General features: G+C 43.6%; 2 protein-coding genes across 9 annotated transcripts; one reads left to right on the plus strand and one right to left on the minus strand.

Moving 5' to 3' along the window:
* The first annotated feature begins 8405 nt into the window (after nucleotides 1-8405).
* On the plus strand, nucleotides 8406-96863 carry USP7 (ubiquitin specific peptidase 7). 6 transcript variants are annotated; one of them, XM_079952481.1, is made up of 33 exons: nucleotides 8406-8540; nucleotides 11020-11125; nucleotides 52276-52380; nucleotides 62381-62579; nucleotides 64734-64872; nucleotides 65411-65499; nucleotides 65936-66044; nucleotides 71851-71981; nucleotides 73272-73326; nucleotides 74834-74914; nucleotides 75016-75106; nucleotides 75590-75672; nucleotides 75836-75945; nucleotides 77427-77583; nucleotides 78923-79067; nucleotides 79305-79435; nucleotides 80715-80849; nucleotides 80966-81067; nucleotides 81585-81690; nucleotides 82625-82723; nucleotides 83174-83266; nucleotides 83489-83556; nucleotides 84242-84342; nucleotides 85760-85913; nucleotides 86660-86727; nucleotides 89351-89459; nucleotides 89550-89627; nucleotides 90226-90326; nucleotides 91238-91337; nucleotides 92346-92465; nucleotides 92875-92946; nucleotides 94663-94753; nucleotides 95280-96863. In XM_079952481.1, the coding sequence occupies exons 2-33, from the start codon at nucleotides 11059-11061 to the stop codon at nucleotides 95384-95386; spliced, it is 3396 nt and encodes a 1131-aa protein (XP_079808607.1). In that variant the 5' UTR covers nucleotides 8406-8540; nucleotides 11020-11058; the 3' UTR covers nucleotides 95387-96863. The 6 variants fall into 6 exon arrangements, with proteins under 6 accessions (XP_079808607.1, XP_079808608.1, XP_079808606.1 ...); XM_079952482.1 differs by lacking the exon at nucleotides 8406-8540 and adding an exon at nucleotides 46214-46365; XM_079952484.1 differs by lacking the exons at nucleotides 8406-8540; nucleotides 11020-11125 and adding exons at nucleotides 20698-20897; nucleotides 46214-46365.
* A 5333-nt stretch (nucleotides 96864-102196) lies between these two features.
* LOC307202813 (lipopolysaccharide-induced tumor necrosis factor-alpha factor homolog) lies at nucleotides 102197-115193 on the minus strand. 3 transcript variants are annotated; one of them, XM_079953055.1, is made up of 5 exons: nucleotides 115007-115193; nucleotides 106200-106391; nucleotides 105653-105748; nucleotides 104324-104483; nucleotides 102197-103403 (listed from the first exon to the last, which is right to left on the minus strand). In XM_079953055.1, the coding sequence occupies exons 2-5, from the start codon at nucleotides 106375-106377 to the stop codon at nucleotides 103295-103297; spliced, it is 543 nt and encodes a 180-aa protein (XP_079809181.1). In that variant the 5' UTR covers nucleotides 106378-106391; nucleotides 115007-115193; the 3' UTR covers nucleotides 102197-103294. The 3 variants fall into 3 exon arrangements, with proteins under 3 accessions (XP_079809181.1, XP_079809180.1, XP_079809182.1); XM_079953054.1 differs by lacking the exon at nucleotides 115007-115193 and adding an exon at nucleotides 114699-114831; XM_079953056.1 differs by lacking the exon at nucleotides 115007-115193 and adding an exon at nucleotides 109503-109524.
* Between the last annotated feature and the right edge of the window lie 27360 nt (nucleotides 115194-142553).

The following is a 142553-nucleotide window of genomic DNA, read 5'->3' on the forward strand; positions in this document are numbered from 1 at the left end:
TCGGATGGCAGTTAGGGCATTCCAAATTTAAGTACTGTAGCTATTATGAAGCAAGCCAATTTAGCCATATGGTGGAAATCATGTAATTCAATAAGAGAACCTAGTGACCAATACTGGAGGATATGGAAATTGATGGTGTTCCTATGGGGTACTAGTATTAATGAAAAATCAGCTTTGATTGTTGGGTTGGCTTCCTCTTCCCAACACATTTATGTCATTTAGAATATAGAAAGAAATGGGCAAAAGTTTATTTCAAGCAGATTATATAATGTGAAGCCATGGAAAGAACACAATTTATATTTGAAAGATTACTATACAAAAAGTCAACCTCTTACAGTTGCAGAGATTTAAGTAGGTTTAGAAAATAATCAAATTTGATAGCTGCTGGATATCATTTGGGATCATTTCTTACAAATATGCAAATTAAAAATGAAGCAACGAGGAAAGTAAGAGAATGTGAAAAGAAAGTAGTAAAATACACCTCAATGGATAAGAGATTAGTTTACCTTTTGTACAAAACTCATATTGAGAATCAATTTTGCTCTCCCCCCAAATAAAAAAAGCTGGTGGGAATTAAACTGGGATATAATACAGTGCTTTTGTCTGGTGGTACCCAAGGGTACGCAGTATCAGCACCTTTTTTCTAGAATAAAAGCACTGGTTAAAAGTGTGGCACTTATTGTAACAACTTCATGGTGAGTCCTGGCACATTTTTTCTGGTAGAAAACCACGGGATATAAACATTGAAGACAACAATGAAACATATTATGGGCAAAAGCAGCATGTAAATTTCTGTCAGCAACTACTAGGGAACATTCACTAAAAATTGTTTATGGATGATATAGTATTTAACACTGAGGTGCCTATCTTATATATAGCCCAACAGCTCTCTCTTCTGTTGGAGAGGATGCCAAATTTAGGTACATAGCAACATATGTGGTGGGACTGTCCACAAATAGGCCAATTTTGGAGGGACATTTGTAAAGAGATATCTCAGATTACAGCTCAGACAAACGCAATAACCCCAGCATTATTAGCCTTACTTAATTTATGTACTGTACTTCAGATATGGACCAATTAAGGAGAAAGGAATTAATAACATTTATTAACAGCAGCAGTAATTGGGACACAGGTGGTGCTGTGGGTTAAACCACAGATAAACAGGTACCGATCTGGCAGGAAGGTAAATGGCATTTCCGTGCACTGCTCTGGTTCGCCAGAAGCGGCTTAGTCATGCTGGCCACATGACCCGGAAGCGGTACGCTGGCTCCCTCGGCCAATAAAGCGAGATGAGCACCGCAATCCCAGAGTCGTCTGTGACTGGACCTAATGGTCACGGGTCCCTTTACCTTTACCTAAAACAGTAATAGCTAGAGCTTGGAAAACCTTGCAATTAATGAATATTGATCAGTGGTATAATATAGTCTGGCAAACAGCCACAATGGAAAAGCTGTCACAAAAATTGAAGGTGGCAAGGGGAAAGAAAAAAAAAACAAGATAATTTTTGCACTTTATGGTGTGATTTTATTAAATATTCAAATGAAACAACACACGAATGAGAAATACCTACAACATATATTGCAATATGGCCTAGATAAGCAGGCACTGCTCTTTAGCTCACTCCTATTACTCTGTTATTTCCAAGTTGATTTATTGACAAAATCATTTTACTGGCTTACTGTAATCACCACATTATATTGCATTGTAAATATGTTTAGTATTTTACCCTCCTATTGACCCATTTTTTTGGTAGTCATACCATGTCTGATTATTTATGTGTGTAGAATTGGTAACAATATTTATTTATTTTTAAAGACATCTAATATGAAATGTGCTTTATTTTAAAAATGGCAGCAGATTCCCAATGGACCACCATCGGCAACTTATACAACCCCAAAGGCATATGGGAATTTTTCAGTCTTTTTTAGTATCCTGATACATCCTTTTTCTAAGACATTTCCTCAGGGGTGCAAAAAGAAATAAACTTCACAGATGGCACAGTGTGAGAGTTGGAACAGTTTTAAGTAAGAAACGGCAATTGTGACACTAAATTTATTGCAGTGTGTGCACACCTAACACCAGCCTTCCCCATACTGAGGTTTGGGGGCTGATGGGAGCTGCAGCCATCGTGCAAAATTTGGTTACGATCTCTTAAGAAACGTCCAAATGCATAGCAAACAGACTGACAACATTCTGAAATCTTATTCATTAACACCATTTCTATAACGCTAATAATAATAACAAAATCTCTAAGCGCTGCACAGAAAACTGAAGTAGCAACAGACAACTGACAAGATTACAAAATTACAAAAATGCAGAAATACAGAGTTGACATATAAACATGTGGCATTGAAACAGAATTACTAATAAATATTAACCAATACCAATTATTTTGCCTTTGGACACACTCTCCACCTCCTGGCTCTCACCCAGTACTCCACCCACCCACCCTCCCAGGCTCTCACTCAGAGTCTTAAGCAATCTCTCAGCTCACCCACAAAAATCTCACAGCAAGAAGGGTTGTTGCTGACATCACTCTAGTCTCTCACCTTAGGGCACAGAGTGGCCACCATTTTTCATTTTCCAGAACACTCCAGGGCTTTACGGTGAAATAAAAATGGTGGCTTGCAGCTGCCCTTCAAACAATACCCTTTTCTTCATTGCATTGGGGGGGGGGGGGTGTTGCAGTAGACAATGAATAAACTTGGCGCTTCCCGCAGTTACATTTCCTTCAAGTGTTTTATCCGACCCTTCAACTGACGCGTCTGCCAGTGCTAAGGCTGTCCGTGACCTCAGACTTATGATTTAAAAGACATGGCACAAAAGGAAAATGGATGAGGAGGGAGGAAAAAGCAAACTCAAGCGCTATATCTTAGCTACAAGACCAGCTGTAACAAGCCAATTTGGGAAGAAGGTAGAGGGAGCCAAGACTTCCTGCTCTTTCGGCAGAGCAGAAGGAGCAGCCCTCCATTTCCATCTCTTCCTTCTCTGGCAGCCTGATGGAAAACCTGCTGTATTTGACAGTTGAGGGAAGATACAGTTGAGAGAAGTGCATGGCTTCTCCCAAACAAACATGGGAACTGTGGTTTGTTAAGGGTGCTGAAAATTGTAGGTCTGTGAGGAGTAAACAACAGTTCATGGGATTCTTTGGAGGAAACCATGACCGTTGTATATTATCTTAATTCTACCAGTGTTTGATTACATTTTAATCATTGTCTTTTTATGTCTTTAGTTTGTTCTGGGGGAAAGGTGAGTAGTAGTAGTAATAATAATAATAATAATAATAATAATAATAATAATGCACCCCTTCTGGAGAGTACCATCACTTAGTTGTAGCTATGGCAACCTAGCTCATTCTTTGAGATGCTGATGAGAGTACTTCTACGGCCAGCTAAGGCCGTTGTCTCACAAAGAAACTTGTCTGAGCCGTTCAGCAGCCTCTTCTACTAGATCCAGGACCAAGGATACCATCCAAACTGACCTTCCAAACTAATAATAATAATAATAATAATAATAATAATAATAATATAAATAAATAAATAAATAAATAAATAAATATTATTTATATCCCTCACTCCCCAGCTGAAGCTGGGCTCAGAGCGGCCAACAACAATAAAAGGAACACAGTTCACATAAAATCACAATCAATTGAAATGCATTCTAAAATCAATTCAAAATCAAATTAATGGCAACCATTGGGCTAGAGTTCTGTGAGGATTAACAGTATCTTTTTCCAGGAAGTCGTCACCATGTTCGTTTATTAAAACCAAGAGCACCCGCCACAACACAGTTCTTGTTTCCTCTTCCTCTGCAAGCATAGAGATACCACGGTCTCCCACAGCAGGTGAACTTCCAAGCAAATTCTCCTTGGCACTCCACAAGGGAAGTCTGGCAAAGGGTTACCTCTGCGCATAATAATTTCCCTTTCCGCCAACAAGAGTGTTCAAGGCACAGCACATGCACCACCTCATTGTAACCCATTACAACAACCCTGTAATGTAGATCTGCATTAATATCCCCATATTGCATTTTGGGGGGAGAAGTGGGGGGAACTGAGAAACAAGTGATTTGTCTCAAGCAACTGATGAAACCCATTGCAAGTTCTAACTCAGCACTTCCTGGGTCACACTGTGATCTCTTAGACACTGGCACCCCAGCTCCCATTGACAGCACTAATTTTTGGAGAGTGCATGGTTACATAGGAAACTGACTTATCCAGACCATTGTTCCATCAAACTCAGAACTGTCTACACTGACGGGCAGCTGCTCTTGAGGGTTGCAGCTGAGGAATGATCCTATACTTGAAGAGGGCAGGGATTGAAGCTGGGACCTTTGCATGTAAATCAGACAGGCTACTAACAGAGCTGGAGCCCTCACTTGGCTTGGGAAAGGTCCTTCAGTGGCTCCCCCTTAATCCAGAAGATGCAGGGCTTGGAACTGAGAATTCTGCTGCCCTGCCTTTGACCTCGCTGGGTGCCTCTGGCAAAGTAAGAACAGAAGTGTTAAGGCAGGAGATTTGTGCATGGGTCAGCAAACCTTTTTAGCAGGGGGCCGGTCCACTGTTCCTCAGACCTTGTGGGGGGCCGGACTATATTTTGAGGGGGAAATGAACAAATTCCTATGCCCCACAAACAACCCAGAGATGCATTTTAAACAAAGGGACACATTCTACTCATGTAAAAACATGCTGATTCCTGGACCGTCCACAGGCCAGATTTAGAAGGCGATTGGCCTGATCCACCCCTGGGCCTTAGTTTGCCTACCCATGGTTTCCACCTTCTGGATCCATACCTTGGCAGACTTACCAAGAGGTAAAGTGCAAAGTGCAAGCAAATCCTTAAAATGGAAATAGGCAAAAGGAAGAGGGAGGTTCTGCCCTATATTATCCACCAGAGGGCATCCTTATATCCCCAAACAAAAACTGCAGTGGCAAATCACAAATGGTTAAAAATTGCTATAGGTGCTGGCAGACTGGGGAGGGGTGGGGGTGCAAAACGCATTTCATGTGTCACTCACCTTGAACACATGTGCATGCATTTGGGGGCCATAAAGTGGGAGTGCTGAGCTGCTCCTGACATCTAATGCAACTTGTGCATACAGTTACAGGTAGGTAGCCGTGTTGGTCTGCTGTAGTCAAAACAAAATAAAAAAAATTCCTTCCAGTAGCACCTTAGAGACCAACTAAGTTAGTTATTGGTATGGGCTTTTGTGTGCATGCACACTTCTTCAGAGGTATCTTCCGAGGTATCTGAAGAAGTGTGCATACACACTAAAGCTCATACCAATAACTAACTCTCTAAGGTGCTACTGGAAGGAATTTTTTTATTTTGTTTGTGAATACAGGTAAGAGATTCAGTATATCATACCCTCCAACATTATTATTCCATAATAATAATATTAACAATTTTACTTTTATACCCTGCCCATCTGACTGGGCTGCCCCAGCAACTCCGGGTGGCTTTCAAAATATATAAAAACATAATAAAACATTCAATGTTTTTTTTTTTAAAAAAAAAACCTTCCCTATAAAAGGCTGCCTTCAAAGGTCTTCTAAAGGTTGTATAGTTACTTATCTCCTTGGTTTGGGGGCCACATAACTCCATACCTTCCAACATTTCTATGATGAAAATAGGGACATCTTAAGGAAAAGTGGGACATTCCGGGATCAAATCAGAAACCGGGGCGGCTTCTGTAAATCTGGGACTGTCACTGGAAAATAGGGACACTTGAAGGGTCTGGTATATTCCTGGGGGCAAGGAATGTTTGTAGGCAGAGGGAAACATTCCCTGACAGGCAATTTTTTGGACTGTGTGGCAGTGGTGGGTGTGGCCAGTGGTAAAGGTGGGTGGGGCAACAGAGGTCACTTTTACTTTTTAAAAAAACAATGGGCTACATTTCAGTTGCTTAAAAGCCATAGATTTCTACATCCACCCAATCCTCACACCCATCCAGGGAAGCAAGAGGCATTATTACATTTCGACGACAAATTCCAGTCAGGCAAAAGCACTTGCGGAGGATGAGGAGCAGGGCTTGTGAGGGGCGTGGCCTAAAAGTGTATCGGGGCCCAGATAGAGTCCGCAAGGGCCACATTCAGCCCACAAGAGCAAACTGTACACTCTTTATTAGAAGTGAGGGATTTCCAAATACAGAGAAAATTATGCATATTTTTATTTCATAAAATTTATGTATGGCTTAATTGTTTTTTTTATATTAAAAAACCTCCAAGTAGTTTAAAAAACAAACAAACAATGAAATCATCAGTTTAAAAATGGTTTAAAATGCGAAAGATTTATACGATCTGAAGAGAAACCAGGAGGCAGAGTTGTGGGAAGTCCTAAAGAAATAATATATCAATTCATGAGTTTTTATACAGAATTATATCAAGGCAAATAGGGTAATTTAGATGAAATGCAAAAATATGTAGAGGACAGTGGACGATCTGATATACCAATAGATAAAATGACAATTTTGAATGCACCAGTGACAACGATGGAATTACAGCAAGCAATTTCACAGGCAAAACTTTTGAAAGTACCAGGACCTGATGGCCTTTCAGCAATACGGTATATTATAAGAAGTTGCAGGATTATCTAATACAACCATTAAAGGACATTATGAATATGATTTTAAATACAGGTGAGCTGCCAGAATCCTGGAACACTGCTTATATAACTTTGATTTCTAATATATTTTTATATGCTGACCAGTCAGCTAAGTTGATAGTAAATAATGTCCTGGTTGAGAATTATAAAATAACTAATGGAACAATATAAGGCTGTGCTTTGTCGCCTTTGTTTATAATAGTTTTAGAAGTATTGGTGCAAAGAATAATATGTAATCAAGATATTAAAGGCATATGAGTGGGACAAAGACAATATAAATTAAAAGCATTTGTAGACAACATGGTGATAGAGTCAATTCCAAAGAACCAATAGAGTCAATTCCAAAAGTATTACAAGATATAAAAAAAAAATGGTGAGGTAACAGGTCTTAAGATTAGTAAATATAAAACCAAACTCTTGGTTAAAAATATAAATGATGAGAGTAAAAATAAATTTCAAGATGTATCTGCATTAAAGATCAAAGGAAAGGTTAAGTATTTAGCTGCATGGGTAACTACAAACAATATAAATTTGTATAAAGATAATTATTTTTAAAAAGTGGGAAGATATTAAAGGAAATTTCGAACAGAATAAATTGACTATAAAACAGAGTATTGACTATAAAAATGAATGCATTACCAAGAATATTATTTCTGTTTAAATCAATTCCGGTGATTGGCAAGACAGATTGTTTAAACACATGGCAGGCAAAAAGATATTTCTAAATATATTTGGTAAGGGGGGGGGGGGAAACAAATATAAAATATAAAATATTGATAGCTGCAGAAGAGAGAGGAGGCTTTTCCCTGCCAGATAGGAGACTATACTATGAGGCATCCTATTTTGTCGGTTGAAGGATGCCATTAGAGAATTCACATACAGTGGACGCTCGGGTTGTTAAACAGAATGTGTAAACGGACATTGTTAAACAGAATATGTGGAGGTTGGAATTGGAAATAGAAAGTGTGGTCCTGTTCTCGCTGTCCCCATCCAGTACAAAGTTCAATATTACAAAATTATGTACCGTAGTTCCTACTTCTTTGGACTTTACAAACACACATACTGTATGTAAGTAATAAAAATACCTAAAATGCAGGTCTATAATAAAGCAGCAATCAAAATTGTCCCTTTTAACCTTGTAACAAATGTTGGCAAATGTCTTTCCAAAAATTGCCAGAATTTTAGCATTTCAAGTCCTATTCCCATCACAGAGCTACAATGACTTGAGTGGTTCAACAGTGAATACCTCCTCACAGAGACCTGGGGGAACTGTAGTTCTCTGAGCGGGATGGGAGTCTCCTAACAACTCTTAGCACCCTCAGCAAAACTACAGTTCCCAAGGACTCTTTGGGGGAAGCCATGGCTGTTTATAGTGGTATGATAATGCTTTAAGCGTACAGTGCCAATGTGACCCAGGACTCAACAGCCAGTCTGGTTGGATTCCACATGCAGAATCTGGAGACGCCACCTTATCCTTCATTTCAGGCAGCAAAATGTGCTGGAGTGGCCCCATGAATGTATGTTGGACCCAGGGCAAGTATTCAGTGAATAATAGCCGGGAAATATCTAGCAAATTTTAGACTTCACAGTTTGCAAGGGAGAATTCTAAGGAGGGAGGTTTCATGAGCCATTTCTTCCTATTTTGAACCCCTGGATGCTACAGTACATGCATGCATACACACAGACACATATCCACCCTATTGTCTGTTGCCATGCTCAGCATTCTGTTTACCACACTTTCCCTTTCTTAGCTGTGCCACAGCCAATGGGGAGGCAGAGCTGTGTGCTGAACATTCCGCCACATTTGTGCAGATTCCAATTTCAGAACACTGGTGGCTCACTTACCTGGGTACCTTTTCCAACTCGCTTCAACCAGCTCCAAGACAGCAGTTGTAGAGGATCCTTGGCTCCACAGCCTCCCAAGTCTTTATATTCCAGGTACATGTAGACCATCAAGTCAAAGCTCTAGGGCAGGGATGGGAAACTCCAGATCCCATCAGCCCCAGCAAGTCTGGGGTGGTGGGAGTTGTAGTCCAACAGCGATTGGAGGTTAAGCATCCAGGCATTACAGAAATTGAAATGTACAGGGCTGAGAAGCCTTTTTTCAGCATGAAGGCCACATTATCTTCTGAGCAGCCTTCTGGGGGCCACATGCTGGTGGTGGGTAGGACCAGAAGTAGAAGCTGCAATGGATGTAAAATTTTACTTTCGTTCAGCAGGCTAGTTTCTATGCATTACACATCCCTCTCTACCCTTCATCCAGTTTCAATGGAGGCTGGTCCTAATAATAATAATAATAATAATAATAATAATAATAATAATACTTTCTTATTTGTACCCCGCCCATCTGACTGGGCTTCCCCAGCCACTCTGAGTGGCTTCCAACAAAGATTGTTGGAATGTCACACATTAAAAACTTCCCTGAACAGGGCTGCCTTCAGATGTCTTCTAAATGTCAAGTACGGTACTTGTTTATCTCTTTGACATCTGGTGGGAAGGCGTTCCACAGGGCGGGTGCCACTGCCCAAAAGGCCCTCTGCCTGGTTCCCTGTAGCTTTGCTTCTCGCAGTGAGGGAACCGCCAGAAGGCCCTCGGCGCTGGACCTCAGTGTCCGGGCAGAACGATGGGGGTGGAGATAGGCTCCCTTCAGGTATACTGGGCCAAGGCTGTTTAGGGCTTTAAAGGTCAACACCAACACTTTGAATTGTGCTCAGAAACGTACTGGGAGCCAATGTAGGTCTTTCAGGACCGGTGTAATATGGTCTCGGCTGCTGCCCCTAGTCACTAGTCTAGCTGCCACATTCTGGATTAGTTGTAGTTTCCAGGTCACCTTCAAAGGTAGCCCCATGTAGAGCACATTGCAGTAGTCCAAGCGGGAGATAACCAGAGCATGCATTAGGGTAAACTGGGCACAAGAGGAACAGCCTGCCTTCAGCTCTCACCTTCCTTCTTGCTCACAATTAGTCCCAGGAGTGGCACTGCCTGTGCCAGCTTCCTCCTCCTTACAATCCCTCTGCACCATACATTTAAAGCAATATCATACCAGCTTAAACATTCGCAACTTTCCTCAAAGATTCCTGGGAACTGCAGTTTGGTCAGGGTACTGAGAGTTGCTAGGGGATCCCCTATTCTCTGCACAGACTTTCCAGACTGCTTTAACTGTCAATTCATCTCTCTCAAGGAACTCTGGGAATTGTAACTCTGTAGGCAGAATAGGGGTCTCCTAAGGACTCTCTGTGGATTACCTGCTGAACTAAGTAATAAGTGACTGGACTTTATCTCCTTCTGGCTCCTGAGTTTTATTGGCTAGACCCAGGAGTTTACAGCCTTTTTGGATTGCACCAATTCCATAATTAATACTGTGAATGAACAGGATGAAGGGACCATGAAGCCTCCATCCAAACAGACCACTCTAACCACCAATCCTCACAATTCAGTCAGTAATTCTGTAGACACCATTAAGAGGACTCCTGAACCTAGTACAGTTACCATTAAGAAGTCCCAAGTGGAACTCAGAATCCAGATCTGTGGTGGATGGTATTTTTGTGTCTGATGTAGAAGATGACAGCTCTGCCAAAGGACCTAACGGGCTGGAGCCTGGAGACATGATACTTGAGCATAGTTGTAAACTTTGAGGGACAACCTAAAAGCCAAAAGCAAACCAACAAAGCGCTTCAAAGCTGGAGCAAGCTTGGTTACTATTCCTTCGGCCTTTTTTATGGTTTCTCAAACATGTATTAAATATAAAGTTTCAGCTTTCAAATACAGAAGACCCTAAAGATTGGCTATAGCTTATTGGCATGCAGAAGGTCTCAGTATTCTATCCCTGGAATCTCCAGGTGGGACTGGAAAAGCCTCCTGAAAGTCCATGTCAGTCTGTGTAGACCAGGAATAGGCAAACTCGCCCTCCAGATGTTTTGGGACTACAATTCCCACCATCCCTGACCACTGGTCCTGCTAGCTAGGGATCATGGGAGTTATAGGCCAAAAACATCTGGAGGACTGAGTTTGCCTATGCCTGGTGTAGACAATATTGAGCTAGATGGACTGACTCAGTTGAAAGTAGCTTCCGCTTCCTATGTATCTACTTTAGGGAATATGTGGATGCTCTGACACCTGAGGCCACTCTGATAGAAAAGTATCATTTGTTTCATATCGTGCCTTTCCTCCCAAAGGAGCCCAGGGCAGCAGTATTTGGTACTGGATTATCAGGTTTATCAAATCTGAAATATTCTATCAGCATCAGAAAGGTACATTGCAAACACCACCATCTCCTCCTCCTCATGCTCTGCAAAGCATCACGGACATCAAAGGTGCTATGTGATTAAGACCTTCACAGTAATTCATACCGGGGGAAATTGAGAAAAAGGAACTCCATTTTAGTACACGTTCTGTATTTTGTTTTTAAATATTGCAGGGGAATTTGTGGACGACAAGGTTATTACATACCGTACTCATGTTTGGGAAGTTAATCCATTCAGCCCTTTCTGCAGACGACTGGGACCTTAGGAGGCTATTCTCAAGTAAGTCATGCATGATGAAAGACTTCCACAAAGAATCCTGGGAACTGTAGTTTGGTGAGGGAATTGGAGATCACTAGGGGACGCAGGTGGCGGGGGGGACGCAGGTGGCGGGGGGACGCAGGTGGCGCTGTGGGTTAAAGCCTCAGCGCCTAGGGCTTGCCGATCGAAAGGTCGGCGGTTCGAATCCCTGCGGCGGGGTGCGCTCCCGCTGCTCGGTCCCAGCGCCTGCCAACCTAGCAGTTCGAAAGCACCTCCGGGTGCAAGTAGATAAATAGGGACCGCTTACCAGCGGGAAGGTAAACGGCGTTTCCGTGTGCGGCTCTGGCTCTGGCCAGAGCAGCGATGTCACGCTGGCCACGTGACCCGGAAGTGTCTCCGGACAGCGCTGGCCCCTGGCCTCTTAAGTGAGATGGGCGCACAACCCCAGAGTCTGTCAAGACTGGCCCGTACGGGCAGGGGTACCTTTACCTTTACCTTTAAGGCTCCCATACCAAAATAAGGAAAGAGAAGCAATGACTGTTAAACCAGTTCAGTTATTATTGTTATTGTTTATTATATAGCTTAAATCTACAAAATAGAGATATAACCTCACAGTCCAAGAAATTAAGAAAATGAAGACTGGTTACCAAGACCCAGTGCTTTTTCTTTCTAAAAATAATGTTTAGGGGTACTCTCATTTTCCTACTCATATTGAAATACTGCTCCTCAATGAGGCCAAACTTAGATTCACAAAATGTTTTGGAGTATGCGTCCCCCTGCGTCCCCCCAGAAAAAAGCACTGCCAAGACCCATGGGGGAAAAGCAAGATTTTGAAGGTTTATAAAATATTCATTCCATCCCTCTGGTTCTATTGTGTTACAATAATAAGCAAGGTGTAAATTTATTTCAGTTTAAACAATTTCATTTAAAAAACAGAATAGTAATAAACAAAAAGCCCTTGAGTACTAGATTAGCTTAGAAATATGCTATGACTAGGTTGTCCACAAAGGCAAAAAATTTCAGGCGACATATTTATGGCGACATCAAGTGAGGCAAATTGCACTTTTGGCTTCAGAAGAGCTATCAGTGAAATAATGTAACATCTGCCTTTCAATCAAGTCTAATGTAAACAAATCTGCATACTGACAAAACCAAAGCATAGCCAGCTTTTTAAGATACCGAGGACTGTAGAATTCAATCTACAGTTACCACATATATTTTTGGAAAGATAAATATATTAAGTACTGTATGCAATGACACACCAGAATCAGTGCAATTTCGCTCCTTGAAACTGATCACCAGTTACTCAGTTACAGAGCAATCTTTACATGCAGTTACTTGAAAGTTACTCACATTGAACTCAGTAAAACACTTTCCAGCAATTCCAGTTAGGATCGGATTGATTAATCTACCAGTTAACTCTTGCAGCCCTAATCCTCACGACAATAAAAAGGAATATGCTAAAGTGCTCTTTTTAAATGACATTTTTCCCATGAGTTGAAAAAAATTGTTATTAAGTAATCCAAAAACATAGATTTGCCTATAGTTTGGATAATTCCAGGTTGATTTTAGGGAGAAATTTCACTGGTTTCAAAAAGTGTAAATTTTAGGTGCAAAATTATGTAAGAATTTGAGAGTCCATCTTAACAACTCATATTTCAGAAGTTGTTCCTTGCTGTGACTATTCTGTATTAATGGATTTTAATGCAACACTTCAGCATTTGTAAAATTCAAATTCTAGTGAAAAGAAAAATAATTTTGAAGGTCTTTGGGTTCCGGACAATTAATATTTTCAAAATGCACAACGTTGGCTGCCCTTGTAAATCTTTGCAATGAAACTGAAATTCTGGAATAATCTACCATCTGTTTATCAATGTGAATAAGGTATTTATAACAGCGTGTGACGGAAGTCTCAAAGGCTATATTTGTAGAGGGAAATGGGGGGGGGGTCAAAACCAGAATAACTGGGGGGAAATCACTTTAGACCAAACAGCATTCTTTGGGGAACAGGAGGCACCAGAATCAGGAAGAAGCAGCCCCAAGCCTTGTTATTTCCAGCAAGTGGAAGGCACAAGAGGAAGACCTTATATACAGTGGCCTTCTAGACCAAACCCTAACCACAACCTGCAGAAGTGAAGGAGTTTCAGGGATTGCTTACTCATGAGCTGCACAATGTGTCTAGGGGGATGTAGAATCAAACTATGTTGTTACTCTTTGGTCCAGACCCAGATTTTTTGGCGCCATTGTTTTTAAGGACTGGGGGCGCATTCATGTCCTTTTCTGAGAGCTCCATGGGTTGTTCAGCAGGTCTCCTCTTTGAAGGCTTCTCAAGAGGATCCTCAATACTAGTACCGGAGGGCACTGCTTGTTCCTCAAGGTCCTTGACCTGGTGTGTGTGTGTGTGTGCGTGTGTCTGGTTCATCCTCTGTGGACTCCTGTGTATGGTACGAGGTCAGGACTAGAGCATGCCAAACATCCCCATTAAACCCTTGATAAATATTTACATTAAAACAAAAAATACCTTTGTTAAGATTATCTTCTTCACATGGCAACGCTGAGTGCTTAATCTCAAATCCTGACAGTAAGAGCTGTTCGACAGTGGAATTTGCTGCCAAGGAGTGTGGTGGAGTCTCCTTCTTTGGAGGTCTTTAAGCAGAAGCTTGACAACCATATGTCAGGAGTGCTCTGATGGTGTTTCCTGCTTGGCAGGGGGTTGGACTCAATGGCCCTTGTGGTCTCTTCCAACTCTATGATTCTATGATTCTATGAAATGATGCCTTGCTAGGAACAATCAGACTTCAGATGCAAACAGCTAGCCAGAAGAATGGGGTTGGATCCAGTGTTAAGTGATACCCAGAGTAGACGCCTTGAAATTAGTAGATATGAATAACCTATTCTTATCAATGTCAGTGGGTTTACTTTTGAGTAAAACTTAGTTGGATATGTCCTACTGGGAGTATCCAAGTAGATGCATAAAGGCCCCAATCCACTTTCTCCTCTGTGGATCTGTCAAGTGAGAGCTGTGTGTTCCCAAAATTCAGAAGTAAGGTGTGTGGCTACCACAGAATCTTTTCCAGAGAGGCATGAACTATTTAACTCTTTTCTTGGGAATATTTACTGACTCTTACATTGCTATCCTTTAGGCACCAGGAATTGTCCCCAACCAATTTCTACTCAGAGCCCATAGAAACTACTAGGCTTAAATTAGTCATGTCCATTCATTTAAATGGGTCTTCTTTGAGTAGAACTTAGCTGGAGACAACTTCATGTAAAGTCTAGAGTGTCTGCATTTAAAAATAATAATTCTTGGTTCTAGGTGTTGTTTTAAGCTTGCTGCTGCTTGTTTTGCCTTTTGTAGTTTTTACTGTATTCTAGTGTTTATTCTGCTTTTGCTATGTAAACTGTATTGGGGGTACTTGTCAAAAAGCTTGACAAATAAAGCTTGTAAATAAGAGAAGCATCAAAGCTGGAGTGCCACCACCAAGAAGGATCTCCCCAGAGCTGCTGCTGATCAAGCCTCAAGGCAAGAAAGTCTCCCTGGCTGATGCTAATGGGTGGACTTGTCTATAGCAGCGTAGGTGTCCTCTTAGGTGATCAGACCCCAAGCTGTTTAGGCTTTGTACACCAGTACAAGTACCTTGAGACGGTCCCCAATAATCACCTACCTGCAGCATTTTGTGCTAGCTGCAGCTTCCACACCTACCAATGTTGTTCAGGTGTGGGGCATCTTTGGCCCTCCAGATGTTGCTGAACTACAGCCCCCATAAGCTGCACCACACATGGTCAATGGCCAGGGGTGATGGGAGCCATAGTTTAGCAGTATCTGGAGCCTTGTTCTAGAGAAACTTTGATTAATCCAACACATAATGTCTTATGCAGAAGTATATACTCAGAATCACTTAATTGAGATTAGTTGACTGTTAAGAGATCCTGAGTATGCATTATTGCTTTGTAAACTGAAGACACATCAGTATGCTATGGGGATTCTAATAAAATGAGAGAACTGATTCTACAAGGCTGAAGGCGCAATCTCAGTTCAAGTGGTACCCTACCACAGTCCCCAGAAGTATATTCAATGCATAAGCAGGCTGATGCCAACTAAGATTCCTTCTCTATGGCAATGTCCTCTCTTCTGATATATGGATGATGTCAGGGAACTGCCATCAGGGCCGGAGGGAGAGAGCGGGCTCCGGAGGGGTTCCAGAGAGCATCCTGGGATGGGGAGCGGCAGCCCATCTTCTGGGGAAGAGAATCAGCGTAGCACCAGTGGAGAAGGGGGGCAGATGGGGGAATCGGCAAGGCGGTCCCATGACTCCTTGCCAGGGACCAGCGGGGAGAGTAAGGGTCCTCTGCTGCCTACACCCTCCTTGAGCAGAAGGCTTCCGCGCAGAGAGAGTAGGAGGAGACTAGGCGTCAAAGAGCTTCTTTGCTGGAAGAAGTTCAAGAAACGCCCACTGACGGATTCTGCCAGCGATTGAGACAGCCACGGGTGAGTGGCTGTCCAGACAGAAAAGGTTCACTCAGGCAACCAAGCCAGGCGTTGCACCGGTTTACGCACGAGCAACCCCTAGAACCATTACAGATGACACCAACATTTATTAGTTTCTATTGCCAGCCAAAGACCTATTTATTTGACATTCCCAATAGCTGGTTTTTCCAATTTTGTCATTGCTGTACCAGTTGCTGTTGTGTTACTGCCCTTGCTTTACGGTATTACCGTTGAATGTTGTTGTTGATAAGGTTTTAGATTGCTTTACCCCATCCTGAGAGCACTTGCATTGAAAGGCAGGCTAAAAATATCTGTAAATAAAAATAAATTCACCGAAGGCAGTAAGAAAAAACGACGATTTGGAAATGGCTCTTGGTGTTTAACCTCAAACTCAAGCATTTTAATTCATTAGCTCATTCAGTGTCTATTCCATGACCTTCAAGGTTTACAGGAGCAGCTGTAAATGTGCTGTAAATTTAAAAAAAAATGAAAACAGGGAGGAGGGTATGCTGGAAGCTATGGGTTAGAAACTGCAACTTTCTGCAGCTGTTCCTTTGCCCAAGATCATCAACGTCACCTTCTCACAAGCACTGGCTGTTTGCCACAGGGTTCTTTCAGATTTTAGCAAAGCTATCACTTTGGGGGTTTTGTGTGTGAGGGGTTGCACAACCTTTCATGACACAGAAGTCTGTGGCTTTTTCTCCATCAAATCTATAGTAAAACGTATGCATGGATGCTAGGGGTCCACAGATCTTAGCTCAACTTGGTAACCAGCCAAATTTGTTTGTGCCATGATCCTACCCTCCCTTTCAAGAAGGAGAGAACGGGGGTCTTCTGCCATTCCCCTGAGCTCAGGACCCAGCACAACTGTCAATAGCAAGCTCCTTTCCTTCTTTCGCAAAAAAGAGGAGGAGAATCCCCATAGGGCCAAAGCTCAGATATTCAAAGTGAAGCATGAAGTCTTCCGACAGCTCTCCAAGTAACTCTGAGATTCAGTGCGGCATCAGGGGAAAGGTCCTTGCATTTCTCTTGTGCTTCTGAAGCCAGCCTGGTATCGCAAAGTTCTCACGTTCTTCCAGGCCTAAGAGGCCAGGGGCTCTCCTTGAAGTGGGATGTGGTAGGGTTGGCCTGTGGTCTAAGGCACTGGATTTAAGCTCATCATTCTGACTGCATATGGATGGCGTCAGTGGTAGAAAACATGCTCTACATGCATTAAAGTCCCAGGTTCAATGCCTGGTGTCTCCACAGAAGGCTGGAAAAGACTCCTGTCTGAAATCCTGACAAGCTGTTGCCAGCTAGTATAGACAATAGATGGACAAATGGTCTGACTTCTTTTCTATTTGTGCAAAAGTTGTCCTCACCAGCAGTAACGTGGCAAGTGTATTTGTGAATCATTGCTAAAGGATTAGGGCTATTTCTTCCCATGAGCTCTCTGGAACAGCATCAGATGTTAAATTCTGTTGTGAGATTTCTGAGACCTGTTCCACAGAATTATGAAGCTGAAGATTATAAATTATCTGTGGCACTTTTATAGCGCATATCAACTCAGAAGGAAGCTGGGGCTTACCTAACAGTTAAGCCTCATTCAACCAGTGCAGGTTTCTTCTGAGTTGGAATGCAAACCATTGCATTGTTAAAATGAGCTGTCATCTCTGCCTGCTGCAGTTCCTATCTATAATATCTCATTTTGTTCAACCTCTCTTTTTCCTTACTTCCCCAGTTCTCCTTACTCTTCCCTGTTCTACCTGATAAAAAAAAAGGGGGGCAGCACATGTGCTGTTTTTTCATATGTTTCTTAGTCTTGAGCACCATAAAGATCAACAAATTTATAATGACATCAGTTTCCCCATCCAGAATTCACTCCGTCCACTCTAGTCCATCCTTTTTTTGCAATAATTATAAAGAGTTCGACTTTAAGGCAGATAGGAGTCTGTGACCCTCCAAACCAAATCTTTTTCCATATCAACCAGACTTTGTTTTGACATCAGATGAGGTCTCTACACGTGATGACATACCTGGTGTGAGGGCCCAGGAAGGTTTACAGTGGTGGCTCTTTGCATGTAGAATTCTCTTCCTATTGAGGTGCAACAAACCTCATCTCTTTATAGCTTCAGGCAAATAGTCATGATGCATCTTAGAAAGAGGAAAGGCTGCTGCTATTAGTAATTGTGATTCAGTGATTTGTTGTGTTTTTAATGCTGTTTTTATTGTTGTTATGCATTCTTATCTCCCTGGTTTTATTGCAAACTGCCGTGTGGCCGGTTCAAAGGGTGATAAATAAATTATCCAAACAAACAATAAATAATATCTGGAGTTGAAGGGAGTCCCACAACATCCGCAGGGAAGCAGATTCCCAATTTTAAGATGCTAGAAGCCTCTGAGATGTTTTTGCTGCAGCAGAGGGACTTGGCTTGCTTTCTGGAAACAGCACTTAAGAGCGACATCTTAGAGAAAGCACTCCCCTGCTGTGAAAGAGACTCCAAGATAAATCTCTGGTGTGACTGGGAAAGATCCATCTGAAACTCTGGAGAGCTTCTTGGAGTAATGCTCTGACTTCTATGTTCTTCCTTCTCTGCATCATACCTTGCCACCACAAGCCATCGCCCACTCCCTCTTCTTCAAAGAGGACCTTGGGGCTATTGTCCTGCTCTTCACATATCCCACAAAGTTTTCCTTCATTTTTATCTCTCATATAATATCCCTACCCATCTTCAGTTTCTTTCATTACAACCTCCTTAAATCTCCTGATGGTGGCGCTCTCTTCCCACCTCCCCAACACTATCCTCTCTATGCTCTTTCCCACACTAGAGTCTCATAGTCCCCCTTCTTAACTCCCGAATCAACTTCCCCAGTCCCTGTTTGAACCACTCCACTCCACTATTTCTGGTACCTCCACCAGCCCCCAGCTTCCTTTTTTACATCTCCTTCCACTTGATTCTCCTTATCAAGATTGCCCTAAGTGGGTGAAGGCCGCATTCACACCATACATTTAAAGCGCTATAATACCACTTTAAGCAGTCATGGCCTTCCCCCCAAAGAATTCTGGGAGTTGTGGTTTGTTAAGGGCAGTGTTTCATGTGATTGATTGTTAAACCACTCTGAAAAGTGTAGCCCCATCTGGAGAATACTCACTCTCAGCACTCTTAACAAACTACAGCTCCTAGAATTCTTGGGGGGGGGGGGGGACATGACTATGACTGTTTAAAGTGGTATCATTGAGCTTTAAATGTATGGTGTGAATGTGACCTACCTCCTCCAAACAGGAAGACCTTCCTCTTATACCTCTCCCACAACTGACTTCTCCTCCTTTCACATTCCAAACATTTCATCAGCCTTACACTGCTTCAACAGAACCCCCACCTTACCATTCTTCTCTATCCTCTGGCATGCTTTCTGCCCTGGCCATCTTCCACATCCCTCCAGCTCCTCACACCTGACTGTTGCCCCTTTCTTCAAGGGTCTCTCATTTGCATCTCTCTGTACTCCATTTTTCTCACATCCCCCCACCCAGCCACTTCCCATTCTTCCGCTCCCTCAGTCCTCCCTGCTCTCCCCACCCTTACCTCCCATTTCAATTTTGCCCACAGCCAGGCACCCCTGCCCCCAACCCTCCAAATAAACCCCAATTCCTTCCTGCTCTCCTTCATTCCTCCAAGACACCCACACCTCCCTCCCCTCCCTGCTGTTCCCATTGTCATCTCCTCACCCCCCCACTAAGCACCCCCCAAGTACATCCCTAATGCCCCGTCGTAATGTTTCCAGGGTCCCCTCTGTTTACATCTTACACCTCCCCAACTTTTCGCATCCCCTCCCCTCCCTCTCCGAATTACACCCTACCTACTCCTAGGACCCTCTGCCTTTCATCTCTCTCTCTTTTAACCCAACTTTCACATTCCCTCCATCTCCCTCCTCTTCCAGTCTCACCCACCGCCAGACCCTCTCTTCCTTTTCACCTTCCCTAGTTTACCTCTACCCCCCCTTGTTGCCACCCCCTCTTTCAATCTCGCCCACAACCACGAACCCCTCCTTCCAACCCCTTCCCAATCTCTCCGCCCTCCCCCATATTCGGCTCTCACTCTTTCCTTCCGACCCTCCCCCCGGGACAGCGTGTGGGTCCGTGCGTGTGTTGGGGGGGGGGTGGCGTTCCGCGTCCCGGCCGGCCGGCCGGCCTTCGCCTCAGTGGCTCCTCCTCCTCCTCTTCCCTTTCGCTGTGGCGGCGGTGGCTGCTGTTCCCGGGGCTGCCGCGGCGCTGCTCTCTCTCTCTCTCTCCCTCCCGCTTCCTTCTTTCCTTCCTTCCTTCCGTCGTCCTGAGCTCGTCCCTCGCTCCCTCCCACTCTCTCGCTCACTCTCCTCCTCCTCCTCCCGGCCGTTGCAGGCCGAGCAGAAGCAGGCGAGGCGGAGCATCTCGTCCTCCGCTGCTGCTGTTGCCGCCGCCGCCGCCGCCGCGGCCACCTCCTCCTCCTCCTCCTCTTGCCCTCCCTGGCTAGCTCGCCAGCCACCCGGCCGGCCTTCTCTCTCTCCCTCCTCACGCCGCCGCGACACTCCGGCGGAGCCCCCATCCTCCATGCGGATGTGACATTTCGCGGCCGCCATTTTGAGAGGCAGCGAAGGCGGCGGAGGAGGAGCAGGCCCGACTCGCTCCCAACGCCGCCTGTCGCCGTCGAAGGAGCCCGCCCGCCTTGGCGCTGCCCGCGCCGCCGGGCCTCCCTCCTCACCGGAGCCGGCCCAGCCCGGGGGGAGGAGGAGGAGACCCAGCAGCAGCAGGGCCTAGACGTCGCCCTCCTCCTCCGCAGGGACTTTGCCTCAGCCTGCACCCGCTCTGAGGCGAGCTCGGCCCTCCATCCTCCTCCTTCCTCACTCCTCCTCCCACTCCCACCCCCGCCGCCATTGGGCGAATAGCCAGTAAATACGTGCGCGTCTCGCTGCCTCCCCCGGCGGCCGCCCGCTCCCTGCCCGCCGCCGGAGTCCAGCAGCAGCAGCAGCAGCCCGAAGCCCAACAGCAGCAGCAGCAATTGCAGCCTCACCAGCTCCAGGCCGCGGAGCCGCCCCGCCGCCAGCCGACTCAGCCCCAGGCTCTGCCTCAGCAGCTCCTGCCTTTCCAGCACTCATCGCCGCTCGACGCGGGGCCTCCGCAGCAGCAGCTCCTGCTGCCGCCGCCTCCTCGCCCTCCTCCTTCAGCCAAGGCCCAGGCCGCCGAGCCTGAGCTCCCGCAGCCCGACATGAACCACCACCAGCAACAGCAACAACAGCAGCAGAAGCCCGGGGAGCAGCAGCTGAGCGAGCCCGAGGACATGGAGATGGAAGGTAAGGGGCAGGGGGTTTTGCCCTGTGTGTGTGGGGAGGCTGCAGCCTTCCCTGCTTCGCAGATTGCAGTCTGCATTTACTCCACCTCCCACACTCTCTTTCTGCACCCCCATTTCTCCCTCCTTTCAGCATCCTCCCCCCACCCCCTCATCTCAAGTGTCTTTTGCAATCCATTCCCACTCTCCTCCTCCCCCCAGGACGGTGACTCCTCTGATTTGGTTCTGCAGTTCCTCCACAGACACATACACCCGCCCCCCTCGACATCCTTGATGGCACTGGACAGTGGTAGTCCCTCTCCCCTCCTCTTGTTTTTTAAACCTTTGAAATAAATAATAAGCATACACCCCTGTTCTTCCCCTTATGATTTCTCCTTCTCCAACTATGTTCCCATCCTGGCACTTATTGCCTCCTGCACCCCTACTGCAGTCCCTCCCGCATGTTGTATCTAGCTTTCTTTTACTTCTCCTGCTGACCTTAGGGGCCTCACACTTTTTCTCAGCTTCTGTATCTTCTATTTTAAGTTTCTCTGCTTTCTTCAGCATCTCTCCCCACGCACCCTCTTCTCATACACTTAGATCCATGACCTCAGTTCCAAAGCCCCCAGATTCTGTGTTTTCCCCATACATTCACTTTTCCCAAACACTTGACCCTCTAACTTTGCATACCTTGACTCTCTTCCTTATTTTCTTCTCCCTTGGCCCCTAATACTATGTAGGCTTTTGATTTCCTAACTTTATAGTACCCCCTCCCACAGTTTTCCCCTTCCTGGCATTATCTCAACTTCGTGGGAACTCCAGTCACTTTATCTTTCAAGCCTGCAGCTATCTCATCACTTTACTCTGCATGTGCCTCCACACAGTCTAACACGATACTCCTGCAGCACCATATCCATGTTCTTATCCATGCCATATCCGTGTAGTCATATTTTGATTCCTTTCAACTCTGTGCCTAAACTGCGCCTTCAGATCTTGCTTTCCAATTTCTCTTCCTTAGGCATATAAAAAAGCTTATACCTCTCTTCCAACTCAGTTTAATGCTGAAAGAGACACATAATGCACTCTGTCTCATCTCTGTATTCCATAGTTCTGCACCCATTTTACCCACCAACCTTTGGCTTGCCTTGACCTTTACAGGTCTCCTGGTTCTGTGCTCTCTCCATTCTCAGTAATCCCTGCAGGATCTCCCTGCACAAGGCACTGCTTGGTCTTCTGGAAATACACCCTTAATTCCTCTATTCCTCATCCACTACAGGGACACTTATCTTAGTTCTGTGGCCAGCATCCTTTCCCTGTAGCCTTCCTTCCCCTTTAGGGCTGGGGCCTCCTTTTTGCCTCCTGCCCCACCGGCCATGCCTGCTTTTCCTTGAAGATACCGGGCAGATAAGGCTGCTGCTCCGGGTCCTATCCCACCAGCCAACTTGGAAAGACCTTTGAGAAATATAAGGGTTGGCTTTCTCCAGATCGGAGAGCCGCCTTTCATTTGACTTTTGTGTGCGCTGTGAGGCCGAAGTTGAAAAGTTTTAGGAAGCCGGCGAAGAAGTGGGGGTGGTGGCTCTGCTTGTTTTCCAGGCTGGGGAACGGGGTGCGCGCGCCTCTGTGTATGCGAGCTGGTTTGGCGCTCTTGGGGCGGGGCGCGGCTGGTGGGGCCGGGGCGGTGTCCCGGAGGCTTGTAAATTGGGGGTGGAGAGAGAGAGAAAAGAGGTGTTTCCCATAGAGAGAAAAACCGGGGGAGGGGGGAGTTTGTCCCTGACTTTCGTGGAAGTTGGGAGTTCACTTCTTGTGGAGAGCTCTGGCGTGAACATTATGAGCAAAGCATTTTTCTCTAGATGCAAAGCTTGAGAAAGCGGCGGACACTTCGGGTGCCCCAGTATTGCTTCTTTGCAGGGCTCCGAGATCGGTTGACCTCGAGCAGGATGTGCTTCTTTGCAGTGTATTTTGGGGGTCGCGGGGTGGAGAAGGAACGGTGTCGGACTGGCTCTGGCAATGGGGGGCCTCGGTGATAATCTCTTTTCTTGGGACAGATCGCTGCGCTCAGGAATGCTGCTTTCTCCCCAATCTCCCCCTCCCCCTGACTGTTGATTCCGGCAGCCGCTCGGCGTTTGGGTTTTTTTCTTTCTTTCTAAAAGCTTCCAGCCCCCTTCTATTGTATCCTGCACACAGCCAGCCACGCGAGATGCTCGCCATTTTTAATTGGGCCACTGCTCTGCTCGTACTAGGGGTTATTTACAGAAAATGCATTGGGATGGGGAAGGTCTCTCGATGCGGGACGAATCCTCTCTCTGGGTAATGCTCTTAAATATGTAGTCATAGGGCACTGACCCTGCTCAGTCATCCCAGGGTGGGGGAAGGAAGAAAACACTCCCAGGGATCATGCTCCAGGTCTTAAAGGTGCAGTCCTGTGCCGGTCTACTTGGGGCTCACTCCCATGTAATTGTGTATAAGATTGTAGCCATAGTGGTTTAAAATAAGGAAGGCTTCATCATATTTAGGTATAAAAACAACAAAAAAGTTTTCTTTTCTTCTATGCAGAAAGTGCTGATGACTTCTTAGAAACAGTATTAAAACCCACCATCTATTTTCTCTATATCTTGATCATTAACAAGATTAAAGATTTTGGGGATCAGAAATTCAAAAACATCCCTGCAGAAAGGTGATCAAGATGTTGCTATCCTTAAGAATAATAAAAATATTCAGACTGGCTTCAGTGTTAGCCTAAAAGGTGATTAAACCATAAAAGTGCAGGGCGATTAGTTAAAATAGAGCTAAAATGTTGTCACTTTTGCTACTTATGGTAGAATTAAGATGGGATTGCCATGGGCACTGTGAAAATAGCATGCTGAATTAGATGGGCCTTTGCGCTGATCCAGCTGGGTCTTCTGATATTAATGTATATGAAAACAAATATGTGATGTGATTGTGTATGTGTGGAGATTTTTGTGTTTCATATGCAGGAACTTATTACTGTATCTTGAGAGACTTCACCTAATATCTGAAATGGTACAACCCACCTAGAGGTTTACCAATAGAGTGAGAACTAGTCATGTGTTACTTTGTGGCAAGTTAAGAGACATGTACAAATTTATTGTTGAAAGAGCTGTTTCTGTATCTGCTTGGTATCAAGGCACAGGCTCAGAGTATGTATTCTAGTTCCCTACATTAACCAGAGCATTAGCTGAACTTTAATGGGTCATTCTCCTCCCCTTTCAGTGGGACTTAAGGACTGAGTATCTTGAAATGTACTGGTTAACCTTTTGCTAGCTGAAAAGTACAGAGCATCTTGCAAATTCAGGTCTGGACCTTGGTTACAATGGCCAATTTGATCTTGCTTCATGATTGAAGGTCCTGTGTCCTCTACGTACTTAGTTTTGATATTGTTGTAAAGTAAAACACCACTTTATTCATTTATTTGCCAAAATTTTACATTGCCAACATTAAAAAAAAATCTTTGTTATTTACAACTAAGTTTGACCCCTCCCACATCAGTATGTATGAACTTAGACCTTTTTCACTTGAGCTCTATTACTGATAGATTTCTGACAACTTTCCAAGGAATCCTGGAGTATTCCACCACAATGCAGTTGCTCTTATGAACATTTTCTGTTCGTAAAAGGGAAGAGGGCTGCATCTCTTTACCACAGTCAAGCTGCAGAAGAGAAGAGGAGAAAAGGCACTTGACCATATGGGGATGAAGAGAGAATGTTTTGGGTTAAAAAGGTTGAACTGCCATCCACATAAACGTGGTGCTCAAATCCATATGAGGTGATCCACAAATGAGGAGCCCCAGACCGGAGAAGGAAAACACGGGAAGGACTTCCCCGAATGGGAATACTGAAATGAAACTTAGAAAACTAGGAAGAGAACCAACTGAAGAAAAGAACCACAGAGAAAGGGGGTCAAACAAGAGAGGGTTTTCAACTGTAGCCAAGGCAGCAGGGATGTCTTGGGCTGTGTAAGGAGACCTTTGGACTTGACATGAGATCTTGGTTTCTATACCTTACTAAGGATGCTTCTCCAAGTAATAATCAGTACTGATTATATATGGGAATGGGGTCCTAGACAAAGGTTGTGAATACATTGTCTTGATATTTACATAAAGCTTTACAGTAAGCAAGAATGCTGACAACATTTTCTTAGAATGTTCTAAAGCTGATGCAGACCTATTCTCTTTCTCCTCTTGACTTCTGGAAATACTCCTAATATTTTTCTTAGAATTATTCAGAAGCTTTCTCTTTTATTGCAGCAAACATGTTTTTCTTTTTGTTGTTAATGCTCTTGTGTTTAGACTCTGATATTGCCTTCAAGTCATTTATAAGTCAATTCTTTTATTGCTTCCATTGTTCTTAATTACTTTCCCTTTGTCAGTAATATCCAGTTTAAAAAACTCCAATCAATGTATTGTTGATTTTGCAATTTGATTTTACAGCACTGCAAAATAGCACACCACCACAAAAGATTATCTGTATACAGAAGAAATGTGATCAAATGCTGAACTTGTAACATCAGGCAATAGCTTATAACAAAGCTTCAGCTTTTTCATTTTTTACCATACTTATTTGAGGCAGAATAAAAACAGTGAATTTAGTTCACTGTGAAGAATTTAGTAAAAATTATTGTTGTGACAGGAGCAGTTTTCATCTGCAAAGCAGTCTACAGTACTGTAGAGTGGATGCTGTTTCTGCCTTTTGGGTTGTTATTTACTATTAGCATAATTAATTTATTAATCAGCTTCTACACAGTTGTCTCAAGACAATGTACAATAATGCTGCCAGCAGCTCAGAGACATGTATAAGAGAGTCCACAGGCCTCTAATTGTACTGTGAGGGGATCAAAAACTTCTAGCTGTTTGTGAACATTAAGATATCCTAGCGCAGTTTATGAGAAAGGAGTTTCCCCTTCTTTTAGAAGAAGCATTTCACATGACTATTTCAACTCACTTTTGGTATTTGGCTGGGTGAATGCTCCAAAATGAATCCACTGACTACCTGGATCTTGGCTTGGTGAACCTCTATATGTCTGGGAGATGTCCAACCCTTCACAAGTCTTGTTGCCATAAAAATAAAATCCTAGTCTACCTTTGAAGCAAAATGCACTTGGTTTTGCTTGTGCTGCTGTTGCTTGTTTTTAACATGCTTTTAAGCAAGATGGCTTTTGATGTTGTATGCTGCTTTGATTGCCTTGTGGCAGAAATTCAGTTAACATATTTTATAAATATTTGAATATAAATTATATTTAAAGAATCAGAAACTTTTGTTTCAGACTTCTCTATAGTTTTAAGGCTTGAGAGGATGACATAGAAATGTAGGAGGACGGGGAAAGGAAGACATCCATTTATACCAAAGGGTCAGTGCAAAGCTTTCTCCCTTTCCTTTCTCTTTTGAAACACTTCTTAGTGTTTCATTAGTGTTTCATTAGTGCTTCTAGTAAATGCTGGACCTATATAGCACTTGAGAATCAGAAGTGCTGTAAACTTTCAGGAGGGAGGTTGGTGGAAAGAGGTAAATGGTAAGGCTGGCATCACTTTGGTCTTTGACAGACACACAATTTAATAGATAACAGCAATTTTATATTAAATTGTATTAAAATACGATAATAAATCTGATGTCAAACCAAATCAGTCTTGTTAACTGACTAGGTATACTTCATACATACTAGTTATGATGTTGGTCATTATAGTGATGCATAAGGTTTCTAGGATAAATACTTTGGACTAGCATATTGATAAATCTCATTTCCAAGGGGAATAGTTGTCAAAATTGCTACTGTTATAATTGCCCCTTTGTCAGTGTGGTAAATATACATTGGGTTGTATTCAGAGTTACTCATACTCAGAGTAGACCCTCTGAAATGAACTGACATGATTACTTGGGTTCATTAATTTCAGTGGGTCTTCCCTGAGTAAAACTTTGTTGGATATAACTCATTGCTTGATCTTTAAAGAATGGTGGTGTGCACTTGAGGACACAGTAAATAAAAATATCACGTATAGCTTAGAAATGCATGCTGAAGTCCATAGGGATGTTTGCCTGTTTCATGCATATTGCTAAACCAAAATTTAGTATTCCGTAGATGCAGGAGCCTTGCGTTCATGTGCTGTTTTTTCCTGTGTGACCAGAAGGAGATTAGAAGGCTCCTCCTGCTCAGCTGGTTTGCTGTGTCTGAACCTGGATAAAGTGAAGTTTGTGTTAACTATGGGTTATTGAAATTAGCCAGCTTCAAACCATTGTTAATGATCTGGAACCTAGGAGTTGTCATTGGACATAATTATGACTTGTGAAGCCTCAGTTGTTAAGATTTGTGCTTCTTCCTTGTTCTGTCAGGAAGAGTCACTAAAAGTGTCTTGCTGCATATGTAGTTCATCAGGAAGCACCCAGGCTTTTCTTAGGTGATCATATACTTTCATTTGCAGAACTGAAACACTTGTTAAGCATATTTCCACCAATTGTCTATTGCTAGACATATCCTGCGCCTGCCAACCTAGCAGTTCGAAAGCACCCCCGGGTGCAAGTAGATAAATAGGGACCACTTACTGGTGGGAAGGTAAACGGCGTTTCCGTGTGCTGCGCTGGCTCGCCAGGTGCAGCTTTGTCACGCTGGCCACGTGACCCGGAAGTGTCTCCAGACAGCGCTGGCCCCCGGCCTCTTGAGTGAGATGGGCGCACAACCCCAGAGTCTGTCAAGACTGGCCCGTACGGGCAGGGGTACCTTTACCTTTACCTTTTTAGACATATCCTGGCTTCTGTTGATTTTGCTCATGCCCAGTGGCAGTTTGATGTTTAATTGGAAGACCAAGCAGTAATTTCTTGCTGCTTCTTTGTATACACCTCCTCCCCCAAACCAGCCTACTTTGGAGCAGAATATTTGATTTTGGCCCTTCACTTTCTGTTCTCAAGTTGCCATCTTCCATAGGCTTTACTAAATATAAAGGAGTATAGGATAACTACTAACTTTCTTAGCAAAACTGCTGATGCTATGTGTGTATATGTATCTACCTATCTGTTTTATCATGTTGTGTAGCACTTTGAGACTTTTTTAAAAATTTAAGCAAACTACAAAGGTGGTATCCCATGAAATGCTTCCACTAGTGTAAGGACTTCTGGCTTTGTGGTGGAACGTCTCCCTCCTTTGCCTACCTGTGTCCTAAATCTGTTTTGGATTTCCCCCCAACCTTCTGGAGCATATTTGAGAAGGGAGAGAGGAAGCTCCAATGCACAAGAGGAAATCCTTGCAGTAGTAGAAGCACTTCAGTGAATACCACACCTCCCTAAGGGATTTCTAAATATATATATATATGTGGAGTGTGTGATGGGGGGTGGAAACCCCACACATAAGTTTGGGAAAGGCAGGACCATGGCAGAAAGTCCAAAGTTACATTCTCCTCTCATTTCACTGGAAAATATTGTTAGTGTGACTTAAACTTAGCTATATACTGTTATGACTCGGGGAGGGGGGCAAAGCTGTATTTCTAAACTGCTATAACCCACCCTTGGACCTTGTAGTGAAGGGAAGATAAGAAATCATGTTATATTGAAGAATAATAATGGTGATTATAAATAAAAAAAATTGTCCAGTAGCACCTTAAAAGGTAAAGTAAAAGGACCCCTGACGGTTAAATCCAGTTGCGAACGACTCATCTCGCTGTACTGGCTGAGGGAGCCGACGTTTGTCCACAGACAGTTTTTCTGGGTCATGTCGCTAGCATGACTAAGCCGCTTCTGGCGAAACCAGAGCAGTGCACGGAAACGCTGTTTACCTTCCTGCCGGAGCGGTACCTGTTTATCTACTTGCACTTTGACGTACCCAGAACAAACTTAGTTGGTCTCTAAGGTGCTACTGGACAATTTTTTGATTTATTTCGACTGCATCAGACAAACCCGGCCACCTACCTGAACAGTGATTATGTTGCTGTTTGGTCCAACAGGTCAGCCTGTACACAGTAGTAATAATAATAATTAAAAATAATTTATTATTTGTACCCCGCCCATCTGGCTGGGTTTCCCCAGCCACTCTGGGCGGCTTCCACAGAGACCAAAAATACATTAAAATTTCACACATTAAAAACTTCCCTGAACAGGGCTGCCTTAAGATGTCTTCTGAATGTCAGGTAGTTGTTTATCGCTTTGACATCTGATGGGAGGGCGTTCCACAGGGCGGGCGCCACTACCGAGAAGGCCCTTTGCCTGGTTCCCTGTAGCTTTGCTTCTCGCAATGAGGGAACCGCCAGTAGAAAATGGCACATCATGGCAAACATTCTGAAGCTGTGTTTATAGTTAACTTTTTTTAAAAAGCACCAAATTTCTCCAGAGCCTTCAAGGCATCTTGAAAGAATGATAGCAAAACAGGAATTTAACTTTGTTTAATTTTTTTTGTTTAAACAGATTTTGACACTTAAGATCATGTAAGTTTATTTAAACATGAATACATTGTTCTATTTGGAAAATTAAGAAATACAATTACATAGTGTTGTGAGTTTGGTTGGGGTGGGGATAGAAGGATGCCTCAACTGTCTGGTAGTTAGAAATACAAAAAGCCAGAGTCAGGTGTGTTAGCTGAGGCAGCTGAGAGACAGAGCCATGCCTGATTTCCGCTGGAATACAAGGCTATGGCTATGGGAGAAGCAAGACCTTCCTGCTTTTGGGGTGCTAATGCTATAAGCCCCTCTATCATATGCTCAGGGTGTGTGTGTGTGAAAATAAATCATATATCATAAATACACCACAGTCTCTGCTACCCCGCATTTTGAGAAAATCAAACCCTGGGTAAGTGCCTGGAACCCCTGGAATCTCGCACTGCTATGAGATTGGGGTGGCATGCAACAATAATGTTTCCAAATGGTTCCTATAGCGGCTTAGTAACTTAGTTCATTTATATATTGTGTGTACTGGGAACACACATTACTTTATTGTAAAATAAAGTTCTTCTTGAGACTGGCTTAACTTAGTACAGGTAATTAATTTACTCAAGTGAAATTGTGCTGTGCATCTAAACTGAAGCAGTTAAAGCAGTCTAGCCAGTACCTTAAATGACACAACAGGGTGTTTGGAATTGGCAGTGAAGGTGCAGAGGTAGGAGTAGACTGGTGATGAGCTGCAACTTGCCCCAACTCTCTCAAAGAGTTATTTATTAATATGCATTATTACTAGAAAAACTGAAACAATGACAGCAGTGTTCTGAAGTCCTGCAGATTGTATGTGGATGCAAAATATGTCTTGTAGAATAGAATCAAAGGATGGAACCAAATCATCCTCTTTCTCTTTCCTCAAGGAAGATCTCTTTCCTTGTTAAAACATTTGCAGATTAATTCAATTTTTTACCGAGCAGAGTTAATTCTTAACATTTGTATTTATTCTTTGTATACCGTTAACCAATGTGTATTTGTATCAACCTTGCAAATAAATTCACAGCTGTTGCTAACTTGCTCGTCTGCACACTGCTACCTTAGTCATTTGTGGCACGTTGACAGTCTTAAGGAAATAACTCTTAGCCAGTTTATGAAAAATGTTTAATCACCTGGGGGTGACTTTTACTCAGCCCGGGCAAGTGGATACAGTGGTACCTTGGGTTACATATGCTTCAGGTTGCATATGCTTCGGGTTACAGACTCCACTAACCCAGAAATATTACCTCGGGTTAAGAACTTTGCTTCAGGATGAGAACAGAAATCGTGCTCTGGCGGCAGCTGGAGGCCCCATTGGCTAAAGTGGTGCTTTAGGTTAAGAACAGTTTCAGGTTAAGAACGGACCTCTGGAACAAATTAAGTACTTAACCTGAGGTACCACTGTATTTACAACCTCACATGCACACATGTAAATGAGGCTTGCATCCTGCAAGTAGAGCATATGGAGCGGCTGTTGGGTCTGGTTCAGAAACTCCAGCTGGTGCAGAATGCTGCAGCCAGATTGCTGATGGGAGCTTCTGGTCAAAAAATGTGACAGGGTTAAAACAGCTGCACTGGCTGCTCATCTACTACTGAACCAGGTTCAAGGTTCTTGTATTGATTTACAAAGCCTTGAACAACCAGGGTCCAGGATATCCCAGAGATAACCACTGAGAACATTTGCCGGAGTGTCTTTGTTCATTCCCCAAGTTGGTGAGGTTCCACGGACAACAATGAGAGATGATCAGTCCTGTCCTATGGAACATTCTGCCAATAGAGATTCAGCAGCCCCCTTCTGTGCCAATCTTTAAAAGCATGATGAAAACTTTTATTCTGCTAGGCCTGTGCAGACAATTAAGAATACATCTCCCACAATAGTCTGTTGAGGTTTGTTTTTAATTTATTTTTGGTTTCAACTTGTTTTTAACTTTTTATGATGTTTGGTTTTTTTGTGGTATATAAATATTTTTTTCCTAAAATAATTATTACATATGTTTTCTTGGCTGCTACTGGAAATCCAGTTACTCCCTCCCAAATCAAGCCTGAAAAGGCAATGACTTTCCACCCCATGTACTAACACAACAGTACTACTCTATATACAGTACAGTACAGTACAGTACAGTACTACTCTATATACAGTTTGACTTGCTCTGTTATGAGGTAAATTGTAAAGTGTAATTAAAAAAAACCCATCCTGTTTAAGTCATATGGTGCTCAGGATTATTATTACTGTTGTTACTAATTATCCTCCCTTCACACTAAGGTGCCGGGTGGGTTACACAGTTTAAAATACAGCATTTAAAACAGTTTTAAAACCTTCTAATTACTGTACAATAAATCTCCTGCAATCACAAAACATAGGGTGACTCCAGGGATCAAATGCATTGTGCAACTGTGATAGAATACATCTCATTGTTTTTAAGTTGGAAATTAAATTCATTCCCTCCCCCCTTTTTAAAAAATAAACAACCATGTTTTAAAGGAAAACTGAATTTATTGCAAACATACAATTTCTTAAACTGAATTATGGTATTTTATCAAACACATTGTGTCAGAAGCTGCTTTTCTATGTGAGAGAATATATTACATCAAACTTAGAAGCTTTAAGTGTTATAAAGTCTGTTGTGTATTGCGTATTTATTATGGTAACAACATTTATGTCTATGAAGATTTTAGATAAGCAGATGATTAGAAAGGACCGTGAACAGTAAGACCCTTGCACAAGGTTGATTGTAAATGTGCTCCAAGGGCAGAGGCTGGTTGTGAATGTCCTTCATCATGACTTCCTGAATGTTCATTGAGACCATTAATCAGCATCTTAATAATCTTTATAGAAGGGAGATGGAGCAAGATTCAGATCCAGCGCTTTACTGCTGTGTAGCAGGCTACCATGCAGTACTTTTACTCTTTATTGACCATAAGGCCAGGAGGCATGGAAGCTGGTGGGGAAATTGTGTCTTTCTGTGAGCTTGCAGCAGGTCCTGGGAGTTATGAGCTGCTATGCAGTCTGTGTGTTTCAACCAAATTCATGCTACAACACTCCCTATCCATGTGCGCAAGAAACTGAATATAAATGGTTCAGAGCAGATCTGACCTGGAAGCAGAGGTGGCGTCAATGTGTTCCCAGCCCCTGTGCAAATTTTGTGACAGCAAAAGTGATGACAACATCTTAAGCCAGCTGGGTTTCTTCATAAAATCTTGCTCACCATGCAAAGGGCCATAATAATTTTTGGGCTGTATCTTCCTCCTGCTGCTGCTTCATACTTAGCACAAATAGCATGTTAGCCAGTGTTAATGTGATAAATTTAACACATTGTGTAGGACCATTGTGCTGTGAAGCATAAAATGTTGATTTTAATACAATCCTGTCAATTTTTGTAAATGCTTTTCCTATAAAACAGCCTTCACCAGTCTGGTGCCCTCCAGATGTTTTGGATTGCCAATGGTTGTGCTGGCCAATGGTGGTGGGAGTTGTTGACAAAAACATCTAGCGGGTATAAGTTTTGCAATGATTGCTGTTAAGTTCTTACTGCTATATAGTTTTATGTGCAGTCTCACCATGTAAACTGAAATGAAGACTCTTCCATAATGGAGAGAGTTGTGAAATATATGCATGCTATAAAAGGCTGTATAGATATATATGTGGGTTAACTTGCTTCTTTTCTAGAAAGTGACTGTTCCAGGACCTAACGGTCTATATACTTAATCAATGCACGTGTAGAAAAGAAAATATTAAAACTTCAGAATAATATACTGTAATTATTGGATCAACAGAATTACAGTGAAAAATATTTATCTAATGAATTGGCCTCTTTGAAGTTTTTCTCTGCCCTCTATTTTTTGTCAGCAAGAGATCCAGGTCTGTAAACAAACTCATTTGGAATTAATGTGGTAATCGATTAATTGGTGCAGTTAACCAGTTAAAAGTTTGATCGCCATCTTAAAATAGAACACAAATTGGAGTCATGCCTCTAGAGATTATTCTATATCTCATTTGCAACACACTTCTTTGTGTTCTGCCTCTGCCCCCTCCCCATTTCCTTGCTACTCCGTAGGAGTCCTTGGAGTAGTTAGCAAGTGGGATCTGGGTAAAGTCATGAAAGAAATTTTGCAGAGCAGTTTTCCTTCCTTTCCTTCAGGGACTTATTCAATGGCAAAAGAGAAAGGAGCAGCCCTAGGTATATTATGTGGGGTGTAGCTCATGTAAAATAGGGGCTTGCTAATACATTTGCAACTCAGTGAAGTATCTACACTGAAAAAGGTTGGTTTAAGTGTCATCTTGTAGTTATGTGAGCATTGAAGGACAGCCATGACAGCACTTACAGTGCATAAAAATAAAACTAATTTGTAGGTAAGGTCTGCATGTCAGTTAAGGGCATGAGCACCTCTGAGATTCCTGCTCTAGTTCTAGGATCTGGGAAGGAATTTTTCCAGATCCATAGACTGTTATGAGTGATGTTATGAGTGATGGCTGGGGTTCCTAGTCTCTTCACAGCAAAGCAAATATAACACAAGGGTAGCGAACGTGGTACTCTCCAATTTTTCCCCAACTACATATCCTGTTTTTCCTGGCTGAGGGGAGCTTTAGTCCAATAACTTCTATAGCAGGCATGTCCAATAGGTAGATTACTGGACGTCTGCGGTAGATCACAGGTAGATCATTGGCTCCCCCCAAAGAAGCTGAACAACTGTGGCTCCCCTAAAAAAAGCTCAGCATTTTGCCTCCTCCCTGAAAAAACTCAACAACTTTGACCCGAACCCCCCAAAAGGGGGTAGATCACTGCCAGTTTTTAACTCTGTGAGTAGATCACAGTCTCTTGGGAGTTGGCCACCCCTGATCCATAGGATACCATGTTGACTATCCCTTATGTAAAGCATTGCTTTGCTGTTCTCAAAAGTGTACAACTGGGCTTCAGACAGAGACAACGTTTTTGAGGGAGTATGTAGGGATGGACTCCTCACTGGCCCTCATAGATGATGGCACTTAAAGGACCTCAGAGGTTACGGGCACAAAGCAGTCTGAAATACAGCACCCCAAGTTATTGCCTGTGCACAGAATAGTGATTGAATCATATGCTGTCTTGGGCTACCATACAGTTTGTCCTGAGGGTGGGCTGAGTAGTTGGCCTGTCAGCCACTATGCTTCTGCTGCTTTACACCGAAGTCTACAGAAGCTGTATGTAATAAAACTGTGACCTTTTACAACCCAGCTCTGTTTTTGTTGTCTTCCTTTCTACCCCTGCTTGCCACTGCTGCAAACTCAACCTTTGATCTCAGACACTAGTGTTCTCCTGCAAGTACCCTCTGCACTCTGCATCAATTGTGGATGCATAAACCAACTCTGTCTATAGTATCACTAAAGAGGAACAAGCAGCTTCTTGACATTTGTAAAAATTTTTGTCTGTTTTCAGTGTATAAACACAATTACAGAAATTCCCTCCCCATGCCATCTTGTCCCCTGCAGGACAGATCAGTCCATTAAGTTTTGCCCCAGTCCAGTTTGTGATTCCAGTGGATGCTATTCTTCAGGATTATCATTTGACTATTTTATCAGAGGATGGCAAATTTCAGTAAAGTCATCTGCATCTCTTGTATTGTTCAATGTGTGCAGTCTCTTTGTTAATTTTTTCTGATAAAGCAATTACCCTTACACTCTGTTTCCAGCAAGGTGTTTGCAAATATTCCATTCCTTTCCAGTTCTGTACTACTATTATGTGTGCTGCCACCAGAAGAAAAATGGTTACTGTAATTCTTTTTAATAGAGGTCAAGCTGCTCTTCTCTTAAAATGGTTAGCAGCCCCAAATTTGGGGTACTTTCCACATGTTGACCTGCAGTGTGGTTTATTTCCATAAATGGACTCTGCCAGAAGGGCTGTACGTAATCACACAACCCAACATGTGGAATGTTGTACCTATTCTGTTGCAGCCTCTCCAGCAGAGGTGGGAGTATTTTTTTTTATATAGCTACATGCCATCAATGTAGTAATTTAAATGTTTTTTAGCCCACAAATTATTCCAGTCCACCTCCTTAATTTTGATACCTGTGTCAGATTTCCATTGTTGTTATAAAGAATTGCATCGTCCAATTGTTAACTCATTATTTTTTCTATAAAGCATAGATAGAAGGTGGGGTTTTTTGCATGTCCGTTTGTGTGTAAAATTAAATTTTCAAATGGTGTCAGAGGTCTTGTGGAATGTGCATTAATTTCTGAATTTGATATAAAGTGCATTATTTGATGAACACATAGCCAATTTACATTCTGCATTCCAACTTTTTGGAAACAAGCTGCTTATGCACCATAAGGCCACTGATACTTTGAGGTTGAGGTACTTAGTCACTAAAAGTGACTAAGAGAAGCTGGTTTTGATCAGAAAGTTCAATGCTGTTGGGATTTTGTGGAATTTAAGACGTAGGAGGGGGGGTTGAGCAATAGCTTTCAGTGTGCTGTAACCATTGAATCCACAGGGTAATTTCTAACTCTTTTTGATAGTATTAAGCCAACTGGAGAATGATTGGAATTAAGGAATTTTTGTATCTTGATAACTCAAAGCATAAACAGGCCGTTAACTCCCCCCTACCTCCCGGCCTTGGATTAGTCTTCCTTATTGTATTAAATAATTCAGACACTAGACAAGGAAAAGTCAGTGCACTGTCATACCAGGTCCCCTTCACAGGACGACAAATTCTTTGATCTGAGCTGCTCATTTTTATTTTGTCAGCAATTCCTTCTCCAAGTACATTATGGCAGTGGATTTGCACTTTTTACTGTATTTTTGGTTTTTTTGGTTTGGTTTGGTTTTTTTGGTTTTTTGGTTTTTATGGAAGCCGCCCAGAGAGGCTGGGAAGGCCCAGCCAGATGGGCGGGATATAAATAATAAATTATTATTATTATTATTATTATTATTATTATTATTGCCATGATCTGGGAGAGATTGCGATAAAGAGTGCTCAGCTCCCACTCTTCTCTACTTGGAAAGGATTGTGAGATCCACCTTAAAGCAAGTGCAATGGATTTTGTCAGGTGGGTGGGCATTATATTCTTGACAGGTAGATTCTTCTACCCAGATGTTAAAGTTAGCCTGGGAGTGGGGACAGATAAAATTTCCCCACTTGTTTAAGTTATTTCCAGCAATCCTTCTCTGGTGGGAGATTCAACATTTGCACAGTTACATTTTCAGGCTCTTCAGTATTCTGAAAGGTAGTAGCTCATGGTGTTTGTGTCCAGCATTTTTATGCTATAACTGTATTGCCGTAGCTGGTGATGGAGTGTAGTCTTTAAATATGTATATTTACTGGATACAGGCTTAAGAATAGATAGGATCTCCTTGGCCCATGTTCAGTGTTCTAACTAAATTCTCAGGACTGCATTCAGATTGGGATGGGGATAGAACAAGCATGGATTGTATGCCATCATAAGCTCTTTGGAGGAAAGGCAAGGTACAAATTAGACCAAAAAGAAAGATGGGGAAATGCCATTGACTGGAGAAGATCTTCTGTAGCTTTTCTGATCAGTAATGGTGTTGGATTTATAGCTGTCACTTTTCTTCCTGATGAATTATGCTGGTTTAGCATTCATTTCAGAGTGTACTGTATAAAGAAGGACCATAACTCTGTGGCAGAACATCTGTGTTGCTTGCAGAGTGCCCCAAGTACAACCTTTGGCATTTCCAGGTAAGGTTGCAAGAGATGGTTGTCTGAAATCCCAGAAAGCTGCTGTCAGCCAGACTCAATATAAGGCAGCTTTCTATGTTCCTATAGTTTTGACCTGTTATTTTGGTGAGCAGACTAGATTTCTGTCTTCACTTGATGTTTTCAGTTGCTACATTTGGGGTGAATTCCAGCGGAATTCAGTACTTTTCAATATTTTACAGCCAAAATTAGTCTTACTAGTCTTTAAGAGGCCACAAATGTATTTCAGGATAAACTTTCTTAGGCAGTAAGCCATTTGGTAATATGAAAGAAGTAGTCATCTGTAAGCATTTACTAGACTTGAAGGTGCCATGAAACAATTAAGATGAACATATATGGTCATCCAAAGCTGTCTTGTGTTGAGTCAGACCTTTCATCTGTGTAGGTCAGTATGTCTTCAGTGGATCTCCAGATTTCAGACAGCTGCTTACCACAGCCCTGCTAGCAGATACCTTCTGGTCTTTGCTCCCCAACTTCACAAAACTTCACAAAATACAACGTGTCATTTAAGTGGGGCAAGCACTCCCTAGGACAAAGATCTCAATTCACATACAGACCACAACCATCCATCCAACAAGAAACAATTAATAGACACACTGTACCAAGCTTATATCGAAAAGGGTACTGGTCAAGTGATCTTATATATAATGATAGCACTAGCAGCAATGCAGTGCCCCCATACATAACCTACCCCAATAACATTCCTGTACGTAGGGAGAGACAAGGGCGACAAGAAAAATTTCTCGGTAGGGATGATACCTTTAACCCCTCACCGCTCCCAAAACCCTATGGCAGGAACTTCCATCCAAGATGGAATAAGTCTTCACCTAGGGAAGGGAAATTGACATTTAACCATTCCCATAAGAACCCACCATCAAAAAACTATGCATCCTCAAGACCAAATGCTGGTGATATAGCCAGCCATACTGGAACTGGTGGTACAGAGAGACCACCTGAGAGCTCTCATTTCTTAGTAGACCTCAGAAAGATCTTAATATCCTCACCTGGAATTTGGCATGGTGGGACAACAAGAAAGGAGATAAAGATTTAACTATGTTCCTGCAGAATGGGGGACTGACCACCTTTACCTCACTGGATCTGGCTGGGGAAATTAGTGTTGTGGAGTCGGGTCTCCTTTATGAATATTTCTTGCCACTACAGTTTAATGCAGTGGCAGGAGGCCCATTTTTCTGTATTAACACTTACCTCCCACCAGCACACACCCCTAGATACAAAGAGTAGGTTTGTATTCAGTGACCAGTTGTGAAAGCAAACAACCAAGTACAGTAGTTCACTATAATTCACCTTTCCAAGATGTAAAACTATGGTTCGGAGACAGCAACTCTGTCCAAGACCTTGCACTGAAGCCATATCAAAGATGGGAATCAGAACCAAGCAGGAGCTATTGGGGAGATGCAGCTGCATTTACCTGGCCACCTGGCACCAGCATCACTGCACATGAGTTGGAGGGGCAAGATGGTGAGAAGGTTAGTGCAGAGCAGGCACCCTAGCAGAGCCAATTGAGCACTCCTGCCAATGTATTATACAGTGGTTCCGCTTCTTCCTCTTGGGCCGTGTCCAGAAAGTGGTGTTGGGGGATGAGTGTTCAGACCCCTGGGCTTTCACTTGTGGGGTGCCTCAGGGTTCCAACATCTCCCCCATGCTTTTTAACATCTACATGAAGCCACTGGGAGAGATCATCAGGGTGTTTGGGCTGGGTATTCATCAGTATGCGGATGATACCCAGCTCTACCTCCTTCGGAACCAGTGAAGGCGGTGAAGGTACTGTATGAGTGAGAGCCTGGAGGTGGTTGGAGGATAGATGGCAGCTAATGGGTTGAGGTTGAGGTTGAATCCTGACAAGACAGAAGTACTGTTTTGGGGGGACAGGAGGTGGGTGGGTGTGGAGGATTCCCTGGTCCTGAATGGGGTAACTGTGCCCCTGAAGGACCAGGTGTGCAGCCTGGGAGTCATTTTGGACTCACAACTGTCCGTGGAGGTGCAGGTCAATTCTGTGTCCAGGGCAGCTGTCTACCAGCTCCATCTGGTACGCAGGCTGAGGCCCTATCTGCCTGCGGACTGTCTCGCAGGAGTAGTGCATGCTCTGGCTATCTCCCGCTTGGACTACTGCAATGCACTCTACGTGGGGCAACCTTTGAAGGTGACCTGGAAACTACAGCTAATCCAGAATGCGGCAGCTAGACTGGTGACCAAGACCACATAACACCGGTCTTGAAAGACCTACATTGGCTCCCAGTACGTTTCTGAGCACAATTCAAAGTGTTGGTGTTGATCTTTAAACCCCTAATAAACGGCCTTGGCCCAGTGTACCTGAAGGAGCGTCTCCACCCCCATTGTCCAACCCGGACACTGGGGTACAGTGCCGAGGGCCTTCTGGCCGTTCCCTCATTGCAAGAAGCGAAGTTACAGGGAACGAGGCAGAGGGCCTTCTCAGTATTGGTACCCGCCCTGTGGAACACCCTCCCATCAGATGTCAAAGAGATAAACAACTACCTGATGTTTAGAAGACATCTGAATGCAGCCCTGTTTAGGGAAGTTTTTAATGACTGATGTTTTAATGTATTTTTAATCTTTGTTGGAAGCCGCCCAGAGTCGCTGGGGAAACCCAGCCAGATGGGTGGGGTATAAATAATAAATTATTATGATTATGATTATTAACCAAGATAATCAAGAGTCTGGAAACTAAGCCTTGAAGGAGCTGGGCATGCTTAGCCTGGAAAAGAGGAGATATGATTGCCATCTTCAAATATCTTAAGGGCTGTCACATGGAAGAGGGAGCATGCTTGTTTTCTCCTGCTCTGGAGGGTAGGACTCAAACCATTGGTTCAAGCTGCAAGAAAGGAGATTCTAGTTAAATATTTGGAAAAAACTTTCTGACAGTAAGAGCTGTTCAGCAGTGGAACAGATTCCCACGAGAGGTGGTGGACTCTTCTTCCTTGGAGGGTTTTAAGCAGAGGTTGGATGGCCATCTGTCATGGATGCTTGAGCTGAGATTCCTGCATTGCAGGGAGTTGGACTAGAGGACCCTTGGGGTCCCTTCCAACTCTAAGATTCTTTGATTCTATGATTCTTCTCAGGAGGGCTTATGTAATAAGAGCTATAGCAGTGATGATTATGGGAGGTGCAGTGACTGTAATGTATGAAAGAGGTTGGTAGATTGTTGGTAGCATTGACAGCAGTGGTTAGAGATCAAAATTGCCACCTGTGCTACGGTGTTATTGGCATTATCTCTGGGCAAAAGAGAGCACACAGAGTGCCTCTCAATTGTTGCATGCTAAGGCTGCCAGCCAATGTAATACAGTACTGTATTTCTTTCGTCTGATTTTGAAAATTTAAACACATGTTGCCAAACCTCATTAAGGGTGGCTTTTTGAGGAGCTCAAAGGAAGGCTCTCAGTCTACTGCTGCTGCTGCTACTACTACTACTACTACTACTAAATTTTTATTTATATCCCGCCCTCCTCAGCCGAAGCCTGGCTCAGGGCGGCTATAATCAAATGTTAAGCAAAAGCTTTCAGTTATACTTTGAAAAAGGAGTGGGAGGTTCTTGCTGTGGATGTTTATGGGCAAAGATTCATATCACCCAGGTGAGAACCTGGGTGAGGAGGACAGAGGGGGTGAAAGGTCTTAAATTGCTCAAAGGCCACTGAATGAGACAGTCTGTTGTCACAAAGTAGGGCCTGGGGCCTTCTTTTTGCAAGAAACAGAGGGAAAGTGAGTGGGCTGTCAAAGGTAAAAAATGAGGTGGGAAGTGCTGCTAAGACTCATGGTGGTTTAAAGTCCTTATTTTTACTAGTTTTTTTATTATAAAAAACCCCTCTTATCCTGTTTATTAAAGAAATCAATGAGAGCAGACTAAATTTCATAAAATGAATATTTCCTTTTGTTGTCTTTATGCCCAAACTTTACTAGTTTAATTTTTTTTGCCAGCATAATTGTCTATATTTTATTATGCCATGCTTCTAACAATAGATGGTTCAAGTTCTTCGAGCATTTTGCAACTGTAAATGCACCCCTACAAATAATAATATTAAGATTTACCTTATCTCTGGGATGTCAACATTTTGCTCATTATTTTTTTAAAAAATCCATCTGTGTTTCCTTTTACCATAAGACTATATTGTTTTCTTTTTATTTGTACAGTATTGTTTTGTTCCACTGTGAATAAAATAAATAAGATGAAAAGCCATCTTTTAATGTTTCCTTCATCATCAATAGTAGAGAAATAATATGGAGTGTTCTGTTATTTCCTAAAACAGTAGTCTTCAGCTTTTCAGACCTGCGATCCACCTTTAACCCAAACATGTATTTGGGGAACCCATTTCTTACCATATGTTTATATGGTGGTAGTGCTGCTGTTATTATCCACCTTAGATCAGGCCTTTGACCTGGTAATGGATCCTGACCTATCAGGTGTAGACCAGTGTGCTAATACATTGGAACTAAAATAAGTTCAAGTCCATCCATCAGTCCTGTGGAAGATCCAGGTTTAAAAGACAGAATAATGTTTATTTCAGTTATTGTGAATCAATTGATTAAATTGATTGATGCTTGTAGACTTAGATACAACTTAAGCTGCACTGAGGGGAGAGTCATTGAAAGTTCATCTTCATTAATAGTTTATATTTGTGTACTTTTAGTGTTTGAGTTTGAAGATACAGCATCTTGGTTATAACCATACTCCCAAATAGGCAGTAAGTTGTTCTGAAATGAATGAAAGTCATGTATGAATGAATGAGGGAGGGAGCGAGGGAGCGAGCTGCATCTAACTTAATTGCTCCAAAGCACCTTGAACAAAGTTCTAACTGCAAATGACAAAATTAGGAACTGCAAATGAAAGAATACAACAAATAAGTTGTTTTGTCCAGAGGCAGGACTAGGTGGGGTTGAGGCAGTCTGTAAATGCATCTCTAATGTATCATAGGGTGTGTGTGCTTAAAGCAGCCGTATACTTAAGCACTCACCTGGTAGCCATTGGTGGCAAGGAATCTCATCTGATAGGTGAGAGGGAGGCAGCAGTTTGGTCCCAGTGTGAAGCACATTTCGTGTTCTCCATAATAAAGTTAGGGGAGAATGGAATTGATTATAAAAAATAGTTATTTCAGTGTGATGGGTTTGTGGGTTTGTTTGTTTGTTTGTTTGTTCATTTAGATACTTACCATGATTTCCTTTTTTAAAAAATAATAGCTTGCAACAGTTATATATACACAATATAAACACATAATAATTAAGATTGCAAAAGGATTGCAGTGGTGTTCCAAGGTTTTTGGCAGACCTTGGCTCCTTTTTTTGTTAATAGAGGTACAATTTCTCACAGTCGAATTCTGTGGTACTGGTACTATATTCAGAAAGTTCAGTTTTCTACCATTGTTACTGCCAAGAGAACACCACATAGTGCTCCGTGTAGTGGAGATAAATGTATTTTGAGACAGGGAGACAGGCCCCAGAAAATACAATGTGTGCTTTGGCTGATCTGTTTGCAATTATAATTTTGTATAACTTTTTGTTATTAGAACAACTTATAAGTCTGTCCCTCTTTTTTTTCCTTACAAATTGAGTTCAGACTTTTAATTCCAATTTCACTTTGCAGTAGGACTAATTTCTCCAGAATGGTCAACAAGGACAATATCATTTAATGCAGAAAATTACCCAGTGACCATGTTGTTTTGCTCACAAAAGGTTGTTAAAAGTAACCAAGTGATTTCCTTCCCTCTTCCAATATACACTTATGAATCAAGTGAGGATTCTTAGCCAGGTTAGTAATTATGAGGCGGTGTCTTAATTCTGGATTAATTATTGTGGGATATAATTTCCAGTTGTGTTGGAAGGGTGATTGGCAAAGCATCTCATTTTGTCTCAGCCCTATTGAACCACCACCCTAGCATGTTGACTTGTATCCAAAGAATCTGCATTGGCAGGATCCAGAACTGGTTGGAGCAGCTCTGCTGCTGCCTCTGGATGAGTTTCAGTAAAATAGATGCAGGTATTAAAGCCATGATGTAGGTCACAAGCCTTTCCTGTATTCTGTATAGTACATAAAACAATGTTACTTCATGCTCACTGCCTCCCTCACAAGAAAATGCTTTTACAGGAAAACAGTGTTGCTTTTGAATAAGGTGATTCCAAAGCACCTTGAGTGAATGTAGTGTGAGGTGAAAACTTCCTTTCCAGGGAATTTGATAGCTATGGATTCTTCCCTTTATTGGCACCAAGTTCTGCTTGCTTTTCCCAGCAACCAAGCTAGATCATACTAGAATCTGATGTCTCTTACATTTTGACGCAATGCAAAACAGCATTTCCTTTTTTCACAAGCATTGCATCATTGTAACTGTTACTACTTTATCCAGGCTCATGAGGCAATTTCAGCACCCATAGTTCATGCAGCTCATCGAAATGTGGGATAAAGTGGAGGAAATTTGTTTTGTTTTAAGCAAGTAACAATAGTAAATATTTAGCTCATGTTTTGTCTGCAGAGTGTAATTACATCTGATATATAGTTTAACAACATTGTTACATTGCTTAATAGACAGAATAGTTTCTTTTTATCAGTTTCTCTGTTCCACAGTTTCATGGATTTACTAATTTTGGCTTGGGTTGGAGTCCTATTTTTTCAGCACCAAAACAAATCCCTATTTAGGGTGGTAAAAATGGAATTTACCCCAACTCTTCAGTCTTGGAACTGAGTCTACAAGTTGGCCTCATTGCTGAAAGGTCAGCCTGAGTTTGTACTGTTCTCCCCTCTTTCTCCCCATACCCTGCTTGTGTTACATCTTGACTGATTAATAGCTCTGGAGAACTCAGAAGCTTCCCACACCTTTGTGGCATTTTGGGTGAGCTCCCCTTGCTCGGTCCCTGCTCCTGCCAACCTAGCAGTTCGAAAGCACGTCAAAGAGCAAGTAGATAAATGGGTACCGCTCCGGCGGGAAGGTAAACGGCGTTTCCGTGTGTTGCTCTGGTTCGCCAGAAGCGGCTTAGTCATGCTAGCCACATGATCCGGAAGCTGTACGTCGGCTCCCTCGGCCAATAAAGTGAGATGAGCGCCACAACCCCAGAGTCGGTCACGACTGGACCTAATGGTCAGGGGTTCCTTTACCTTTAATAAAGGTATTACTCAACTTTTAGGAGCGTTTTTCTTATGGATCAATGCAGCTGCATTTGCTAGATCTTTATCTATCTGTCTGTCTGTCTATCTATCTACTGTATTAGCAGTTGTTAGACACGTACAGAGTCAATACTCATGATCATTAACTCAGATTGGAACCTTCATTCCTTATATTCACACATTATAAAAGCTGTGTGTGGGGGGGTCCACTCTGATTGTGCATACATTAAAGAGATTAGATTATTTTTATAACAAAGTATTATATATTAAGTAAGCATAGAAACATGCATTTGTGGACATTCAGAATTTCATTCCTGCTCGGAGGTGGGGTTTGTTGGTATTTTTTATGTGTGAAGTAAATACCACTTTTTATTGTACTAATTAGTTTGACTCCTGGATGGCAGTACTTCATTCAGCCCTTTGCTTTAATTCACCGAGTTTTCCTGTCATTCAAACTCTGTTAATTTCTCTGAGCCTTGCAGTAAAAATCTGTGCATAGCTGCTGATTTGTTAGGTTGCACTCCTTCTTTCTTAAGAATGTCCTTTTTGGCTGCAATCCTATATCTTTTCCTTGGAATGATCCCTATTGAATACAGCTGAACTTCCAAGTAAACATGTATAGGATTGTGCAGCAAATGCACTGCTTCTTTGGTTTTTTTTTTCCATCTGTTATAGTCTGGACTTTGTATTGTGCATTTCCCTTAGAAAGTAAATGCTATGTTTAAAATACTGTTGAATTTAGAAATATTCAGTGCTTACTCTATGAAGGTAGATGATGAGATAGTAATTCAGATTAGTTTTCCCATTAGTGTTTTGTTTCTTTGATTTGGTATGTTTTCTTACTTGTAAATTTCATTTCTATGTCTCTTGCCCTATGGGACTTTAAAACGAAAAAAGTATGTGTGGCTGGAGATAAGAGCTTTTTTGAAACTTAGCTTCCAGCCACTGGCTGAACCAGGGATAGCAACTGTCACGGAACTCTTGGGTCCAGCATTCTGACTTACCTGCTTAAGGAATAGTAGAGCAACTACCAGTTTTTTCCATTACTCTCCAGTATTCGAAAAGCCAGTTGTGCTTAGCAGAGCAAGTGATTTATAAACTTTATGGTTACTGAGCCTTATCAAATCAAATTCTCCTGAACGACAATGGGCAGCCAACACCTTTGAGAAAGTGAGCCTCCCCCCCCCGTTCCTCCACCATCAAAATCGTCTTGAGCAGCACTGGCTTGATCAATTTGGGTGCAGTAAAACTTTGGCTATCTCCATTCATTTAGCATACTCTCCCCTCATGTTTAGTTAGTTGTTTGAATTATTCAGAGTTTTATGGAAGCTCTCTTGCAATTATTACAGTCCCCAAATTTGGTGATTATTTTCCTAGGTGGGCAAGGAGATGCAGGCCCTGTTTCTCCTAACAGCAGTAATATGCTGTTGTGTAAATGTATTGGATATAACGTCTGAGGCTCTTATAGTGGTAAAAGCATGCATTTTCTTTTAAGAGCGAAAAACAAGTGAGTCTTAACTCATCTGAGTAATACGGATTCCTCCCCCCATTAAAAAACCAACTCATGTTCCTTGATTTGGTTGATTCCATCTTTGTAGAAAAGCCATACAAATTAGCAGTCATCTGGTTATCTGAAGGTAGTGATAGCTACTTCCGGGTGCTAGGAACATACCAACTGGCAGTAGAACAGCATTTGCAGCCACTTAAACAGAACAGCAGTGTTATAGAGGCTGCTTACAGGGCTTTCTTAGTTGGGCTACAGGCTACTGGCCCCTGACTAGCACAGGAGAATGAGCCAAGCATGCAGAAAATTTCATAGCACTTAACCATGTTAGTGGACAGTGCAGTGCAAAGTGCTTTGGATTAAAAAGGGAATGGGAGTACCTTGGATTAAAAGGGAGACTGAATAGCCCCTCCTTGAAGCTTCCATAACTAGCTACAGTAGCACTCCCTGCTATACACATTTAGAAGAGGGCACACTACATTGGTTTGACCCAACTTAGCTGAGAGCTATTGGGAAGGAGTTTGTATAATTTCAGAAGCTGTTCCTGATTAGGGAACTTTATCTTGTATCTTGAGAACCACGGACGTTGTCTGGGTGGGTTAATCGCTTCTCTTGCAACTCTCTAGGTGATGTAGCTGATCATCAAGCTGGTTGGACACAATAGATAGATGTTAGGCCACTCTTTACCACTACATTTCTGCACTGGTAGGAACGATCTCCACCTGCCGTCACTTTTAAATCATCATGAGCCTACTCGAACTCTATGTCTTCAACTCAGGTGAGATCTTAATATCTGGTTTAAGCTTTGCAGAACTTTTGTTTGCAAAAGTACATAGAAAACCACATTAAGATGCTTTGGTCCTTCAACGGGATTTTTGCAAACTGTGCAATTACTGATGCCAGAGAGAATTCTGATCAATTTTTATGCAACAGATACATCCTCTCATGAGGGGGAAAATGCCCTCCCTTCTTTTGAAGTAGAGGGGCAGCAGATTTCTTTTGGAGAAATTGAAAAAATGCAATACTACTTTTTTAGCACTCTTTTAGATGTTGAAAGCCACTCTGTAACTCTTAAGAATATTTAGTGCATTATGTATCACTTGGTTTACCATAAAGTTATAACATCTGATAATTTTAAAATACAGATTATTCAGACAGTACTTAGAGATTTTATTTATTAAGTTTTTGTTACACCTGGATATACAAGCTGCTACACTGTAAGGAACCTAGCATCCCTTTGGTTTTGCCAGTTTATGAGGAAAAGGCAAAAACAATAAGAATAGAAACCTTCAACATTACAGTAAAACAAATTGTGTCTCCTCCAGTCCTCCTGTCAAGCAGGTAGAAAGCATGCATTTCCATAAAAAGAACTGGTGGAAAGAGGGGAAGGGAAACAAAAATCAATGAACTCTACATGGTATTTAGTCTTTTTCTAAGCTATCACTATCAGTTTCTCTTTTCTCATATTTGTCATCCTATTTGTCATGGACTTTAAAAAACTGAAAATTTGCCCAGATCGAAACAAGCTTCTACCCTTTCATTTGCCAGTTTATTTCTTGATTTGGTGCATTTCCAACATAGATCGATTTCTTTCACATGCTGCAGAAGATGGAGGAATTTGAAGTAGGTAAGAAGCAAGAGGAGTCAGAGACTGTGTTGTGCATAGGCCTAGCCACTATGTTGCAGGAGGGATGCGCTTGGCAGAATCCCAGACTGTATCTGTTGGCCAAATACCTGAATATGTTCTGTATTCTGCAACATCTGAAAGTACCTTTCCAATATCAAGCCCTCAGTATGATGCTTGCTTTGTAATCCACTCAAAATGCAGAAGCAGTGCTATTATAACTTCAACTTTGAGAGTTATACTCTTATTGTACAGCTCAAGACCTACTTGTCCTCAATGTACAGGAATTGTCTTCCTGTTGCACGGTTTTGGAAATCATTTTGAGTGAGCAAATATCTGAACACTTTGTCTTAAATATTTAATAATCCCAGTTATTCTCAATTTATTCCATTTTTTTCAGAAAAACAAAAAAGGCTTTAACAAAAATGGGAATTCCCCCCCCCCCGGCCCTCACATCTCTAGGTGAAAATTTTAATTTTAAAATGATTTGCTGTACTTCACTTGAGTATATCTCTGGAGGATATATTTTTATTCCCATGACAGACATTTAAATGTAAGTGACAAGACTTTGGCACACCATTGTGAAGCTAAGATAATCCTTAAGTGTCCTAGGGGATGCAAGCACATATTTTGCTGTAGATGGGCTGCTATGCTGGGAAAGGGGTTGGTAGAAATGGATATATTGGGATGAGAGGTTTTAAGTAAGTAGCCTCTAGGGAGCTCTTGGCCACCATCTGGTCCGAGTTGCATGCCTATAGCTTTTGGATGAGGGTCCTTTTGAAGACTCTTATCCCCTCCCCCTTTCTGCCACACCAAAAACTCTGTTGGTAATGCATTGGTCCATTTTCACCCTATTTACATGTAGATCTCTATTGGACTGGTTGCAGGAGAAACTCCTGTGGCAACCATCATGTTTATAAAACTTATTTTTCAATAACAAGCTTTCCTTTTAGTTAAGTAGGAAGACTTGTATCTCAATATAACTAATTTCCAGCCCTGGAAATACAGTTCAGATTTCTAAATGATCTTGAGAATCACATACGAGCAGGTGCCTGGGATTTTACTTGAATTCCAGTGCCTTCTTTCAATTATAGTGGTACCTCGGGTTAAGAACTTAATTCGTTCCGGAGGTTTGTTCTTAACCTGAGGCACCACTTTAGCTAATAGGGCCGCCGCGCCACTGCCACACAATTTCTGTTCTCATCCTGAAGCCAAGTTCTTAACTCGAGGTACTATTTCTGGGTTAGCGGAGTCTGTAACCTGAAGCGTCTGTAACCCAAGGTACCACTGTATTCCTGTTACATTGCTATCCCACCGTTCCTCCAAGGAGCTCAAAGTGGTATATACCGTATTGGCCTGAATACAAGCTTCACTTTTTTACCAAATTCCTTTTGTGAAAAGTTAAAGTGCGGCTTATATTCACAACCTTATAGTATGCAGCCAGGAGCGTGGGGCAAACAGCACCAGGAGCCCGTCCCACGCATAGTCTTCTGTCCTTTCCCCCAAGGTTGAGAAGGGAGAGAACAAGGAAGTGGAAAGGTTGCTGGCAACGCAGCATGGCTCCCCCCCCCCAAAAAAAGTATGCAGCCAGGAATGGAGCAGTTTATATTTGGATATTTTTTCTTTTCCCCTCTCCAATTTTAAAGGTGTGACTTGTATTCTGTTGTGGCTTATATTCGGGCCAATACTATGGATAACAGTAAGGGGTGTGTGGGAGAGAAAAAAGACAAAGCAAATTTATATGCAAGTGTTTACAAAAAAATTGTTGTTTGGGCCAGGCATAGCTTTGTTTAGCACCCAGCGCAAACATTTCTTTGGCTATATATAGTTTTCCTTTGCAGTCTGAGTTTGAATCAGTTATGCAGAAGGCTTCAAAAGAAGGAAGATCAGGGACAGATCCAGACCAAACACTTAAAACGCATCCAATGCACGTTTAAAGCACATGACGCCTACCAAAGAATCCAGGAAACTGTTTTTCCACATTACAAATTCCCAGCATGCTTAACAAATTACAGTTTCCATGATGCTTGGGAAGGTTGTGGAAGTCATGTGCTTTAAATGTGCATTGGACGTCCTTTAAATATATGGTGTGGATCTGCCCCGAGTTGACAATCCACATTTGCAGGCTGGCTTGGAGAATTTAGCGCTTCCACAGCCATAGACATTTGGTTTCATTGTTGGTTTTATTACGCTAGTATAGATTTGAACTTAAAAAACCTCATCTTTTTCGTTTTGCTCTGCAACAACTTGAATCCTCATGAAGAATGTAGGCAGTGTCTGTGTGATCAGAGAGTGCATGTAACAGATCTACATTATTGAAATTTCTTAAAGCAAATCATTGGACTTGAACAACTCACCCCCAACTCTCACTGGTGTTTTGAGGGGCATGCATTAGTCTATTGAAAGGGACAATTATTCTGGCATGCCACTGAATGCAATAGTGCACACATGTTCACTACCATAATTTTGTTGCATCACACTTGGATGGTAAATACCAGTTTGGCCTTTCACTCCACTTGATTCCCATCTCTGCAAAGTGTTTTGGTCTTGCATATCGTAAAATGGCTTATTCAGAGCTCTGTGTTAGAACAATATTTGGTTTGAGTCAGGGGCAGGAGATGTTTTAAATGGGAAAGTGCCTCTGGGATATGTGAGCTTAACTACCCCCCACTTCTTTCCCAAGTCTTGTTATTTAGGCTTCTGTGGTCTCCTGATATTTCAGGGATTTAGGGTGGATCTTTATTAAATTGTTGCTTTCAAAGAGTTTTCAAATACCCTTTTATTCTCACAGCTATGCTATGAGAAAGGTGGAGCTGTAGATGTTATTGGCCTTTTGTATAGGTTTGGATGCTGAAGCTGCTGACCCAGTTGTGATCCAGAAGCCAAGCTTTTTATGCATTGAGGCACAGAAAACATGCTCAGTCTATGTATTTTAAACTGGTTCCATTTGCAGGGTACACAAATCAGGTGAATACCTCTAGTTATCTAACCAAACGTTGAGTTTCTAGGTGTTGTTTTACGGGGAGCACATCCTCTTAAAATGAAGGTGCATGCTAAGTCATTGCAGGGTATTAAACCTGGGTGGAAGAAAAGAGGAAAGTAATCTGTCTAATTGTGACAGCAACAATAAATGTTCTCTCACAGGCAGAACTCAGCAACACCCATTCTGTGAGGAAATATTTCTTAAGAGTATAGATCTTTGAGTTGTGCTACCAGAGAAAAACTGAATTGAAGTGGACGCTCTTAGGAAGTAAGCTTTTAGCATTGCAGACTAACCTGGAAGCCTTTCCAGAGCAGGAAGATGCAGCAGGTGGATTGTGTAATGAGTGAGGTCTAGAGCTGGTGAAGACTTAAGTGCCAGACTACCATTCATGCTAAGCATGCATTTTTAAAAGCTGTTCACAGAAGCTGCCTTCTCTTCAGAAAAAACAGCTGGATTGGGACTGTAGCATGAGTGCAGTAGAACTTTTACCCTTTCATCCTGTACCATTTTAACACTAAAAATAGCCATCCCAAGGACAAACCACTCTTGATGTGTTCTGGATGTAGATCAGAGGCCTCCTTGGCTGCTTTTTCCTAAAAGCCACCTATTCTAAGCATACTTAAAGGGCAAGCACCAATGCATCTTGTTTAAAAACAACAACACTTCTCTCTCTCATTCAGACGTACAAGTTACAACAAACAGTTCATGAAAAGGAAATGGTCACAGTCCATAATTAATACAGCCTAAAAGATTTTAAAATATGTCCTTAGCACTGTGTGTATGTTGTCTCTAAGACTTTGTGAGAGTGCTGAAGTCAGCCTTCCTTTAATCTTGAAAATCTTTACTTGAACAGGCTTTCTCTTGTGTTAGCACTGAAGGCACCATCATTGTACCATAGACCAGTGTTAACTTTGTATAGCTCTGTCCTGGGTGCTGAATAGGCTTTGAAGGCTAAATGTGTAATGTGAACTGGAGAAATGCAGCTTTTGAGACTTGTTTTGCCTTTGTTGCTGGATTACATTGCTGTGAGGAAGGAAGGAATAAAAATGGAACTTGACTTTAACAGTGATTCTTGATAAAATATGGAAACATTTTTGCATAAAGTTAGATAACTTTTAGTAAGTAAAGGTAAAGGTACCCCTGCCCATACGGGCCAGTCTTGACAGACTCTGGGGTTGTGCGCCCATCTCACTTAAGAGGCCAGGGGCCAGCACTGTCCGGAGACACTTCCGGGTCACGTGGCCAGCGTGACATTGCTGCTCTGGCGAGCCAGAGCCGCACACGGAAACGCCGTTTACCTTCCCGCTGGTAAGCGGTCCCTATTTATCTACTTGCACCCGGAGGTGCTTTCGAACTGCTAGGTTGGCAGGCGCTGGGACCGAGCAGCGGGAGCGCACCCCGCCGCAGGGATTCGAACCGCCGACCTTTCGATCGGCAAGCCCTAGGCGCTGAGGCTTTAACCCACAGCGCCACCTGCGTCCCTTCAATAACTTTTAGTAGCATAGTATAAACAAAGTAATGGAGTCAGAAGCCTGCTAAAGGCTAGTTCTGACAGTGTTGTGGGCACAGAAGGTTGTATCTAAATAAGCTTTATTTAAAGTAGACCCATTGAGTTTAAGGGACTTAAATTAGTTATGTTCATTTGTTTCAGTGGGGCTACTCGGAATATGGTTCACATTTGATACAACCAAATGTGAAGAACCCAAAGTAAGATCTTAATTTATTTTAGAAGAAATATTAGCTTTTTACTATATTGCATAATTTTGCTATGTTTTAGATCTGCATACAGTGGTACCTCGGGTTAAGTACTTAATTCTTTCCGGAGGTCCGTTCTTAACCTGAAGCTGTTCTTAACTTGAAGCACCACTTTAGCTAATGGGGTCTTCAGCTGCCATCATGCTGCCGGAGCACGATTTCTGTTCTCATACCCTGAAGCAAAGTTCTTAACTCGAGGTAATATTTCTGGGTTAGCGGAGTCTGTAACCTGAAGCGTATGTAACTCAAGGTACTACTGTAATTTGTCAGTACTACTTTCAAGATCCAGGTTACTGATCTATTTCTGTTTTCCTTATCCCAATAAGCTGGAGATGCTGATGATCCACCAAGAATTACTCAAAACCCAGTCATCAATGGGAATGTAGCAATGGCTGATGGTCACAACAACACAGAAGAAGACATGGAAGATGGTGAGTCATCCCTTCTACTTGCTTTGATGCGGGTGGGGAGCTCACTTGTTTTTTGCAGTGAGTAGTATATCCATTTGATGGACCTGAAAGGCTTTTGCATCCTCATGTATATATTTGGGAGACATGGTAGAAGTTTACAAATCAACGTATAGTGTGGAAATAATGGATATGGAGTTTTTCCTCCCTCTCTTGTAAGACAATAACTCAGATCATCTAATGAATCAGGACACATGAAAGATTTTCTGCACACTGTTTATTATTTTTTATGGAACTCATTGCCACAGGATGTGCTGCTGATGGCTAGTGAGTAAGAGGGCTTTAAATTACGGCAGATTCATGGAGGAGAAGAAGGCTGTTTGTGGTTGTGCCTGATGATGGCTACATGGGACCCCTGTATTTAGAGGAAGCATGCTTTTGAATACCAATTTCTCGGGAGCGGCGGCAGGGGTGTGTTTCTGTGTGTGGCCTTCCTGAAGACTCAGATTGGCCAGTTTGGGAACTGGGGTGTTGGATTAAATGGACATTTGCTGTGATCCAACTCACTTTATGGCCTGTTCATTCACAAGTTATTAAAAGTATTGCTCTTTTCTCCTAAGATAGACAAAAGGGCTTTGCCTTCCAGTAAAGTATGGCTCATGGGGTGGGGGGGATAATTAGCCGTGGCTTATGGTCTGTTCCGTGGGCCTTAATTGTCAGGACTGGTCGTTGTCCTCTTCAGATCACCACACAAACGCTTCTTGTTCTTTTATAACTTTTTATTGTGTATTAACAAAATAATCTTATCAACAGTTCTAAACTATTATTCCTCAGAGTCACTTATTTCAGATACCTTCTGAGCTCTGCTTCTCCGTGACCAGCCACTCTCAAAATGTCGAACGCGCCTTTCCCTTCGCTTTTCCGCTCTATTTTCTAACCTCCTGGCTAGAGCTGGCCTGTATCTCCCCTCCTCCCAATCTGAGCTAGAACTTAACGCTTGCCTTTCCTGTGAACAGCCGGTCCCTCCCTGTTGTTCCTCTTGCTCCCTTCTATTAGATTCACTGCTCTCCTTTCCCCCTTGGGGAATGCTTTCTCCCTCTGATAAACTGAAAACTTCTAACTCTTCCCTGACATTAATCATGTGAACAATACAATAATAATATAAATAAATAAATTTTATTTATATCCTGCCCTCCCCAGCCGAAGCCGGGCTCAGGGCGGCTAACAACAATAAAACAGTACAAAAGTACAGCACAAACAAGACTCTAAAATCATTCATTATAAAATTAATTAAATTCAAGCCACTGGCCACCATTGGGCCAGAGCTCCGCGAAGATTGCCGAGGGAGGGAGTCAGGCTGTGCCCTGGCCAAAGGCCTGTGGAACAGCTCTGTCTTGCAGGCCCTGCGGAAAGATGTCAAGTCCCGCAGTGCCCTAGTCTCTTGTGACAGAGTGTTCCACCAGGTCGGAGCCACAGCCGAAAAAGCCCTGGCTCTAGTTGAGGCCAGCCTAACCTCTCTGTGGCCTGGGACCTTCAAGATGTTTTTATTTGAAGACCGTAAGTTTCTCTGTGGGGCATACCAGGAGAGGCGGTCCCGTAGGTACGAGGGTCCTAGGCCGTATAGGGCTTTAAAGGTTAAAAGCAGCACCTTAAACCTGATCCTGTACTCCACCGGGCGCCAGTGCAGCTGGTATAGCACTGGGTGAATGTGATCTCGCAGCGAAGACCCCGTAAGGAGTCTCGCTGCAGCATTCTGCACCCGCTGGAGTTTCTGGGTCAGTCTCAAGGGCAGCCCCACGTAGAGCGAGTTACAATAATCCAGTCTGGAGGTGACCGTCGCGTGGATCACAGTGGCTAGGTCAGGGCGAGAGAGGTAAGGAGCCAACTGCTTAGCTTGGCGGAGATGGAAAAATGCCACCTTTGTTATAGCTGCAATCTGCACCTCCATGGAAAGGGAGGTGTCGAAGATTACACCCAAACTCTTAACGGACGGTGCTGGCACTAATTGCGCCACCGCAAGAGATGGGAGTTGCCCCCCCAATCCCATATCGTCCCGTCCCAGCCACAGGACCTCTGTCTTCGAAGAATTTAGCTTCAACCGGCTCCCACGTAACCATCCAGCCACAGCTTCCAAACATCTGGTCAGTGTGTCTGGGGCCGAGTCAGGATGGCCATCCACCAACAGATAGAGTTGGGTGTCATCGGCATACTGATGGCAACCCAGCCCAAAGCTTCGGACAAGCTGGGCGAGGGGGCGCATAAAGATGTTGAAAAGCATCGGGGAGAGTATCGCACCCTGAGGTACTCCACTCACCAAGGAGTGGCGGGATGACAATTCCCCCCCAAGCGCCTCCCTCTGTCTCCGACTAGAGAGAAACAAGCGCAGCCATTGAAGGACTGTGCCCTGGATCCCCACGTCGGCAAGGCGGTGGTCCAGAAGTTCGTGATCGACCATGTCGAAAGCTGCTGACAGACCTAGAAGAATCAGCAGCCCCGACCCGCCTCGATCCAGCTGTCTATGAAGATCATCTGTTAGGGCAACCAGAGCCGTCTCGGTCCCATGACCAGTACGGACTGGAATGGACCCAGAGCCGATGTTTCATCCAGAAACCCACCAAGCTGTTCAGCAACCGCTCTCTCAATCACCTTACCCAGGAACGGAAGATTCGAAACTGGGCGGTAATTGGATAGATCTAAAGGATCTAATGATGTTTTCTTTAAGAGCGGGTGCACCACTGCCTCCTTCAGTTCCCCTGGGAATGTCCCCATGCCAAGGGACAAATTAATGATATCCCCCAGGGGGGCCCGCACCTCGTCTGGACACGCTCTAATCAGCCATGACGGGCACGGGTCAAGAGGACAGGTGGTGGGCTTTCCAGCTCGGAGGAGTCTGTCCACATCGGCTGGGGATATCCGGTCAAAGTGGTCCAATACTGGACCCGAGGACAGTTGAGGGGCCTCCAGTTCCTTTATTGTATCCAAATCGGCAGGGAGGTCATGGCGGAGCAACAAGACCTTCTCCACAAAAAAGCTCGCAAATGCCTCACAGCTGTGTGTCAAATTGTTATTTAAATTTGGCTGTCCTTCAAGGGACGTTAAAGACCTAATTATACTAAATAATTGCGGAGGCAATGGAGGCCGAGAAGTAGGACTTCTTAGCAGCCTTCACCGCCATCTCGTAGGTTTTCATAAAAACCCTATAAGATGTTCTTGAGGCTCCGTCACGGGCACCCCGCCATACTCGCTCTAGCCGTCTGAGGTCCCGCTTCATTTTCCGGAGCTCCTCGGTAAAGCAGGGAGCCCGGTTTCTGTGGGGTCGCAGAGGGCGCTTGGTGCGATCTCATCGATGGCTGCCAGGAGCTGGATATTCCAGCCCTCAACAAGCTCAGTCAGTGAGTCGCCAGGGGGAGCAAGGTCCTGCAAGGCTTGGCGGAATCTATCAGGGTCCATCAGCCTCTGCGGGTGAGCCCAAATCGGCTTGCCACCTAAGCAGGGTGGGGGTGGAAAGTCAAGCCTGGCTTTCAGAGCGTAGTGATCAGACCATGGCACCTTCATCGAAGGAGACATGATCACATCTATACCTACGCCAAATATCAAATCCAGCGTGTGGCCTGCTTGATGTGTGGGGCCCGAAACAAACTGGGAGAACCCTAGTGTCGCCATGGAAGACACCAGGTCCAGAGCCTGTGAGGAGGGAGTGGCATCAGCATGGATGTTGAAGTCCCCCAATACCAATAGGTTAGGGAACTCCAAGGCCCAGCCGGCCACCGCCTCCAATAGGCCTGACAGGGTGGCTGCTGGTGCGCTAGGTGGCCGGTACACCAGCCAGACAGCCAAGCTCTCCTTGGAGCCCCACACTAGGCCAACACATTCAATGCTGGGGATCAATGGCGATGGTAGAGCCCTGAAAGGACAATCTTCCCGGATTAATAATGCCACCCCTCCCCCCCGGTCCACAGTCTGGGACTGGTGGAGGACAGAGAAACCCGGGGGCGCCATCTCTCGTAAGGTAACTGTTGCCCCTTTGCGCACCCAGGTCTCCGTCACACAAGCCAGGTCGACCCCCTGCGAGATGAAGAAATCTCGCAGTGTGGCGGTTTTGTTGCCTATAGACCTGGCATTGCACAGCACCAGTGACGGAGGTGAGTAATCCTTGCTCACCCTACCCTTGTCCCTCAGGATGAGGCGCAGATTGGAAGGGGTACGAGCATATCCATATCTCGATCCCCTTCGCCTATAACATCTGCCTCCACCGCCATACCTCCCTCGCCCCTCCACGGTAGCAATCCCAAGCCTCATAGTACCTTCCATTGATGGCAATTAATGTTATTCTTTCGCAGCCTAAAACAATAAAACCTTAAAACAATAAAAACAAAAACAACCCAGAAAACAATAAAACAATACAAATAAAAACTGCAAAAATTACAAATTCATCAAAATCTAACAAATTCCCAAGCCCACCCAAACATCCCACCCCCATATATAAAAAATCTAAAGGGAAAGGAACATTTTAAAACATGCAGGAAGCCATAGCTCTGTCAATACTTTAAGCATCTGCGGGAATCTCCAGATGCCTTCCTAGATTACTTTGTGACTGCACCTATGTTTTAATTGTAACCCAGTACCTTGGGAATAAGTCAGTATGGTGGTCAGGCTGTCTTTTGCACCATTCAAATAAACGTATAATAACAAAGCTTCCTGTTTTCGGAAGCATTCCTTGTGGGCCGGGCCTGCCATGTATGCTCTTTGTAGTCTGCATTTATTATATATATTTTGTATTCAATTTAATATTTCATGTAGCAAGACTCTGAAGTGGTTAATAAGTGGCTACATCAGTCTTGTATTAAAGCCTTTGTCTGGTAGTCGTAGGTGACAAAGAATTGTATGCAGGTGAGCACACAGAATTATATGCAGGTGAGTGAGCAGGTTAGTGTAGAAACTAAGTGGGCTGCCAGAGGACAAGGCAAAGGAGCTCTCTGATCTTTCTCTTCGAGTCCCCAGTGAAGTTACCAATGTATGGGCCACCATGGCAAGGCTATCCTTGTCTGGCACACCAACTGAGGTTGGTAAAGGTCACTAAGGCTTCTTGTGACAGCAGTGGATCTAGGAGTACCCCCAAACTGTCCACCAGCTCCTTCAGATGGAGTGCAACCCCATCCAGAGCTGGTTCAAAACTCAGTTCCCTGATCTGGGAATCACCCATTCATAGGGTTTCCATCTTGTGGGGATTCAGACACATTTTTAGTCCACTTTGAACTACATGCAGTGTGAAGAAGTATTTAGATTTTGGTCATTCCTGGCCATCCCACCATTCAGCTTCATTGAATGTCTCTAGGTTCTAGTTTTATGTGAGATGTTGCTTCTTCAAAGTATCAGATCTCTGCAAGGCTTTTAATGGTACCCTTCTAGGCTGCCTGGCTGAGATGATAGCAGGGAGCATTGCATTGTAGTGGTTTGCACCTGCCTATCTGATAGAAGGACCAAGCTTGCATTGGTGGTTTTAATTCAGAAGGTGGTCTGTTTGACTCTTTTGATTGAAGTGGTCTTGATTATATTGTTTCATGCCACCCCAGTCTCCAAGAGGTGCAAGGTTCCAGGGGTTCCTATGGTTTGTTTTATTTGTAATGAGGGACAGCAGAGACTGTGGTAGCTTTAGGATATATAATTTATTTACACATGATATATACATGAGCCTATGATGGAGGGACTCACAGCATTAACACCCCAATAAGTTATTGCCTGCCTCCCCCCCCTCTCTCTCCCCCCCCCTGACTTTTGTCTTTCTACCAGACAGTTGAGGAAGGGGGCCCACCTATTTGCCCTCTTGCACAGGGTCACTTCCTTTTGCCTTAATAACCCCTACTTAGAGGACCATTAGCAAGAAACTTGTCTAGCTATTCCAGCAGTTGAATTCCTCTTGGATCTAGGAATTGGAAGGAACTCCAGCATACAGCCTACCCCCACTCCCCACAAAAAACTTGCTAAACTGATGTTTAATTGTTCTTACTTTTTTAAATTCCAGATAGAACAATGTATTCCAGATAGAACAATGTGAGTGTCTGGAAGCGGTTGGAGGATGGATGGCGGCTAACAGATTGAGGTTGAATCCTGACAAGACAGAAGTACTGTTTTTGGGGGACAGGAGGCGGGCAGGTGTGGAGGATTCCCTGGTCCTGAATGGGGTAACTGTGCCCCTGAAAGACCAGGTGCGCAGCCTGGGAGTCACTTTGGACTCACAGCTGTCCATGGAGGCACAGGTCAAATCTGTATCCAGGGCAGCTGTTTACCAGCTCCATCTGGTACGTAGGCTGAGACCCTATCTGCCTGCAGACTGTCTCGCCAGAGTGTACATGCTCTGGTTATCTCCCGCTTGGACTACTGCAATGCGCTCTACGTGGGGCTACCTTTGAAGGTGACCCGGAAACTACAACTAATCCAGAATGCAGCAGCTAGACTGGTGACTGGGAGCGGCCGCCGAGACCATATAACACCGGTCTTGAAAGACCTACATTGGCTCCCAGTACGTTTCCGAGCACAATTCAAAGTGTTGGTGCTGACCTTTAAAGCCCTAAACGGCCTCGGTCCAGTATATCTGAAGGAGCGTCTCCTCCCCCATCGTTCTGCCCGGACACTGAGGTCCAGCTCCGAGGGCCTTCTGGCGGTTCCCTCACTGCGAGAGGCCAAGTTACAGGGAACCAGGCAGAGGGCCTTCTCGGTAGTGGCGCCCACCCTGTGGAATGCCCTACCATCAGATGTCAAAGCGATAAACAACTACCTGACATTCAGAAGACATCTGAAGGCAGCCCTGTTCAGGGAAGTTTTTAATATGTGACATTTTAGTGTATTTTTTATCTTTGTTGGAAGCCGCCCAGAGTGGCTGGGGAAACCCAGCCAGATGGGCGGGGTACAAATAATAAATTATTATTATTATTATTATTATTATTATTATTATTATTCATATTTAAATGAATTTACATAAAATTAAGAACAAAAATCCGCTTTAAAAAAACCTTATAACCAATTTAAATTCTTGCTTTACTGTCCTTTAAAGTTGTCTTGAAGGCTCTATGGAGAAATTTGGTGCTTTTTTAAATGATAAATACAACTTCAGGAAGTTTGAATCTAAAGCCCGGGCTCATTGCTTGTGGTGTACAGATTCCTAACGTGGACCAGATAGCATCATAATAATTATTATTCAGTATAACTTGATTTCTTATCTTCCCTTCACCACAAGGTCCAAGGGTGGGTTACAGCAATTTTAAAATGCAATTTTAAAATCAGTTTAAAACAAATTACAGTCAGCAGAATAGGAAGATTATTATTGTGGGGTCAATAACATATTAAGTGGATGGGCTGTGCCCTTGTGGTCACTCTCACTGCTATGCATAGAGAATGAAAGCGAATCATATAGAGTTAAAATGATCACTAACAATCCTGGGTGAGGTATGTGCCCTTCCCCATCACTTGTGACTTGGCTTAATTTACTTGGGTCACTTGGAATGATTAGCTGCATGGGAGCTTTCAGCCAGTTCATTTCAGTTCATTCCTTGTGAAGCACATAAATAGGTTGGTCTAGACTCTAGAGCTAGTGAGACTGGGATGTATGGACTTCAACTGTTTGGCCTTTAAAAACTTCTGGTTGTTATAATTTGATAACTTTTTAAATGGCTTTTGCTGCTTAATCAGAGGTTAAGCCACCCTACTGAGGACAGCCATCACAAATGCCAGATGTGAATGGGCCATTACTCCCTCTGAAATAACTTATGTGAGGCTTGAGAGTACTCCTTGATCCACCACTGTGGAGGGCACTTTGCTAGTGTTGGCTGGTATACCAGCTACAACTACTCCAGTGTTGGCCACTGTGAGAACAGAATACTGGATTAGATTCTGGGCCATTGGCCTGATCTAACAGGCTCTTCTTATGTTTTTATATGGTTCTGGACCAGGGTATTATGAAAAGTCACCTCTCCCATTTCACCCTGGTCACTTTGATCTATGAATGAAGGTTGATTGATGGTGCACACACCTCCGTGTCAAGCCTTATGGCTCAAATGCATGCTTTCAGTGTTGTGGCACCTGTTCTCTGAAGTTCTTTTCCTTAGCAGTGAAGGAAGCCCCAACCAACATTATGTTTTTGACATTAGATGAAAACATTTTTTTTCCCCCAAGCCTTCCAGATCAGTTCATTTTAAAACTTCAGCTTTTGATTCATGTTGACTTCCAAGTTTTTTTACAAAAACATTGGTTTATCATTTGTATTACATGTTAAAAACTTTTTTGCACTGCTCAGGTATTTTTGAATGTAGAGCAGTTTATAGATTCTGAAAATTTTTTTAAAAATTGGAATACTTTGGCATTTTAAGAGGGAGGCTTTCAGAAGATGTTCATGGTCGCATAACAGCTTTGGTTTCACAAGTAAAAATCTGGCCTGGGGGAGTAACTGTGCCTTTACTAATTGAAATTCATTTGGGAATGTGTGTGTGTGTATGTGTGTGTGAGAAAGAGAAAGATGGAGACCCCAGAGGCAGGGAGGAAGAGCGAGATTGAAAAGCTATGTAACAAAAGGTTGTCATTTGAAATACTTCTATTTGACTGCTTTGTTTTTCTGTGGCAAAAGACCATAATGGAATGCTGAGTTGGCTCTTGAAAATTCAAAAATGCACATTGATTTCATTTTGTGGCTGCTTATTGCATTTTTTTCAAATAACTTGAAACGAAGCTTCTTCTTTTAATGTGAAATGCCATTCAGTTCACCTCCAAACTGAACTCTGTCAAGAATGGATCAATGTTTACATTAAAAAGATAGAGCTGTGTTTATTTTATTATCAGGGGCTCTGTGACTTTACATTTTGATGTTTTGAATCTGAAAATGAAGGTCCCTCCCCCTGACTTTTTAGCAGCTTCTTTGTGTGAGAAGAATAAATGTTTCACAGTTTTTCATCACTGAACATACACAATATTCTCCTTGCAGGTGCTGTCAGCAACTATTAGGTGCTGATTATCTAGTAACAGCAGTTATACAGGTTCCTCTTTATGCTGTTTTTTAAAAAATATTTTGTATCAGAGGTTTCCCCATATCTGATTATGTCACAGTTTAAAACCTTATGCATCCTGTATTTTATGACCCCTTATGCTTTGTTGCATAATTGCACTGATGATGTTTGTTTTGTTTTGTTGAGGTTGTATACTTCTTTGTATGGGTTGTATATATTTTGTTGAGCTATTTCAAGCCAGATTTGGCTTACAGCTCAATCGTTATAAGCAGTGAAGTGTTTGTTTGTTTGTTTGTTTGTTTGTTTGTTGTTTTGCAGGGGACGGTATATGCACAGTCCGACCAAAAACTAGATATGTAGACTTGTTAATATAAAGCATTCCATAGCAGGGGGAGGCACATTTCCCATGGCAGGAAGTTCCAGAGTCTGGGTCCCACACTACAAAGAAGTCCCTCTTTTGTATCCACAGCAACTGATGGTGGTGGGCAATTAATGATAATCTTAGTGGGCAGACAACTCACACAGGGAGGAGATGAACTTCTAGCATTTGAACTTAGAACCAGCCTGTAAGCCACTGAGATTGGCATGAAAACAGAGGTGCATGATTCATGTATCTGGCCCTGGTCAAATCTGCAGTTGGTACAAATTGCTGCAACTAAAAATTTCAGCTTTCAAAGGCAGCTGGTGGTACAGTGTACTTTTTCTACTGCTTCCTTAGAATATGATGTTGGAAAGGGGACAAAGAAAGTTAGGCGTCAACTGCATACTGGTACAGTGCTCTCCAAATCTCTGCACAATAAATTCCCTTGGTAACTAAAAATCAGAAATAAAATATACAGTCTATTAAAGACTTTATCCTTGCTCTGCAGTGTTCTTACTGTTTCTACATCTGACTTCAATGCATATGGGGTGTTTTGCTGCTCTGATGAAATGCCACACGGTGAGTGGAGGCCGAGCACCATTGGCCTTGCATGGGGACTGAAAGATCAGGCTGCTTAATTTGCATTTAATTGAACTTTGGTATTTTACAGACACAAGCTGGCGGTCGGAAGCAACTTTCCAGTTCACTGTTGAACGTTTCAACAGGCTGAATGAATCAGTCCTAAGTCCCCCCTGCTTTGTACGGAACCTGCCATGGAAGATTATGGTGATGCCACGACTCTACCCAGACAGGCCGCACCAAAAAAGTGTAGGATTCTTTCTTCAGTGCAATGCTGAGTCTGATTCCACGTAAGATATTTTATACACTATACATTTCTGTATAGCACCATCTTAACCTCTTGCATTTTCTGACTATAACTTCTGCGTCGATTGGTAGGACAGCTTCGGCATTCAGGAAGGGTGTTTAGGGGTACATGCTTAGATGTGGAGGAAAGAGGCAGAAAGTCGCATTAGAGAGGCCTGATCAGTCTGAAGTAGTCTTCCTTGTTGTCTGCTGTATATTGGGTATAGTATGTTGAGATTGACATAACTTAATTTGGGATGAATGCAATGTATGTTAGTTCTCAGATATATATTGACCAAATTAATAAGCTATTCAGGCTGGTATTTAATAGTTTTGAATAGTTAATACGTTAATTACCAAATACATGAACCAGATGAGGATGCATACTATTTGACCTTTCCCAACAAGAAGAAGGCAGCAAGTGCTTGGCGAATCTATATACAGAGCTGATTTATTGAAGCATAAATTGGCTGCACTGTTGCATACTTACTACTGCTGCTTCCTTCTGGTGAGGTGCTGCCTGTTTGAATTCCCTCATGCATGAGCACAAAATGATCTGAGCATGTTGGAATGCCCAGTTGCTGCTATTTTGTTTTGTTTTTTGGTTAACAAAAAAAGCACTAAATGGAGAAAGGTCTCCCATAGGAAAAGACTAGAGCCTGTCAGTTGATTTAAAAAATGGGTAACTCAGCTAATTTTAATTAATAAACTTGAATATTACCAAAGCTGCTAGGCAGGGGTCCATTTGAAAAAGTGAGCACAGGTTGAGAATTGTATGTTTTTTAAAAGTTGGTTTTAACATCTAAAGCTGATGTTGGCTGACTCAGTTTACGTTGTTAAAAATCAAAGCTTACAGCCTTAACAAAACAGGAAATAAAAGTAAGGTGGCTACAGCAGAATTTCGTATACATGGGATTGGAGCACATCACTAAGAACTAGAAGCCACAATCTTGGCTGAGTGGGAGGCACAGTGGAGTTTATGTATAATCTTTTGAAGGAGTCTCCTAACCCTCAGGTTGAGAATTCAAGCAAATAAGCATTCAGAGAACAGTGGCATCTCCATTTGCTGTTTCTTAACCTGTAGTAGCAGAAGTCTTTTTTAAGTATTCCTACCTACTTTAGAGGAGTTGTAATAATAATAATAATAATTTTTTATTTATACCCCGCCCTCCCCAGCCAAGGCCGGGCTCAGAGCGGCTTACAAACAATAATAAAAACAAGAAGAATGATTACAACTTAAAAACAAAAATAAAATACAACATTAAAATAATGGAACATTAAAATATTAAAATGTAGCCTCATCGCAGGAGGAGAAGGAAAAGAAAAAAAAGAGAGGGGGGGAGGGAGGGAGGGAGGGAGGGAATCAAATTGGCTCCAAGCCAAAGGCCAGGCGGAACAACTGTGTCTTACAGGCCCTGCGGAAAGAAATCAGATCCTGCAGGGCCCTGGTCTCATGAGGCAGAGCGTTCCACCAGGCCGGAGCCAGAGTTGAAAAGGCCCTGGCTCTGGTTGAAGCCAATCTAACTTCCTTAGGGCCCGGGACCACTAGGGTGTTGCTATTTATGGCCTTGAGGCTCTCCGTGGGGCATACCGGGAGAGGCGGTCCCGTAGGTACGAGGGTCCTAGGCCGTGAAGGGCTTTAAAGGTCAAAAGCAGCACCTTAAATCTGACCCTGTACTCCACCGGGAGCCAGTGAAGCTTGAAAAGCACTGGGTGAATATGCTCCCATGGCAGAGACCCTGTGAGGAGCCTCGCTGCAGCATTCTGTACCCACTGGAGTTTCTGGGACAGCTTCAAGGGCAGCCCCGCATAGAGCGAATTACAGTAGTCAAGCCTGGAGATGACCGTCGCATGGATCACTGTGGCTAAGTCGGGGCGGGAAATGTAGCATTCTTAGATAGCTATAGAAGAAAATGCACCGAGCTGGAAAAATTCCATGGTGAGTGAACACATAAAAACAGCTCTGTGAGAAACTGAGCCTCTACTCAAACGCTTTCTGTGATGTTAATAGTTTGTAATGGCTCTGAGAGCATTGAAGCAATGTTTTTTTTATCCAGAGGTGGCAAGAAGTAAGGTAGGCTTGTTCAGTAAAGCACAGTTTATTAGCATCTTTTTTCTGCAACTCAGCATGTCAACTGTTATCTCTTTAATTGTTGCAGGTCATGGTCTTGTCATGCACAAGCAGTGCTCAAGATAATAAATTACAAAGATGATGAGAAATCATTCAGTCGCCGTATTAGCCACTTGTTCTTTCATAAGGAAAATGACTGGGGCTTTTCCAACTTTATGTCATGGAGTGTAAGTAACAGTGTGTAGCAGCGCAAGAGCCAGTGTGATGGTTGTGAATAAGTTTTGGACTAGAAAATCCATGTTCAAATCCTCACTCAGCCATGAGGCTCACCAAATGATTCTGAGCAAGTCTCCTTCCTCCTTCCTTTATTTCTTCCTCTTAGCCTAACCTACCTCACTGGGGTGTGAGAATAAAACAGGTTCCTAGGTTGGAGAGAACTGTGAATACCTCCTTGAGATCGTTTGAGGAAGGGTGGGATAAAGAATACAATGCAGTGTAATTGACATTATGAGAAAGAAGTCCCATGTTAAGCTCTCAACTGGTGGTCCTGCTCACATAAATTGTGACGAGCAGTGATCTTCCTCTCTGAATAGCAGGAGACATTCCTGTAACATTCAGACTCACTGTTGAAAGTTAGTGTGCATTTATAGACTGCAGGTTTTAAGAAAAGAGCTTTCAAGATTGCCAGTCATCAAAGTGATGTTAGTTAGGCCTTATATGTGATTTGATTTTTAATGTTCTTGTTGTCAATTTTACTTTTTGTAGGAAGTTACTGATCCAGATAAAGGCTATATAGAAGATGACAAAGTAACTTTTGAAGTGTACGTTCAAGCTGATGCTCCACATGGCGTGGCGTAAGTACCTTATGATCCTTTGACTGGAACAAGTGGTTGGATTGTGGGTCAGTAACCAAGTTTCTTAACAATCTTTGATATCCATTGTGAATTTGGTAAGTGTCTTGTGTTCAACGTTCAACAAATCACTTCACAATACTGTCAACTTCTAAGCAGCACCTGCTCATTTTGTGGTTTAGAATTCAGCCTGCCGTGCAGTCTTTCTTCAGAAGGTCTTTGAAGAGCATACTCAAAAGGATAAAATTTATGAACAGATTTCTGAATACATGGAACAAATTCTAAATATTCCACGATGGATATATTGCCTTAATGACCAGCAAGGTTGTTTTGGTGGATACTGCTTGTTTCCACAATAATTGTCCTTTGTATTCACACACTGGAAATACATTAATTTGTGTGTGTGTGGTTCTTGTAACCCAATTCATGGTTTTTATAGGTGGGATTCCAAGAAGCATACAGGATATGTAGGACTGAAGAACCAGGGAGCAACCTGCTATATGAACAGCTTATTACAGACATTATTTTTCACAAATCAGCTACGAAAGGTAAACCAAAGTTTTTGTGACTTCCCTGTTTATATGCTGCTGAATTGCTATGGGATATTAGGAGCGACCATAGCTGTGCAGCCTAACATTATTGCACTGGAGATGTGCAGGATGCTATAGGCGATAATCCATGTTACGAATGCAGCTGGTAAATTATTCTGTAGTAGCTGCTTGTCCTGCCCTGCATCTACAACTTGCTGCCTGAACCAGCACTCACAACCACACCAAGGAAACAGCACCACAGAGCTATTCCAGGTCCTGGGAGGCAGCCTTGGCAGTAGAGAAGACGATAGAGATGGCAGGCCAGTGGAAGGAAGAGGTAGAGTAGCTTGATCTCTTAGTTGGTGGCAGTTGCCACAGAGTTCACCCTTGTGGCAGAGAAAACCTCTGAGCTAGCAAATGCCAGTTGCCGTTTTGAAGTTTGGGGCAGCCTCAACTTCAAGCATTCTCTAATTGTAAATCCATCTGGTAGGTCACCTGCATTCTGTTTCTTTGTAACATGTGCCTTCGGACTCCTCAGTATTTCTTCTACATGCCCCACCCTAGCTGATACCTATCCATCTGAACATTATTATTCTACCCAATTGTTAAATGCGCATGAGATTTTACCAAAAGGTAAAAGTCACTAGCTATCTCCATTGCTGTTGCGAACAGCTGCTTCTTGTGTGCAAAACCTGCCTGAGGTACCATCGATCCTTTTGGCAATGAAGAGACACTTGAAGGGCTTTCTTCTAGAACTCCAGCAGTCCTTGAAGAAGAGGAGAAAACTTGCTGCTGCTTACTGTGGCTTATAGGGATTAAATGAAGCCATGTTCTCATTAAATGTACAGTGGAGGCCTGATGCAAGAGTGGATTAAATGCCCCATTGAAATCACCAGGTTGTATACAACTAAGTTAGTTATGCCCATTAATTTAAGTGGGTCTACTCTGAGTAGGACTAGTACTGGATACAACTCCTTGTCTGTGCCCATTATCTCTCTTTTTCTTCCTTCCGCCCACAAAAAAGGGCCCTGCTGGATCAGAATAAGGCCTGTCTATTCCAGTATTTTGTTCTATGGGGCCAGCCCCCCACTCTGGGGTTATGCATGCAGCTGATTCTAACAAATTACTACTGTCTCTGGTGTCTAGGAGATGAATGGTTCATTCTGGAGGTAGCACTGTCTGCTATGATCCTTCAGGAGTGCAGTGAGCATACTGTTTGGCCTTTTGCTTGACCTGATTGCTCAATTCCTAGTCTTGCAATAAGCTTTTTTTTTTTTTTAAAGTAACTTCCCCACCACCCAGCTATTCAACTTCCTTGTCACAGTGGTTTAGTTGAGCAATGAATGTGCTTTTCTTAGGCTTTTATGCAAACAACCACCACCTGTTACTGCAAAGAGTGGTATCTTTTGTCTCTTCCTGTCTTTCTGGTTCTTTTATGGTCATTCCCTAAGGGAGACTTCTCTGATATTAATATATTCCTGATTATGATTTCCTTTTAGGTTGGTCAAAGGAAAGAACTCTTGCTTTCTCACATTTGCTTCTTCTTGCCACTCTCAATTTGTATCAGGCCCTACTTTGTGTACCCATGTTTAGGGTTCTGCAGGGTGTGAATGAATGAATGAATCTTTATTTGCGTCAGCCATCGGCCATAGCCATAAAACAACAATACGATATACAAATAATAATAGTAATAATAAGTTATATAAAATACATTTTAGGGTTTTGAATCAATAGTCAAATAATGGATCTTATTCTGATGGCCCCAGCTAAAAACCTTGCAGCCTTTGCTGTCACCTGCTCATCTTGATCTGCCAAGAGAAAGGACACTTTAGCTGTGGTTGGACGACCCAGAATGGACAATAAAAGAGGGGTGACATTCTCATTCCTCAAGTCTTTATAAAGCGTGCAAGCCAGAAGGGCATTCACCACCGATTCAGTACTGCCATCTCCACAGGCACATAAGTGTTTTTCGTGTGGAATCTGTTGGAATCGTCCCTCAAGTACAGTCGAGAACAATACATTCAATCTTGCAAGAGTAAAAGTGTGTCTATATTTTAGAATTGCTAGGTTATGCAGATAGGGTGCCAGAGAGTCGAAATGGGAAGGTGGAAAATATTCATACCATGGGCAAAATGTCCTTATTGTGGCCAAGTTGTTCTGACACTCAGTATCATTTAGGCGCTGACAAATTAGACTGTTTGCTTTACTCACCCAAAGTGAGTAGCTGTTGTGGTGATAAAGCACAAGAGTGAAGTTTTTGATAGACAATTTTAGTCCAGGCACTCTTGTGACAATCTTGAAGCCCTAGGGATAGTAGACTGGGAGGATTTGAATTTACGTGAAGCCAGTAGTTAAGTTGCTAGATCCGCAATTCTACTGAGGGAAGATTAGCCTCTAGGACCAATGATGCGCTTGGGACACAGGGTGGCACAGAGAAAATTTGCCTTAAGAACTTTGGTTGGACAGCTTCCATAGATACAAGGTGAGTGCCTGTCCAAATCTGAGCCCCGTATAATTGCTAGGGGTTTAGGTTCTGCAGGGTGTGATGTTGGCCTAGTTTACTGAGGATCTCAACTCTTTTAAAAGCAAGTTTTTAACAAAGAGCTGTGTGAGGATACTGAAGCTCACCTGGCAATTTTACTCTACCACCCAGAGAGAAAATTGAGACTTTGCAAACTCAGTTCCATATGCATTCTGTGTTTTTTCCTCCCTGAACCGATATAAAATTGTGAATGACATACAGTCCAAGTTGCCTAAAGAAGTTGCAGATTCAGAACCTCCTTTATTGACAACCCTGCCAAATAAATTATTTTGTTACTTTGCATTTATGCAGTGACTTCAGTTGCTTTTCTCCCCCAACCCCCAACCCTTTCTTTGTACCATGCTAAATTCAGTCACCTACTTTGTATTGTTTAGGATTTCCATTATAATCTGCTAGTTATAGAAGCAGATTTGTTTTATCACCTAAACCAGCTCCTAAAGTTTTTCAACTCCTGTTAACTCCCCAGCTTCTCTCTACTTCAGTGGTTTAATTTCGCTATGTAGCAGGTGGGTCAGAACTACTCTTCATCTCCCTCCTCTTCCTATGGCCTCCTTTGTCTCTATTGATACCAGCCATTAAAAAAAAAAAACTTGCTCAACTTCCTACCATTGATGTGGTCTTGTTGGCTGGGTGTGCCCCTTCCCCTTTTTCCCTAGGGATATCAGCCTGGCATGTTACTTTGCCTGCTGAAATATCAGCAGGCTCTGTACTGAGGTATTGAGATGGAACCACAGCTTAGTGGTAGAGTGTTTTGCTTGCAGATGATCCCAGGTTGAATCCTCACCATCTCTAGGTAGGACTGGGAATGTTCCCAGTATGAAATCCTGGAAAGCCACTGCCAGTAAGTGTAGACAATACATAACTAGATATACCAGTGATCCCGGCCCCTAAGTTTCCTATTTGTTTCCCTTTTATTGGCTGCTTGTCTTCATTCTTCAAGGGTGTATTTCTATTTTTTTTCCTTTTACGTGCTTGTAATATGCCTTGCTATTCCTGTTCTTAGTCTCTCCTCATCCTAATCTTGTATTAATCCTCCAGAGTTCTACTTTCCTTTCTTGCGGTCTACTCATTTGTCACTAGCAGCCTTTAACCCAGTGTGGTTTGTTATTCTAAGAAACCAAGCTGACTGTGCAGTTTTCGAATCAGTGGTTAAAATCAGGATAGTTTTGAAAGGTTAATTTTGCCACCTTGAGCAGCCAACCCTGCTCCTTGATCTCAGAAACCTTCATGCGAACTTTGGTTAAAATAAGCGGGGTCCAAATGAATATCAAACACACATTTCCAAAAGACATAGTAGAGTCTGTAGCCATTAAGTGTACTATTTATTTATTGCAGTTAATTCTTTCGGGATGCAATCCTTCCAAGGGAGTTTAGCAGCATAACATGGCCCTTGTGATGTCAACATTTTCTGCACAGCCTTGGATTGCATTAGTCTCCTTTTCAGACTTTTCTACACAAGCTGCTCTCCTAATTCCCTCTCTTGTGCATTCTGTGTTTTTAGTTTTCTCCCTCACTCCTGTGTCACCAGTGAATAGTTGGAACTATTCCCCTACTCTTCGATTAAGTCACCCACACAATGCAGCCTTTTGCCATGTCACATTTTAATCCCTTTAGGGCCCTTTGTCTAAATTCACTGGTGTTCTCAGTCCTTCCCACTTGAATGTAATCTGAGAATTGAATTGGTGTATGTTTCCTCCCTCTTTCTGGCGATTAACAGATAAGTAAAACCCATCTGACCCCTTTCTTGCATGCTTTTAAATGGGCATACTGTCAGTCACGTAGGAAGCTGCCTCTTACCAGCTCAGATCATTTAACTTAGCATGGTCAACACTAGCTGGCACTGGCTCTCCAGGATTTCAGGCAGTTTTTCCCAGTTCTTCCTGGAGATGCCGAGGATTGAACCTGCGACCTTCTATGTGTAAAGCAGGTCATCCATTACTGAGCCACACCCCTTCCCTTCAGGAACATAGGAAGTTGCCTTGTACTGAGCCAGGTGGGAACGTCCCCTCAATGACTAGAAGATTCTGTCTGTTTTCTGCAATGTGAAAATACCTAGTCTTGAAACTGAATTCTGCATTCTCTTAGCTCTAGCTAAGGGCAATGCAGTATTATCTATGGCAAATGTTCCCCTAGATATATATGGTCTGATATGTAGCTGGATCCTCGGGTACTTGAACCACTGCATCATTGAGAGCTGGAATATTTCCCTGGTGTAGGGAAATGCCCAAGATGTTGAATCTGTGTATTGAATTGAGACAATATAGCGATAAAAATTGTGCTGTTGTGCATAATTCCAGTTCTGCAAGGTGCTGAACATGATTTAGAGGAAACTTTACTGTGTTGTGTGTCTGGTAGCAGATTGATTAGAGTCAGGCAGGACCTAGGACAGTTCCCATTACATGCTCCCACTCTCATTGTAAATTGCTCTGATAAGGGTCTGAACTGAGATGGGCACAAAAATAGTAAAGCCATCCTGCCGAGTGTTGATCAAGACCAGCCTACCCTTAGCTGCCCAGCTTGGTGCCTTGCACTTCAGCATCACTTGATGGTCTTCAGTTAAACTTCCTCTCCTCTCCTCAGAACTTTACAGGTGAGGGTTCGCCTGTGGAGACATGATGAGGCTGTGCATTCTGGTTCCTTGTTTGAGAGGTCTGAACTCACCTCTAATTTTCAGAGGGTTAATCTGGTGCCAAGATTAATTCTTCCTGCAGATTGTTCTTCCTCGGGCTAGCTTGGGGTCCATGCCATCCCTAAGGGAGAGTTGTGCTGTATAGTGGTCACCTCTGTATCAGAATTGCTCTCTGAAACATCTGGAGTTCTGGACATGACAAATTTCAGATATGTTTGGAAAGGATGGGGGGGAGAGAAGAGAATACTAAGGGCAGCTTTTTTAGAGACACCCCTCCCTCCAAATAATCTGGTGCAATGTCATAATGGAAGGTTCATTTAAATAAGCATCAAATGCCAAGGCCCAAACAGAATGTAGGATGGCAGTTAGCTTGCTGTAATGCAGCAATAGTTTGGGCATCTTGAAAATTAAGCTGTCAGTCTGATTTGAGCAACTGTTCCACTGTAAGCAAAATGATGAAACTGCTGGATATTGCAGGGCCTTCCCCTCCCTTTTAGTGTCAGCAGAGCACATGGGCAGATTATTCAAATATGTTTTACTGATGTTGGCCTGTCTGACAGATTTTTGATCATGATGAAATGGATTAATAAATACAACCATGTGAGCTATGAGACCCTTTTCTGTAGTCCTAATTAAATTGGTTTCTTTTTTAGGCTGTGTACATGATGCCCACAGAAGGAGATGACTCATCAAAAAGTGTTCCTTTAGCATTGCAGAGGGTGTTCTATGAGCTTCAGCATAGCGACAAACCAGTAGGAACTAAGAAGCTGACAAAATCCTTTGGGTAAGTGCTGCCAAGATATCAGATGGCTCTTCATGGTTGGCCAGTTTCTTAACCAAAGATTCTCAGCCTACTTCTTCTCAGAAGTGGCTTTCACCATCTGTTAAATGAACCAAGACTGAGTATGTTAATTGTGGTGAAGCCGTCCGTTCCTGACAGGCTCTTGCTGAAGGGGATCCTGCCATTGGTTGCATGCACCGACAGATCCTTTTAGTATAGCACACCCTTCCATGTGCATTTTGCCCACCATTTTGTCAGGAATCTATGGGGAGGGATCATAGCCCAGTGGTAGAACACTGAAGCCCTCAAGTTCTGTCCTTGGAATCTGCAGTTAAAAGTATCTCAATAGGTGCTTCATATTCTTTATATGCTGCCCAGTAACAGAAGATCTCTAGCCAACTTAGAGTTTAGGAAAACCACTGTAATTGAGAAGACTCTCTCACTGACACCCTGGAGAGATGCTGCCTGTTGGGGTGGACCAGGCAGGAGTGGGGAACTGGATCTGGCTGGCATACCAGATCCATAAGCCTTCCCCACTCCCAAGGTCAAGTTTATGACAACTGGGTGGGAACACCCACCCACCTGTCAGTCTCCTGATGTCATAATGATGTCAGGCGATAAACACCTTTTGAAATCTGAAGTAGATTACTAGGCAGTTACAGCAACCTCCTTTGAAGGTGCACTCCCAATACCAGTCAGTACCAGTTTGCCTTCAAAGGGGATTGCCCCATTGGTGCAAAACAGTTTGCATTGAAACCCCTTGCTAAAATGGGTGGTGGTGGTGCAGAATGGGGAGCCCCGGTTTCAATGCATACCTCTAATGGCGCAAGCCTGTTTGGAAGTGCTCTCCCACCAAGTCAGGTGATTTTTCAAAGGGAAATCAGGATCAATTTTTCTTTGAAAGAAAAGTTTGTGCCAGTTGTGCTAAGCCTTTAAGCCCAAGGGCTGCATTAGCTATTTGGCAATCTCCCCACTGCAGTGCTGGGCTTGCTTGAGATATATGCAGTTGCACTACGCGCGCGCGCGCGCGCGCACACACACACGCAAGATATGGAGTGGCAGGCCATTTGAAATGGTAATCGTGATCTAGGTCACAGGTTTTCTGCCGTTCTTCATGCACTTACGTGTCCACACATGAAAAGAATGGTTCATTCTGGGATTTCATAAGTTGCACAGTCTTTCTTAGCTGGGCTTTTTGTTGGTGTACAGCACAAGGTATTTTTTTAATAACTTCACAATTGTTTTCAAATGTGGCCATTTTATAAGTGCCTTTTTCCCCACTATTTAATAAAGATGGGAGACGTTAGACAGCTTCATGCAACATGACGTTCAGGAACTATGTCGAGTGGTATGTATTTCCCCTTTTTCTGTTCAAGATTAGCATACAGTTTTGTTGCAGTTATTCATGTCGTGTCACTCACAGGGTAATCCAGAGGGAGACTGTTCCACACAAGCCCCACTGAAATGAACTGAACTTGCAGAATATCTCCTGGTTTGATTAGGCTGTGCAAAATTGCTTCTTGCTAGATTGCACCCTAAATTATCTTTTACTTATACTCCAGGTTTAGTTAGAGCCAGTGATCAAATTTAATTTAATTGTTGAAATCTCAGCCCTGGAATTTGTGCAGACATTATTAGTGTCCTGGCCTATATGTGCAGAGTTGCGTTTCCTGCACACTGAGGAGGAATATCTGACAGGGGGAAAACCTTAAATTTTAGAACTCCTCTAAGTAGGGTCTCTTTATAGTTCTGTGTTAAGAAAGTGCCACCCTGAGGCATTCAGGACCTTTAGCCAGAATTAAAACTAAACAAATAATTTTCTGTTAAGAAAGCAGAAGTAGCTTGAAGTGTGAGAGGGTGATCTGAAAGCACTGTAGTTTGGAGGCAGTGATGGCCTGGATGAGGACCAATAAACTGAAGTTGAAATCCCACTTGGATAACACTGTGGATTGGTGGTTCCTCCAGTCTTGGAATTGAATGGATAGCCTGTCTTGGGTGGGATTCTTCTCCCTTAGAAGGGGCAGGTTCATAGTTTGGGGATACTCTTGGATCTAGATCTGCCATTGGCTTCAGTGGCACAGATACCCTATATTGGGATACAGTTGTTGCTGGCTAGAACAGCTCTGGATGACGGCAGTAAGGTTTACCTAAGGCTACCATTGAAGACTGATTGGAAGCTGCAGTTAGAGAATAATATGGCTGCCAGAATTTTGACTGGCAGAGCCAGCAGGTATCTCATAATACCAATTCTGACAAATTTGCATTTGTTGCCTGTATGCTATAGAGCACAATTCAGTGTGTTTGTATGTAAAGATTTAAAGGACTTAGGATCCCAAGTACCCGAAGGAACACTTCTCCCTATTGCAACCAGCAGAGGCCCATCCCATCACTGGGTGAAATACAAAGTGCCAAGATGTGGCACCTCAATTACAGAACCCCTACCTTCCATGGTGCCACAAATGACAGTTCTGTTGACCTTTCAACACCAGTTAAAGTTGTACCCAGAATTTTTAAGGATTTTGTTTTACTCCCAGCTAGCCGTATCTGAGTTATTAACTCACTGCTCTGTGAACAAGTCAGTTGGATTTTAATTCATGTTTTAATTGCTATATTTGTATTATTTTTGTTTATCATGGCGTTTTTTGGTAGTGTTGTAACCTGCCCTGGGAATCATGACCTGATGGATGGATGGAAAAAAATAAAATAAATGTTGCAGTGTTGCTGGAACTGAGGGGAGGTGGCCAGATCTGGATGGGAGAGCAATGGGAGCCCCCATGCCCCACCCAGCTTCTTTTAAAGGGTATATAAATTAAATAGATGTGTGTTTCCAATACAAACTTTCTGCTTTCTTTCAGTTGCTTGATAATGTTGAAAACAAAATGAAAGGCACCTGTGTAGAAGGCACTATTCCTAAATTATTCAGGGGGAAAATGGTGGTATGTATTTGGTTTAAAAGCTAACTTTGAGACACTGTTTGTGTGTGTTACTTTTGTTGTTTGTATGCACTGATACCTCTCTACCCTATTTTTGTTTGCAGTCTTATATCCAGTGCAAACACGTAGACTATCGTTCTGAACGAATAGAGGATTATTATGACATTCAGCTAAGTATAAAGGGAAAGAAAAGCAGTAAGTATATAGTTTATAAATCCATGTGGTTTAGATAAGCCCTTTTTTTCCTAAATGTCTGATTCTCTAGAACCTTTCAACCTGACAAGCATGTTTGCTACACTCATTTTTCCTGGGGGATATGTTGACACCTGAACTAGGTTGTACCAATTCAGTTAATGCAGTCTTTCTCTTGCCCATGTTAATAGTCTCCCCACATGAGCAGGGTATGAGTCTGCAACCAAGGCTCCTGGCTGAGAATTTTTCCAGTTACTAATGCCTGAATAGGTCTAGCATCCGCTGGCTGATTGTGGCAGATACAGAGTTGAGCAGGGCTGTTCATCCTGGATCTTAATTTTCTTTAACCCGCACTAGTGTCACCGCACAACTAGGGTCTGGGGACTGTGCTGGGTGCATGAATGTGGTATTTCTCTCTTCCCGCACATGGAGCCTCTGTGTGTGATTGGTAACACCTCCTTTCTTCATACCCCTTCTCTTTTTCAGTATTTGAGTCCTTCATTGATTATGTTGCTGTGGAACAGCTGGATGGGGATAATAAATATGATGCAGGAGAACATGGTTTGCAGGTATGCTACTCCTCATGGAGGTCTGTGTGATAACAAACGTTTTCAGGGTAGTCCTGCATGCTAAGTATCATGTTGGTACCTCAATTCTGTAAGTAAAATTATTGTTTCAGAGGGTGATGTCAGTACCACTGTTAATGCAGATGTTTCTTCCTTTAACATGCAGGAGGCAGAAAAAGGTGTAAAGTTCTTAACGCTGCCACCAGTGTTGCATCTACAACTCATGAGGTTCATGTATGATCCCCAGACTGACCAGAACATCAAGATAAATGATAGGTAATCAGTATTGTGTTATATTAAAGCTAAAAATTAGATACCTGGAAATGCTAAATCCTTATCAGAATTCTAGCTTGCCACATTTAAAATTTATTCTGAAAAGCCAAAGAGCAGCAGCAACACACAGCCCAAGGTAACGATGATTCCAGAACATTGACTTAATAATTTTGCAGTCTTGTTAATCATTGTTTGTAATCTAATCATTGTGTGTAAAAGGATTTATCTTCAGGAAGCACGGAGATAAATCCTTTTTGCCCAGCATTTTGTCCAAATTCCTGTTGTGTACAACACTTAGACACATGTAAATTAGTGGACATGACTAACTGAGGCCCATGAATGTAAACTGGTCTACTTTGAGGAGAACTTAAATCAAGAACAATGCATAAGTACAACACATAGATGTTATATAGTGCACAGTGATATTTGCACTGATGTTATGAAACTACAGGTTTCAGATGCAATATGTCAGCTGCAATTCTGTGCATAGTTACGCATACATAGATTGGTCTAGAATGAGTTGAGGGCTCCCAGTGCTGGCACAAGGTGTGTCTTGCCATCTTGTGCCCCTCCATGTTTTATGAAGAGAGATAGCTGAGTGGCAGCATACATGTTTTGCATGCTGAGGGCCCAAAGCTCAATCCTTGGCATTTCTAGGTAGGGCTGGAAAGCTCCTTTGTCTGAAACCTTAAAGAGCTGCTGCAAGTCAATATATACCAGGGTTGGGGAACCTGTGAGCCTCCAAATGTTGCTTGACTCTCAGCTCACATCATCCCTGGTCATTAGTCATGCTAGCTACTGGGAATTGGAATCCAACCTCATCTGGAGGGCCACAATTTAGACAACTCCCCCCCCCCCCCGTATGTAATAGTGAACTTGATGGACTTGCTTGTTTTGGTATAAAGCATCTTCCTACACCTGTCTTTCTCACCTTTGTCAAATGTGGTAAAGATATTCAGCTTCACTCTGCATGCCTTCTGCAGGCTGCTGCTTTAGCTGTTGCAACGCTAGCAGAAGCTAATGCAGTAGCAGCTAAAGGTTGGGATGGGGCAGAAATCAGCACAAATGGACACGGAATTAGAGCCACTGTGGGGAAACATCCCTGCAGCATTGTGTCTATGCATTTTTGCAACGTTGAATAAAAAGTCATTCATCTGCTCTTGGTTCTCCACTGCATCTTTGTGTGCAGTTATTGGAAAAGAGAGTCTAGTCTCGGAGCCTACGAAACTACTCCTTGAACCATGACCTTTGGCAACACCCCATAGGATTCTTCCTTTGATTGCAGAAAGTTTTGTGCCAGTAAAATGTAGCACCTATGAGTCCAGTCAGTGCAATTGATGTCAGAAATGATGTACTTATAATTTTTCAACCTTTTCTCATTCCAAGAATTGTTTGTCAGCATTCATTCACAAAAATAGTTCTTTTTAAAAATAAAAATTAGCCACATGTAACACACTCTTTTTTCCCCAAAAAATGAAAAACAGGTTTGAATTTCCAGATCAGCTGCCTCTTGATGAATTTTTGCAAAAAACAGACCCTAAGGATGCTGCAAACTACATACTTCATGCAGTGCTAGTTCACAGTGGAGATAACCATGGTGGACATTATGTCGTTTACTTGAACCCTAAAGGGGATGGAAAAGTAAGTAATGGAAAAACAGCCAACCTTTTAAGTATAGCTCCATGAAGATATTCTAGTATCCTTTTAAAAGCCTGCTGAAAATCCTTTAATAGAGCAACTCTGAAACCTTAGCTTAAGGTTTTTGTTACAATATAGGCTTCTAAGAAGGAGAGTCCACTCCAGAGAAAATGTACAGGTCAAGTTCCACAAATACATGGCATGATTGGCTCACCTTTACTTCTGCTGGTTGCCCCTCCTGCCTCATCGCGTGTTACTCTGGAGGGCCCCTTATATTTGGGCAGGGAGGGTGCACTGTCAAAGAAAGTGGGAAACTGCAAAATATCTGTGTATGCCTGAGCATTTTGCTTCCACACTTACTGCTCTTCAGAAAATACTGCTTACTGTGTTTTGTATTCTGATATGGCCTATGACTAATATAGAAATAAGATTGATCTGGAGCTATAGGGCAGGAATGGGGAACCTACTTCTCTCCAGATACAACTGGACTCAAACTCCCATCATCCCTGATAACTGAAGCTTATAGGAGTTGGAGTCCAACAACATCTGGAGCCGCAAGTTCCCCCATTTCCTCTTTAAGATAACTAACTGCACATTGGTAGCATTTGAATGCAGTAAGTTGAGAGGAGGACCAGGGTTATGCTTGTTGTGATATAAAGTTAATCTTGAAGGCGTGTTTATGTACCAGCATGTCAGCTAAAGGAAGCCCAGCCTAGCATTTTTTAAACTTCATATCACCTACCTGCATTCTGTGTATCAGCTGAAGAACCAAAGTGAAAGAAACCCTACTTAAATTTGTGTTTTTAGAATCTCAAGTTATATTTCTCTTCTGCTTCATTAAATTCAACTTAAAGCTATGCTTCTGGGGCTGGTTTGGGGAAAATTGCAGCTTAGTGCTTTGGAGAAAACAATGATGGCTTTTGATGTAAGATGGCACACTAATTTACATTTCTCATTTAAAGAAAACTTTAACTGTTTTGGTTTTCCATTTGACCAGTTCTGTGAGGTATGCCACATTTACCATTTTAAAAATGGGAAACCTAAGCTAGGGACTTTACTGCCCGAAAGAAGCAAGGCCAGCTCTCTTGACTGTACCACATCACATATAAGCTAATTTCTCTTAATTAAGACTTAAGGTTGACTGAGGTTTCATGAAAGTTTTGTTATTTGAATGACTATTTGAATAGTTCATTTTTTGTACTGTCAGTTTTTAATATTGCATCCAAACCAATATCATCTTCTTCCAAGGAAACAAATACGCAATTTTTAAAGACATTTTAGGTTAGATTATACATATGACGCTTAACTCTGTCAAATGTTGTTTGTTTGTTTTCCTTTACAGTGGTGTAAATTTGATGATGACGTTGTATCTAGATGTACAAAAGAAGAAGCAATTGAGCATAACTATGGAGGCCACGATGATGACCTATCTGTACGGCACTGTACCAATGCGTATATGTTGGTTTATATCAGGGAGTCAAAATTAAGTACGTATCTTTTCTTCAGTTCTGGGTAGCACTAGGGATCATCTTTCAAAACGTACAGCAGACATTCACAATGAAACTCCCAAGTCTGTATGCATGCAAACCAATGGGGTACAGGAAGGATAGTGTTTGCATGAATATTACATATCAAAAAATCAGGGTTTTCATCATGCTTGCTGCTTTTGTTTGGATGACAGTATTTGAAAAGGCACAATAATTGTCACACTTCATATGTTCTAGGTGAGGTTTTGCAAGCAGTCACTGATCATGATATTCCTCAGCAACTAGTAGAACGGCTGCAAGAAGAAAAAAGAATAGAGGCTCAAAAGAGAAAGGAGAGGCAAGAAGCCCACCTCTACATGCAAGTACAGGTAAGCTTTGCCACCCCAGGGTCCTTTGCCTGGAAATACATACCAGTTCATTTTGCATTATTTGTTGATAATGTTCACATCTGTATCCCACTGTATATGGATGTGAGTTAGGTTAGTCTGAACGAAAGCAGCCCAAGGTCAGCTTCATGGTGTTTTAAACTTGGAGCTCTCCAGTCAAAGTCCAGCACTCAGCTACCTGGTGTCTTGTGCTGATAACCACTTAGAATCCTATTTTGGCATTAAGTGCTTTATAATTAATAAGAAACTGTGTCCAACTAAGTTATACTCAAAGAGTAGAACCATTGAAATGAATGAATCTAAGTTAGTCTTGTCCATTCATTTCAGTGGGTACGCTCTGAGTAGGATTAGCAATGAATGCCACCTTCTGCTCCAAACTGACCAGTGTTGTTGGGTTTAAATTGTGGCATGGCCAAGAACATCACCTGTTTTGTGTACTTGCCATTTATATTGACTAATTGTACATGACATTCTTTTTCCAAAATCCCAAAACAATGTGTATAGGTTCCCTCCCAATTCCTTGTGATAATTTTTATTAATATAAGTTAACATTATTACTCCATCTTACGTATGTGGAGCTGCGGCTGAAAGAGAGTGACTTGCCTATAAAAGCTCAGATGTCAGCCAGGGACCTCTAGGTCACAGTTAATGCTTCGAACCAAAGTAGTACCCCAGTTTTCACTGCAGATGTTTGTACACTATCTTGCACTGTTAACAACTGTAGGATGTCTGAAAATTTCAACAGAACTGCCTTGGCAGGGAATCCTTATGTTTGCTACAAGAAATAACCACGTTGTGGGCTGGCCTTCACAGCATACATCCATAGGATTGTTAAGACTGCAGGATATTCTTACTGAGCAGTGTTGGAGCCCCTTGCTTGAGCCTTTGAAAGCAGAAGTCATTGAAAACACATGAGCACAGCTGTGATGCTGGAACCCAAACTGGGTATTAATGTTGGCACAGGGAAACCTGGTCCTTTTGTGCCACTGCTAGGATCCTCACACTGGGATTTACATGGGTCGGGAGCATGCCATGACCCTATAATTCAGGTGTGGAGAAACTTTGGCCCTCCAAATGTTCAACTCTGCAACTCCCATCAGCCTCAGTAAGGGATGATAGGACTTGTAGCTGAGCTACATCTGGCGCGCCAAAAGGTTCCTCAATCCTGTGGCATGGTAAGGCCTTGAGGAAAAGAGCTTCAGTTGTGAACTACTGCAATTCCTTGGTGATTTCAATAACAAATCATGTTTTGTAATTTCAGATAGTAACAGAGGACCAGTTCTGTGGCCATCAAGGCAACGACATGTATGATGAAGAAAAAGTGAAATACACTGTGTTCAAAGTGCTGAAAAATTCAACACTAGCAGAATTCGTTCAAAACCTGTCTCAAACAATGGTGAGCTTTCTGTGAGAGATCTTAGCCAATCAGTTGTGTTACTTTTTATGGAACCATTTGTAATTCTGTAATGACTGACCTCTTTCTAAATGTCACCCCCACCATCACCTTTGTAGGGCTTTCCACAAGATCAAATACGGTTGTGGCCAATGCAAGCCCGAAGTAATGGGACAAAAAGGCCAGCCATGTTAGACAACGAAGCTGATGGCAATAAAACTGTGAGTGTGCTGTGGTAGAGGGAATATTAATTCTAAATTTTGTTGTAGCACTTATGCATTGAGCAGTAAAACATGCACCAGTGAAATAAGAGATTATTTTTCTTAATGTAGTGCTTCAGATTAGGGCATCCATCTTGTGTATGCTTAATCACAATTGTTCATTGCACATGTCAGTGAAGTCCTGGTTGAATGTTTAATTCTTTTGTAACTCAGGTCCTCCAGAAAGCTAATAATCATTTTATAGCCTCTTGATAATAGGGCAGCATTTCCAGAACTTCAGTAAAAGTGGGATGTAAGGAATTGTCTCATCTGGAGGTTGGCAGTGGGGCTGATGTAGGCATGTTTGTTGTTTGTAATCTGTTTATCTCGCCCCTCCTCTAAGTAACCCACAGCAGTATTTCACACTTTCAAACAACCTGATGCCACCATAACAAATATATACTGAATAAAGCATTTCTTCACAGTGTGACCTCTTCCCCTCCCCACCCCAATCTGGTGTCTTTCCTTAACTTCACAGATGATTGAGCTCAGTGACAATGAAAACCCATGGACAATATTCCTAGAAACTGTAGATCCAGAAATGGCTGCTACAGGAGCAACATTACCCAAGTTTGACAAAGACCGTAAGCATACGTTTAAGATGTTGACCTGATTCCTAAGATCCTTGTGGCTACCTTCCCATATATCCAAGTTATTTTTTGTGTATTTGTTATCACCGATAAAATCACTCCCCTCTCCCCGCAAAATAGCAGTTCCCTGTACCACATGGCAAGCTTCTTTTAAACCTGAGGGAAGTTTTGCATGTAGTGTCCATTATGCTCTGGGAATCTTCCATTCAAGGCGAAGAAGTCAAAAATTCCACTAGGTATATCCAAGCCATTTGGATCCCAGCCATTGGAATGTACAGAAGCTTATGACTTTTTTGTATCCATTTTGCTTGGAAGTGGAGTGTACAAGTTTTCAGGTGACACAAAGTTGTTCTGAGAGTGAATAAATAGCTGTCACTTTGAAATTACAGCACAGACTGCAAATTTGCATTTTAGAAATCCCTTTAGGTAGATAAGAGCCTGATAATAAAAACTCTTTAATACTTAGGATAGTGTTCAATGAAGTAGTTCTATTATCTCAAGGACTTCTGGCTGTGCAACAGAACTGCCCATCCTCCCAACCCTCTCATCATCCTGTGCCCCTTCTAAATCTGTTTTGTGGTTCTCCCCAACCATCCAGAACAGATTTGGTAGGGCATGGAGAAAGGAAAGGGAAGAGTTCTGTTGCACTAAGGCAAGGATGTGGAACCTTTTTTTCAGTCTGAGGACCACATTCCCTTCTGGACAACCTTCTGAGGGCCATGGTTGGCATGTGTCTGTTTCTGGAGACAACGGAGGAGTGCACCTTTGGGGGGGTGAAGTCAAACTGTTGGAAGGTTACAGCGCCTGCTGTGGCTGTAGACACTGATAATGGGAGAGACATGTTTTGTTGCAGCTGGGGCATGTGAAGGTGTCCGGTTGTGCTGCTGCAGAAGTACCATGGCGTTTCTTCTCTCTGCTCTCCTCCTAGTGGTCATTCCTCCTGTGGTCACTGGTACGGATGCACGAACTGTCTGTCTGTCTCCAGGCACTGTCTGCAGTCATCTCCAAGGGATTCCCACACGGCAGGGTAGATATTGCCAGCCTTCATGTCATACTTGCAGACGTCTTTGTAACGCAGAATTGGTCTGCCAATGGGCCTGGTGCAACTGGGTGGAAGAGTGAATGTAAATTTTACCTTTGTGTACAGTAGGTTCATTTCTGCAGGTACACACCCCTCTCTATCGTCCATTCAGAGAAAAATGGTATTATCAGAGTTTAAGGACTCATTCCAACTGGGCAAACCATTTTGGCTGAAAAGCAAGACCAGTGAGGGGTGGGGCCTGAAGGACCATATTTGGCCCTTGGGCTAGAGGTTGTCCACCCCTGTGCTAATGGAACTACTTCATTGGATAACGAAGTATCCATACCATTTCCCCTCTTCTTAATTTAAAGAAAGTGTTCCTTAACCTGCACAAAAGTAACTTGTCCTCAAACGGAGGCTTTCTTCTGCTACAAACTTTTGTTTCTCAATTTGTAGATGATGTAATGCTGTTCCTAAAGATGTATGATCCAAAGACACGGAGTTTGAATTATTGTGGACATATCTACACACCTATATCCTGCAAAATACGTAAGTCCGCAAGGTTATAGTTGAAAAATGCTGTGAAACTACATATGTTAGTGCTACAGCCTACCTGAACTCAGCTGGTTGAGTAGCTTCATCATTTTATCTTTGTTGTGTTATAAACTTGAAGATGGAATGTTTAAAAGCAGGATGTTGTAAGAGATGTCTGTCCCCTCCCAAATTTGGAGTAGTAAATGGTAAATACTCTTTCTTTTCTTTTCCTTAAAGGTGACTTGCTGCCGGTTATGTGTGAAAGAGCAGGATTTCCCCAAGAATCTAATCTTATCCTCTATGAGGTTTGGATCACTTACTATTCCTTAAGCTAGGTCACAATGTTATGGTTGTTCGTTTAGAAACTTTTGCTGAAATACTGCGTATCATCACAACAAAGGAGTCTCAAAATTCCATGATTGCAAGATAGACACAATGCAACCTGAACTAAGGAATTTCTTGAAAAATTGAATTTCTGTAAAATTACTTTCTTTAAAATGAAAAGCTCACATCTAACAAAAACTGCACAGTTTCAGACTTTACAAAATTGTTCTCTGGTGTCAATAATGTGATTATACCCCTCCTTAAAATAAACCATTTGAATAATACATTTCACCCAGCTTAAAAATACTTTGTGGAGTCCAGTGTTGCTCTATTATAAACATCATTAGGTGAATCCCGCCTACTGCTCAGAGTAGACCCATTGAAATTAATGAACCTTCCTGGTTTTCTTCTTCTCTTGTGTAAAAGGGCTGTGTGTAATCAGAATGATGCTTCATGTTTTGGCTTACGAAGCTGAGATGTCGTTGTCTGCACTTTGTCTTTGGAATGTTTGGTGTGTGTACTATTGACACCTCCCCTTGGGGCTGCTGTCACAGTGCACTGTGTTTGTATGAATGGAAACAACACAACATTAAGTTTGGATTGGAAGGAAATTTGTTCCTCCTTGATGATAACTGTCTTGTGATATCTCTTTCCTTTTTGCCTCAGGAAGTTAAGCCGAATTTAACGGAGAGAATTCAGGACTACGATGTTTCCCTTGACAAAGCTCTTGATGAACTCATGGATGGTGACATCATTGTGTTTCAAAAGTAGGTTATCACTGAGGCTTACTACAATCATTCACCATACAAGCTTTGCAGTGCTTCCCCCCCCCCCATAGAATCGGTATAGAAGTCTGCTTGATAGCTTGAACCAGTGGTCAGGAACTACCAACCCCTCCTTGTCCCTGCACCCACCTGTCCTAGTTAGGCTAAAGTGGAGAAATCTCCCAGGCAGATTTGATTATTGTTGTGTTTAGGGCAGGGGAGTGTGGCTTTGGCGGGTTTGGGGACAGCTGGAAGAAAGATGGAAGAGAATAAAGTGAGGAGAGAAACAGATAGCAAAAAAGGAAAATTTGTGCCTCATCATCAGCTCCAGTACTACCCACTTCTGATTCTGGCCTCACTCACCCTGGTTTGTGGAATGCAATCCTTGACATAAGGTTCCCAATGCTGGTTTGAACCTACAAAGACTCTGTTTTCATTTGCCACATAGATGATGTAATTTTCAGCATAAATGGTTGATTTGGAGGGAGCACTGTGTCAACCCCCTGTTTCCTAAAGGAATAGGCTCGTGTATGTTCATATAGATCAGTGGTTTCCAAAGTGGGCAGGTCTTTCCCCAGGCAGGCGGTGGGATTACCTGAGGGGGGCACTAAGAGTCATGGGGGGCAGCAGGGGGTGTTAAAGTTGGGCCCCTCCAAGTGTGTGGATTGATTATTTATGATGGACCAGTCTAGAGCCTAGAGCAAACAGCTTCCTTGCTTCATCTTTAAACTTGCTGCTCTTAATCACTTTCAAAATGATTTCCTTTGGTCATGTTTGTTTGTTTGTTTGCATTTATTATTCTCAGTTGTCACAAGTCACAAGATGGCCAATTATTGGCAATAGCTATTGATTTTCCTATAAATTAGTTACAGTAGGTGGAGGTTTGTGCATATTTGGTAAGAGGTTATACAGTATATAAATATTTTAAGCTAATTTTCTTCACACTTACGTTTTCATTAGTAAGACTGTGTAAAGATGCTTTTCATGCAATATCATCTCTGGATCAAGTTCATAAATTTTGTTGGATTAATTAAACTAAATAGTTTCAAACTGGATTTTTAATAAATGTGCAATTCATTGTTATGGGTTTGAATTTTATTGTGTTATTATCTTCCTTAGTGGGTTGTGCAAACAGCTATTCTGAATAATGCTTTTTTATAGGGTAAGGGACACTGGGGATGAGTTTATGGAACCCCAGGCAGGGCTGGGGAATGGCCCAAAAAGTCTGGGAACCACTGATCTAGACCTGTCTGTGCTTTGTTTAGAAACTCCCTTTATGCAGCACAGATCTATGCAGCTGCTTTGGATTATTTCTGAAGGCCGCGCAAAAAGCTTCAAGGTTTTAAAGACTTCCTGCGTCATCTGAGCTTTTAAACAACCTTTGTGTAGTTAAACCAGCTGCAATCTTTTCTGTTAACAGGGATGACCCTGAGAACGATAGCAGTGAGCTACCAACAGCAAAAGAGTACTTCAGAGACCTTTACCACCGAGTTGATGTCATCTTCTGTGACAAGACCATCCCCAATGATCCCGGTTTTGTTGTCACATTATCCAACAGAATGAATTATTTTCAGGTACAGTAAGCCCTCAACTTACACAGGGGTTATCTTTGGGGAACTTGCCTGAAGCTAAAACAGTGTATAGTCAAAAAACATTGGGTTCCCTAGTGGGTGGGATTGCCAAAGCCTTTTTTCCTGGACGCCTGTCCCCTTTCTGCCTCTTTTCTGCCATACACACACACACACACACACACACACTTTTTTTTTTTGCCGAGTGCATTAAGCTGAATGTGCACAAGTGAAATGTGTGTAAGTTGCGGGTTTCCTATATTAAATATACTCCCTTACATTTCCATCAATGAAATTAGGTGCAAAACCATCAGATTGGCGAACGTCTTTGAAAATATTGCCCCTTTATTCCAGATTGTGGTAATCACATAAAATATTTCTGGAATGAGACATATGAAACTTGCCTTAAACCAGGCCAGACCATTGCTTCATTTAGCTCAGTGTACCTGGTGGGGTATTCTGACAGTGCACCACCCTTCTCCAACTTGACATGTTATAATCACCTCTTCCACTTTGTTCTCTCCTGCATGTGTACGGTAACTTTGTTCTTACTTAAAATTAAAGCAAACCATGAGCCCCGTCATGTACTAAAATGGCTCCAATGCTCATTAGCAGCAAGTATCTTTCAGACAAAAGTGAGAAAACCTAAGCATTGTGGACTGTTCCCAGTGCAATCTCAAATTCACTGTCTTACCTTTACCAAATACTGGGCTTCTTTCTATTCTGATTTTTTAAAACATTTATTTTCCTAGGTTGCAAAGACAGTCGCCCAAAGGCTGAATACAGACCCTATGCTACTACAGTTTTTCAAGTCCCAAGGGTAAGAAGCAATCATCTGAATTAATATTTCAGCTGTAGTGCCTTTTATGCAGTTTTAGCACAGTACAGTGGTACCTCTGGATACGAACGGGATCCGTTCCGGAGCCCCATTCACATCCTGAAGTAAATGTAACACACGTCTGCGCATGCGCAGGTCGCGTTTCACCGCTTCCACGAATGCGCATAATGTCGTTTTTTAGCGTCTGTGCATGCGTGAGCGGCGAAACCCGGAAATAACGTGCTCCGTTACTTTCGGGTCACCGCGGAGTGCAACCTGAAAATACTTAACTTGAAGTTACTTCAACCTGAGGTATAACTGTAGTATTTGGGGTAAGTTACTAATGCCCTAAATCTAAGTTATAGTTCCTGTAGTAGATGTGCCTGCTGGTTACAAACATGTATAAATGAGAACCCAGGTCCTAAGCATTGTCAGTGCTGGGTCTGAGAGAATTGGAGAGGTCTTAAGTCTAGGCACAGGGAACTTGTGGCAGGGAATCCAATGGGATTGAAAAGCAGGCTAAAAATAGCTTTTCCAGTATGCGGTAACGGCAGCCAGAATCCTGTTGGCTCAGAAGTGGAAACAAGAGAAAATACCGACGATAGAAGAATGGAGACTAAAAATGACAGACTATGCAGAACTGGATAAATTAACTGGGAAAATTAGATATACTAAAGATCAAAAGTTCATCGAAGACTGGGGGAAATTTGTGGATTATCTGAAAAATATATGTGGTGTGAACACAACGCTAGCGGGATTTAAAGAGGCACTGTAAAAAAAGAAAATAAGTATTGTTTATGAGAAATAATAGGAGTAAGGAGGAAAAATGGCAATACGAAAGAAGGGAATGTGTATTAAAGGTGTAACTACGGATGATTGTCAGAGACGTTGAAGGAAGTCAAAAAATAACTATGATTTGTTGTATGCGGGATTGAACGAAGAATTGGAGGGAATTTTATAAAATGTATAATAATAAAAATTATCATTAAAAAAAAAAAAAAGAAAAGCAGGCTAAAAATAACTACCTCAGGATAAATAGAGTCAAAAAGGTAACATCTGCATAACTGCTTCTGCCCCATTCCTTAGAGCAGTGTTTCCCAACTGGGGGACCCCAGGATATTCAAAGGGGGGCACAGGTGAAAGTTAGGTAAATGGGGGGTCACAGAGGGAAGTGAGAAGAAAGGGGGGGGTCATTTTTTAAACTAAAAAAATCCTGATTGGCTGGCTATCTGCTTGGCCAATCACAAGCAGGTAAGGGGGCAACCCACTAGAGGGCAGTCTAGCGCTTCTTTTTGCCACATGCATTTTCTTGGAGCTGTCCTGGTTTGTTTCCAGTGTAAGAGGGCAATCGCTGAAGCTCCAGTTTTTGACCACTGCTTGTAGCTGCCGCCAGTGCTGTGCTAGTTGGCAGCCTGGGCGTGACTCTACAACGCGCAGGGTTCAATCCACCCCAGTGCCTAGCAGATCAGGGCCTTTGGATGCTGCCGAGGGGTGCAGGGCCTATCGGCAGCATCTGCTTGGCTCTGCAAGGCACGGGGTGAAATCCACCCCAGCGCCTAGCCAAGCAGGGTCGTCTGGTACTGCTGACTTGCATCTAGTAAATAACTAAGTGCCTACTCAGAAGAAAGGGACGTAGGTGGCGCTGTGGGTTAAACCACAGAGCCTAGGACTTGCTGATCAGAAGATTGTGGTTTGAATCCCTGCGATGGGGTGAGCTCCCGTTGCTTGGTCCCTGCTCCTGCCAACCTAGCAGTTCGAAAGCACGTCAAAGTGCAAGTAGATAAATAGGCACCACTGCTGCAGGAAGGCAAACAGCGTTTCCGTGCGCTGCTCTGGTTCGCCAGAAGTGGCTTAGTCATGCTGGCCACATGATCCGGAAGCTGTACGCCGGCTCCCTTGGTCTATAGAGTGAGATGAGCGCCGCAACCCCAGAGTCGGTCACGACTGGACCTAATGGTCAGGGGTCCCTTTTTACTCAAAAGAAAGCTGCACTGAGTTCAGTGGGCCTTACTCCCAGGTAAAGGAGCCAGGGCTCCTCCAGATGACAAGATCATTTTGCACTAGGTCAGTGAGGACCACTTGCTTCTTAAAATTCTCCCATATATACAGAAATCCCTGTGCGCCTTTTGCACACCCTCCAAGTGTCTGCAAAAGTGGGAAACACTGCCCCAGAGTAACCTGGTTCTGTGCCCTCTCCCCCAAATCTCCCAGTTTTGTCATATATATAGAAAGAACATAATGAGAGAGAAACCTTGCACAGACTAAAAGCTTGGGACAAAGCACAGTATCATAATTGCATCAATTAAAACACAAAACAGTGATGCAGCTTTTGACTCTTCCTCAAGTTTTATAGTCAATATGGTAAAAGTTATAGTAGCAGCACTGACAGTAATATGTCAATCTTAATGATGGTCCAAGAAATTCTCTGCAGATGAATATGAGCCTGCCTAAGCCCTTCGTTTCTCATTGGAAGCTCTCTTCTGGGCCTTATGGCTATCTAAAGTTTAGTGGATAGTGACTGGGGTAGGGTAGGGGTTTTCTCAGTTGTGTCGCCCAACTGTACAGATTGTGAGCACTGAACTAACTTTGTGTTTCAAAAATCTTCTCTCCTGGTTTTCTTGTTCAGTTATAGAGATGGCCCAGGTAACCCTCTTAGACATAATTATGATGGAACTTTAAGAGATCTCCTGCAGTTCTTCAAGCCTAGACAGCCCAAGAAACTTTACTATCAGCAGGTAGGAGACTTTCTTGTCCATATATTGAGGAAGATTCTTTGGTTCATCTGCATAATGACAACATTTCTTTTTCCCCTCTCTCCTCCCTAGCTTAAAATGAAAATCACAGACTTTGAAAACAGGAGAAGTTTTAAGTGCATATGGTTAAACAGCCAGTTTAGAGAAGAGGTAAGTTGTTTTTCCTTGAAAATATCGAACCTAGCCTGCAATCAAAGAAGTAGGACGATTAGTTTAAATGCATTCGCAGATTAAAATTTGCCCCACAATTGTTTAACTGAGGCAGTGATTGCAAAATATTGGTTAGTTACAAAATTCAAATTCTGACATCCCCTTTTCTCATAATGCAAAAATACAATGCCTTGATATTTCCAAAACTGAGAATGAGTTTTTTCTGTCTAAAGTATTGGTCTTTCATGTCATTACTCAGTGCCATAAAATTGTGGTTTCCCTATGTGAACTTCTACCTGAGTAATTCCACAACAGGGTTCCAATTTGTCCAATTATGTGTCACATAAAGGGTGTAATTAATAGACAAGCTGTACTTGTTTTGGAGGGAAGTTGCCTATGTTGCAAGCCCCATGTTGAAAGTCATGGAAACAGATGTGCTCATTCATTTTGGTTCAGGGGAGTCCCTGGGCAGGTCTCGGCCCTTGCCTGTAGCAACAAGAACTTTTTATATTCTATGCTTCATTTCCTCGTGTTTCCCATAGCATTTTATTTCCTGACTGATTCCCTTCTCTCCCCCCCCCCTTTAATGTTTGTTTAGGAAATAACACTATATCCAGACAAGCATGGGTGTGTACGGGACTTATTAGATGAATGTAAAAAAGCTGTAGAACTTGCTGAGAGAGGTTCAGGGAAATTAAGGCAAGTGTTTGTTCATTTACTTTCATATCACTTCTTGAGAGGGCTGTGTGGATAGCCCTTATTGCATGTCACTCTCATGAAGGTAGTTCCATAAAGAAGCTACACTTCTCAGCCTGCTCCAAACAAATTGCTGCACTAGTCCTGCCCTGGACACCAGTTCCCTGCTTGTGCATATAGGGAGTTCTTTGGACGAGGGGAGGGCAGGAACAGCACAGGGTTGCAATGTATGGGCTGGGTGAGAAGGCCAGCCATAATCCCTTTTCCCTTTGCGACTGCTGTACACGTAAGTAAGGCTTATGTGTGTACCCCAGTGCTTTTTTCGGGGGGGATGCAGGGGTACGCATACCCCTAAACATTTTGTGAATCTAAGTTTGGCCTCAGTGAGGGACATTATTTCAATATGAGTAGGGAAATGAGACTACTCCTGAACATTTTTTTTAGAAAAAAGCACTGGTGTACCTAAACATCTTTACAAAACAGAATCTTTATTTTGTTGTAAACCTGGAAGGTTTTCCCATATTCTTGAATGAATTCTTCCACAGTTCACCTAATAACATTCCAAATGTCAAATAAAGTATCTGCAGCATCAGACATTAACCAAAACTCCCTAAAGAAGTGGGAAACTTTTGGTCCTCCATATGTTGTTGGTCTACAACTCCCATTGGTCTTGAGACCGAAGCTGGCAGGGAATGATGGGAGATGATGTTTAGCAACATCTGGAGGGCCAAATAGCTCAGCAGAACTTGATGTCTACTCCACTTAAGACATTGGGTACCATCTGCTGGGAGCTGCTTTTGCACAAGCCCAGCCAGTGCAAAAGGAAATTTGTCCCATGACACCGTTGGTTTATATAGACCATTAACCCTAATACTTAGTGTTTTTACTTAATCTGTTTCTCTTCCTTTCTTAAGGCTGCTAGAAATTGTAAGTTACAAAATAATTGGTGTCCATCAGGAAGATGAATTGTTAGAGTGTTTATCACCAGCAACAAGTCGAACGTTTCGAATAGAGGTCAGTGTGGTGTGGTGTGAAATGTGAATATTTGAACTGTCATAGTTAACAGCTCCAAGTTTTAGTTATTGAGGCCATTGGCAGACATAATGTGTCTAGAGAAGGATTCTAGGTTAGTTTAGTTTAGTTACTGTATTTTTTGCCCTATAGGATGCACTTTTTCCCCTCCAAAAATGAAGGGGAAATGTGTGTGTGTCCTATGGGGCGAATGCAGGCTTTCGCTGAAGCCTGGAAAGCGAGAGGGGTCAGTGCGCACCGACCTCTCTCGCTCTCCAGGCTTCAGGAAGCTATCCGCAAGCCTTGGGAGCCTGCAGGAGTTCCCGCCAGGCTCCCAAGGCTTGTGGACAGCAGCCTGTTCTGGGGGCTGGAGTCGGGGGAAGCTCAGGCTTCCCCCGCCCCAGCCCCACGCCTGGGGGGGAAATAATTTTTTTTCTTTATCCCCCCCCCCAAAAAAAAAAAAAACTAGGTGCGCCCTATAGGGCGAAAAATACGGTAACTATATCCATTTTTAAGTTTCTGCTCCATTCTCTCTCTCTCTCTCTCTCTCTCTCTCTCTCTCTCTCTGCGTGTGTTTTAATTTTTTATTATTATTTTAGCTGTATTTTGTGCCCAATTTCATTATGTTAACACCACGTTTGGTTAAGCAATTTATAAATCTTTCTAAATAAAAAAACAAATACATAAAATAACAACAATGGATGGTGGCCATTCCACCTCATTAGCATTTGCAGCAACCTTCCCTAACTAAGTTGCAGGTGGGTGGGTGGGGCTTACTTCTTCCCACCCAATGAAGAGGAACCAGGAAATCTCCATATCAGGGCCCAATTCATTTCTAGACACGCAGAGAATATTGAAGAAGTTGTGCTGCTGCTGTGGCTTTCATTATTTCATGAGTTTCATTTTTTAAAAAACTCCGTTTCCATTGCTGGTGTTTCTGCCTGTGTCTTCTTTTGTTTCTGGTGGTACATCTGCCTGATGCGCAATGTGTGCTGCTGTCTTTGAATGCAGGAAATCCCCCTGGACCAGGTAGATCTAGATAAGGAGAATGAGATGCTCATCACAGTGGCTCATTTCCAGAAAGAGGTTTTTGGGACGTTTGGCACTCCTTTCTTGCTAAGGATACACCAGGTGAGAGTCCTGTTTCTCTTAACTATGTACTGTTTCAACACAGGTGCTTTGTGGTAGCCTTCACCAATGTTGTGCCATCCTGGTTTGCTGCAGAGCACCACATTGGAGAAGACTGGTGTTGCTAGAAGGGAAAGTTTGTTGCATTAAATCCTGGATTATCCAGGAGTAGCAATAGTCACCTGCGGTCATTGTTTCTTGTATGCATATTTTATTCAGCTTCTGTGATTTGGGTGGGCTTACATAAATTGGTCATTTAGTTCCTTTTGTTTGTGTTTAGAGGTTCGCTGATACCCAAGTTTGGCTAAGTACCTTTTAGTACATGTTCAGTGGCATGTTTAGCCACATAGGTTTCAGAACTTTGGTTGGCATTAATTTTTTTGCACGGCTGGGGTTGTACTTTTCTGCCTAGGGTGAACACTTTCGAGAGGTGATGAAGAGGATTCAGACAGTGCTGGACATCCAGGAGAAGGAATTTGAAAAGGTATTGCCTCAGAAGATCGCTCAGGAAGATGTTGCTCAGCATAGCATAGCTTCTGAAGGGACCTGCGTCTTTTACCCAGGAGTTAGCCCTGCCAACGTGAATGTCTCTTGTAATTCTGCAAGTGCTCCTCTGCCCCCTGCGCCCCCACACAGGAAGTCGCTCTCTGCATATTTTGATGCTCTGCGATTTGAGGGTGGGATTTTAGGAAGTCCTGCCCGGTCTGGCATCAGCATCTGTGTATCAGAACCACCTGTGTGGAAGTTGTTAATGTTTGACATTTTATTATGTTTTTATATTGTGCTGGAAGCCAGAAATAGTACCTTGGGTTAAGAACTTTGCTTCAGGATGAGAACAGAAATCGTGCAGTGGTGGCACAGCAGCAGTGGGAGGCCCCATTAGCTAAAGTGGTGCTTCAGGTTAAGAACAGTTTCAGGTTAAGAACAGACTTCCGGAACGAATTAAGTACTTAACCCGAGGTACCACTGTATTATTACTACTACAGACGTACCTTGGTTTTTGAACAGCTTAGTTCTCGAACATTTTGGCTCCCGAACGCCGCAAACCCGGAAGTGAGTGTTCTGGTTTGCAAACTATTTTTGGAAGCCGAACATCCAACGGGGCTTCCGATTGGCTGCAGGAGCGTCCTGCAGCCAATCAGAAGCAGAGTTTGGTTTCCAAACACTTTGGAAGTTAAACGGACTTCTGGAACGATTCCATTCGACTTCCAAGGTACGACTGTAGTATCATCATCATCATCATGATTATTATAATATCTTGCATATATCGACAGCTGGTAGAGCCCGGCCTCCCCACCCCCTGCCAGTCCCTGCACAGATGATGAGAACCACTGAACAAGCCCCCTCTGAAATTAACCCCATCAAACGCTTCCCATCAGGCCTGTATCACCTCTATCTTAATTCCCCATAATTCTGCTGGGGGCCCTCCATGGCATTGTATTACGGGACATTAAAGATAGTGAATGCCTCAATCCAAGCAGCCACTGGGCTCCCCTAGGAAACCCAGTGGCACTGTGAGGTATGGTAAAGGGTGAGTCAGTTGACAGCCACTTCAGTCATGGTGGCACAAGGAGGGGCAACACCAGCACTATGCCAGGGGGCCATCTCCACCGTTGCTAGAATAGTGGGATCCTGCTTGTAATGTAATAGGAGATCAAATCTTACTGTCCTGGCAATGGGAAAGGCAAGAATCCCAGCACAGCTAAACTCCCTGTGCCCTCCAGATGTTGTTGGATTCCAGCTGCTGTCAGCCCCAGCTGCCAGCATGGCTAGTGGAGGTCGCCAGGTTGCCCACCTTGGGAATTGGCACTTGTCTACGGTGTGTTTGTGTGTGTGGGGGGGTGCTGATAGTAAACAACTAAATGGGAACACTAGCTTTGGCCTGTTTCCATGCTGTTGGTTAGAATCACAGATTTCGAAGGGACTCAAGTGTTGGATTCTAGTCCAACCCCCTGCAATGCAGGAATCTCTGCTAAAGCATCCATGACGGAGGGCCACGAACCTCTGCTTGAAAACCTCCAATGAAAGAGAGTCCACCACCTTCCAAGGGAGGCTGGGTTGAGAGATGAGAGCCAAGAAAATGCAAGCACAAGACTGGGAGGCTTTGAAGTCTACGAAATTAATTTTCTTAACAATACTCCTTGAGAAATTAACATTTGAGCTCTGACGTTTTTTATTTATTTATTTGTTCTTTCTGAAGTTTAAGTTTGCCATTGTAATGATGGGTCGACACCAGTATCTAAATGAAGATGAATATGAAGTGAACTTGAAAGATTTTGAGCCCCAACCTGGTAAGTGTCCATTTATTTACTTTGCTTCTAGGAGGGGTTTGTGTTTTTTTGGCTCCTTGAAGATCAATGGGGCAGACTTCCATGGGTGGCGTTTATTCTCTCACCCGCTCAATGTCTTGCCCTCCAAGGTGAACACAGCCCACCAACTCCGTATATTTGCATAAGTTTTGTCATAGAAGCCTGTGTTAGAGTGACAACTTCACTCAGTGCAGCATCCAATGAAGTTGTTCCATTAGTGCTAGGACTTGGCTGTGCAACAGAACTTCCTCTCTCTCTTTTCTTCCCATGGGCCCCCTAAATGTATTCTGCCCCGTTGCTGGCAGAGCTGAATGAGGCAGGACACACTAAGGGAGAGAGGACAGGAAGGGGAAATCCTTTTGCACTGACAGAACCACGTCACTGAATGCCACCCTCAGTTCTTGACATTCTAAATTTTGTACAAAACAATCTGAAAGTGTGTTCATTCTGTCTCTCCCTCTCCCTCTTTCTCGCTTCTTTCTTCTTTGTTCTTCTTCTTCCCTTCCAGGCAACATGTCTCATCCCAGGCCATGGCTAGGGCTTGACCATTTCAACAAAGCCCCAAAGAGAAGTCGCTACACGTACCTTGAAAAAGCTATTAAAATCCATAACTGACTTACCCTCTCCAGTTTGTTCGAGGCAAAAGGGGCAACAATGTGTGTGTGTGCGTGCGTGTGTGTGCGTGTGTGTGTGTGCGCACCTTTTTAACAACTGTAGGACTTTTGGTACACGTGCACTCGATCGGAAGTCTCCAGCAAGAGGATTTGCTGCTGATTTATTAATTTTATTTTGAGGCTGTTCAGTTTGGCTTCTCTGTATCTATTATTGACTGCCCTTTCTTTCTTTTTTTCTTTTTGAGCAAAAAATGAAGGTGTTTTATAAAAGCTTGGGTGCCAATGAGAGTTTTTATGGGAAATGTAAACAAAGCGAGATTGTCAGCATAAGAAGGAAAGGGTTGAGTTAGAGCAGTTGACATTGGCGAAATATTGTCTGTAGTACGTTAACTGGACAGCCTTTTCTGGCTGACCTCCCCCTCCCTTGCCCTCCCCTCCTTCCTCCCCCACTTCCCAAATGCGTGGTACCTGCCATCACTGCAGCTAGTTGGCGCTATGGTTAGGCTCACGCCCAATTTATTTCCTTCAGTTATATACTTTAAATGACATTTTTGTGCATTTGTAAATGCAAAGAGAAACTCACATCATCAATAAATAGCAATCTCTACTTCATTGTGTACACTGTTGGCACTTATTCGAGGGGGGGGGAGATTTTGTCTCTTCAATCAGCCTAGAATTTCTCTTTTTATTATTATAATATTATTATTATTATAAATAAATGGATTTTGAGTCAAATTTGTTTTTCTCACATCACCTTTTGCCAAGGAAGAAGTTGGGGAACCCCCCCGAAGGAGGTGCAGTGTATTTGTATCCCTTTAGAAACGGTTTGAGAGTAAAATCCCTTGGTTGCAGTGAGATTTACAAGCATAGTACCAACTTCCCAGAGAATTTGAAGAAGGAAAAGGCATCTGTTTTATAATTAATTTAGTTAATCTGGGAAGACATAGGAAGACAAAACAAAATAGCCTTTTAGCACTGAGGGCATGTTCACTAGCATTTAGTAAGCTGTTGACTTTGTAAAAAATGCGGGGGTGGGGCTTGGGAGGGGGAAGAAAACAAATTGTATATTTAACAGAGGAACATGTACAATTTAACATTTGGGGTTCCTTTGGGGGGGCGGCTGGGGGGCAGGGTGAGTCTGCAAGTGAATTTCACAGATGTCAATATTCATTGTGTGTAGTTTTATTTCAGTCCCCAGACTGCTTTTCCATTTTAGTTTGGAGCTACAAGCAGCCCCATGTGTCTCTCCTAAGTTTTTGAGTGCGGTAAAAATATAGAAGCAGCAATTTACACTCCCCCGCCCAACATTATTTCTCATTCTTTCTCTTCTTCCCCCCTCCTCCATTCCCTTCTGCCAATATTTTATTTTGTTTCTGTAGCTGCGGTGTGCAACAATTCTTCCTGTATATTGCCTTTTTTTTCTTTTTTTGCTGGAAAAAAATGTTGTATGTTGAATAAAAATTTTCTATAAAATTTTACTTCAGTGAGTGATGGCCTGGACATTGAAGAAGATTTCCACTCTCCTTGCAAGTTTTCTGAAGATTTTGTTTAGACAGAATCTTCTGTTTTTATTTTGCCAGTTATCCACATTTGAAATCTGGCCTTAATTTAGGGATAAGGGTAAGTGTCATCCATTCATCATATTTGAACTTTGAGCAGCATCAGTTATCTAATCCTCAAAATGAAAGGCACTGCTCCAGAGGCATTGCTGTATCTGGGTTCATACTGGTAGGCAATAAAACGACTATGCAGAGCTGTGTCTGTATAGAGATTCCAAAAGAGATGCGGTGGTGAAATTCATAGAGGACTGTCAAACCTCTGCAGCCAAAAAGTTCAAACTGCACTTGGGTAAATTCCAGAAACTCGGTGGGAACGCTGGTCAGTTAACCACATTCATACTGAGAACTTAATCCTGTTGTGGTGCCATTTCCACTGATTCCACCTGCTTTCTTTGCCCTCTAAACACATTTCCACGGTGGCTCATAGAATTGTACAGTTGGAAGGGACACCAGGGGTCATCTATTACAGCTCCCTGCAATGCAGGAATCACAGATTGCCAGGCAGCACTCACAGACAGCATCAACTAGTAGACCTGCTTCCCAGTTTGAGAAGATGCCCAAGCTACCCTCCACTCTCTGGGCTTCTGTCCCCATTTCCACAAACTGGCCAGCCCTGCAGGGGTGCCCCTCTACACCTCTCTTTCTCCCCTAAACATCTGGATCAGAGGAGGCACTCCCACACTAGTTTATGCACCTGGCACTATCAACTCGTAATTCCTTTTCTCAGTACCGCCTTCCTGCCAGCACACATCGAAAGGGACTTCCTTCTGCTTTGCCTTCTCTCTGCTTTGATAGTTCAGTGGTTTTGGAGTGGGAGCGGCATATGGAACGCTTTCCACTGCCCAAGTCTTACAGCGGGAGTTTTCCACTCTAGGGGCCAGATCCTTTTTGGTCCCCACCTCTGTGAGCCAGTTTTGACAAGCAAGGTGGTACAATACCAGTCATTTTATGCCAGGTGGACTAGGTGCCTGGGATCCACAGTGGCCACAGTGGATCCACAGTGCAAAGGGACTTTTCAAGCCCTGTGCTTGGGGGCTTCCAGACATCAAGCATGGAACTCCGTTGGGAAACTGTTACACCGTCAATCCCTGCAGAAAGCAGCTTTTCCAACCCCATTCCAGGTGTCACATATTATGACAAGCGGATGCCATTTGGGGTAAACTGCATTGTGGGCCACATTGGCCAGATGTTCTCCATTTCTGCATCACTAGTTTGCACCATTATTTATGTGGTATATTTTCTGAGCGCCTCTTTTTCTTTTGCAATTCTCCCACCCACATAGGATTTATGCCATGTGAAGGGCTTGACATCTTTATCACATCTCTGTGCCCCTGGCCATGGATTTGAAAACTGGTATTTCTGGGGTGCTTTTCTTTTGTTCTGTATTTCTTTTCAAGAGGCACTCTTATTTCCCTCATCTTTTTTAAAAAAGAAGAAGAAGAAAAGAAAGAATGTTTGCTCTCAGTTTCCATGTACATGTTGGGAGCTTCATGTGTATGTAACACTATGTGCAGTTCAGACCTATCCAGTCCTCTTCAGGGACAGCGGAAGGCCTGTGTCCATGCTGTGCCTCAACTGACACCACTCCCTGGGCTGTGAGAGTCTGGAAATGGTCTTGGCAGAGCAGGTGGGTAGAGAACTATTTTCCATTCACCACTTATTGAATGGAGCAATAGGTTTGATTTAAAATTTGTACAGAGCCTAGGGCTTGCTGATCAGAAGATCAGCGGTTCGAATCCCCACAACGGGGTGAGCTCCTGTTGCTCAGTCCCTGCTCCTGCCAACCTAGCAGTTCGAAAGCATGTCAAAGTGCAAGTAGATAAATAGGTACCACTCTGGCGGGAAGGTAAACAGCGTTTCCTTGCGCTGCTCTGGTTCAGCAGAAGTGGCTTAGTCATGCTGGCCACATGACCCCAAAAAACTGTCTGTGGACAAACGCCAGCTCCCTCAACTAGTAAAGCGAGATGAGCGCCACAACCCCAGAGTTATCTGCGACTGGACTTAATGGTCAGGGGTCCCTTTACCTTTACCTTTACAGTAAGCTACCTTCTAGCCATGCAAAAGCCAGAGGTTTCTAACACACACATACAAAGAAAATCACTTCCATCTCATCCCTCCATCAAAGTAATAAGGAGCCATTATCACAGGTCAGAGCCCATTCCAGTGAGGTCTGTGACCTGGGGAGGGTGGAGCGGGGGGAGTCATGAGAAGCTCGGAAGGCTGCTTTTGGCCCGAGATTCCCCATCCCTGTGGTTAGAGTTCCAAGTAGCAACATTTTGGAGCTTTTCCAATTTGTGTGTTTCCGCATTAGATGATGTTTAATTGTGACAGAGATATTCCAGGTATCAAAAACATCTCAAGCACAGATGCTTTGTAGAGTTCTGGGCCCTCCTGGCAACGTTGTCCTTATGTTCATAACCAGTTGTTTAAAATTCAAGCTTCTGCAATAAAAATCTAATAGAAGTGCCCATAGGTGCACTTGTGGAAACATGTAAATTTGTATTGGTTCAGAATTTAGTTATCCCAAGATAAATCAGGTTTCTAGTTCTTAAGGTTGTAAAATAGGCTTGGACGTGTGTGTGGACAACACCTGCAAAATCTCAAAAGTGTCTCATAAGGAGGGGAACACCTGACCACAAGCACTGCTTAGAACGTGAATTCTGTATTAACATGGTCTTAATCTCAGAGTACAGGCAGCCCTGTAGGTAAACTCTGCCAACTTTTACAAGGCCTTTCTTCTTTGGTCTTTCTGTATTTATTTCCAGAACCATGATTGAAACCCCTTGTGGTGTGTTTTAATACCCCCTTTTCATATCAGATGAAGCATCCATGCTGCTTAGCAGTTTTATACTGCCCAAGATTGTTTTTTTTTTAATGCTCTTTTCATTTGCCAAGAATTAAAATATTTTCCCATCAGTGTTCAGTTTAGTATTTGACTCTTGGCAGGTGTGTTCCAAAGCAGTTGTGTTTACAGGGATTTGAGCACTTTATCAAAAATAAAGATGTGCCTATATGAACTTTTCTTTGAACACCACCCCACGCCCCCCAAAAATCCAGCCAGGCAGTGCTAACCTAGGAAGAAGTATCAATTCATATTTAGAAAGGAATAATGGGATATTTCGATGCAGGTGGAACAGTATACTGTATTAGGAATTGCTATAAGACACCCTGTTTGGGGATACTTGTTCAAAACTAGATTAGGGTGGAGGAGTGGACACTGGTGTTAAAGCTTCTCTTTTATACATTGAGCCAACCAAAATGAAAAATGCAGCATGCAGAGATTTTAACATGGGGTAGGATTTTTGCAACAGATAAGAACATAAGCTGAGCTTTCTGAATCGGGCCAGTGGCTCATTTAATCCATGATTCTGCTCTCACAGTGGCCAACTGGATGTCTCTGAGAAGCCTGCAAAGGACATGAGCCCAGCAGCACTTCCCTCCTTTGGGCTGCAGCAACTGGTATTCAGAAGCATTGCTGGCTCTGTGGATGCAGAGCATAGCCATCATGACTAGTAGCTGTAGGTAGCCTTCCATTTCATGAATTTGTCCAATCTTCCTTTAAAGCAGGCTTCCTCAACCTCAGCCCTCCATATGTTTTTGGCCTACAACTTCCATGATCCCTAGCTAGCAGGACCAGTGGTCCGGGATGATGGGAATTGTAGTCTCAAAACATCTGGAGGGCTAAGGTTCAGGAAGCCTGCTTTAAAGCCATCAAGCTTGGTGGCCATCACTGCCTTTTTGGGGAGAGAGTTCGATATTTTAACTGCACTGCATGAAGAAGGGCTTTCTTTTATCTGTCCTGAAGAACCACACGTGGTTGGGTGCCATTTTGAACAGCTCATAATCCAGGCATAGGCAAACTCGGCCTTCCAGAAGTTCTGTTAGCTAGGGATGATGGGAGTTGTAGTCCCAAAACATCTGGAGGGCCGAGTTTGCCTATGCCTTTGATATCATCTCTCCCTAACCCACCCTGAACTGCAAGGTTCCACCTCTTGAGCACCTAAAATTTATCTGCTGGTAACAGACTTACTGATGGCTGCCAAAATATAAATGTTGCAAAAAGAGAAGAAAAATGGGCATCTTCGGAATCATACTCAAGAGTTACACATGCACACACAAATGAACTAGAAGAATAACTGAGTTAACCACAGAATCAGAATTGGAAGGGACCAAGAGGGCAATCTAGTCCAACCCTCCTGCAATACAGGAATATCTTGCTCAGTGTGGGGCTCTAACCCATGACCCTGAGTTTAAGAGTCTCATGCTTTACCAGCTGAGCCATCTCAGCTGAAACTGAATGATTTTTAAAACATCTGATTAGAATTTAGGAAATTTCATGAATAATTTATCCCAGTCAAGATGGGCTACCTTTATTAGAATTCCTGAAATACTGGCTTTAGCTGACTGTTCAGTGATGCTTTCCTCCCCAAATTAAGCTTGCAATATTGTCAATTGTGCTGCAAAAATCCAGTACGCACTGTGCTAAAAATAATGAGGTGTATTGAAAACTGAAGCCTGTGGCATTGCCACTAGATGGCGCACACTCTCTTGTTCAATGACGTTGAGCAGGAAATGGTGGGATTCGATGTCTCAAAGGTACAGGAGTTGATGGTTTGGGCGTGCTGATTTATTAGCTAGCTGATGCTTAAAAAGTAGCCAACTCAATCACTTGGACCAAGAATCTTGCCCTAGTTTGTACCCCTGTGAATAAGGTAAGTACATCCACAGCCTGTTAATCAGATCTCTGAACTATTTTCCTGTTTTTTATCATATGAGATGAACAGGTAGGGGCAAGTTGTTCTGTAGTAGACCGTGCTTTGCAGTGGAGAGCTTGTGTCATACTCAAAAGAGATTTGGCGTGGAAAGTCTGGATAGCTGGTTGTTCTGCTTTTTCTTTTTTTTATAACATTCCCAGTTTTGGCTACTGCCAGACTAACAAACAACAACAACATACTTTATAAGTCCTGTTGCTATAAAGTTTTCACACAGTTTTGTTGGGAAGTGTTGTATAGTTAAAAATGTTGGCAAGTTCAGATTTATGCAAAACTAATTTCTGCTGCTTCTAACTTTGCAGTCGTATATCGTTTTAGGCTTTTTCAAGGCATGTCATGAATGGTATCTGTAATCTGCACAACAGACCAGCAGAGCAGGTCCTGCATAGCAATCCCTATATTCCAGGAAGGGTGAGGCATTAAGACAAAGCTGCTTTGTCAAGTTTGAGCTACAGAGGAAAGCTCCATTACCACCACTGATTTTAACAACATACCAATTTTTTTTTAATGGTTTCTTAGAATTTCTGAATAATGCGAAGGCTGCGCACGGGAAAATAAAATGCCACGGAGGTACAAAAGATCATCCAGAAACATTTCTTTTTTCCCCTAAACAATGTAATATTTCTCCTGCATAAATTACACAAAGGTATAAAGCTTTGGTGTGCCTCAAAGTAAGGAGCTCTATAAATAGTCACAACTTCTTGTAAACTTCCTAAAACCTTTCACCATCCATTTCCAATATGCAAACAGTCTGGGAGAGAAGGAAAGAAAAGTGATTTGCTAAGCTCAGACCCTTTTCAGCCGAAGGACCACATTCCTTCTGAGACAACCTCGAAAGGGCCACATGGCAGCAGTGGCTAGGACCAGAGGCAAAACTGGCAGATCAACAAGTGTAACCTTTGTACAGTAGTCTAATTTTTATAAACCCACACCCCTCTCTGATCCATTCAGCAAATAAATATAGGATTTCAAGGACATATTCCAGCCAGGCAAACCCCCCCCCCCAAAAAAAAAACGGGAATGAAGCAATGCTGGTGAAAGGTGTGGTCTGGGGAGAGTCTCGGGGGGCAGATGAAAAGACCTGGAGGGCTGCAAAACAACTTATAGTCACAGAAATAGGTGTGTTCTAAAAGGAACTTTGGAAAAACGGGTGCAAAAGGTTCTTGTGCAATTTCTGAATTGGGAGTTTGTGCATGATCAACCAGGCCACAGGCTAAGAATGGCTGTGCTTGGTTCAGGGAATAAGGCTAACAAGGATGCGAGGCAAGTATGAAATCAAGGGATGCCTGATTCCAAAGCCCAGGCAAAAAGCCAAGAGGTTCCGCACACAAGCTGTTGACCAACCTACCAACAGCCTCTTCCTGCTTCATCCTTCTGGGGTCAGCAGGGGCAAAGAGACTGCAGCAACCACATTCCAGGCAAGCTTAACTGAAAAGTTGGCAGGAGTGGGAAATTGCTGAGCAATTCTGCACCCGGAACAGTCCCAAGAGTCAATGCATGAATTCACCGAAGGAAAGGAGATTCTCTTCCAGCTTGATTTCCTGCGTGTTGGCCTCAAATGGCTTTTCTTCCAGGCGTCTATAGTCTCTTGTATCGGTAGATGTGGTATCTGCATTTAGGGCAGTAATGGTCTACGTCCTTGCAACAATTCGTCATGAAAGGTATGAGGCAGCAGCCCATGCAGCCTCTGGGAGAGAGGGCAGAAAGTTTTAAAGAGGTTTGTTTTTATCCCTTCATCAAAAATTTGATTTCAGGACAGTTTGCAATAGTTTGACAATTTTAAAAATATAACCCCAATAACACTAATAAAACACGAGAGGAAATCTCAGCGATAGAATGCTCTTTAAAAGACTTGGTGCCTACAAGATAACTAGGTGGATACCAGGCAAGACTCACTAGGATCTGAAAAGGCCCTCTTAAGAACAGAGGAAGCAGCCTTCTGAGTCAAATCATTGGTCAATCTATGTTAATATTGTCTACACTAACTGGCAGTGGCTTTCCAGAATTTCAGGTGGTGCTACTTGGGAGATGCTTGGGATTGAACCTAAGACCTTCTGCATGCAAAGCAGGTGCTTTACCTGTAGTCCTTCCCTTTAGGAAGTTAGGAGGCTGTCTTTTACAGAGACAGAAACTTTCATCTCCCCTTTTTGATATCTGCCTTGCCTCTGAAGGAGGAGGCACTCTTCTGTGTGTGTTGCGTGTGCATGCATTTTTCAAGGAACGAAATCTCACAAAGCTTCAAATTCAAGCAAGATTACTTATGTTTTCCCAAATACTGCCAAATGTGGAGTGTATTTCTTTAGCATTCAAGAGCATCCATCCATTTGGTCCATGAGGGACGGCCTCTTCCCTGCTTTCAATGGGAGAAATATGTATCTGCATTCCCAGACAGACTGTGCCTAGTGTCAAAAGAGCAGGGTCTTCCCAGGAGGACAAGCAAGGACTCCCAGTGCGTTGCAGTTGTTTGCCCATGCCCACCCCTCTTTGCTGGCACCAGGCAAGCTTCTCTGCAGGGCAAGAGGACATTCACATTTCATCTAGCACTGGCCTTAATTACGGAATTACATTCTGCATACGTACATCTCTTTGTATAGAAAAAGCACTCACCCCATCACACACACAGCACTGCAAGCTATGTATGTCAGAGTTCCCACACGATAGACGACCTCCGTCGTAATGATCTGGCGGCAGCAAGGGCAGATGGTGGACGCTGGCTTGCTCGAGAAGATTCCCGCAACCACCACTGGAGGACCAGAGTCCATTTCAACTAGGAGTTGCAAAAACGAAATTGTTCTGTCTGAGCATTTACCTTTGTTCACTTCCCAGCTGCAGCCCATCCATCGAGAATACCTCCCCACGGCGTTTGTGATATGGCAGCCACTTGGAGTTGCTGGGCTAGAAGGGTTTAATTCTTTCCTTCACATCAAGCTCACTGGGCCAGTTACTGTCTCTCAGCCAAACCTACTTCACAGGGTGGGTGTGAGGATATAACGAGGACGGTTGGGGGACAGTTTATGCTACCTTGAATTGCTTGGAGAAAAATAATAACTTCAAAAAACCCTCCTATTGGCCCTCCTATGATGTGGATGTTTTCAAGTCTAAACATGGTGCTGGGTAGAGGCTTTGGCAAGGGAAAGAAGCTGTGGGGTGGGTGTGGAGCCCTATATTGCCCACAGACCAGCAGTTACTCACCTCTGGGCAGAAGGTCATTAAAAAAACTGGAATATAAATGTCAACACACCGGTCTGGGTAGGTTTGCCTACCCAGGTTTTAAGCTGTTACTGAAAAGAGGACAGTGATGGTACCTGCCTAATGCCAATGAGCAGAGAGTTCCAGCTGCCAAAGCTCAATTTCCTACAAGTGATGCTTTAAAAGGAAATCCCAGCTCCACAGATTATAATGGTTGAGTGGGCATATATGGTACAAGGTGAGCCTTCAAGTTAACTGATCTCAAGCAGTTGCAGGTTTTTAAAAAAATACTGTATACAGTGGTACCTCAGGTTAAGTACTTAATTCGTTCCGGAGGTCCGTACTTAACCTGAAACTATTCTTAACCTGAAGCACCACTTTAGCTAATGGGGCCTCCTGCTGCTGCCGCGCTGCCAGCGTGCGATTTCTGTTCTCAACCTGAAGCAAAGTTCTTAACCCGAGGTAATATTTCTGGGTTAGCGGAGTCTGTAACCTGAAGTGTATGTAACGTAAAGCGTATGTAACCCGAGGTACCACTGTACTAACGCCTTGAATCTGGCTCAGTAAAAAAATGGCAGCCAGTGCAGATGACTGAGCCAGGAGTGTTATATTCTGATGGGGTCTTGATCTGGCCAGCAACTGTGCTGCAGCATTTTGCACTAACTGCAGTTTCCGGATCATGCACATGGAAATTCCCACACACAGCACATCACAGTAATCCGATCTGTATAGGTTTCTAACACATACTTGGTCCTACTTGATCACAAGGGACATCTTGACATGAATATGGTGGTGGAGATGGACAGTCGTAGCCATCGTCGCTTTTTCCATAGCCATAGCCACCTGCACCAAAAGAAAAAGAAAAAACAAGCAGAAGAATCTTTAGTTGCATAGGATTTCCCAAGCAGCTTCAGCTGAGAATGTACAAAGAGCCCTGCTAAATAATTGCAATATAACCCATCTGTTATTGTTGGCATCTCTCTCGAGAGACAATGAATGCACCTTCAGTGAAGTCACCTCCCTTGCTCAGCCTCGCTGATGTGGTCCATAGGAAAGCAGAGCAATACGTTTGGCGCCAGCTTGGCTGCAGGAATTGCCAGAAGCAGGCGTACAAGGGAATAACCCATCTAGTGCCTGGGATAAAGTGTGGGTCATAGCTTCTGTTAGTAGTATTGAACGTGGGGCTGGCAAGTGGCCAACCTTCCTAATTTAATTTGGACTAAAGCTGCCCACTTGTGAGTGTGTTTCTGTGCATCCTATAACATTTGCCACTTGTGCATTTATGGCTGCCTACCTGATGAAGTAGAAGGTTCTGGCCAGAATGGATCTGGTGCATAGGGTTCCTGGGCGTAAGGTTCCGGATTGTATGATGACTGTTGTGGGTATGGTGATGAATATCCTGGTGCATAGGGTTCCGGCTGCTGTGCCAGGGGCATCATGGGGATCGAGATGGTCTTTTTTTGTTGCTCCATTTCTGGTGGTTTGTCTGCACGTGATACAGCAAAGGCAAGGTAAGGGGTGGAAGCTAATATTTCACTGAATTAGGGAGAGAAGCAACATACACATAGGTCTCTACCAAGGAGATCAGGCGCAAAATCAGGACATCACCAATGTCAGATTAGCCAATGTGAACATCTTAGGAAATATTGTGGTGGTTCCATAAAGTATTTCTGAAATGATACATAGGAAGTTGCTTTGTACCAAATGTGACCATTGGTTCGTCTAGCTACAGTGACTGGCAGTGGCTCTCTCCAAGATTTCCACCTGGAGTCTGATGGGAGTTGGAGTCCAACATCTGGAGAGCTGCAGGTTTTCTATCCCTCCCCTAGAGCAGCCAATGCTTGGGTCCCTGGATGTCTTTGGACTACAACTCCCATCATTCATAGCAAGCAGGACCAGTGGCTGGTCTAGGGTGTGCAGCGTCAGGTATCTGACTTCCGCAATGTCCAGGTACCCCATCATTATCTGTTCCAGAGCAGGGGGTCATTGTACAAAAAGCAGGCCTGCCAGTAAGGAAATGCTCTCTCTTCCTCCCACCCCCTACACCAACATACAATGTAGCAAAAAATCAAAGACTCTTGTGGCATCCTAATGACATGGTTGTTGGATGATGCAACTCATTTGCAGTGCTGATGCAACTGAGAACAAGCTGCAGCTCAAGAAGCCTGTGGTTTGGACCTTGCATCTGTCCTGAACGCACTGTGTAGCCTTACACCAGAGCTAAATCACCTGTGTGTGATGCAATTGTTTCTTCATATCAGCAATCTCTAAGTTAATCTATGCATGCTTATGAAGCAACTTGACAATGGAGATTGTCAATACCAGGGAAGGTCCTAGGATGGAAGAAGGGACCTTCTATATGCAGAGCAGATGCTCTGCCGCAGCTACATCCAATGGTCCATCTAGCTCAGTATTGTCAACATCACTGGTCTTCAGCATCACTGGCCATGACATGACCCAAGGTGGGTCACAACAGGAGTACTACCACAGTGCAAATATATGGTAAAGGTTTAAGAAATGTGCAGTGAAAGGATAAACCTGGGAGCTGCAGCCCTTCCTCAGTATGTAGGTTGATGAATCTAAAGCTGAATGTAAGAACATTACAAAGAGCTCTGCTGGATCAGGTCAGTGGCCCATCTAGTCCAGTATGCCCTGTTCTCACAGTGGTCAAACAACATCCCAGCAGGAACCCCACAGACAGGACCTGAATGTCCCACATATAGAGACAGCCTAGTTCTCGAAGATTTTGGCTCCCAAACGATCGAAACCCGGAAGTGTCTGTTCTGGTTTTCAAATGTTCTTTTGGAAGCCAAACGTCCGATGGGGCTTCCACAGCTTCCGATTGGCTGCAGGAACTTCCTGCAGCCAATCAGAAGCCGCTCTTCGGTTTTTGAATGCTTTGGAAGTCAAACAGATGTCCAGAACGGATTCTGTTTGACTTTCAAGGTATTACTGTAGCTTGCTTTTACGTAACTGGGGCTTCTCCATAGGACTTATATATTGATCGTTTGCCAATATTAGCTTGCCCAAGGCTTACATGGAGATAATAATAATAATTTATTATTTATACCCCTCCCATCTGGCTGGGTTTCCCCAGCCACTCTGGGCAGCTTCCAACAAAGTATTAAAATACAGTTTAGATTATGAGCCTCTCCCAACATCCTTTTTATTGCACATTCGGCAAGGTTTATGCTCATGATGTTATCACGGTGGTTGCACAAGATCATGCATTCAATAACATTTGCACCTACAAAAGTTTTGGGGCTCCCACACTACTTCGTTTGCCAAAGGTGCGTGTCCTGCTAAATTCCAGTAGCTTTTCAAACCACAAATATGGGCAAGGGCAAGGGCCTTTTAGATGGCAATAACGCAGGAACAGTGAGGAAGAATCACAGAACCATGAATGTACTGTGATTAAGGCAATCACATGTTGCAGAAGGCAAGGCATTATTGAACATTCATTCTGATTTGTTTGTGGGGTGGTTATAAAACAGTAGGCAAACACAGGCTGTTTATGCAAGTCTTCATCTTATTAATTTTTTCAACACATTTCCCTGTCACTTTCTTAACCACAAACCTCTGTTTATTTTTAAGTGTAGATTTGTTGTGCTAGAACATGGCACGATGCATAAATTTGTTGAATGTTTTCTTTAAATATTAAGGTTTATTATTGTTTCACAAGATGTGTATCTCTTTAAAGGCCAGAGCAAATATTATGACCTAGTTTTACAGCTGTGAAGCAGTATAGCAGGTGCTGTTAAGTTGTGTTAATTAAGCTGTGTCAGCAATTGGGTACAGTATGTAAAGAGCAGCGTGAACCTCTCTCAGTACCCTGGTGAATGGGTTGATGGATGGGTCATACTTATAGATGTAATGTAATTTAATGTAAGAGGAGTTTTTGTTTTTGTAATTAAAGCCAATCAAAAGTTATTTTTGTATTTCTTTGTTGTTTCCTGAACATGTGGTCTCCCCAGCACGCTTTCCGCAGTGCAAGTAATCTGCTAAATACTCAACAAATTTAGCAAAACCTAACTTTTCCCGGATATGCTTGAATTCCACTCACAGAAATGCTGACAGTCTGGAGACAGCCCACTTAAAGAGAAATCCCTCCAGCTAGATCAGAGTAAAGGTAAAGGTAAAGGGACCCCTGACCATTAGGTCTAGTCGTGACTGACTCTGGGGTTGCGGCGCTTATCTCGCTTTATTGGCTGAGGGAGCCGGCGTACAGCTTCCGGGTCATGTGGTCAGCATGACTAAGCCGCTTCTGGCAAACCAGAGCAGCGCACGGAAACGCTGTTTACCTTCCCGCCGGAGTGGTACCTATTTATCTACTTGCACTTTGATGTACTTTCGAACTGCTAGGTTGGCAGGAGCAGGGACCGAGCAACGGGAGCTCACCCCATCGAGGGGATTCGAACCGCCAACCTTCTGATCGGCAAGTCCTAGGCTCTGTGGTTTAACCCGCAGCGCCACCCGCGTCCCTCTAGAACAGGCTAGCTAGAGGCATATCTAACCCAGCATGCTCTTTCCAAAATGACCAACTGGATGGCTCTGGGAAGTACAAAAGCAAGACTGAAGGAGCATTTCCCCCACTTACAGTTCACAGCAAGCAGTATTTAGAGATATACCACCTCTGATCCTGAAGGTTCTATACAGCCACTATGGGCATCATAAGAGCCTTGTTGGAGCAAGCCTATCCGGTCTGGAATCCTGCCCCCCCATGGCCAACCAGATGACCCTAAAGCAAACCCAACAGGCAGGACATGCGTGAAACAGTAGCTCTCCCACTTGGGATTGCCAGCAACTGGTTTTCAAAGGCACCATCATAATCATTAATACAGGGGGAAATAATTCCACATAACCTCAACCAGAGCAAATGCATTCAGCACTGGTTCAAATGCCTTTCCCCCTGCCCCTGTGAGGAAACAAGCCAAGGCACTGGTCCCCAGTGGCCTAGGGCAGGCTTCCTCAACCTCACCCCTCCAGATGTTTTTGGCCTACAACTCCCATGATCCCTAGCTAGCAGGACCAGTGGTCAGGGATGATGGGAATTGTAGACTCAAATCATCTGGAGGGCTGAGGTTGAGGAAGCCTGGCTTAGGGCTACCTGCCTAGATGAAAGGGGAAGGGCAGGACAGAGAGGCAAGAGGCTCTGAGCCCGGCTTCGGCTGGGGAGGGCGGGATATAAATAAAATTTTATTATTTAATATTATATTGCCCCATGAGATCACTATGTGGAATGAAGCCAGAAATAGACTTGCCTGTCATTACAGATACCTCTCCTCCTCCAGTGGGAGGAGAACATCACTCAGGCCCCATATGCACTATGCATTAAAAGCAATATCATACCACTTTGAACCATCACTGCTTCCGCCCAATTATACCAATTATACCACTGTAGGTGCTGAAAGGTGTTGATGTCCATTCTCCCAGAGCTTCAGTTCCCGGAATGGTTTAGCAATCAATCCATCTTCCCAGGGAACTCTGGGAAATGGAGCTAGCTGCCTGAAGGGAACAGGAGTCCTCTAGCAACTTTCAGCATCCTAAGCAAACTATAGTTCCCAAGATTCTTTGAGGAAGCTATGGTGGTTTAAAGTGGTACAATGATGCTTTAAATGTAAGGCTCAGATGGGGCCTTAGTGGAGGGGCATGTGCTTTGCACAGGTATGAACCTTGTTCTGTCCTGTCTTCTCCAGTTAAGGAACCCCCAGCAGCAAAGAGATGGGGTGAAACCTCTGTGGGAGGTCTTGGAGAGTCATTTTCAGTTAGGGTGGACAATACTGAGCTGGATGGACCAATGGCATGACTCTGCAGAAGGCAGCTTGTGTCAATTCATTCCTGCAACTCGGGATGTGAGGAGTAGCAGCTATTCTCATCCCATCGAGTGTTCACCGCTATCAGCACTGCTTCTGTTTCACTGCGGTTTGTTTCCGCTAAAAGTAGTCTGCTTCACAATTCACTGTGGCCAAAGCTGGCATAATTAATAACTGTGTAATCAATTTCAATAATAATAATAATAATAATAATAATAATTTAGTATTTGTACCCCGCCCATCTGGCTGGGTTTCCCCAGCCACTCTGGGCGGCTTCCATAAAAACCAAAAATACACTAAAATATCACAGATTAAAAACTTCCCTGAACAGGGCTGCCTTAAGATGTCTTCTGAATGTCAGGTAGTTATTTATCGCTTTGACATCTGATGGGAGGGCGTTCCACAGGGCAGGCGCCACTACCGAGAAGGCCCTCTGCCTGGTTCCCTGTAGCTTTGCTTCTCGCAATGAGGGAACCGCCAGAAGGCCCTCGGCTCTGGACCTCAGCGTCCGGGCAGAACGATGGGGGTGGAGATGCTCCTTCAGGTATACTGGGCCAAGGCCGTTTAGGGCTTTAAAGGTCAACACCAGCACTTTGAATTGTGCTCGGAAACGTACTGGGAGCCAATGTAGGTTTTTCAAGACCGGTGTTATGTGGTCTCGGCGGCTGCCCCCAGTCACCAGTCTAGCTGCCGCATTCTGGATTAGTTGTAGTTTCCGAGTCCCCTTCAAAGGTAGCCCCACGTAGAGCGCATTGCAGTAGTCCAAGCGGGAGATAACTAGAGCATGCACCACTCTGGCGAGACAGTCCGCGGGCAGGTAGGGTCTCAGCCTGCGTACCAGGTGGAGTTGGTAGACAGCTGCCCTGGATACAGAATTGACCTGTGCCTCCATGGACAGCTGTGAGTCCAAAATGACTCCCAGGCTGCGCACCTGGTCCTTCAGGGGCACAGTTACCCTATTCAGGACCAGGGAGTCCTCCACACCAGCCTGCCCCCTGTCCCCCAAAAACAGTACTTCTGTCTTGTCAGGATTCAACCTCAATCCATTAGCCGCCATCCATCCTCCAACCACCTCCAGGCACTCACACAGGACCTTCACCACCTTCACTGGTTCTGATTTGAAAGAGAGGTAGAGCTGGGTATCATCTGCATATTGATGGACACCCAGTCCAAACCCCCTGATGATCTTTCCCAGTGGCTTCATATAGATGTTAAAAAGCATGGGGGAGAGGACGGAACCCTGAGGCACCCCACAAGTGAGGGCCCAGGGGTCTGAACACTCATCCCCCCCCACCACTTTCTGAACACGGCCCAGGAGGAAGGAGCGAAACCACTGTATAACAGTGCCCCCAGCTCCCAGCCCCTCTAGACGGTCCAGAAGGATGTTATGGTCGATTGTATCAAAGGCCGCTGAAAGATCCAGCAGAACTAGGAAACAACTCTCACCTTTGTCCCTAGCTCGCCGGAGATCATCAACCAGCGCGACCAAGGCAGTTTCAGTCCCATGATGAGGCCTGAATCCCAATTGGAAGGGATCCAAATGGTCCGCATCCTCCAGGCGTGCCTGGAGTTGTTCAGCAACCACGCGCTCAATCACCTTGCCCAAGAATGGAAGATTTGAGACTGGGCGATAGTTGGCCATATTGGCCGGGTCTAAAGATGGTTTTTTAAGAAGCGGTTTAATGACCGCCTCTTTCAGCGGATCTGGGAATGTTCCCTCACAGAGGGAAGCATTCACCACCCCGCAGAGCCCATCGCCCAGCCCTTCCCGGCTTGCTTTTATTAGCCAGGATGGGCAAGAATCCAGGAGACAGGTGGTTGTTTTCACACGTCCAAGCAGCCTGTCCACATCCTTGGGGGTAACGGATTGAAATTGATTCCATGCAACTTGACCAGACAGAGCTCTAGCACTCAATTTCAATTTCAATTTCAATTTCAGTGCATTTCAATTTCAGTGTAATGTATTGTCAATGCAGACAACGACACACAATTATTTACATAACATTTGTGGACTTAAAAAAGCAGCAGTAGCAAATACCACTTGTGTTTGCTTGAATGATTTCCATTCCTGACCTCCAAACATGGAACCTGTAGCAATTTCTACTCCTCTTTCCGCTTCTAATGGAGTTCTCCGATAGTCTTACCTCCAACCCACCAATCAGGCTGCCCTTTCACTTCCCCCCTCTCTCTATTGGATGACTACCAGTTTCTAGTGTTTCCAGATGGAGAAAAATATTTCTATGTCGAATTTCTCAGATTTGATACATCTTTCTTCATGTCCTTCTTTCCTGCCTTTTTTCCAAACTGAAAAGCCCCAAACGCTGTCCAACTTCCTTCATAGGGAAGTTGCGCCAACCCCTTGATAAATTTGGTTGCTTTTTTGGAAGCTTTTCCATTTTTTTCCAAGGAGCTCAAAGCACTACATGGTTCTCCCCCTCCTCATTTAATCCCCACAGTCCTGTGAGGTAAATTAGGCTGAGAGGCATTGACTAGCCCTAAGTCACCCATTGAACTTCATGGCTGAGTGATGATTTGAATCCTGGTCTCCCAGGCCTAGTCCATACCCCAACTCAGACTTTTCCAAACTGTGTGTCTCGACACCTTAGTGTGTCGGCTGCCGTGTGTAGGTGTGTTGCGCAAATGTTCCTTGTGCTCCTCCCGGGGCTGGAAAGAGGTTAATTTAACTTCTGGTTTGCTAGTAAAATTGAATTACTGTGTCACAAAATGATGCATGTCTAAAAGGTGTCACTAGCATGAAAAGTTTGTAGCTCTAAACACTACAACACCACTTTTGAGGTGAGGCATCCACAACTGTCCCTCTTTATTCCAAGTGTGGCTGCACCATAGATTCATACCAGAAGTTAAAAGCCAAGTTTAAGAATTCCCATTAATCCTCCACCATCCGTTCCAGTTTTAAGTCTTCAAATTTGACTTTACAAGCTGGTAAAGCTGGTATCTTTTTCTTTGTTTAAGATAGACTTAAGCTTAAGTCTTCATGACAAATTAAGCTAGGGTTGCCATATTTCAAAAAGTGAAAATCCTCCCTAAATTAAGCCATTATGGAGCTGCTTGAATCACCATGTCTCAGCTTTGTAAGATATGAATGAACCTTTTCCCTGCACAGGCAGACTCTTCTCTCTTTGTGCGAGCCACAATTTAATCAGGAAAGCCTTTAATAAATCGTAGCTTCCAGTTTCATCCAAACTGGGAAATTCTGGTTACCAGCTTTGGAACAAGTCAGGCTATTAAACCAACTTCAGCCATTGGCTTTAACATCCTGACTTGTTCTGAAGCTGGTAACCAAAGTTTCCCAATTTGGGCAAAACAGGGGAAACTGTGTTTAATTGACAACTTTCTTGGTTCTTCAAAAGGTAGGTGCACAGGGACTGCAGGCAGGCATAGAAAAGTCTTGTACATATCTTGGCTGAATAAACTGAGATGTGGTCGTCCAAACATAGCTTGGGAATAAAATCCCATCCTAGCAAAGCCCTGTACTGCTGCTGCTCTTAACCCACACGCCATAAACCAAGGATAGGGAACCCTCTGTCCCTCTCCTCCCAGTATGGCCAATACTCATGGGAGCTGTAGCCCAAGACCTCTTGGGAATTCCAGTGTGAACCACCTGGAGTTTCATCACAGAACATTATTCAGCCAAGATCTGAATGAGAGATTTTCTCACGCATACACCCCTATGTGGCAGGAGCAAAGAAGCCAGGAAGCTGACAGATAAACACAGTTTTTCCCATTTCACCCAAACTGGGAAACTATGATTGCCAGTTTTGGAGCAAGCCAGGATGTAAAGCCATAAGCTGAAGTTGGTTTAATATCCTGACTTGTTCTAGATCTGTTGACCATAGTTTCCCAGTTTGGATGAAACTGCAAGCTATGGCTTATTGGAGGCTTTTCTGATTAAATATAAATATATTAAAATAAACAAAACACAGCCCTAATATATACAGATATAAAGAACTAACATTTACCCTCATCCAGCATTTAGAAGAGACTCATCTATGTTTTGCTTAGGAATCTCTGCTAAATGGCCGATCTGTTGATGGTGTTGTATCAATTTTGACAAACCTCACACCTTGGGGGGATTGTCTCCAATGCTAGTCCTATTCAGAGTAGACCCACTGAAGTGAATGGACAAGGTTAGCTTTGCTCCATTCCTTTCAGTGGGTCTACTCAGAGTAAAACGTAGTTAACTATTGCTTTCATTGCTGTACCTTCTGTTTCATTTCCCCACCAACTCAATGGAACACCAAACTTAACTACCAAGGAAATTCCATACCTCAGTAGACTGTGAACAAGATGAGACGACCAGTTTCCCCTCCCAAAATTTCCAATCACTTTATCCTCAGGTTGGATGCTGTTGTTGTCCCAGGGAAGGGGAAGAGCATGGTGTTGCCCTTGTAGAGATGAGGATGCTGACAGATGGCTTATCCCAGTTTAAAATGACAGGAAGGGACTGTTGGCAGGTAGGTAGGCAGGTAGCATTTAATTACCCCCCTAGGTTAGCCAAGTGCTCCAGCCTCCTCCATACACTTGGCTTGTTGCAAACATCCAATTAAGGAATGCCGGGGAACGAGTTTGCTGGGAGGGCTGGGATGTAGCTCATTCAACCCATGCCAGCTATTTGGGTTCATGCTTGACATGGAAGGTAATTGAAGATAATCCCCGGAGCATTTGCTCAAGTATTTCTTTAAACAGAAGAACCACAACACGGAAAGGTGTTCACTATTATTAGATCAACACAGGCACAAGTCCAAGGCCTGACCCGCTTGCACTTCCACCCTCCTGGGCAAATTCCATTTCAAAGTTCACTCACGCAGAAAGCATCTTCTTTAGCTTAAAGAGTGGCCAGGGCTCATCAAAACTTCGAAACAGAACACCCAGTGGAGAACGGGTTTTCTTTTTTAATGACATCTCAGGATACAACCTAGGTAAAGGTAAAGGGACCCCTGACCATTAGGTGCAGTCGTGGCCGACTCTGGGGTTGCGGCGCTCATCTCACTTTACTGGCTGAGGGAGCCGGCGTACAGCTTCCGGGTCATGTGGCCAGCATGACTAAGCCGCTTCTGGCAAACCAGAGCAGTGCACGGAAACGCCGTTTACCTTCCCACCAGAGCGGTACCTATTTATCTACTTGCACTTTGACGTGCTTTTGAACTGCTAGGTTGGCAGGAGCAGGGACCGAGCAATGGGAGCTCACCTCATCGTGGGGATTCGAACCGCCGACCTTCTGATCGGCAAGTCCTAGGCTCTGTGGTTTAACCTACAGCGCCACCCTACAGAGGTGTAAATGTGTCACTTGATTGGTTTTACAGTTTTGAAGTTAACTTTTTATGGCCCTGACACACAAATGGCTTACTTTTGAAGTCCCCATCCCCTCAAGGGATATTCCCCCCCCCCCCCCAGTGGAAAAACTGTCGACCGATTCAGATTCTGTGCAATGGAAGCTGCTGAAATCTGCCAGGACCACAGTCAGCTCAGTGCTCAGTTATATAGAAGCATAGAACTGTAGATCTGGAAGGGACCCAAAGGGCGTGAAGATCTTCTCTATTTGCAACTCTGTCCGAGTTTCTGATTTGATCCTGGAATGTCCCGCTTTTCCTTAGGACGTCCTTTTTTCATCGGAAAAATGTTGGAGGTTATGGAAAATCATGTTTTGTATGTAGGGTCGCCTTGCTCTCCTTTACAGAGGACCATCCTCTATTTGAAGGAATCCTTTGAAGGGCTCTCTCAGCACAAGGCTGTTCCTCCCCTATATGTATAAAACAGTATACAATACAGTCTTTAATGTATAGTGCAGATGCGGCACAAATCTGATTTTAAGGTTAAGAACTATAAGAAGGAAGCACCCTGAAGCTGGAGGAGTGGGGAGGGCTTGAAGTTGCCCATCAACAGTTTTAGCACCTTGACAGCTGACTGAGCAGGAATACTAGTCACCTTGGCCACATTCACAGGAAACATTTAAAACATTTTAAACACTTTGATACGCCTTTAAACAGCCATGACTTCCCCTAATGAATTCTGGGAAGTGTAGTTTGTTAAGGGTGCTTGGAGTTCTTAGGAGACCCGCTATTCCCCTCTAAGACCTACAGTTTCCAGAGTGGTTCAGCAGTCACTCCCTCTTCTCACAAAACCCTGGGAATTGTGAGGGGGGGAGCAGAGGTCTCCTAAACACTCTCAGCATCCATTAACAAACTACAGATCCCATTTTTTGGTGTCGCAGTGCATTAAATATCTTGTTCCTCACTCTGATGAGGTGCATTATCTTTCTATTCAAATAATAGTAATTGAGATGGATCATATTGAGTCATACGCAGAAGAGACTCATTAAAATGCATGGACATAGATGACTTAGATCTGTTAATGGGCTTATTCTAAGTAGAACTTAGCTGAATGCAACCTAGGGTTAGGGTTAGGGTTAGGGTTAGGGTTAGGGTTAGGGTTAGGGTTAGGGTTAGGGTTAGGGTTAGGACAAAGCACAAACCAAATCAGCTTGATTCAGGCAGAATGGAACTTTTGTTGAGCTGGGTCAAGACAGCTTCAGGTCGGGTCAGGTTGCTCAGAGTAATCCAAGGCTGTCAAGGGGCAGGGTCTTGGGTGTGAGGTGAGAAGAAGATGGAGCATGGAATAATAGAATTGTAAGGGACCCTGAGGGTCGTCTAGTCCAGCCTCCTGAAATGAAGGAATATTTTTGCCGAACGTGGGGCTCGAACCCCTGACCTTGAGATTACAAGTCTCGTGCTCTACTGACTGAGCTATCCCAAATATGCAGAAGCAGGCTGAGTCCTGCTCTCTTCAGTGAGGACATGGGGATGCAGCCTCCTCTTCTTTACTCTCTCAGCCACATAGTTAATTAGACTTTTTAAAAAAATACTAATGAAACATTAGCTCCAGCCCCTGATTCAATTTGGGGCTGGATCTGGGTCAAGTAAGCTCCATATTGTGTGTGCTTGTGTGTCTGGAGGGCAGGGTTGAATTTCCAAACACTTTTCAGCCACAACTGGTGCTATGGGATTCATACAAGGTTGGGGAATCCAAGCTATAATTCCCACAGAGGAGCCTGATTAAAGCTCATCTATGGGTGTAGGAGTCCAACGCGTTCAGGTGGAAGCAAAGTCCCAGGAAACCGATGAGGTTTTGTTGGGAGAGCAACTCCCAACAAAGAAATGACAGAACAAAGAAACAGGAAACCAGTGAACGTCACATCCAGTCTCCCTTTCCCATGGGAATCCAACAGTAACTGAACTGTGGAATGAAAACATAGTCCCATGACTTGCAGCTGCTGCTCAGTGAGGGAAACAGAAACCAACATTCTCAACCGGGCTTCCAGCTCCCAAAGCAAATCCTAACTCCTGGCAAACCGTTAAACTTTATGCTCACTAGATATGAGATAGAGAAGGGATTAAGATCTCCAGTTCCTATCTTACTAATTAATTAAAGTCAGTGTGTCTTAGTGGTTAAAGTGCCAGATTAGGACCTGGGAAAGACCAGGGTTCAAATCCTCACTCGGCCATGAAGTTCACTGGGTGGCCTTGGCCCAGTCGCTGCCTCTCAGCCTAACCTACCTCACAGGGTTGTTGTGGGGATTAAATGAGGATGCAGAGAACCACGTACACCACCTTGAGCTCTTTGGAGGAAAACAGTGGGCTCTAAAGACAATAAAATAAATAAATGGCCGCAAATATCATTTTGGTCAGAACATTCATGAGCCACTGCCTGTTCATGTAAAAGAGCTGAACTGGCAATAATGGACAAACTGACAGTTGCAGCTTTGAAGAGACAGGGCTGGACTAGATGATTCCTTGGTTCCCTTCTGTGAGTCTGTGAGGAGGAAACAATATATTTTCATGGAGATGTTTTGTGGGCTATTGGAATGAGCCATATGGAAACTAAACACTGGAGAGACTATTTAGCAAACAATTACTTCACTTTTGTTCACTATTGCATTATATGTTTTTGAGCAAATATGATTATGATTGTGATTATTTATTGAATTTATGTACCACCCTATACAAAGAGAGGGATCTTTCCTCCATAATGAATCATAGACTCAGAGAATCATCAAGCTGGAAGAGCTAATGGTGTTGCCTTTTTTCACAGCCTGCTCACTGTGGCTTCTTGCTCACCCGCAACAACTTGCTAGGAATCTTCCAGAAAGCTTCCTCATTCCTGACTTCTGTTGCTCAGATGTGTTTGTATCACAAATGATGGTTTTATGGGAGGTTGTATTTGCTCAAACTCACCCATCCAGAGGCTGTCTTTAATTTTTCTGATGGCTTTGAAAGGAACAACCTGAGTTCCCACCCTCTCAGGTACATGCACCTTTCTGGCAAACCCTGTTTTGTTTTGACCTTGTTGGGAGTTTTCAACACCAAGACGTCATCTGTTATCTTTTGGCTGGGGCTCCTATCAAGAAGGGCTTGCATGGGCTTTGGTGTGGGTCCTTGCTTCTTATCTCATGGGCTGCCAAAAGATTTATTGTTCAAGCAATTAGGTGGTTGCAACACTGCTGTCTGTCCTGTTTACAGACCAGTAAAAAGGCTTAAAGAAAGCTTACGCCCATTGTGGAAAAACAAAGCAGATGGAAGCCCTCTACTCCATGGGTAGGCAAACTAAGGCCCGGGGGCCAGATCCGGCCCAATCACCTTCTAAATCCTGCCCGCAGACAGTCCGGGAATCAGCGTGTTTTTACATGGGTAGAATGTGTCCTTTTATGTGTCCAGCCTATATCTCAGACCTATAAGGTCTGAGAGACAGTGGACCAGCCCCCTGCTGAAAATTTTGCTGACCCCTGCCTACATGTTTAAAGGCACATCTGTGTGTACATTTAATTTTTTTTAAAAAGCATTTGTCATGGTAATTTTGGATCTTGGGACCTATGCTAATATGTCAGATTTTGCAATGGGGAAGCTCAGTCATAGGACATCTGCTTTGCATGCAGAAGGACCCTGGTTCAATCAGCAACATCTGTTGGTAGAGGTGGGAGGAAGCTCTGCCTGAAACTGTAGAGGGCTGCTGCCAGCCTGCGTAGACATTACTGAACTAAATGGTCTGACAGCTTTCAGTGTTTTTAACTCCAAATCCATCTCTCTGTATCCCATACTAGTCCTGCTCAGAGCAGGCCCACCTAATGGACATGGCTAACTTAGGTCCATTAATTTCAATGGGGTTTCTCTGAGTAGAACTTAGTTGGCTGTACCCCATCATTTATCAGGTCTGGGAAAAGCACAACTTGAAGGTCAAGTGTTGTGGAAAACTATGTGGATCTTCAGATGCCATAATTCCTGACCTTTAGGCATGCTGGCTGCCTGTAGCTGAGACCCAGTGACATCTGAAGGGACACAGATGTTCTCCACTCCTGACAAAAAGCTACTTGGTTAAGAGGGCAAAGCACCCATCAATGCATAATGTCAGCCACAGTTTTCTCCTTGCTGAAGGAAGGTCAACAAAAGCCAGGCATTGCTTTTCCATTGGGCCACCTTGGGTGGGTTTATGAATCAGCTGGAAGATCACAGATTGGTTTATTGTGCTTTTCCCCTTCCTGGAACTGTGTTTGGACTCATTGAAAATTGTTATTGGAATCAGTTCTCCCAACTGGTCTTAATACAAAGTTCTGAAGCAGCAGGTAAACAAATTGGGCTGTAATTATTGCTCATGATGATTATTGCCCTTTCCCAATTTTATCATCCCTCTGGAATCTTTACTGCGGGCGCTTGCACAAGATGGCCACTTTACCTCCACGAGAGCTCACCAGTCCGTGCCTCGTTCAATAAGTTTTCTCAGCTCTGGTCCCTGGAATGGGAGGCAGAGACCATCTCACCTTTTGCCCCTGGCTGCAGAAAACCATCTTAGGAGAGCTTTGCTAGGGTGAGGTTCAGATCACCCTGCAAGAGTGTTGAAATTTTAAGCCCTAGAGCTGAAATTCGAGCTTCAGGTAGCTGTGCATTGTGCATTAATGTTGTGTATCTATAACATCAACAAGTTGTCGGGTCATGTACGGATTATACTTCTCACAAATAGTTACTGGGGCCAACCCTACCATTTAGATGATGTGGAATGAGGTGAGTGGCAGCAACCTGGCTGTTTATTAAGGACGTCAGAAGAGCATGGCTGCTGGATCAGGCCAATGGTCCATCAAGTTCACAGGTGCCCCTGTGATTAGTAGCCATTGATATGCTTCATCAAAGTGCTCTAAATCTCACTTAAAGCCACCCGGGTTGGTGGCTGTCACTCCCTCTTGTGGTATTGAATTCCATACTTTGGTTATGCATTGGACAAAGGACCACACTGAAGGACCATGCAGTGCTTAGCTTCGTTGGATGACCCTGTTAGGTTCTACGCCTGTGAGAGAGGGAGAAAAAATGGTGGGATGGCTCAGTCAGTAGAGCATGAGACTCTTCATCTCATGGTCATGGGTTCGAGCCCCATGTCGGGCAAAAAAATATCCCTGCATTGCACTAGATTGTTAGATTTCTGTTATGCCACTGTGCAGTTTTTGGAGTCACAAGACTCTGTTGACATTCCAGACTGTTGGAAGTCTCACAGGAGACGGATGTTGATGTTACTGGTTTCCTGTTTTTTTGTTTCCTGTTGTTCTCTGTCTCTCACAGAGAGCAGATGCATATTCTTTTCTGTCCTGAGTAGTTAGAAATAAACGTAGCAATGTAGCACACATTTCTCACTCTTCTGCTGCTGTTCGGGTACTCTGCAGAATGGGGAGCATGCCTGAAGCCTCATTAAGGGCTTAGGTCGTTAATCACCATCAGAGCAGAGGTCGATGGATTCCAAAGATATGATGAGGAGGAGAGCCATTACAGCTCGGTCGTACTGAAGCTCCGGCATAGATGACCCTCAAGATCCCTTCCAACTCTACAGTTCTATGATTCTATGATTCTAACTTCTCTCTGTCTGTCTTTCTCCACACACGTAACCGCAAAAGTACGGTTTAAACATCTCCCCATTCTTTTGGAAAGCTCTTAAGCCCCACCCAGCCGTTCCCAACTGCTGGAAGATAGAGCCAATCTGGCTATTTAGCTTGTCCACCCCAACCCCATTCCCCCAAAACTAGCTTTCTGTTTTGGATACAGAGGAGGATTCTGTCCCATTGCCAGTGTTGGAATCAGATTCATCTGCCCATCTGAATGGGGAAGGGGGACCATTTTGTTCTTCTGCTAGGCAGAATAATGCCATAAGGCAATCCTGAAAACCTTTGACAGCTGGGAAAGAGTGACCCCTCATTGGCTCTCACATGCGGTCAAAAAACCCTATTCCTGTGCGTCCTTCTTATGTGACATCAAATGGCTCACAGGATTGTTGGCATGGTTGTAGTGGGAATGCCCGCTGGCAATTTTGGACTGGCATTTTTGAGGAATTAAAAAAAAAAATTAATGCCTGTCAGGGGCTCAGGAGCAGAGGCACAGGGGAGAGAGGGAATGGAGAGCGAAGGGGAAGAATCTGAGGGCACCGTAGGGGAGTATGAGAGTGGCCCGAGAGATTCCATGAGCTTCTCCAGCGAATCAGAAGATTCCCAGAGGGGGGCGCCGACGGCCAGGGCAAGGGGGGTCCCAGGGGGGACACACCAGAAGCAAGGGGCCAGCGGGGACTCCCAAAGCAGCAGATCAGGACCAGCTCCTCCACCAGAACGTAGTGGGGGGGAAGAGTCCCATGTATCAGGGCCAGCTTCTCCTCCAGCAGGGAGAGAAGATGAATCAGGGCTGGCCACACCTCCATCGCAGAGTGAGGGAACGGAGGGGAAGTCAGGTCCAGCTAGCCTCTCCGAAGGGGGAAGCAGTGACAGGAGCAGTGCAACGGTCAGGAGGAAGGTTGCCGGCTGGGCGCGCGCGCCAAGTTCGAATGTACACGTGCGCGGCACAGCAGGTAACCCGGATTGGGAACCAGGTCCTAAAGCCCGCCGGAGGCAGGGGGAAGACTCAGGGGACTTAGCGTCAGAAGAGTCTAGAAAGGGCAAGACCCCAGCGGACAGGAGGACCCAGAGGAGGAAAGAGCAAAGGAAGAGGTGGAGCAAGGCTAGAGTCTTAAACTGGTGTCTGGGGGGAGGAGATTCAGACGGAGCTTCAGCGGTCTAGGGTTTAAGACGTAGGGCTGCACGCCGTGGCTTTGAAATCGAAACTGCGTTTCAATAAAGACTTTTGTATATAACAACGGACTGGCGTTGGTCCTTTGTGAGCTGGGACCTCGGGCAGCTCTGACAATGCCCCACTCCAACCTCCCCACAACTTGCCCTTTTTGAACTTATGGGATGATCAAACTGTAATTTTCTGATCTTAGGAACTTATCATGTGGTTGCTGGCTGCAGCGAGATCTTCTTTGCAATAGAAAACACTGCAGAACTTAAATTTTCTGTAGTACAAGAATATGTGGACTCTGGCTATTGCAGAGAAAATAACTCACCGATGATGCATTTCTAAGGTTAAGGAAGATCCAGAACATTCCTACGCCATTTGGTGGGATTTCATTTCTTACGTGTCGGACTCAGATATCCACATATCTCTTCCTCCACCAATGGATTTAATGTTGAGTCTTGCTTTTATTTTCCTACATGATCTGCTGTCTATTTATTTGTACGGATCCTACGTTTTGTAGCTTTGATTATGCTATTTTTGTTCATCTCTATTTCTCAATTTACATTACTAAAAAAAGAAAAATAAACTTTAAAGAAAGTTTTACAAAATGATTACGCTTTCTCCTTCCACCACCTCTGCCTAAAATGGTGCTAATGATTACTTTCTGACGGTGTGTGGTGTGTAATGGTTGCACTTTAGGAATCTGCCACAAGAAGCAATCCCTTCCCTCCATGGAATCATGGAATTGTGGAGAAGGAAGGAACCGAAAGGGTCATGAACCCCCTGCACTGCAGGAATCACAGCATGATAAATGCCAGCCTAGCTGTAGCTGAGATTTGAAGCAGAAGCCTGCGAGCTGGAAGCTCTCAGTATGCTTGGACCCTGGCTCCTCTCTGTTCAGAGTGTTTTCCCTGGTAATAGGATGAGTGCATCTACTTCTGAAGTCCTCGTTTTACTAGCAGATGGTGGGGAGGTCACCCTGGATGGAAATAATGGACAAACTGGTGGGTCAAATTTAATCCAGGCCTCCTCTAGACTGTCATTAATTTGTGTGAGTGATTCAAATGCGTACCAGAAATATAGGTCTCTGCAATTGCAGTATATTGCAGTCTATGTTACTTTAGTGCAACAAAACCCCTCCTAAAAGGAAATGGATTTATTTATTTTATGTGGTTAGGAAAATGACAGAAGAATGCGCTGAAAAGTATGGGAAGATGTAGAAATCTGGGTAAATGGTCATTGTTGCATCCCCTCCCCACAAACAAATCAAAATAAATGCTCAATAAATACTGGACAGAGTCTACATCCAGATATGTTCTGAGTGAGACCATCAGGATGGATGGTCAATAAGCAGGGCATTTGGAAGATTCCCCAGGAAATAACCACTGTAGGGCATCTGCATTGATTGAAGGTCCTGAGACCTTTGACTTTGTATATATATATATTTAACATGAATCCTAAATAATAATAATAATAATAATAATAATATATTATTATTATTATTATTATTATTATTATTATTATTAATACCCCGCCCATCTGGCTGGTTTTCCCCAGCCACTCTGGGCGTCTCCCAACAGAATATTAAAAACACAATAAAGCACCAAACATTAAAAACTTCCCTAAACAGCTGCCTTCAGATGTCTTCTAAAAGTCAGATAGTTGTTTATTTCCTTGACATCTGGTGGGAGGGCGTTCCACAGGGCGGGTGCCACTACTGAGAAGGCCCTCTGCCTGGTTCCCTGTAGCCTCACTTCTCGCAGTGTCTGGGCTGAACCTCAATGTCCGGGCTGAACAATGGGGGTCCAGCTCAGTTCAGTCACTCCAACACCCATCATCCTGCAGTGATTTTCTGTCCTGGTAACTCAAGCAGTGGATGTTGATATGCACACACTAGCCTGCTGTGCCTGCACAGGTCCCCAAACAGGTTCGGTCATCATCACTTCTGGCTAAAACACAATTCTATGCTTGGCGTCATCTCCTTCGGGTGTTCTTGGACTCCAACTCCCATCAACCCTAGCAATCCTGGCCCAATGAGCAGGCATGATTGGAGTTGTGGTCCAGCAGACTCCCCATCCCTCCTTGGAAGACCACCTCATTAGCATGTACTAAGTCTCAGCAAGACATCAGGAACCCAATAAAGGATGGTGGATGTAAATACACCTGGGTGTTCGTAATATGACAGGCTGCAACCTAGCTTGCCCTGGGCTCTCCTCTGCGGAGTACTTAGCTGAATGCTTAATCTAACTTAAACACAGCTGAAGCAAACCACACATAACAACCACCTGTTTCAATTGTGACTCTCTTCAGATCTTTTAATCTTCCATCTTAGAACAACGCATCTTGTTTTCTTGGCCACTTTGCTGTATAATGCAGTTGCCAGCAACTAATTCATGCAATTATAGGTCTGCAACCACTTTGAAGACTAACTGGTCCAGATCTTTGTCTTGACGTGGTGGATGCTGCAGCTGCCAAAGTAGCCTACGTAATTATGTAGATTATTACAGACAATGTACACTGAGAAGGTAAGTAGAGCCAAAGTCCCATTAGTCCAGAACTCTGTTACCTAAGAAATCCCCCCTCCTGTCTTTTCCAGCAATTGGTATTCGGGAGGGGGGGGGGCTCAACCTGTGAAATCAGCACATAGCCATCAGAATTGGTAGTCACTGATAACTTTGTTCCCCATGAGTTTGCCTAATCCTGTTTCAAAGCCATTCAAGTTGTGTCCATCACTACTTATTGGAGCAGTGAATTCCATAGTTTAACTATGTGCTGTGTGAAGAAGGGCTTGCTGTCCTGAATCTTAAGAACATAAGAAGGGTCAGGCTGCTGTGACAGATGAAGCGGAGATTTTGCCAGCATTACAACATAAGAATAGTCCTGCCAGTGGCTCCTCTCGTCCAGCATCCTGTTCTCAAAGTGGTTTCACCAGATGCCCCAATGGAAAGCCCAAAAGCCAACAATTGGCATTCCGTAGCATTACTACTTCCAACCATGGAGGCTGAGCATAGCCACTGTGGGTAGTATTGGTAGCCGCTGGTAGCCTTTGTCTCCATGAATTTGTCTAATTCTCTTTTAATTTCTCAAATCCTGGTGTCAGAGTGGTCAGCCAGTTTCCCACTGGAAGCAGGACATGACTGTAGGACTTGAGTACATTATGGCATCCTCATCATGTTAGATTTAGGATAGCACAACCTGGGCAAAAACACACGTGTGGATACTCTTTGGTCTTTGCAAGCCACTCTTTCTCAGCCTCATCCACCCCATACATTGATCAAAGTGTTGTGGGTGCCAGCACAAAATGGCTGCCAAGGGCAGTGTCATGGACTGGCTGAACGCAGAGGAGCGGGGGAGGGGGAGCCCCCAAGGGAGGAAGACCCAGGGTATTGGTGGTGGGGTGATGAGGAGTCATCAGAGGGAGAAGAGGGGGTAGACTGGGGGTAGGAGGTGTCAGAAGCTGAAGAGGCATCAAGGTTTAGGGAGCAGGAAGAGGCTGGTCCAGAAGCAGAGGGGGTCAGAAGGCTGAGAGAAGGCAGTCTGCTGAAGAATCCAGGGAGTTTCCCCTTCCTGCAGCAACCAACCCCCAGGGGTGTAGCAAGGGGGATGCGGTAGGTGTGTTCTGCCCCGGGTGTCCCCACTGAGGAGGGTGACAAAATGGCGGGAAGCACTCACCATGGAGCCTGCAGAGTGCCTGAGCCACTCATCTCTGGCACCAGCAGGCTCCACGTTGTCTGCCCGCTGCCTCCCCCCCCCCAGCTGTAGGGTGCCCTATGGGTGCCATGTGCCCCGTCCCATCCCTCCCTAAGAGCACTGTTGCCCCGCCCCACCCCTATGGGCACCCCACCCCTATGGGTGGTTCGCCCTGCCCCTATGGGTGGTTTGCCCCGCCCCTGGGCATGCCATCCCAGGTGCCCTAGAGGCTTCCTCCACCGATGCCAACACCCCTCCCCCTTGGTCTCCCAGAACATGCAGAGAAATGCAAAGAGCAGAGGAGAGATTGGCTGCACACTGGTGCAGTCTCTGATTGCTTGGGGAAAACCCTGCAGAGAAGGGGACCTTCAGTCCTTGCAACTACCTAATTGGGGCAAAACCTACTGGGATCACTAGGCCTGCACTGTTTTTGTTTCTTTGAATAAAGAGTTAACTTCACTGACACTGGTGTGTTTCTTATTGCTGACTTTCACCTGACTCTGGCTTCTGGCAGGCAGCAAACAAAGCAGTGACAGCACTCCATACTGGCATAGGAAGCTGTCTTATACTAAGTCGGACCGTTGTTCTATCTAGCTCAGTTTTGCCTACACAGACTGGCAGAGACACTCTAGACTCTTGGAGGTGCCACTGGGGATTGAACCTGGGACCTTCTGCATGTGAGGCAGCTGCTCTGCCACTGAACTACAGCCCTTCCCCCTGCAGGGAGAACTTTCCTATTCTCCCCAATAGGAAATGCTTTTGTCTTCAACAACAAGCCATCAGGCACCAAGGAATGCTGTATGCAACCTATTGCAAACCAGTCCCATCAGAAGAGGGTGGGTCCAGTCATCTAAGATGTCGTGATCACTTTATTGTTCCACCTGGAAGTGTGAATCACCTCCCAGTAGCTGTGAAGTAGTCCTTTGTGTTTCCTGATGAAACACTGCCTAGACTGCCAGTCATCTCTGATGGAGGTGTGTGGCATTGGCTGTCACTGGGACCCTGGCCCTCTGAGCACAGCACGGGCACTTTGGCAATGTATGAATGGCTTCACCCGGTTGCATTTTCTCTCCATTCATATTTGTGATCCATCGCAGATGACAATGCACTGAGTCATCTCTTCATCACTTCATTTCTGAATGAGAGAAGCAGCCAGCCAGTATCTCTTTGTGTACAGGCGGTGGTGGGTGGGGGAACACATCACTACATCTTGCCAATAAAATACATGAAACTGAGTCACAGTGTTGATCCATCTAGTCCAGACTAGGGATGGGAGCATGGTGTCCTCCAGATGTTGCTGGATCACAACTTCCATTTGCCCATATTGTTGGCCCTGCTGATTGAGGCTGCTGAGAGTCCAGTTATTTGATTGGTCAATAAATTAATCAATTAGCCCCCCCAATCTCTGAGTGGTAAGAGCATGGGTAGGCAAATAAAGGCCTGGGGGCCGGATCCGGCCCAATTGCCTTCTAAATCCGGCCCATGGACGGTCTGGGAATCAGCATGTTTTTACATGAGTAGAATGTGTCCTTTTATTTAAAATGCATCTCTGGGTTGTTTGTGGGGCATAGGAATTTGTTCATCCCCCCAAAAAAAAATATAGTCCGGCCCCCCACAAGGCATGGCTGTCAACTTTTCCCTTTTTTAAAGGGAAATTCCCTTATTCCGAATAGGATTCCTCGCAAGAAAAGGGAAAAGTTGACAGCTATGCCACAAGGTCTGAGGGACAGTGGACTAGCCCCCTGCTGAAAACATTTGCTGACCTCTGGGTAAGAGATTCCAGGGGTTCCAGGTGCTCACGGAGGGTTCAGTTTCCCCAGAATGAGGATCCCTGTGGCATGTCTAAGACATATGGTTTACTTTTGCATATATTTACACAGTTTATACAACCTGAGCCTAGAGGGGCTCAGAGCATTAACACACCAACAGCCTGTGCTTTCCCCCTTAGTCACAGCCTTGCAGTGGTGGAAGAAGGGGGTGTGGGGAGTGCGGACCACCCCGGGTGTCATCACTTGGGGGGGATGACAAAATGAGTGGTTTTTTTTAAAAAAATGGGCTCAAGAAACTTTTTAGGAGTGACATGGTGGCTTAGACGGCTGCAGGTTCCGTGCTGCCTAGTGCCTCTCCCTTAGCCGCCCTACAGCTGAGGGAGAGGTGGTGGAGAGGCTCCAAGCGGCTGAGAGGCTCACCCCGCCCCGGCTGCAGGACACGCCCCCGCACCAGGCACCTGAGCAGCTAGCTACGCCGCTGCAGCCTTGGATTCCAGTCCAAATCAAGCATGGCTCTGTCTCCAGCTTTTCAACCTGCCTTCTTGCTCGACTCTCACACACCTTTGCTGTCTGCTGTTCTTCTAACTACCAGCCAGGAGAGGAGAGGGGGAAAGCCGACCCATTTGTCCGGAGGGCACTGTCACTTAGTTGCAGTGCTGATCATGGCGCTTAACTACTCAGCCAGCAGCCATTGACTAGACAAAGGGACTGATTTAGCAAGCTTAGAATCATAGAATTGTAGAGTTGGAAAGGACCCAAGAGTCATTTGAACCAGCCCCCTGCAATGCAGGAATCTCAGCTAAAGCATCGATGACAACTAAAGGTTACTCTCATAACTTTCTACCAGGTACAGGAACCCATCAAATGGAAGGGACTCAGGCATCATGGGGACCGAGCCCCCAAAACATATAACAATACATTTTATTTACTGATAATTATTTTATATTTATATCCTGCTGCTCCTTTGTCAAAGCAACACCGACCTTGGTCAGACCACACTTGGAGTACAGTTGTACCTTGGAAGTCGAACAGAATCTGTTCCGGAAGTTCATTCGACTTCCAAAACATTTGGAAACCAAGGCGCAGCTCCTGCAGCCAATCCGAAGCTGTGGAAGCCATGTTGGACGTTCGGGTTCCAAAGAACGTTCACAAATTGGAACACTCACTTCCGGGTTTCTGGAGTTCAGGAGCCAAAATGTTCAACTCTCAAGGCGTTCAGGATCCAAGGTATGACTGTACTGTGTCCAGTTCTGGGCACAATTTAAGAAGCAGGCTTAGAGCTAGGGTTGGTAAGCAATGCAAACATTATCTCTATTGAGATAGGGAAAAACTAGTGCCACAGAATTCCAGCTGCCTTTTGCAAAACACAAGAAGCTGCTAACACTCCACTATCTCTGTGTTGACTTGCCCTGTTGGCGTGACTTTGGGTGGACCTACACACAGCTGTGTTCTGTTGGTGACCAGCCTACAATCCATTGTCTTGCAAGTCCTGTTCTTCTTATCTTTATGACTGTAACCTGCTGATCAACGAATGCCCAGTATAAGTAAGAGCAAAAGTCTAGCTGTAGCTTAGTGGTAGAACATTTCCTTTGTGTGCAAAAGGTCCCAGGTTCAGTCCTTGGCATCTCCAGGTAGGGCTGGGAAAGACCCACTTTGTAATCCTGGAAAGCTCCTGGAATTCTCATGTGGCTGCACCAAGGGTCTCAGTTGGTATGAGACAGCTTCCCATGTTCTCTATAAGAGCTATAAAGAGGAGAGGCAACCCCTTGCAGATCTGTCCTGGTGTTTACACCTAATGTAACCTATCTTTCTATGTACAAAGTCACAGCCAAAGTTTAGGAAGCTTGCTAGGATGCACAGCCGATTACAGATTCCTAATATGCAAGGCTAGATCAGTCTTCCCCAATTGGGTGCCCTCCAGATGCTGTTAGACTCCAAGAGCTTGTGTGAAGGGCCAGGGCAGTGTGGTGGCTAGGACCTGAGAGAGACCAGGGTTCAAATCCACACTTGGCCGTGAAGCTCACTGGGTGAAGTTGAACCAGTCCCTGCCTCATCCCACTCTCTTGCTTCCTCTTCTGCTGTCTGCCACAGACTCTTCCTGCTCACTCAGCCCTGTTACCTCTTCAGTTTCCAACACCTCCTTCTCCCAGTATTCTCCCCCTTCTCCTTCTGACTGGTCATCATCATCCCAGCACTAATCCCCAGGCTTTGAACCTTCTCCTCCTGAGAGTTCCCAAGCTGGTTCCTACCACCATTCCTCTGCTTCCAGCCATCCAGAGGTTGTTAGACTGCAACTCCCAGCAGACAGTGAATGGGAGTTGTAGTCCAATACATTTCTAGGGTATCAGGTTGGCTGCCTCATAGTTTGAAGGTACACAGGAACTGATCTGTGGTGTAATTCAGACAGAGTCCATGTTGAATGGTTACTTTAAATGTAAAGGTTCATCATTGTTCCACCTAATGTGTATGTCTTTAAGGGGCCAGAGCAAGGGTCAGAGCAAGATAACGAGACCCAGCTTTACAGCTGTGAAACACAGCAGGTGCTGCTGAGTTGCATTGATTAAGGTGTGTCAGCATTTGCATGTAGTATATAAGGAGCAGCACCTAGCTCTCCCATTACCCTGGGGGTTGGGTTGGTGGTTGGGTCTGGTTTGTTGTTAATGTATTTAGTGTATAAGGAGTTTTTGTTTTTTGTAATTAAAACCTTGCTTAAGTTATTTTTGAGTCCCTTTCTTTTTAATGCATGGTCTCCCCAGCAAGCTCTCTGCAGCGCTACCATACTGCAAATAGCCAACATCTTTGGTTATGGGCCCAGCTGCTGAGTGGATGACTGCATATTTTTGGACTCTGAGAAAGGTTTGAAAACTCCTTCTCCTGTTAGTGTAGTTTTTGTGGGTCTGGAAGATTTCCAGAATGGTTGACCGGGTTCCTGAAGCTGAGAAGGCTCTGGTCTTCCCACAGCTAACAGATGAGAACTATAGTTTATGGTCTTTTCGGGTGGAGGCGCTTTTGACCTCTAGAGAAGTATGGACCTATGTAACTGATGACCCTCCTGACCCTGTAACAAATGCTTGGTCGAAAGGAGATGCGAAAGCCAGGGCGATAATTAATTTGGCAGTCAGCGACCAGCAAGTAGTCTATATAAGGAATAAGAAAACTGCCAAAGAAATGTGGGACAGTCTTGCAGCAGTGCATGTTAGAAAAGAGTCAGTGTCTGCATTGACGTTTTTCAAGCAGTTGTACCAGACTAAGTTGCAGCCTGGTGGTGATTTGGCAGCACACTTGAGACGTCTGGAGGCAATACGCAGCGAATTAATTCGAAGGGACATGGACATACCTGATATTCAGTATGTTTTTATCATTCTTTGTTCCCTTAACGAGGACTTTGATGGTATAGCTAGCCAGATATCTGCCGTTCCACCAGCACAATTAACTGTGGAAGGGGTAACGGCAAGATTAATGGGCGAGTTGGATAGAAGGGAGGCTTGTGCCATAAGCACTCCTATTTCCAGAAAGAATGAGGAACGCCATAGGCAAACTTGTGGTGATACAACTGCATTTAAAGCTGCAAAGCGTTGTTGGTTCTGCAATAAGCAAGGACATTTTGCAAAGGACTGCAGATCCAAAAGAAAGCAAAGTACTCCCAAGCCTGTTTCTGCTCGTCAGTCACGGTTGTCATCTCAGCAGCCAACATCGCACCGTAAAGACAGAAATGAGCCGCGAGCTTTTCATGCTCGGACTGCAGATCATAAAAGAATTAAAGGTGCCAAGTGGAATTCTTTTATTGTGGACTCAGGAGCTTCTCACCACGTTTGCAACAATCGAAGCTTGTTTATTTCTTTCGAAGAGGAAATTGGTAATGTACATTTAGCCAATTCACAAGTCTTGCAGTCACTTGGCAGAGGTACTGTTAAACTTGACTCTTTAAACATTACAATAGCGAACTGCATTTACTGCCCATCAGTGGACAATTTATTATCAGTAAGGTGTTTTGCTCGTCAAGGCATAAGTGTGCGTTTCTTAAATTCAATGTGTGAGTTTTTTGAGGGGAACAAACGTCTATTGTATGCCCGGGACTCTGATGGTTTATATAGACTGCATTTTCGCACCTACTCCCAATCGCCTATAAACTGCAGAGCAGCACAGTCAAGCCCAGGGGTTGAGGAATGTAAGGCCACATTCTGGGTGTGTCCATGAGGCGCACAGAATTCTGGGACACTTGAATTTTGCTGATGTAATTAGGACGAAGAATATTGTTAATGGCCTCAACTTAAAACCATGTAAATTCTTTATGCAATGTCTATCTTGTTGCAAGAATAAGATTAAGGTTGCACGCAAGGGTAGGTGCTCAGATAGGAAAGTAACTGAGCCATTTGAGCGTGTACATTGTGACTTAGTTGGGCCACTCCCGCCATCATTAGGAGGTTCTAAGTACTGGCTCACTCTCATAGACCAGTATAGTAGATATTGTTGGACTTACGCAATAGCTGAGAAGTCCCAAGCATTTGAGAAGTACAAAGTTTTTTGCAACTGGGTAAAAACGCACTTTAACAAACCAATTAAGAACCTTTTTCCTGACCGGGGCGGAGAATTTGTTTCTGAGGATTTTGAGAAATTCCTGGAAGCGCAGGGGACTACTCATGAGTTATCTTGCCCCCGAAGTCCCTGGCAAAATGGGCTTGTTGAAGTTGTGCAGCGTGATCTGCAAGCAGGGGTCAAAACTTATCTGCACGATGCTAATCTGCCCAAAGACTTTTGGGCTGAAGCGCTTAATGCATTTTGTTATGTTAGAAATCGCAGTTATCATTCTGGTTTAGATGTCACCCCCTATGAGAAGCTGTTTAAAAAACGCCCTAATCTGAAATACCTACGCATTTGGGGTTCAGATGTAATTATGCATTACCCCGCTAAGCAGAAACTGGGTGAGCGTAGTGTTCAGGGAAAATTAATGGGCTACCAGCAGGGGGCGTACAGAATTTACATACCAGCAACTGGCAAATTTCATATTACCAGAAGCATGATACAAACTGTAAATTGGAATGGAGTTGCTGTTTTCCAAGATACTGATGGTATAGATAGTACTGAGGAAGAAGAGGAAGAAGCAGCAGAAGCAGTAAATGGTGCTTCTGAATTAATGGAAAAAGACAAAAAGCCTGTTGAATCTGATAATTTGTTTGATGATTTAAAGTCACAGGCACCCGAGGGGAGGTTAGATTCTCTTGATTTTTCTGACCGTGAGCTTAGCCTACAGGCACCTCTTCAGTCTGACAATGATGATTTACAACCTGAAACTAGTAGTTCACTTAGTCCCATTAAGTCTGAGGAGTCTGACTCTCCTTCTGGACTGAGACGTTCAGATAGAAAGAGGCAGAAGCCACAACGATTTGCAGATGAACATTTTAATACTGTGTATGCCAATAAGGCGGTTTTTGAGCCAAAAAGCTACAGTGACGTTCAGAATTTACCTAAGCACCAAGCTGCAAATTGGTATAAAGCTATGAACTCTGAGATAGCTTCTTTAAAAGAGCATAACACTTGATCTCTTGTACCACAAACCCCAGATATGAGACTTATTGATTCAAAATGGGTTTATAGAGTTAAAATGAATGACAAAAATGAAGTTGTAAGGTACAAAGCAAGATTAGTTGCTAGGGGTTTTCACCAAATTCCAGGCGAAGATTATGATTTGTGTTATTCACCAAGTGTAAAATATGAAACAGTTAAGCTCTTGTTAAAAGATGCATCACAACGTGGACATTCTGTTTATCACCTAGATATAAAAACTGCATATTTGTTTGCAGATTTAAAAGAACAAATTTTTATGCGTGTCCCTGAAGGCATAGACGCCGCTGAAGGTTTGGTATGCAAATTAAATAAATCCCTTTATGGTCTGCACCAAAGTGGAAGGAATTGGCACCAAACTTTAGCAAAAGAATTGCTGGATATTGGTTTTTCACAAGGAAAGGCAGACAATTGTGTGTTTATAAAGGAAAGGGCAAACTCTGTAACAAAAATATGTGTGTATGTAGATGACGTGTTAATTTCTACAAAAACTAAACAGGAATATGAAGAGGTAGTTTCACAGTTACAGAAGAAATTTGATGTGGTGGAATTAGGCATAGCTAAAAATTACTTATCCATGCAAATTGAGAAAGGCAAAAATGGATCTTTTCTGGTTCATCAAACTGCAAAAATTGATGACCTTGTTGAAATGCTACGTTTAGAAAATGCAAATGGGAAGGAAACGCCTATGGTGTGTGGTTTCACCTTTACAGGTGAAGATAAGCCATTCCCTAACAAAACTTTGTATCGTTCTGCTATAGGCAAGCTAAATTTCATTCAAAGAATCTCAAGACCAGATATAACTTATGCTTTTCACTTTCTGGCAAAATTTGTGGAAAAGCCCACTACACAATGTTTCTCTGCTCTTAAGAGAGTGGTAATGTACCTTAAACATACCAAACATTATAGGTTGCAGTTTACAACATGTATTGACAAAGGTTTTGAAATTTTCTGCGATGCATCTCATGCAGTGGAACAAAATAATTGCAGGGGTGTGTCTGGTATGGTGTTTTGTTATAACGGTTGTCCATTTGAATGGAAGTCCCAGACACAAACCATTATTTGTCTCTCCACAACAGAGAGTGAATTATGTGCATGCGTTCAGGCCACTCGTGATGTAGAATGGTATCTGCAAGTATTTGCAGACCTACAAATGCAAGTAACACTACCAGTAAAAGTTTACCTTGATTCCCAGAGTGGACTTGCTATCCTATGTTCAGAAACCAATACACAGCGCACCAGAGTCTTAAGATTACGTTTGCAGTTTGTAAAGAAACTAATTGCTGATGAAATGATTGTATTTGAATATGTTCCAGGTGACAATCAAATTGCGGACATTTTTACAAAAGCACTTCCAAAGGTTACGCATGAAAGACATGTACAAAGTATGCTTTATGTTTTTGTTCCACAATGATGAACCGCAGGGGAAATGTTGAATGGTTACTTTAAATGTAAAGGTTCATCATTGTTCCACCTAATGTGTATGTCTTTAAGGGGCCAGAGCAAGGGCCAGAGCAAGATAACGAGACCCAGCTTTACAGCTGTGAAACACAGCAGGTGCTGCTGAGTTGCATTGATTAAGGTGTGTCAGTATTTGCATGTAGTATATAAGGAGCAGCACCTAGCTCTCCCATTACCCTGGGGGTTGGGTTGGTGGTTGGGTCTGGTTTGTTGTTAATGTATTTAGTGTATAAGGAGTTTTTGTTTTTTGTAATTAAAACCTTGCTTAAGTTATTTTTGAGTCCCTTTCTTTTTAATGCATGGTCTCCCCAGCAAGCTCTCTGCAGCGCTACCATACTGCAAATAGCCAACAGTCCAGAGAGAAAGAAAGCCTGACAACCCTTTACTGACGAAACTGAACAAAACACAGGAAGGTGAAAGGAACAGAGAGGGTTTATTTTTCTGACAGTCAGGCCTTGTACACAGCAGGGAGACATTCAAACAAACATACAAAGCGGGGAAAACTTTCTCAGACTTCTACACTGCTGAGAGACTTACTGATAACGGAAATAAACCTTAAGTTGCAAACTGAATGATCCCTGCTGTTGGGGCTTCCAACATTTTATGTGAGCATAATGAGGATTGTGTGAGAGACAGCAAAGGGGAATAAGCATAGTGAAGATATTACACACAGATGCAGAATCAGGCACCTCCCAAGACACCTCTGGCAATTTATCTGGGACTCCACCCAGATAGATTAATTGCTTTGCTACTCATCAAAGGCACAAGCACATAAATTAAACTAAAGGAGAGGAGTTGTCCCTCTGCGGCTTTGCCTCATACGGAGATATCTTGAGTAAGTGCTCATCCTCTCTCACACACCCCAGCACAATACAACAGGGGTGGGGAATCTTTTTCAGTCTGAGGGCCACATTTCCTTTGTGGGGAAACTTCCAGGGACCGTATGCCATCAGTGGGCAAGGCCAGAGACAAGAGTGGGCAGTGCAATAAATGCGGTTCTTACCTGTGTGCAGCAGCTGCTCACACACCTGTCCACACAAACCTGCACACATTGTGCACCTTTCAGCCAGGCAAAAGTGCTCAAGGAAGGTGTGAAGCAGGGCATTGAGGGGTCAGAACCTTGAAAGAGCCTGGACAAGGAGAGACCTGGGAAAACAACAACCAGAACAGCAACAGCAGCAACAACAATGCCCCCTAATAATCCACATCTGGTTTACCACAATGGCCAGTTGTCTGAGGTGATTTGTATGCATCGTTCATTTAAATCAGGGGTCGGCAAACTTTTTCAGCAGGGGGCCTGTCCGCTGTCCCTCAGACCTTGTGGGGGGCCGGACTATATTTTGAAGGAAAAAAATGAACAAATTCCTATGCCCCGCAAATAACCTAGAGATGCATTTTAAATAAAATCGCACATTCTACTCATGTAAAAACACCAGGCAGGCCCCACAAATAACCCAGAGATGCATTTTAATTAAAAGGACACATTCTACTCATGTAAAAACACGCTGATTCCCAGACCATCCGCAGGCTGGATTAAGAAGGCAATTGGGCTGGATCTGGCCCCCAGGCCTTAGTATGCCTACCCATGCTTTAAATCAGTGCCTGAATCAACTAAACTGCCCAGTGTTTATGAAGAGGCATCAGTCCTACTTGTTTGCTTATGGTTGGCATCTGCTCTGAGGGGAAAAAGGGGGGAGGGGACACTGAAATAATCTTGATGACGAAGATTTCCATCCCTGGCAGTGACTCGGCCTGGACTGTGAAGTCCCACAACTGAGAGGCTGGCCTGGAGCATACCTGCATAGCAGGTTCATCCCAAGTGCCATGACTCAGATCTGTTTGGGAAAGCTGCGAGTCACAAGGTCCTTATTCACTCCTGAGCAACATGACTGGTTACCTGGTGCTTCAGAGAAGTGCTCTGCCCCAAAGAGCCTGCTGGTCGACTTTTCCACAATGTTGTGGAAATGTGGGCAGGAAGGGAGAGGTGTGAATACCAATTAGCACCCATTTACCTTCTGGACAGTTACTGAGGTCGGATGATGACCCTGATTAGTTCCTGGAATGGCTTCTGGATATCCTCTCTCCATTTCCAGGAGGTGGATCCGAGGGATGATCCCATCAGAGATTGAAGCTCTTTCCCAATAGATGTGGAGAGGGTGTCTAAGAGTGTTTTGGAGCAAGGCCAGAAAAAACGAGCATCATTTTTCTGGGCACGGTACCAATACAGTGGTTTGCTTTGCTGCTTTGATCTGAAGAACAGGCACCATTCTAGGTGTCATGTTATACTCATTCTGCATTTGTAAGGAATCAATCTTTCAGGGTGTCACCAGAACCTACATTTGGGAACTCCTACCTGTTGATACCAGACAGGTGCCTTCGCTGTTCCTTTTCTGCCACCTGCTTAAAACATTTAGGCAAGCTTGTCCAGACATGTGGAATGTGTTTTAACCTCTTTTTAGCTTACTGTAGATTTTAATTCTCTTTTGAATGATTTTAAATACTTGTTTTAGCTGACTTTTATTGATAATTGTAATGTTGCTGCTCTTTTTGTAAACCACTTAGTAGTTTTCTTACAGTCTAGCAGCATATAAATTCTGTTGGGGAAAATAAAATAAATGCAGCCTACTTTTCACTCAGGACCAGCCCTACTAGTAGACAGAGTGAGGCAGCTGCCTGAGGAGGCAAGTGTCCTGCAGTGGTTGTAGCGATCTTCCCCCATATTGCCTTGAGGAGTTGATGGAAACATGGCTGGGAGGTGTGATCCTGCCTGCCTGCCCCCCCCCCCATTTGTGAATGTTTGAATATGTTAGTAGCTTCGAGAACACTGTCCAACCATCTCGTCCTCTGTTGTCCCCTTCTCCTTGTGCCCTCAACATCTTTCCCAACATCAGGGTCTTTTCCAGGGAGTCTTCTCTTCTCATGAGGTGGCCAAAGTATTGGAGCCTCAGCTTCACGATCTGTCCTTCCAGTGAGCACTCAGGGCTGATTTCCTTAAGAATGGATAGGTTTGATCTTCTTGAAGTCCATGGGTCTCTCAAGAGTCTCCTCCAGCACCATAATTCAAAAGCATCAATTCTTCGGCGATCAGCCTTCTTTATGGTCCAGCGCTTACTTCCATACATCACTACTGGGAAAACCATAGCTTTAACTATACGGACCTTTGTTGGCAAGGTGATGTTTCTGCTTTTTAAGATGCTGTCTAGGTTTGTCATCGCTTTTCTCCCAAGAAATAGGTGTCTTTTAATTTCGTGACTGCTGTCACCATCTGCAGTGATCATGGAGCCCAAGAAAGTAAAATCTCTCACTGTCTCCATTTCTTCCCCTTCTATTTGCCAGGAGGTGATGGGACCAGTGGCCATGATCTTAGTTTTTTTTATGTTGAGCTTCAGACCATATTTTGCGCTCTCCTCATTCACCCTCATTAAGAGGTTCTTTAATTTGGGATTAGCCTACAAATAAAATCAGCAAAGCAGGTCATGTTTCTATGGGTCCATATGGGCTTGCGCAGAATTCCCAATCCTATACTGTATCAGTCTCTTAAAAAGTAATTATGATGATGGGGTTGCACTATGTGGGAATACAGAGGATTTATTTTCATTTTATCTTATAGTGTAGCAGATCAATACAGCTATTGGTCTGGAAAGCAAGTGAACTAAACACGCACAAAATTGAGCCCTTCCAGACAGTCAGGTGAACATCTTATTTTCCTTCAAGCAATATAGTTGGAAGTTTTTTAAAAAACAAAGCAAAAGCACAGCAATTTATTTTGTGGCTGGGGCAGGCAACAAAACCAGATGGGTGGCTATAAATAATAAAATCATCATCATTATCATCATCAAATCATCATCATCAACATCATTATCATCAACATCATCATCATCGAATAAAACATTATCCCTTTTGATTGTTCTGAACTACATAGAAAGAAGGAAGCATTTCCTAGCATGGTATGGATAAGGTAGTTATTGGCTTGCTAATCAGTCTTGTAGGGGCCACCTCTGGTGACTCACGGGAAAGCACTCTGCACGTATTCAGAGGCCACCTTTGTACCTTGGCACTGGGAACTGGTTTGATTGCATTTCCCCATTTCAGTGAAACCGCTCTGAATTTAGGTTGTGCTACACACTTTGCTGCCACCTAGAGGTTTGGTGAGGTATTATGTGGATTGTGTGTTTTCAGCTTGTTTTCACTGGAAGGAAAAACAACACACGCCATCCACGGCAGCCTCCCATGGAAAGAGTAAGCTCTAAACTCCACTACCACTGAAGTTCTAAGGAAATTCCAAAGTGTTCTGAGAAGGAGGCATAAGAAAAGGAAGTGCCTTCGGTAGGGAAAAGCACGTTTCGCAACAGACCAAGGACCACAGAGGAAGAAGTCAGTGACGCAGGGCACAGGAGCACTCTGCCTGGAAAATAAAGACCATTAAGTCCAGGGATTAAAATGACCTGCCACATGTGAAGCTGTGTCTGTATATGGGTGAGGCCAGTTCAGTCTGAGCCTTTCCACCCCAGCCTCTGAGATACCTTGGCCTGGCCTTCATTCAAAATGATCCACAGCTTGTGACCATTATCTGTTGTCCAGCAACCTGTTGCTTGGGGGTGAGGGCTTTGTCAGCAAAACTGGCACAATGGGGGCACTGCAACGAATGGGCGAGATTTATCCCTGCTCGTTGCTTCTGCCGGTGTGTGGTGAAAGCAGAACAGTTCTTGAATTTTGCTGACTGTCAGTTTCAGGAGGGGTTAAAAGGCCCTCATTCTCCCTGCCCTGTGTCATGAGGGGAGATTTTATTCATACTTGCTCTTTCATCTGCAGATTTTATAAACTGTGTCTCAGGGCCGGCCCAATACATTTTGGCACCTGAGGCAAACCACAAAATGGTGTCTCCCTGCCCCCCCCCCACTCCAAAGGAGGGAGTGAAGATCTACAACCCCAACAAATGGGGAATAAAGATCTACATTGGGATCTGCTGCCCTAGGCTTTTTTTTCCACCTGGAACTCGCTGGAACTCAGTTCTGGCACCTCTCAGGTAGGTGCCATTGCCATTATAAGAGACGAGGGAGGTGTTTGTGGTGAGTTCCAGCACTTCTTTTGCTAGAAAAACAGCAGTGCTGTAGATCCTGCTGCCTGAGGCAATCACCTCACCTTGTCTCATGGATGGGATGGCCCAAAGTGATGTATCATAAGATAATATGCAGATGATTAAATGCTCAGTAAAGCTAAAAGGATCGTGACACCCCATAGAAATTGTGTCTTAAAGAGTCTACCTAATTGTGATGTCCAAAGCATATTGGACTGGTAGTTTCTAAATCTGAAAGCACAAACACAGGCTTAGGCTGTGTGAGCACAGCGAAATCTGAAATTATTTAGGCTTAGAGAGCAGTGGGATGCAAACTTTCTGCAAGGAGGGAGTGAGCACTTTTGCTGCAAGGCAGCCTGTCTCCCATAATCAAGAATGTGTGATTAAGCATTGCCAGAAGCCATTAAGACATGAAACTGAGCAATTTGCGTTTGGATCCTGTGAATGACAGGCGGACATTGACTCAGAAGCTTCAGCTAGGCAGGGGCGTTGTTACTAGGGATCTATAAATCTACAAATGTAGCTTTCTCTCAGTTTTTCAGTTTCTTCAGTTCTACACATTTCCACATCACTTTGCTAAACATTTTTTTTTAAAGAACTCCTGAAAATTCACCAGCAGTTTAATGCAACCTATCACACACATTTTTGTATGCATTTTTGCATAATATATACATTTTTGCAACATACTGCATTTGTTAAGCTTATATTTACTCACATATGGAATTACAAGCACATTTTACCCTAACGTAGGCATTTTGTATACATTACCTAGAGAACCCCACTGCACAATATCAAATTTTGAAGGAGGGCTGCATTTCGGTTTTGTTTATTGTTCCAGAAAGTGTGGATTAGGTAAATTTGCCTTTAATTGCAGTGAGACTCAGAGCTGCCATTTCTTCAAAAGTCTTGAGGCACAAGCCCTTGAAACGGTGGGATAACCAGTCTCATATAACCAACATGCTTATGCCTAATTATTGCGTGAAGGGGTTAATACCATTGAGCAGTGGTTTTCAACCAGTGTGCTGTGGCACCCTGGGGTGACTTGAGGAACATTCAGGGGTGCCCCCCTCCTTAACTTGCAGCCCATTGTCTTCCTGCATATATACATATCTCCACAGGGACAGAATAGGGGAATTCCCACTAACAGTGTGTCCTGTAACGGAACCCCAGTGTAATGCTGTAGAAAGAATATGGTTGGCTAAGGGAGACATGGACTCAAAAAGGTTGAAAACTGCTTCCCCACACCTTGGAAAGAACTAAATCTCATGATTATTGTTAAACTCCCACCCCTGTCCATCTGAGCTCAGCATGTGAAGAGGTTTGAGTTGGTTGCTCCAGCTCAGACCACATGGCTCTCACAAGCCACTCTTGAGTGCCTACAAGAGTGGCAAGCATAGTTCTCCCCCCCCCATTCCCATTTAATCCCCACAACAACCCTGTGAGGTAGGTTAAGCTCAGAGTGAGTGACAGGACCAAGGCTACCCGGTGAGCTACATAGCTGAGTGGGGATTTGAAACCTGGTCTCCTAGGTCCTAACACACTTTTCCCCCCTCGGCCACACTTTCAGAATAAAAATTTGCTCGCGCCACACCAAATATTTTTTATTGATAAGAAATACATTGGAAAACAAAAAGAAACAACTCCTAACAGTGCTTGGTTTTGAAAAGATACCTATCCACATTCTGCAAAGAGAAACAATATTTGGATACTATACTGTACTGAAATATTTTCTCTGAGTGTCCTTGAATCTTCCTGCCACACTTGCTGTCTTTTCATGCCACACCAGTGTGGAGTGTTGCATCCTTTGAGAGACACTGCTCTAACTGCTACATCTTCTGCTGCCTCACTTCAAAAGGTGTTTCCTGCAACACTCTGCCTAAAACCCCTCTGAACATTTCATCCTATTTTTTGTTGTTGAACAGAAGCAACATTAATTTCATGCGACCTTCTTTTTCTGCTGTGCAGACAAAAGGCACTGTGTACCACCGCAGCTCAGGATGACGCTGTGTTCTGGCTCTTTCAAAAATAAAGGGCTTCTTTGTTTGGCTGGCCAGGCTGGGTGCAGGCTTTGGGTGAGCCTGGGCTTCTCCTGAAAATGGGTTCAGGGGAGGAAAAAGCCCCCTTCAGAATTCCAGGCCCAGATTTCCAAAACAGCTTATTGGAACGGAAAGTCCTTCAACATGG

This window comes from Podarcis cretensis, assembly GCF_951804945.1.
Source record: "Podarcis cretensis genome assembly, chromosome: 14".
Taxonomy (NCBI): Eukaryota; Metazoa; Chordata; class Lepidosauria; order Squamata; family Lacertidae; genus Podarcis; species Podarcis cretensis.

What these genes read in the sequence shown, in the direction of transcription:
- USP7 (XM_079952480.1), top strand. Translation starts at nt 20,813, where the DNA reads ATGAACCACCACCAGCAACAGCAACAACAGCAGCAGAAGCCCGGGGAG. An exon ending in CCAACTTTATGTCATGGAGT is followed by an intron (nt 64,873 to 65,410) that starts GTAAGTAACAGT and finishes TACTTTTTGTAG; the next exon opens with GAAGTTACTGATCCAGATAA. An exon ending in AAGCTGATGGCAATAAAACT is followed by an intron (nt 81,068 to 81,584) that starts GTGAGTGTGCTG and finishes TTAACTTCACAG; the next exon opens with ATGATTGAGCTCAGTGACAA.
- LOC307202813 (XM_079953054.1), bottom strand. An exon ending in AGAACCTTCTACTTCATCAG is followed by an intron (nt 105,749 to 106,199) that starts GTAGGCAGCCAT and finishes CTTTTGGTGCAG; the next exon opens with GTGGCTATGGCTATGGAAAA. An exon ending in TTGTGATCAAGTAGGACCAA is followed by an intron (nt 104,484 to 105,652) that starts GTATGTGTTAGA and finishes TGCAACTCCTAG; the next exon opens with TTGAAATGGACTCTGGTCCT.